This window comes from Tetrao urogallus, assembly GCF_951394365.1.
Source record: "Tetrao urogallus genome assembly, chromosome: 2".
NCBI lineage: Eukaryota > Metazoa > Chordata > Aves > Galliformes > Phasianidae > Tetrao > Tetrao urogallus.
In genome coordinates this window covers 7,501,894-7,645,429 of record NC_136814.1, presented here as the reverse complement: position 1 = coordinate 7,645,429, position 143,536 = coordinate 7,501,894, and the positions used below count along the sequence as shown (strand labels likewise).

Sequence of the window (143,536 nt, the reverse complement as noted above, 5' to 3'; positions counted from 1 at the left end):
CACAGTTCTTATTCCGAACAAGAGAAGATTATGTCATTTTGAATGCGGGGCAAGAAGTAGAATATACCCAAGAGTTTGTTTTTTCTTTTGAGCTTTCCAAGGTAGGAAAGTCACAGAAACGCACAAGTCTGAAAAGACGAACTGCTTTTCCCTACAATTTGCTCTGAAATATCTGAGAATAGGTAAAATAAATCAAAATACTCAAAAACCAAAGGCAGCTGGGGAGTCTCTAGTTTTGGCAGAATGGTGGAAGGATGCTTCACTGCTGAGCACTTCCCCATTGCTGATCTAGCTGTGACCTCTCATTTTGGCTCTTGATATCAGACAACCACCAGCAGGCTCAGAGATTCAGCTCTGATCACAAACTTCACTAACAGGTACATTCCCTCCCATAGGAAGAAAAGCTTTCCAAACCCCTCAAGCCAGCAAGGTCGGCAGAGGACCAGCATTTTCCTTTAAGAAGGTTTAACAGTTTAAAGATTCTTTTAAAAAGGCTTCACCTTTTACCTGTACATCACAGGACACCTACCGTGCTTTATAGCTTAGTTCTGGTTTTGCATCACAAGCCAAATATTACCTTTTTTAACTTCACTCATCTTGTTTGTTTGTTCTTAAAGGGTACTTGGCTACCTTCAACACATCCTTTTTTTTGGTGTGTGATACTCAAGGGGCCACGATTCTGACCTCAACTTCTTTGGCAAGGGCCAGATGTTTCAGCACAAGGTAAGGGAAAACCACCCATCAGTACTTAATAACATCCCTGGCATTCAGTCTAGGAGGTATATCTAGGAGGTATATCCAATATATATGATGCATTAGGGATGAGAAAGGACTAAAACAGAGAAAACAGCCAAATGAACACAAGGAGAACTACAAGAAAAAGAGCAAGCTCTGTAAAGGCAAAAAAATCTGCTTTGGTACAGAGTAGGACACGTGTCTGAAGGTGATGATGCCTGGGTATTATTCCTGGCTCTCTCCCTGACTCCTGGATAACTGCAACAACTCATGTCACATATCCAACAGGCTCTCCCTTCATGTTTTTCTTTTGGACTAAGGGTCAGTAGGGCCAACCACTTTCTCGCCCAGAGCACACCGGTGTCCCACACCTCAACACGCACCTTAATGCTGCATGACAGTGGTGCAACCACCCTCCACACCAAAACATGAAGTGCAGGCCATGAAAAACAGGAGCTGCATGCCAGTCTCCCACATTTCACATTGCCACTGGAAGCTTTTTAAGGAAGGAACCACCGCTGTTTATTACTAACCTGCACAGAGCAACATTATTCAGTTAGTAGCGTGATTCTATAAGCCAACAGCAGATCTGATACTGAAGACTAGAAAGAATAACTGGGAGAAAATGGCTACAAAGAAGCAGAGTGAATCAGAAACACTTGAAAAGGAATTCAGCGGGAGAAAGAAGGAAAGCAGCTGAGGAAAAGATACTTCCAAGAATGAAACAACAACAACAAAAAGATAACCAGAGGTAAAAAAAAAAATGACACCCCTGTGAATATCTGGTTTTTGTTGACTTAAATTTAATGTGCACACTTTTTTAATGAGAACGTTGAATTTGGATAACCCAACAACCTGTTTTTCCCCTTGCAGCAAATATACAAATCTAGAAAGCTAATTTTTAAAGTGGAAGAATCCAAGATCTCAACAGCCTTGTTCTCAGAACTGATGCTTTAACCACATTAGTAACAGCTTTCATAAAGACAGCACAGTAACTGCAATTCCTTCTCTGTCTTGAAGCCACTTTACTACTGCAGCTTTATGGTTAAAAAAAAGCAGCACCTTTGGTGTTTCTTGGAACCCCTGTTTCACACAGTAGGAACTAAGAAAGTTCTGTTGAGGTTTAGATGAGATCTCTTCCCTGTTTTATTCATGTCTGTGTTCCTCAGCTGTCCTTCACTGGGCACCCACAGAAATGCCAAAGATAGGAAATGCTGTAGAGCACAACTCAGGCAAATACTTCTCCTGCTTATTACGGTCACTAGAAAGCAGAATGCCATTTCTGAACCACAGCTGAGCACCAGGAGCACCATGCCGGCCCTCACCAGCTCCATTTCATTGGAGATTAGCAGGAACAACGAAGCACGGCGAGATATGCCATAAACATGGTTTTGCCAGTTTGTCTGTAAAAAGGTTTGGATGAGCAAAGAGATAAGGGGAAGCCTGTCTATTTTATCTGTATGGCCGGACTCACCAGTTTGCATTTGCTGGAACCACACCCTCATCAGAATTCCCTCTGAAATGTCAATATGAGGCATAGTACTAATTTCTCAAACCGCTGACCTTTACTGTTGCCTGAATCATACATCTGTCATTTTGAACGGTATCTGTTCATACAAGAACATGCTTTGTACACCTCACCGTGCCTGAGCTCCACACATACACCTCTCACGTGTCACAAGAAGGATTCTCATTGCGTGAACCTCCTGAGGTCCATGAAGCCCACGGTTACCATTGCTCATGCTATCCATCACTAAGGCAGCCAGGTTCCCCAGGCTCCCTCAGAGCCCTCAGTGATCAAAAAGCCCACCATAAAGCCCTCGAATTAGTGCTGTTCCTCCCAATTTAGAGGTTTTATACAGTTCATCAGAACTACATGCATCATACATGTTACGTAGTGCTCAACATGAGAGCGTCAATTTGTCATTTCTCTCTCTCTCTCAGTGCTCAGTGTGATGAATGATCCCGTTGCTTGCCTCTCTAGTATAAAAACAGGAGAAGCTTTGAGACAAAGAAATAAAAGCCAATGCGCATTACAGATCTTACAGTGATTAATATCAGTCCTTCTGACTCACATCTCTGACAACAGCTAAGGTCGCTATTTCTCTTTTATTTCTGCTGTGGGTTACAGTGCTTTTCACCAGAACCCTCCTAACCCTCGAGTTAATTTAATTTAAAGCAGAAACAGGAATGTAAGGAACGTGTAGCATTTGAGCTACAACAAACACTATCACACTAGCACGTCATAATAAGTGACCTTCACTCGCTTCTGCCAGCAGACACACTTGAAGGTTCCTGCAGGCTTGGATGTTAGTGTGATTTCTAGAAGATTGTCTAATGAAACAAAATTTAAAGGTGCTTAAAATAAATATACATGTGCAACTCATCCCCTGATCCAAAAAAAACCCTGCCTTTCCAAGTCAACTACTGTTTGGCAGGCCTACATGAGAAGCAGACAAACAAACAGCATCTTTCCCTTTCAGCATGGAATCTGCAATAAGAAAGAGAAACCAGCATTTTATTGATTTCCATAATACCATCTCTACAGCTTAAACTCACTCAGCTGCTAATGCTAATTCACTGATGCTAGGGAGCCTTCCCATATAATTATACACCCTTGACTTTGCTGAGCTGCAGGGCTCTGCTTCTAACTTTCCAGAGGACCACTGCACCAAAAGGAGAAACAGAAAAAAAACCCTTTCATTACCCAAAGCAAACTGCAAACCCCATTTTGCTACTTAAATAGGAAATCAGAGAGATTTAATTTTTAAGACAGGGAATAATCTGCCAGCCTGCACCTTTCCAGATTTGACATCGTGATGACAAGTTCTTATTTAAACTCCTCTCTCCACTCCTTATTCTTACCTTTTTTTTTTTTTTTTTTTTTTTTTTTTTTTTTTTTTTTTTTTTTTTTACTTCCTGAGAGTAGACAACGATATAACAAATAAATATTGCAACAATTATGACTTCTAGGAAGAGATTTTGCTCAGTAGGGTTTCAGTGGGGTGATTCCGAATCAGACAAGGACTCTTGTGAGTGTCACTATAATTAACATACAAAAAGGTATTTTAAAGTATTACCTTTGCTACAGGGAATATTTTATAAGTAAATAATAGCCTTTTTTAAAAGAGGTTTTTCTTTAAAACAACTCAAGCACTCTTTAAATCCAAATAAATTAAGATACCCACATCTAAAATCCAAAATGTCCTACGCAATTAATGAAGTAAGCTCTGTCGCTTTTATATATTTCTTGAACCAACTCAGCAGTCCATAGCCAAGCAGACAGCTCCAGTACACTTCAGTGAGAGTTTTGCTCAATTAGGAGCTGCAGAATTTGGCCCAATTAACCCAGTACTAGTGGGAGTGAATGCAGTGGAGGTCTGCAGGGTGAACACCCTCCCCACATGGCTGCACTGAGTCCCCTTTCTTGCCACCCCTGTTCAGCCTGCCTTGATATTACAGATCAAAGTATATTCACCACCTCTATCAGGAATTAACGTGCTTTAGTTAAAGGAGCTTAATTCTGCAGTGGTTTTGTGTGTATTAATTTGGAACCAATTGATCTATTTCCTCTGAGAAGGATGAAAATGTGTGGATTTTTGTTGAACAGACAAACAAGTTGACAGTATCAATACAGAGTTGGAGAGCCTCTAAAAACAATCTAGTTTGCATAATTAACGTTAATTACAATAACATCTCAATCAGTGACACAATAACTCAGCAACGAACACAGTCATACAGGGAACTGAGAACATGAAATAAACACAAAAGAACTGTGCCTCACTCTGAGAGTATCAACTGTTCTTTCAAGAGATTCATAAACAAGAATGTAAAGGAAGAAGACAGTTCTGCTTTGTTAGACATTTTCTCTTTACAGACTGTGTGGAGCTTTCTTCTGAGATTGTACTGAGACAGTGGATGCAAGCTGTGGACTCTCCAGATAATATTATCTCCCTGTAACTTCACATCCAAGCCACTACAAACCGCTTTGAAGGAAAACAACCGAGGTCCTGATCCTGCTGGCGATGATATCAACAAGTTTGGGGGCCTTTTGGAGAGGAGAAAAAAGCAAGAATAAAATCACACAACTTAAAGACCTCGTGTAGGTATGGATTCCCTCAGGCACAGAGGAATTTCAGGACAAGATAACAACTTTTGCAACAACTTTTTTTTTTTTTTTTTTTTTGCGCTTTCCATAGCAATGGGTGAAAGCTGAACACAGAAAACTTACTTGCTTGTTTCATCGGTAGCCCAAAGGTCTTCAATGGTTTTTTTGGTACAGTCACTTAACAGAGCAGCGTTACATGAAATCCTCAGAAATCTTTTTCACAACCCAAAAGAAAGAGTTATACAATAAAGTCTTCTTTTTTTTTCTTTTTTAAGGAGAAGGAAAGGAGATAAAAAGAAACAACCCACAACAACCACCCAGCTGCCACTCCAGTCACCGGGTCGGTGCGCAGCACACAAGTGGTCACACCAGTGTGACAGGGAGGACTCATGCAGTGACGTACCACACAGCCTGAGCATAGCTGGCACAACTGGGGCTGAGGAGAGGAGGAATAGCAGTGAGGAGCCCTGATGGAAGGGCTCACTGAAAACGTGGGTTTCCTAATTACTTCTCACATTAACGCGAACCCGCTCCATGAAAGCTAATGGTGCTAAAGCAGTGCCAGAGGAGGAGCAGGCCTGCTCCGTGCAGCTGTAAGGACCCAGATCTGTCAGGAGGTGTAGGAGTTACAGGCAGGGTGCTGCCTGGCACCTGAACTTGGGCCGGCTTCCCGTGCAGTGCTCCTATCGCCTCTGAGGGGATTTCTGTTTGCTCCCCTCTCCGCGGACACAAGCAAGCCAAGACCTGCTTAAAACTTCATTTTCTCTCCAAATGACCAACCTGTCACTCCAGAAGCTGCTGACTGAAGCTTCCCCTTACACAAGCGCTCGCCTTACAAAAGCAAAGAAACTTCGCTCGCAGGACCCTGGGAGCGACGCCGGTCCTCCTCTAACCCAAGTTCATCGGATATTCCCGCACTTTCCAGCTCCCCGAGGTGCGGGGAGCGCCGAGCTGCGGCACACAGGGATACGGCGCGGAGCGTCCCGCGTCTCCCTTCGATTCCAGCGACCACAACGCGTTCACCTTTCTAAAAATACACCCGGAACGATCGATAGCGGCGACGGTGATTTTTTTATCGCTCAGGCTTCGCGCCCGGCGGAAAGTCAGCCCGAGAGCAGCCCCGAGGTGCGGCAAGCAGAGCGCCCGAGCCGCACGCCGCCCCCCGCCCCGCACTCACCCGCTCCGGGGGCTCCGCCGCGAGGGCCGCTGAGGAGCGCTGTGGGGCGGCGCGGCGCGGCGGGGCGAGATGCGCCCGCTCGGCACGGAGGGCTTTTCCAGCGGGGAGGCGAGAGGGGCTCGGGGTAACGTTAGCGCTTAGACAGCAGCGCGTGGCAGCCGAGGAGGCTTCGCTCTATCCCATGCCGCTGCGGGGGCCCGAGCGGCGGAGCCGAGGGGGGAAGTTGCGGCCGCAGCCAGAGGGGAGGATGTGACACGGTGACAGGCGCGGCCCGCCGGCCGCGTACCGCGGGAGGGGAACGGGGCGGCTCGGGGAGCGACGGAGGCGGCGCCGCCCGTCCGCACACGGCATTTAACGGCGCTGACGGGCCGCGCGCCGTGACTCACACACGGGAGTTAGTCACGGGGCGGGCCCGAGGGGGCCGCCCCGTCCCGCCCTCGCCCCGCCCCGCCGGCCAATGGGACGCCACAACTCGGCGGATCGACGCGGGGAACGTCCAATGGGAGCGCGGCTCGGCCCCCGCGCCGGAGCGGCCCCTTCGGCCCAATGAGTCTTCTGAGGACACTGCCGCGAAGTGCCGGGGAGGGTTGGAGGGAGCCTCGCGGGGGTGGGCGCTGCGGCTCGGCCTGTCTGCTCGACCAATCGGCGCCGAGAGCTGCTTTTACGGACGGCCGGGCGCTGTCCAATCGGGTGGGTGCGGAGGAGCCGGTCACGCAGGGCGGAGGAGGGTGCATGACTAGAGGCGGCGGGCGGGAGTCACCTCGCTGGCAGGGCGGGGGCGCTGAGCTGCGCTGCGGTGCCGCTCGGGCCGAGGTCGCCTCCTGCGGGGGGGCGCGGAGTAGGAGAAGGAGGAGGAGGAGGAGGAAGAGGCCGGGGCAGCCCTGTTGGCAGCCGGCTGTGAGCTGCGGGGTGCCGGCAGGTGTCACGGCTCCGGGGCCGGTGTTCCGCGTTCCTCCCCCGGCTCCGTGCGGAGCTGGCGGTCGTAGCGGTGCCGCGCTCGCAAGCGGTTAATATCGGAGGAATTTGATTTGGAAGCGGCGCCCGCTCGGAGTTTCCAGCAAATCCTGGAGCCCTCCCAAGCATTTAATCTCGGTGAAGGAAACGAGATATCCAAATCTGTTTCCCCACCTTCCTCTTGCCATGAGAGCTCCTCAGCCGAGGTCTGGGTTTTGCGGCAGAAAGCATCAGGTGGCTGATGATGATGATGATGATGAAAGAGGTGGGAATTTGAGGGCGGACGGTCTTTTGGCAGCTGTGTATTCTTGGCAATTAACGTTCTAACAGAACTGAGGCAGAAACTGAGCTGGTAGATTTGGGCACGGAGGCTTCTATAGGCTGTAGGTCCATAAGCAATCATCTTGCTCTGCTGCTTTGCAAGTGTGCTTCCAGAGAAAGCACCCGAGGTAATATCTCTTATTTTGACAGTGCTGCAGCTTTCCCGGTGTGCTGCCATCTTTCCTGAGGGCCAGCACTGAACAGGGGGCGGTTATGTGAAGATCTCAGCTTTTTTCCTTTCAAAATCACAGCCAAAACTTCGAATGCGGAGTTTTCCAGGGTCACACCTTGCTGCCGAAGGGATTTCTGTTGGAGCTGCTTTGGCTGTTTGAGTTGCGTAGAGCCCGTTGCTTAAAAGCAGACTTGCTCCAGCTCACTGAGCCAACAGAGTTACAATAAGTTAGCTGGTATAGCCGTGTTGTGTCCTCTCAGACCATTTGGTAGGCAGATAGCTTCATGCAAAGACCACAGTGCCCAGCACTCCACAGCTGTTTACGAAATTAGTTTATTTACTCACCACTGACCTCAGGGAATACCTTTAAAAACCTCCAAATACTCGCTTATATATGAATAAAAGCAGTGAATTTCCTTCAGCTGTGTTTGCTTTTTGAAAACATTCCAGCCTGTTAGATTAGTGGCTAGAAATGTTTATGGAAAGAATTTTAAGCCCATTTTAGAGGGTATTCGTGGAAGGCAAAATTTTATCTCGTGAGCACAGTCATCTCACCGGGTGTTAATTTATGTTCATTGACTCAGGGGATGTAAAGCAGTGTGTTGTGAGTGATTTGTTCAGGTTGTGTATCTCCTGTTTCTCGTCTCTTTGGCTGCCATGCTGCTTCCTATTCCTCTTCTGTGCCAGGGATGGAAAATTTCTCATTTTATTTGTTCACTTTGCACCTTCTGCGTTTCCATCTGAACAGAGAGCTCCTTTCTTGAGCAACAGTGGAAGTAAACTGCTATCACAAAGCAGACCTGGGGCCCTGGAATATAAAACCACTCCCTGCAATATTTAAATTCCTTTGAAAGCCATCCTCTGCCATATGTCTATAAACACTGTCCAGCTGCAGCAAGATTGTAGATTCTCTGAGACCATCTGAATTCAGTGAAGAAATAACAATGCTTGTACTGAGATGGTGTCAACTGCCAGTTTGAGCGTTTTGCTGCACATGTCAAGTACTCTTTTTTTTTCCTCTGTAGATTGTTAGAAGCGGGAATAGAGGTATAGTGGTGTAATATACTTGCTTCTCTTAAATGAGGCTTTATTGCAGGGCATACAGTGTAATTGTGTCATTTGAGAGGCAGGGATTTAAGGTTAACATCATTACTGCTGTCACAGAAAGAGGCTAATGTGAGCATTCAAGAGTTTTAACATCACATCCAAATCTCTTCATTTACCAAATGACCGAGAGAGAAGCACTAGAGCTCTCCTGGCATGAAAGCAGACCCTCCTGCAGACTGTCCTTTGCCTCGATGGAAAAACATCTGCAAGTTTTTATCCCTAGCTGCTGCCATTCGTACGCGTGTTTGTAAGCTGCACCTCCTCCTGACACCCCACACAGTGCTACCACTTTCCCAAGAAATGTGAAAACTCGGCTGTCTTCATTAGTAGGAGTACTTCTCCAACACCTCATTGCCTGTTTTACGAGCGTTCCTGGTCTGTGTAGCCAGCTGTCACCCAACCACAGCCACATCTTCTTTTCCTGCTTAGGAGAGAAGCAGCAGAACTGGGATGCCAGCATAGATGGGATAAATAGCAACAAAGAACACAGCGCAGCTCTTCTGTTGGATACCACATATTAAATACTCCTAGCAATGATGCTTTGGTGTGGTCCATGAGGACAAAATGGAGTTTCAGGGAATAACAAATGAGAAGATTTCGTGCACAGAAGTTTAAGAAAGCTGCAAGCTGCACGTGGACAAGCATGCTAAATTCAAGAGTGACTCATATGCTGTGTGATGTTTGTTGGGCTCGAGCTGCAGGTCCCTCAAAAGCAGGGTTTTATTGCACAGAAATGAGCAGGCTTTTATTGTGAGCTGCGACCACCAATTCCTTACATGTTAGTGCTGGCAGAAAGTGGGTTAGAAATGAAAGGAACAATTTTAGACATATGGTGATCTGGCAAAGCGCTCTGAAATTTTAATTATGCTGTGGAAAGGTCAGGGCTGGATCTGTGCTGGTGGAGGGATAATTTGCTTTTGTAGTTTACGAACGTGCCTTTCCAAAATGAAAGGACTGAGAGCTGAAAAATGAAGCGAACTTCTCCTGTGCAGGCAGTTGATTCTGATCTGCTTTTAGAACAGCTTTGCAGAGGCAGGGCCATCTCTAGGATGAGAAGAGTAAGAAGTCTCCTTCCCTAACCCTGTTTTCAGAGGGGTAAGCTTGTAAAGGGAGGGTAACACTCCCTTATTCAAAGGCCAAATATTAAGCACCATCCCTAAATTCAAATGCAGCTCTTGAAATATCCTCATCCTTTTCCAATATGCTGTTTGTTCACTGAGTGCAGTGGTGCTTGGTGCTGCATGTACCCTGGCAGTGGGACATAACCCCAGAGCCTACAAGGATGAGGCAGGCCCAGAAACAGAGAGATGAAGTGGTTTACTTAAAGATAAGGCTCATCTCTCCCACCCCCCAGCGAGAACCAGCTCCCTGATTGCTTTATCCCTGCGCACTTCCAGTGACCTTGATTTTTCACATCGCTGGAGGGATTCCAAATGGCTTTGCTTTGCCGTGGGCAGGACTCCTCCTTTTTGCCTGGCTACACACCTATGTGTACCCGCTGCAGCACTGATGGAAAAGGAGTCAGAAAATTATCAAAGGAACATGGGGTTGGTGCATGTGGATCAGCACTGATGGCCATGGGCCTGGAGGGATGTGTGCACAAAACAGGTGATGGATCAGGTGGAATGCAGAGCTATGAGCTGGCCCTGTTATAAGGAACTGTTGTAAGGAGATCAGAAATTGTAAAGGATGGGCAAAATAGGGGATTGGGTTTTGAAGGAGATAGGGATGGGCTTAGTGGGAGCTGGGGAAATTGGGCCCTGCTCAACAGTGAGGTCCTCCTCTCCATGCCCTTGGCAGGAACTGGGAAGTGAAACTGTGCAAAGTCTGGGGCCAGGGGGGAGGAAAGAAGCAAAAAGAGAAAGAAATCCAAGCAGAGAAGAAGAAATAAAAAAGAAAAAAAAAATAGAGAAAAGAACACCAGGCCAAAAAGGCAGTGTGCTGAAATTAATTTGTTGGGATGGAATCTGCCGGCAGATCTCAGTAGCGGAGGGGCAGAAATCCCGCTGTGCTCAGGAGTGCCACGCTTGGGCACACCGCTGCTTTCCTGCCCTTCCCCTGCTCTTCTGCTCTCCCCCCCCCCTCCCTCCCAGCTAAAGCCAGGCAGGGAGAGGGAGGGAGGGAGGGAGGAACGGCGAGTCCGAGAGCTCTCTGCGGTCGGCAGGGCCTATAAATAGCTGCTGAAGTCTTGTAATGCCGACGGGGTGCGTCACAGCTGCCCTCCCCACTCCAACCCCACTGCCGGCCCCGCAGCACCCGCAGCCCCAGGGATGGAAATGTGGGGGTTCGCCCCGACTTTAGGAACCATCCAACCCCAGGAGGCTCGTTGCTTTGCCCGGATGTTTCTCCGTGTATTACCACACTGATATATTTCTGAGCACGGTGACCCTGTTTTATTTCTCTGATCTTGCCCCCAGTGCCTCGTTCTGTTAGGAGCTGCTTCCACCGATCCATCAGACACGAGCAGGAGAACCTGCTGCCGAGTTCATCCTCTCTGCACCTGCTCGTTCAAAACTTGACCTGTCGAAGGAAGAGATGCCAGGCTGCCGTGTGGGATGTGCTCCTTTTCTAGGAATATGGTAAATAAATGAGTTTATTTTACTTTCTGCTGCGCCAGAGTGCTCACAAGGGAAGAACTGCTACCACAAGCAGTAAGAAGCATCTTTCTCTCTTCATCTTTGTAGCACCAAGTGCACAGACACACACATAAAGGGAGGGACAAATACATGTCTTTTTCTCCCCTAAAGCAATGTCCATCCTGGAAGCAGGTTGGTACAAGCCAGGGCTACTTTTCCGAGCAGAAACCACGAGGATTACTCACATCTTTAAAAATAAGCCCACGTTGCAAATCCCCCTTTGGATTAAGACCTAAACCCTGCAATTGTCACTTTTCCCTCCAGAGAAAGTGCCAGTGGCTTAACTAAATACATTGTCCCCAGTGCCTCAGGAAGCTTCCAGCTTCTTTCTCTTTCCCCTTTTACTGGAACTCCTCCATGTTTCTGCAGGTTGGTTTTACTTTATGGCTGGTTTGCTTTTTTTCACCACTTCATCATCCTCCCTTCTCATGACTCAATGTGATCTTTAGTCTTGTCCTTGCTGTTTCTTCCCCATCCTTCTCTGTCCATTTGCCACAAGCAAACTGCCTCCCATTCCCTCAAATTTGGGAGAAGCGATCCAACATGACAAAATAATATGTGTTTCTGTTATCAGCGGAAAAAATAAAGCCAGATTCATCCTGGATTTGTGTTCTGCATCCAACAATGTGCGAGAGCTAATAGGAGTTTTTTTCATCACATGTAGGGATTCTCTGCTGTCTCGTGGAACTTGTGCTGATGTTCAATATGTCCAGGTGGTGTTCTTTGTCTTTGAGATGAGTTTGAACTTAAGAGAGGACTTACAGTTTTGTCACTTATGAATAAAAAACTAAGACCAAGACCCAGGGAAAAGCAAGTATTTCATGTGAGTCCATTATTGTTCACCTGGCTTTGCATTTCTCAATTTTCCTTGCTGGAAAAGAAATGAAGATGTTAAACCAAGAGAAAAAAAAATAATAATGAAAACAGTCCCTTTTTAGAAAAGCTGCATAGAAAACCAAAATATGACCATTCAACCAAAACCATGGCCAAAACCTTTGCCTCCACTGGCTGATTTAGATGCCAGGCACAAGATGAGTGGGGCTATATGGGAATTAGATCCATTCCCATTGGGTCGTGGTGTTAATCCCAAGAGATCTCCCCTCTCTGTCATTTATTTGGCCACGATAGAGAGGTGACAGCTGTGCCTGGGCGATTCCCCAAGAACCTGAGCTATCAGCTCCAACTACTAGCTTTACACAAAGCAGGTCTTTGTCTTAAGGACCCTTGTGGTTTTTATAGATCAGTTGGTATTTTGGAAGCTTTAGCCGGTGCTGTTGCTTACACACTTTGATAACTGGGTAAATGTGATGTTCATGCTGACAAACTAAGGTTGGCCCCTGTGCCTCCTTTCTGAAGGTCTCTTCCTTCAGCCCACTGGCAAGGACTCCGCTTTTCTGTTATCCCAGTCCAACCAAACACAACAGCCACAAACAACGTCATTTTACGCAATTGAATCACTTCTCCACCCTGTGATAAAAGCTCTAATAGATCCCAATTTTAATCTAATCTAATAGGTCCTGAGTTTAAGGTATGTGAAATATTTATCTGTATACAATGAGGATATTAAGTGCTCTTAGATTGGAATGGCCTTTACACAACACAAAGGGACATTAAGAGAACCTCTGCTGTTGTTGGGCTGTTGGCCTGTTGTGTGGTCAGGCTTATCTAAAAGAAACTGCTCTCTGTTTCCACAAAGTTGGCCATAAATTGGATAGTTCCTTTTGGTGCCAAGGAAGCCAGACTTGATCTTTCCCAAAAGAGAAGGTGTTGGATGTTGAACACCAACCCAAGGAAAATCACACAACTCCTTACTGATCCAACAGTGTTTTGATCATCCCTGATGCTGCCAGCCCAGAGGGCTGCAAGTTAGCCAGTTCCATTCCCAGACTGTAGAAATCAGGACACAATGCTCTCATTTATAACCTCGCGTAAGATCCTACTGTCTGCATTTACAACATGCCAGGAGTAATCCATTTTGCCTCTCAGAGCTGCTTTTTGCCCTCTGCCCCCCACCTAACCCACTGCACAGATCAGTGCCTCAAAGAAGTCTTAATTTGAGCCGTTTCCTTGTGTGCCCCTTAGCACAACACATGCAAGATTAAGCTTTTTGAGAATTTTCAGGTCCAAAAGAAATGTATTTCACAATGAGGAGAATGAGTGCCATTAACAATATCAAAGCGTTATGATACCCTCTTTGTAGTCACATTCCAAAGTACACTTTTATTCAAATTCTCTCTTTTCAGGAGCTTCTGCTTCTGAAATTTCTCTCTGTTGTTAAGTAGCCCAAAGGGAGACTTTGTGTGTGTGTGTGTGTGTGTGTGTGTGTGTGCAAGGCGAGTTTGGCATAATTCGTTCAGGATATTGCAGTAATGGGGTTATTCTAAGCATGAAACAAGACAATTTTCATGCCTTATGGAAGCCATTCTCCCGTTCACCTAATTTGGGATTGTTTCCATTTTGGTGAGCTCCTCCTCGCCAGGGTTCTTTGGGAATGATGGCATTCAGCTCAGTGCTATGAGTTAGTAGGACCTCACCAACCACAATTCTGGGGAGGAAAACAGAGATGTGTGCCCACCATACCTTCATATCACAGCTAAGCAGGTGGCTGAGGTCTTCAAGAGCCAAAATATTTGTTTGAAACATGAATTATTGATAAAACTGCTACTTGGTGGGAAACTTGTGTTTCCCTGACACACAAATGCAAGAAAGGAGCATTTCCCATTACTGAAGCATACAGCATAAAATAGCAGAAACGTCCACCGAAATTTTAACGATGACCAGAAGAAAGGTTTTTGTCTCCCTGCCCTTTTTCTTGAACCGAACAGTGCCTAACTGTTTGGCTTGTGGTTAAGGATTATTTATGTAGGGCTCTTGTGTAGGTAAAGCGCCATGTCCTTGGCCCTCTGCCCGTGTAACGCAGCGCAGGATCTCTAGTTACAAATTGCAGCTGCATAGCATAACAGGAAACGTGGGGCTTTAAGTTATTCCACTGGAAAGATTAATTATTTGGAAAATAGTTATGCAGCAGCTTTGTGTATTTTTGGAGCAAAGGTGACCGGCACCATCTTAAATTCAAAGAAGCTAAGAATTAAATAGGGACACTTTAGAAAGTGGGAATGGGATGGGACAATTTTTTAATTGTACATTAATACTGTTGGAAGTGTCTCCTCTCCTGGAAGGTGTGGGAGCGTGGTGCTCAGCCCGTCAAGTGATGATGGGAGAAGAGTGGGAAGCCTTTGGGAGCTGCTGGGTTCAGAGGGATCTTCCAGTCCAAAATCCCATCCACCTGCTCGAGAGGAAGGCAGATCCCAGGAGAGCAAGGCCTGTGTGTACGATCAGGAATGTGCCCAGTGTTATGTCCATCTGTGTTGCTGCCTTGTTGGCAGAGGCAGGAGTGGATTCAGGTGCAATGCAAAGGCAAAGGGAAAGGCTGAGCCTTCTGACCAGCTCCGTAACCAGAGCGAAACATCTCACTGGTTGGGATTCCTCTTAGCATCCAATGTGCTTAAATACCGAAGCCCTCCGGAGGGATGTGGTTTGGATGAAGAAGAGGTGGTTATTTTTAGGCAGCACAATGCACCTCTTAGTAAAGTTTTTCCAGTCTGACACGTAACCCGCGGCCATTTTGTGAGAGCAGCTCCTACGCACCTAGCTTTGTGCTCTGAAGGCTTCTGCCACAGGGATGAGGTGATGGTCACTCTGTTTTTGAGCCAGAGCTGCCAGAAAGAAAGTCCCAGTGGAGAAATTCTCATGAAAGGGTTTGTTCTCCTAAACATACCTAAGCTTTTGTGTGCTTCTACCAATGTCTTCTGTATAGTTAAAACCTGCTCGGAACAGGCAGTTCTGGTGGAGGGGGGTGAGGGAAAGGGTCTGTTGCAGAGGCAGTGAGCATGGCACAGGTTGCCCAGTGGGCACAATTCCAGTGCTGGAGCTCACAGAGCATTGGAACAGTGCTCTCAGCCATAGGGTTTGGGTTTGGGTGGTGTTGTGTGGAGCCCGGCTTTGGGGTCGGTGATCCTTATGGGTCCCTTCCGACTTAGGATATTCCATGATTCTGTGACCCTATGTTCTACGAACAAGTGGAGACGATGGCATCTATATTCCTCTTTCCCTCTGCAGGTCAAAGCAGTAGGCAGGGAAACTCAAGGGGGACCCACCCAGCCATGGCCAGCTTCCTTCCTTCCATCAAGGCTCAAGGGGTGCCCGTTGTCAGAGATGTCTGGTTTTCCTCGCCCACCACTGTTAAAAGATGCCTGTGGAGTGGTATGCTGTGAACCTCCACTGAAGGATTAACAGGAGAAGAAATTCTAGGCTCTGTGTGATAGCAGTGGCTGGAGAACCTCTTCCTTCTTCCCTTCAGGACTTGGCTTTCCCAAGGGTTTGTAGGTGGGTTGTTAAGGCCTAACTTTTTACCCCTGCTCTGTGTCATATCTTTTTAATGTTGTGAGAATGATAGGAAGTATTAATAGCAAGAGGGAAACTACAAGAGGACTTAATTCCACCCCTAGTGGAACCTGGTTCCAAAGACTGTGAAGAAAACATCAGAGAGAATTCAGAGAAACGGAAGGGCAGGAAATTTGAGCAGTGGGCATCACAGTCCAGCAGATCCACAGACACTCGAGGTGTCAGTTTCTCATAACTGATGGAATTAAGTGCGGGGCAGTCCGTTATTTTATTTCTCACATTCCAGTTCCTGGCAAAGAACGATATCAGATTAAGAGAAGAGGGATAAAGAAAGTTTCTGAAAGAACCGAGAATGCTTCCTACCTGAGTAACAAACCGAACAGAGAGCAGCCTCTTAACATTCCAAGTTTTTATTTCTGCCTCATTTGCTGCTACCTCAGAATAACCAAAACTCCATGTTTGTTTAATATAAAACAACTCTTTTTACAAAACACTTCAAGCCGCAGTAGTTTAGTCCTACCAGAATAATTCATCACTCCACTGTAGCAAATGTTAATATATGAAAAAATGCAACTGTGTATTTAAAAAAAAAAAAAAAGTTGTTTAATTTAAAGCTCCTGTATTTCACTGGGTTCAGGCAGAATTCAGTAACACTACAGTGACACTAAGCTGTCCAAGATGGAGCTGTGACCATTCAAGGTTTCATTTAAACTCAGCAGAGAGACCCAGTAGAGGACAGTCCTACCCAGCTGCAACTCCTGCTGGGAGTTTTCCCCCTTGTGCTGGGTCACTGACTGCAGGGAGGACTAAGCCCCTGATTTTGACTGTTCAGAGAACTGCTTTAATTGGGCTGAGGCAAACACAAAGCAGAGTGTTGGAGAAAAGGCCTTCAAATCTTGGTGTAGCACAGAACATAGAATTTTTATAAGGAAAAAAAGACTGCTGGAAGTATCAGAAGAGCGGATAGGTCTGAGGCCAGCAAAAGGTTCAGCTGAGAAATGAGGACAGCATCTGTAAGGTGAGAAGCTGTGGAGGAACCAGGTGTTCTGGGTAAAGCAACAAATCCTCCACATTTAAAAGCCACTTGAAGACAGACGGTGCCTGCAGGGGCAAGGTCTTACTGCCAGCTCACAAGCAGCCTCATTGTACAAGCAGCAGCCACCCCAGAGCGGTCCTTCAGCACGATGGGCTTGCCATTCTGCCAAAGAGCCAGATGTTCCTGGCCACGGGGGAATTACCTCCTGCACCTTGGCATCTGGTTCCTGTAGCTGCCAGTGAAAGAATGGGATGGGCACGTTGTGCAGAGGGGCAGGTGGCACATCACAGAGGCTTTTTCCAATGATTACGAAGGAAAAGTATTGCGACAATTTTGGCTGAAGCGTCACGGAGAAACGCTGTGATCAAGCTCTGTGAGTGCAGCTCTGGGAATCACTGAAATTAGCATTTATCACTTGATATTTCAGAGTGCTGGGGCAGAGGATTTCAAGAATGAAGAATTATTTGGCAATAAAGCTGTCTTCTCAGCAAGCAGACCAGAAAGCGAGCAGCCAGGCAGGCAGGATGCGAGGCACCGTATGCTCTCCCACACCTACTTGTACCCCAAAGGGTGGACACCAAGCCCCTGCTGACCTTCCTGCAAGGTTGGATATTTTGGAGGTGAATGTAAGCACACGCAAAGGGCTTGGAAAACACGACAGAATGCCAGCAATTCTGTATGCTCCATTGAAGGAATGGAAAAGGGGGGCGTTTTCCTGGTGGGAAAAGCAGTATGTTGGGTGAGCATAGAAGCAATGGCTCCAGAAGCAAATCCTTTGCTCACAGGAGAGATTGATCTATCGTGAATCTTCACGGTGCAGAAGATCTGGCAACCCTGAAGACAGTGGCCTCCAGCCTTTCTTTAGTCTCACACTGACCTTTGTCAATCTCTCTGAGACTAAATAGAAGTAATGAGAAGGTCTTCAGTCTGGAAAATTCGGGAACACTTCATAAACCCTGGCTGCTGTGACACCCATCTGCTCAGAGCATACATTAGCGGGTTGTTTCTTCTAAATTAAAAGCTGCGATAAACTCAGCTGCTCTCAGATCTGTCACCATCTTTCCCCTTCGGAGTTAATTTGCTGAGATGAAAGGGGCTGTTCTCACCTCTCAGATAACCGCTGGCCTAAGGCAGCGTGCTGTGTCCCATCTCAGTCTTTTCCTTGGAAATTCCGATTTTCCCCCAGCTGCCAGCAGAGCAGGAATGAACCGAGCAGCCCTATGGAAAGGAGTGCCACCCAGCCACCAACACCAGCCATTAAGTGCAATTAGCTACATGGGGTTAGGTGAGTCATGAAGAAGCACAGCCCTGCCATGAGGGCAGGCATCCAGAGGTGAACACAAAGCTGAGTGGAGAAATGCAAAGTCAGCTTTTGCTTTTTTAATTACCTACCGTCCATCCATCCATCTATCCATCCATCTATCTATATCTATCAGCCTGTCTGTCTGTCTTCTTAGAAACCTTATTCTACAGAGCTGAGCCTTAATGTTTTTGTGTTTTTGACAGAAAATCCATTGGGGCAGATGAGGGACAGCTGCAGTGATGCTGAAAGCTCGTGGCAGGGAGGTGGCTGCCCAAAGGGCTGCTGAAGGTGGACCCTGCAAAGTGGGAACTGCTGGCATCATGGCTTATAAATACAGAGGATGTTCAGCATGTTGGGATTACCTACTGCAGAACCTGCCCCAAAATGGGTTTTGAATGAGGCTGAGAAGGAAAGATAAAACAATGCCCAAGATAACAGTGCTGGGGAGAACAAAGGGCCAGATGTTTATTGGGGAGTAGCTGCTGGCCGGCTCCAGCCAGGCGGAGAACAGTTTACTCTTCTCAAGGCTAAATCAGAGATCAAAAGGAGGATCTCAAACTGACAGGACCCCAGGGCCGAGCAAAGGCCTGGGGAGGAGGAGGCTGAGAGGATCTGGAGACTTTTCTCCGGAGAAGTTTGATAGGAGCTGCTCTCCTCAGTGTTGTGAAAGCCCAGCAGGTCTCTTACTTGCAGGAGGTCATTATGTGCAGGAGACAGCAGCTTGGAGACATGACCCTGTAAACAAACCCCATGTTCGTGTCCTTGCGATGAGCACATGCCCTGAGAAATAGCAGAGATATATGTGTTTGGTGGATTTGTCCTTAAGAAAAGTCCCAGCTGGTTATTGGGTGGAAAAGGATGGGTTGTAATATGAAATGGAAGTAACATCTCTCTTTTTTTTTCTCCCTTGGTGAGCTCTGTTGGGACATGCTCTGAGAACGGCTGCTCAGAGTAGCATGGGCTTTGGCTGAACACACAGAGACCAGCAACAGGCTGACCTGAATAAACTGGCAGCAGGCAAGACCTCCAATAGGTGCTCACATCTCCCCCGTGTACAGGAGCTCCTGAAAGGAAAACAGCAAAGAATTGTCAGGAAAGAAAAATAAGGAACAAAAAGCCTTGCTGAATATCTTCTTGGGTTAAGGAACTCTGAGATGTGTCAGGCAAGGTTTCTCAGAAGGGACTTAGAGCTTGGAGTTTCCACAAAAGGGGGGGAGTTTCCCCTATATGAATTTGTTCCCCGTTAGGATCCTTAGGCATGGTGAAAGAAGGTGGCTTTTGGCCCACTGATGTGTTTGCTCAGTGCAACTGCAGTGACAAAGTATGCAGAAAAGGACAAAAATCGACAGGCAACGAGGAGTACTGAGTTTGTGCCAAAGTCTCCTGAAGCCATCAGGGCATGGCTTTGAATTCAGCCCCATGGGAACTGAGCTGGATATACCTCACATCCCTCCCAGTTTAAGGCACGGGCTCCTCAGGACAGCAGGGTTTTTGCATTCCAAGCAGATGACTTGGTGAGAGGCCTTGAGGTGGGAATGGCAGCTCTTTATTTGTCTGAGCGTCCAAGAAATGAAGCAAGGCTGAGGGGAGTGTTAATATATTTTATTGGACAAAATGCTAGAGCTGGAAACGGCTTGTCAGCTGCTGGGCACACGAAGGCTTCCAGGATAAAAGCAAAAAAGCCTTAACAGCTTTTAAAAAGGACCCAGAAATACCTCACTCATGCCAACAAATCCTTAAATAAACCATCAGAAGTGGCCAGACACAAACTAGAAATATCCCTGTAGAACAAAGAAGTTTGGTACGTGTGGATCAGCTTTGGGCAAAGTATAGCTGCTTGGCTTGAAAGGCAACATTTTTCCCTACAAAAATTTTCCTAGAGAGTATCCTCAATCATCTTCTGTCCATTTTCTATCAGCATTGGAAAACATAAGGAAAAGCTTGATTGAAAATTAGCTTTGACCCGGGTGGATTCCTGCTCCAAGCAGTTTTTCTTCATTTCGGATTTCTATAACTTTCTTAAAACAGCACTACAAGAAATCCCAGTGGATGGCAAGGTGTTCTGCTGGCTGGGAAGACATGAGCAGCCCAGGCAGCAGAAATATGGGTATTATGAATGAATCCAAACTGCAGAATTCCAGCTCTGGAACCTCACTTATCCCATCTCTCCATTCAGAGTCCAGAACTAGGCAGATCAAAATTCAGATTTCTACAAGTTTTAATTTGAAATGCAAAACAAAAGTCAGGACAAAATAGGATACTTCTCATTCTCCATATTCTTCTGTTTTTCTTCCTTTCCTCCTTCTCTTCTTTAATGATATGAGCCATAGGGAAGATGAGAAGATGTGAGGTGGACCTGCGCAGCTGAAGAGTTATTTTATCACATAGTAGACAAGGTCTTCCTGCCTGTTTTCTCTGTCTAGGAGGTATTTTATAATTTTTTTAGATATTTCTTCCTACTTGAGAGTCTGGATGTTGCTTTTACATCACTTATTCATATTTGGAATTTGCTTTGCATCGTGCTGGGCTGAGCCGTGGAGTGTCTTGTTGTGTGCCCTCTCAGAGCACTTGAGGTTGGATATTAGGGAACATTTCTTCTTGACAGAGCAGTGATGCAGTGGCACAGCTGCCCAGGGAGGTGGTGGAGTCACCGTCCCTGGAGGTGTTCAAGAACTGTGGGGATGTGGCACCAAGGGACGTGGTTTAGTGGGAAACGTTGGTGGAAAGTGAGTGGTTGGACTGGATGATATCATTTAGTGGACTTGGTGATTCTGTGATTCTATGATTCCATCCAAAGGACAAGGAGAAAGTTCCCAGCAAAGTCCACAAGGCCACCACTTCTTCTTTTTGGTTGGATTAGATGATCTCAGGCTGTGTTCCAACCCGAATGATTCTATGACTCTATTGCTATGCAAAAGCCATTTCAAGTGGGGCTGACATCAAAGCCGCGCCGTCAGCACTGAGCACAATGAGCTCCGAGGAAGGGCTGCCACAATCCATACATCAGGGCAGGCACAGAGGCTGCAGAGCAGCGTTTCCCTCTCTCCTTGGTCTCCTTATTTGTGGGGAGGTCCTTGTCAGAGGCACAAAACCCAGTCCCTTGGAATATCAGACATTTGTCTCGGTCATGGTGGCTGCTAGCAGATAATAGCCATCAGTGTAAAATTACAAATCATTCTGCATAATGCTGCACTGATTACCGTGAAAGCAGTGGCAGTATTTGAATTTTACTCCTCTTTTTTTTTTCCTTTCCTCCCTGCCTGCCTTTGTTGCTGAGCTGAAGAGCGCGGTGCGGCAGCTCTTTGTAAGGAGCATCACCAACATTTCTCTGTGCTACAGGCCACGGGAGTCAGGGTCTCTGCTGTGGGGAACCAACTGTGTTAGGGGAGTAATTAAAGCAGATGTAGGAACCACGTGTGACGAGGGGGATAATTACGGAGCAAGGAGTGGAGCGAGGGCTGACCTCAGCAGTGGGAAAGCTGGGTAGGACAGCTGGGGTCAGCTCCCGGCTCTCTTGGTGGCTCCTGGTCCTGTGGGGCATCTTTGCACACATTTGGAAAGTGCTGGTCCCTCCTTACCTGCCTGCAGCTGAACCCACTCTCAGCTCGCGATCCCAAGAATTCACTGGAAATCAGGCTGTCCATCTTAGAATTGGCGAATCGTTAAGGTTGGAAAAGCCCTCTAAGATCACCGAGTCCAACCATCAACCCATCCCCACCACGTCCCTCTGTGCCACATCTCCACGTTCCTTCAGCACCTCCAGGGATGGGGACTCCACCACCTCCTTGGGCAGTTCCATCTTTGAACCCACAGCTAATGCTGCTTCCCCTCCTCCTGGCACCACAAGCTCACCATAGGGCTGCTTCAGGGAGCAGAGCAGAGCTCAACACCCCCAGCTCTGCCTAGGTCGGGACATGCTCAGTGCCATTTTCTGGTGATTCACATACCAAAAAAAGATCCTGGATGTTTGAGAGGAGAGATGCACGAAGCCCTCAGTCACTGTGAGTCACTTCTCTGCCAAGTGCTAATTTTGCATCAGAAGCATGTTTTACTTGTACTTTGAGAAGAGGCTTTTTTTTCCCTAGCTCTGTCATTTGAGGACACAGCTCCTCTGAGCTGAGCACCCCAAACCAAGCAGACCTTGGGGGTGACGGAGCCTCTTATGTGGGAGTTGGGACCTGATCTTCCTGGGGTATGCATCAGTGCAGACCTCCTCTTTTAGGATTGCAACTTAATACAGTTTGTCATCAGTAGGAAGGTCTCAGCAGGATGTTCATAAGGCATCAGGAAGGTGGAGGCTCGTGCAGGGTGCTGCTGGTAGGAGGATTGCTTGCGGGGGTGGTGAGTGGAAGCACGTCACTTGTTCCTCCTTTGGTCTATATGCTGCCCTCTATCACTCTGCTTGAAAATACCTTCTTCCCCAGTGGCAGCAATGAGGAAGTCTGGTAGATTTTATGGAGTTTTCAGGCTTTCCCCCTTTGTTGATCTGTACATTCAGTCACGTTCTTCCCCTTTTCTTTATCAAAATAAACCGTGTGTTGATCAGCTATGTTTAATACCTGACAATGATCTGGAACGAAAGGAAATATTTGCCAGCCCCAGGAGAGGTGGAAAGAGAGAAGAGATCCAGACAACATCCCTTGTCCAGGAGACGGGGGGACGTCATCGGGCATGGGGAAACCTGGTGTGTGTCTTGTGTGAGAGATGCCCAAGCAGCATCCTCAGGTTCAGCTTCGAAGGCAGGCTGCTGCGTGCAGTGGGTCTCATCATTTATTTACATCTGCGACTGTCTCTGCTTGGTGCTCGCCTATCTGTGCTTTGGAGCTCGCTGCTAAGAGGCAGGAAAGCCCCGTTCGATCATTAAGCCTCTCCCCTGAAGCGCAGGCCACGTGCTCTCCATCTGATAGGAGCTGATAGTGCCGTTTATCTCTGTCAGGAGCACTGCGAACACTTAGTGGCTGTCTCTTGATCTCATTGTTTCCCTAAAATACCGTGTCCTTGTGCTCCCTGTTGTTTCAGCACAAGTGGAAATACAGAGGGGAAATTGTGCCTCCCCAACCCGGCTGCCTTCTGCAAGGAGATGAGTGAGGGGGGAGCGGTGGAGGTGGTTTGTGTTGGCATTGGTTTACCTCGGCTTTTGACTCCATAACGTTCTCCTAGGCAAGCTGGCAAAACACACTTGGATAAATGAGTGGTGAGATGGGCTGAAAGCCATCTGAATGGCTGGGTCCAGAAGCCTGCGCTCAGTGGCACAAAGCCCACCTGGGGGCAAGTGGTGCGCAGGTGGAGTGCATCTACTGTGAATTTGCAGGCAACGCAGAAGGGGGAGGAGTGGTTGGTGCTCCAAATGGTTGTGCTGCCATCCAGAGGGAGCTGAGGAGGCCGAAGATCTGGGCTCTCGTGAGGCTCAGCATGGGGAAATACAATGTCCCACCCAGGTGAGAAACAGCTGCAGGCACCCGGACCTGCTGAGGGCGGACCTGCAGAGAAGGATCCAGAGGTCCTGGTGGACACTATGGTGAATAAGAGCCAGCAGTTGCACAGAAGCCCAGCAACCTCATGTCCTACGTCTGGAGAAGTGCTGCCAGCAGGTGGAGGCAGGGGATTCTTCCCCTGAGCACTGAGAGTGCTGTGTCCAGATCCGGGCAAGAGAAACCTGAACACACTGGAGAGTCCTGAAAAGGGCCATCAAGATGCTGAATGGCCTGAAGCACGTCTCCTGTGGGGAGAGGCTGCTAGCTGGGGCTGTGCAGCCTGGAGGAGGCCCATCTGTGTGTATGTACTCCCAAGCCAAGGCTGCGAAGAAGCCAGAGCCAGGCTCTGTTCAGTGGTGCACAGTGAGAGGATAAGAACACAAGCTGGAGCACAGCATGCTCCCCCTGATCACCGTGCTTTGCATGTGATGGAGCACTGGCACAGGGACCCCAAGACTGTGGGGTCTCATCTTTGGAGATCTTCAGTAGCTGGCTGGACACGGCCCTGGGCATCCTGCTCCGGGTGGTCCATATGGAGCAGGGCTGGGCCTGATGGGCCCAAAGGTACCTTCCCACCTCTACCATCCTCTGACTCTCCAATACCGTTTCAGAATTCTTTTTCAGCTGGGGAAGATTTCTGTGCCTCACACTGCCTGTGTTTCATCCAGGTGCTGTTTTTAGCCCGCTTTTTCCATGCATAGAGCTGGCACCATCAGCCAAGATTTTCAGCTCAGTAAAACAGAATCCTATACCCTGAGCTTCAAAGATGTCCAGCAGCATGCACTGCCTTTCAGCAGGTATTTCACTGCTCCTCCCCAAAGGAACAATACCGTATCAGAATGTTCAGTGGCTATAACCAACAGTGGGATTTTTTTAATGCAGTAAATCAGGGCTGTTATAGCAGCTGATATTAGCAGGATCTTCCTCTCTTAGATCTTGCCTGTAACTTATATGCTATTAGGGGAAACCGTTTGCACCCTGACATCTCCTGAACTTGCCAAACATCCACGAGCCTATTGCTAATCTGCTCTTTCTAATGAGAGCATCAATTCCTAGAGGTGATAGTTGTCAGTAAATCAATCAGACATACAACCTGCTCTCCTGTTGTGTTGCTCGAGAGCTTGAGCAGCTCGTTAACAAGATCTGAAAGCACTGAGACCCCTCAGCTCAGATGTTCCCCACCACTCAGCCACTCAGGTAAGTGTAGGCACTTGGGTGGAGGCAGTGTGCACTGGGTGAGCTGCAGAGCAGAGGTCACGCATCATTTTCTTTGGTTTGCCCAGCCATGTATTTCCCACTAGGAAAGCACTAATTCCTAGCCGTCCCTATGGGCTTGTCCTCTTTCCTTTTTACTGGGATTGACACTTGTTTGTTTGTTCATCTATTTATTTATTTATTATTGCTTGAAAACAACAAAGTTGTCATTCACAGTCTCCCTAATGTTCTTTTGGCCAATCAGAACCCCATTCCTGGAAATCTGGAGGCTGACTGTGTATTTTAAGGGTGAAGAGATGCCCTCGTGGCCCACAGCTTTGCCCCCAGGATACCCCCAGCTGTTAAGCTGCAGCTGGTATGGCTTTTCTCTCCAGCATCCTGTGCTTGCAAAGGGGACAAATCTTTGGGTTGATGGAGTCTTAGCCATGTTCCCAGAAGACTGTCGTCCTTTCTCCCTGTGTGTGTGTTGACATGGCAGGATGGAGGGCTGCAGCTTGCCTGCTGCAAACAGGAAGATAATTCCTCTGGCCCGCTGGCTTGTAGGCTGTAATTAGTTTATGTCTGCAAAGCACGGTGACAGCGAGGTGGTCTGTGTGTGTCTGCTTGTAGAGACAAAGGCAGAGGTAAGGAGGCTGGTGATGCCAGAGGAAGAAGAGGAGGAAAGTAAAAGGGATTCGAAGAGGAAGGCCAGAGGTGCTCAAGGCTGGAGGCACCAGAAGTAAAGCTGACAGCGGGGAAGAAGAGGCTGTGCTTCAAAAGAGCAAAAAGGGGAGCACTACCGGGAGGCGAAAAGAGCAGCAGTGACAGGGAGACGGATTGAATGGGCAAGCACAGAGTGAAGGTGAAGGCACAAAAGGGCAAGGACGGATGCAAGCAGCTTTGCAATTAGCAGCTGTGATTTATGGTTGCTCCTTTGTCGTATCATCCTTCCCTGGCAGATGTCCTGCAAGCAGCATCAGATGGGCATTTGGGGAGGGGAAGGAGGGGGTGGAAAGGACCTCGAGTGGTCTCCAAACCCCATCCAGGGACTTCTCATTACACGTGTACTGCTAGAAAAATGAAAGATGGCTCCTGTTGTCACTTGCATTTCCCCTCCTGCTTCTGGTACAGGAACAAACCTCCTTGCAGCTTTGCTGTCAGAGAAAGGAGTTCAGGTGGAGGCCAAAGGACAAGAATCACCACTTGGTTTGTTTTTTATTAGCCCAGGAAAACCAGCATTACCAGTTCCCTGTTCTCCTTTGGGTGTCAACACACTTCCTAGGGTGACATCCCTGTGACACCCCAGCATGTCTATGACAGCTCTATGTGCTGTCCTTGTGCCTTGTTCTTATCAATGGAAGCATGAAGAAAAGCCCCTGGGGTTCTTATTAATGAGAGTGTTGGTAATAACAATGCTTAGAGCCATATATGAGGGCTTCTTCTTTATATCTCAGCCACTTTTTGTTCTTCCCCTGGGGCCACAGTAGCTTCCCACCTGCTGAGGTTGGTGAGCTCAGGAGGAGCTTTTGCATGCAAAATTTGGGTTTGCCACAAAAGGGGGCACATTCATGGTAGTAAAGCGTTAAATCTCCTTTGGTGTTGCATGTGAGAGCTGCAAGCTCCCTCTGGTCGAGGAAAAGAGCTCTACACCAGGCATCTCTGCTTATCCTCTATGCAGATCTGCTGGCAGTGATGGAGAACAACCAAGCCAGGCAAGACGCATTGGTTCCCATTTCCACCAGTGACTTTTAAGTGAGTCTGTGTGCCCAGAAAGGGCTGTGTGCCCAAAAAGGGCTCCCAAAGGGAGCTCAGTCTGCTCTCCTGTAGTCAGAAAGGGCTTTTCCTCCCCGTGTTCTCCTGCTTCCCCCTGGAACCAGCAGCCTGCAGCAGGAACCAGCATGTTTCATGGTTTTCAAGGTCCATGTTCACCTTGTTCATTCAATGGGAATGCAGAAAATGGAGCTGGGGTGGAGAGAGTCGTGATGGATATCTGCATCAATAGCCACTGCTGCACTGCATAAAGGAGAAACAAAATGTTTGGATATATGGTCATGCTTCTGAAAACACACTGAAGAGAACATGCATAAATTGTTTAAAGGAAAACATGCAATAAATAATATTTTTCCTGCCAAAACTCAATGGAAAAAAAAAAAAGACTTAAAGCAGAAAGAAAAAGTAAGGCGTCAACTGGAAGGAGAGGGGGAAAATCCCCACAGGCTCTCCCAGGAGCAACAAGAAGCAGCAGTGATTGTGCTTGTGCAGCACAGGCCCTTTTGGCCCTCCAAAGCCTCAGAAACAAATATCCTACAGATTCCAAGAGACCTAAAATACCTCTGAGGGTGTTTCCATGATCAGAAGAGGGATTTTCTCGATGTTGGGTTGCTGCAGGTTCAGCGGTCCGCAGAGGACTTCCAGGATTTTTATTTGCTAATCCTACGCGGTGTAATCCGGGCTCCTTGAATGAATCTCACGGAGTTTTGTTCGTAGACAGAACATGAACTGGGTTAAGCAGGGATTAGAGGAGATGCGCCACATGCCCGCTTCGCCCCACGCGAGCGCGGCTGTTTACCTCGGAGCCGAAAAGAAAATGGTTTGGGTCATAAAAATGAAAGGGTTTCACAAATTGTGCAGAAGTGATCCTAAACAGGAACCTCGAAGGGTTGGGAAGACTTTCTCAAAATGGCAGCGCCGTGATGCTGGAAGGTCTGCAAGAAAATCTACTGGGGAGAGAGCTGGCATCTGCGGGGTTTGATGGCCGTGCATGAGGTTGTGGACAAGCATTGCTGAGCAAAGGGTAACCGTGAGCAGATGGCTTTCAACCCAAAGCGTGGTGAGGGTTTGGTGCTGGTTTAAGCACTGCAGTGGCAGGCGTTGGGTGTTGGTGGCCCCGCAAATTGTCCTTGCCAGCCCCACGCTGCCAGAGCCAGGCTTGCTGCCGCTTTTCTGGATTTTCTATTTTAAGCTGCTTCCGTCAGAGGTGCGGAGTAGGAAGTTGCCATGCCGACAGGGAAATTTCAGGCCCTAAAATAGTCAAAACTCGTTCCTGTGCTGTGTGAGTGTGTGTGTGCTTCTGCTGGAGTGGCAAGGAGTGTCCCAGCGCTGGTGGGACGCATCTGCTGACTTCCTTTCTTGGAAGCACCTACAGGTCTGCTTCCCTGCAGACATCTGGGCAAGGAGATGGAGAAAAAGCAACAGAAAGCAGCAGCAATGGGGGGATTCTAATAATCACGCTGAAGCATTAAGAAGACTCTTGTTAATCTTGGTTTTGTTATTATTGTCTTGCGCTGTGCTTGGGAGGCAATGCTGGTCCATGGTGATGGAAAGGTTTGCAGTTATGTGTTGGGATACCCAAGGAAATGGTGTAGTCCGGAGCATGGCTTGAGATTTTGGGTCAATCTTTCCATCAAATAGTTCCCTCCAGACCAGCATGCACAGGCAACTGATAACAAAAGCACATATTAAATCCAAACAGCAAATTAAGTGCCTTCATTGTGAAGGCATACACCCGGGCTTGTATGTTCCTGCATCTCCATATCTCCATCCCTCTGCTACAGTCAGTCTTCTCCCTCGCCCTGTCTGTGTCTTCAGAGCACCGAGGGGCTGGCACACAAGTGATCCGCCTTCAGGGCCATTTGCCTGAAGATTTCCCACTGTGAGCACACTGGGTTTCTGTTCCCCCATCCAGAACTGAGCTATGTGGGAGCAGAAAGATGCACACCTCCAGCAGGACAACACAACCACCTCGCCCATTGGAAAGCACAGAGCCGTGCGTGGATCTCTCACTGGGTGCATCTCGCTGCCTTTAAGGTATCTTAGCTGTCTTAGACATCTGATTGCAGAATAATAAAGGCATCTTAGCTGTCTCAGGCAGCTGGTATACGGGCGGTACTCCTTCGCTCGGTATCGGCAGCAAAGCAGCTGCTGTCTGTCCCTCCGGCAGCGGGTGGCACTGTATCCCCAGAATAGCGTCGCTTCAGCTCTGTTCCACTCCGGTTCCCAGCTCGAAAGCAGGGTTAATGGGAGGGGATTGGTGCAGCGAGCTCCGGGCTGCCCAGAGGATGCTTTTCTAGGAAAATCAGGAGTGGCAAAGTTACTCTGAAAGCTGAGCCTTTTTTGTTGGTTTGTTTGTTTCAAGGAAACGTGGATTGTAGAAAGCTGTGATGGCTCATAGGTTGTTGTCCTGTCTGGTAAAACACTGGGAGTTGTTGCCACTCTTCACTTTCAGGTTGGTGCTAGTTTGCGACACCTTCTCTCCCAGAATAATGGAGATGCTGGCAGGGCAGTCCTGGGGTACTTGCTAACAGGAGATGGGGAACTGGATTGGCATCTGCTGCCATCACTTCCCCCCGTATTTCTGCTACAAGAGTGATGCTTGGGTCTGCCTTTCATCTGCTTTCTCACAGGTGGGCTCTCCCTAATTAGCTCCCATTGCAAAACTTCTACTGATGTGAACTGATGGTGAGTGAATAAGAGCACATGATCTCCCAGCATCTCAAAGCATCATTGTGTTTCAGAGCAGTCTGTGCATTAGAGCAGAAATACATCATACTGGGGCCGTCCCAAAGCAGTTTCCCAGTTCTGGTGAATCCTTTCCAGGTGGTGTGTTACTCTGAGAGGTGTCTGTGTCTTCTGAATCTGCTCCATGTGCACTTGCAAGAGGCTGAGGGTAGGGGCTGCTCAGACTTGGCAAGTGACCCTACTTAGACTTGCACCAGTGCTCAGTTAGATGGAAAATTGTCTCTGCTTTAAGGAATGGGACCAGCTTTTAAAAGTGGCACATTCTATGGAGCAAACCATGAGTACACGGAGGTGAGGAGGTGATTTGCAACTCACATTTGCTTCTTCAAATTGGGCAAGGTTCCATCAGTTAATGCCAGTCTTGATTTTGTCCTAAATGAAACAGATGGGGTGATCCTAGGAGCAAAATGCTGCATGCTCACACATTATTTGGGCAGTCTAAATAACATGGTACCCTGCTGCTGAAGGCAGGGTGATGGAGGGGCTGTAAAACAACATGTTCTCCCCCTAGAGGGCTTTTATCTGAAGGTCCTCTGCTCTGATGCCTTGACCAGCTCAGGTTCCCTGAGGCACACGAAGACCCAAGTGGGCAGGTGAGGACAGAGCCAGATGTGCTGTGTGCCTCATAATGTGCTGCAGTAAGGCAGGTGTGGTTATGGGGACAGGCTGTGCTCAGCCTGGCATGCTGGCTGTGGGGACACAGCCATCAGTGAGGATATAAGTCATGCCTGAGAAATAAAAAGTAAAAAAAAAGCCAGGCTGTGAGCTGGAAATGCTCAGTGTCACTCCATGGGCTCAGGACAAGTGTGGGCAACCAAGGCTTGTGGTGGTCAGCAGTGGTGATGTGGGACCTGGCTTCTCTCTGCAGGGACAATGTCCCCAGGAACACACAGACTTGTTTACCTTAGAGCGATGCAGGAGCCTGTTCTTTGCTCTGCTATATGATGTTTGGAAGAAGTTTATGGGGGAATGACCAAAGGATGTGGGCATGCGTCGGTTTACTCTTCTTTTAAAGACAGTGACTCGATGGATGTTATGCCAGCTCTTTATATTCTCCAGCCTGCACAAATCAGTCCAGCTTCAGAGACCGGTGAGTTTACATCTGCTCATGCTAGCTGGGGGCTGGCTCAGCCTGCTTGCTGCCACAGTGCCAGATGTTTCAGCATAGCTCCGTCAAGGTCCATCTGACTGGGACCAGATGGGACAACAAAGGGGCTCTGATCTCAGAAGAGGTTTCTGGGTGTGAGCAAACACCAGTTTCCCCAAGACACGCTGCCTCTGTGCCCTTAGCAACATCAGTCTCCACTTTGCCTTCTGTGGAGGCTCTGGGGCAGGGGACTGTGCCACAGAGCCAGACCTTCACCTCTTCTATACAGCCCTGGCCTGAAGGATTCACCATCAATGCCCTTGGTGGAACGTTCTCTCCCAGGGTCATTTAATGCAAAGCGCTTTGCCTGGGCTGCGTGGGACATGTTGTTTCTTGGTGGGATGCCTTGGTGCCTTTTCTCAAATTAGGCTGCTTCTGACTCACCAGCCTGGGTCTTGCTTTCAGGGAGGGAGAGTGAGGAAGATAGAAAGAAGGTGGGTAAGGAAAGTAGTCAGGTGCAGGTTTCACCCTAAGCTCTGTAAATTGCTCTAGTTAAAATTGGAGACATTAGTGCCCTTTTGCCAAGCAACTCTCACATGCTCTTCACTTAACGCTTCCTTGGGAGCAGAAAATGAGAGGATTTCGTTTTGTTACTGGGACTAAAGCACAGAACTAGGAAGGTGAAGTTTCTTGCTCCAGGGGAATGGTTGTGGGTCTTGGCTATCTTTCTGTTTTAGAGCTGGAGCTGCATTCCCTATGTGTGTGTACTCACATTAACCAACACATCCCGTTGTGTCTCTTGTTCAGCCTCTCGTGAAATGCTGCTACCAGATTCTGTGTATTTTCAGCCCAATTGCCCTGAATGCAGTTATCCGATATTGCTAAAACTGTTTAAATGTGATTAGCCAATGTAATTACCCAACAATAGAGCTGGTCCAAAAATTAAATGTAGCAGAAAGAAAAAGAAGAGGCAAAAAAAGAAAACAGGCATTTGCAACAGATTTTTTTTTTTAATTAGTTTTCTTATTCAATTATGGAGAAAACAAACTACCTCTGAAGCTAGAAAAGATCTATTTCTATACGCAAACAGACAAACAAAAAGACCCACCCCCAAAACAAAACACTTTTGCTTTATCATCAGAATTAATTCCTTCAAAACATCCCATGGTCACTGCCTTGGTTTTCACTGAGAGGACATCTCAGCCCCATGCTCTGAGCTGGGTTCTCCACCATTTTCTCCATTAAGTGAGCAGAATAATCAACCTCAGAGGCATCAAAGCAACAAGGCTCTCCTAGCTCAGTAAAGGAGGTAATAAGCCAGCTGAACAAGTCAAGGCTTACTGCTGCACATTCACTATTCATTATTCATTTGACTAATTAAGCAAGAAACTTGGGTCGTAAATTAATACGATTAAAACAAATGAAGTGTAGAGTCCACCCTTAACCGTGCAGACCATAGGTCAGCCCATCCAGACTTGTTTGCTTAGCCCACTGTGGACAAAGTCCTAGCAGATTTTGTGTGACATTGTCGACTCTTCATGTTTTATGGTTCATTGCCTGCTCCCGATGGCGGGGCTCTGTGCTGCACTTTGGATTGAGCAAAAGCAGGAGGTGTTTTTCTGTGGAGGAATTTCCTGCCCTGCAAGACTCCTCATCCCCATTGGCTTTGTGTCTGTAGCTGATGCTGTCTCCTGCGATTTGCCCTGAGCCTTGCAATTTGCTCAGCTCTGGGCAAGAGGCAGCTGGTTGCTGTGCAGAGGGCCTGCAGCATGCATGGCCCTGTGGCAGAGAACTAATAAGCCAAATGGCTTAATTCTGAGGAGGGAAAGCAAGGAGAACAAAGTGACCTGCATTCCCATCCCCAACATACACATCCCCCATCCAGTCTGCTTGCACCATGAGGTTGATGCAGGCAGACCTCAATACCCTCATTAGCTGGGCCCGGCTCCCACCTTCTGTCCAGCCTCATTTAGAGCCCAGTTTCCTGCTCAGGTGAGTCAGGAGTTGGGTAGATGCAGGGAAAGGCAACCTTCCAAACACCAGCATTTCTGTGTGCCCTGAGGGTGTGGGTGAGCCCGTGTGTCTGCTGGCTTGAAGTAGATATTGTTTCTGGAATTTGGGATTCCTGTCGGATTAAGCATCACGCAGTGCTCACAAGGCTCCACTTAGCTGGCAAGTCTGAGCTCTGCCTGAAAATCTGATTTCTTGTTCAGTACTTCTAAAGTGGCATTTGCCTCTCCTTTCTTCTTCAATTCTTTTCATCCTGGCCGGTTGTAACATGCACATCCCTTTTATGTTCTTCGGATCTACTGCTCTGTTTTTACTTGAACTAAATACTTCTCTGTGCTCTTTTTTCTCCTTTTCCCAGTATTGGTCCTTTCCCCAAATTGCTGGCACAGGCAGTTTGTTTTCTGTGGTTTTGCTTCAGTGTAGTTTGGATATTGAAGGTGCCTTTTGCTTTCCAGAGAGATTCCTGATCCAGCACATTAAGTTTCCATGTCTTTCACCTCCTCCACTTTGAGAAGATCTCATTTTATCCTTCCAAAAAGCTATAGGAATCTTCTACATCTCTACTTGTAGGCTATTTCTAAGGACTCCAGGTGCATTAAGTGGTGCTGTGTGTGGATGTATGTGTCTTTCTCTACCAGTTGCTCGCTTCTTATCTTGAAACCATTGGCCAAATCCAAGGAAGATGAACAGTGGATCGGAGAACTCTGAGATTTCAGGTTCTGTGAATACGCAGATAAGTGAGGCAGCAGACAAGATGCTCTCTGGTCTCTAACTAAGGAGCAGGAAAGGCACATTTCTAGGTTGCTGGGGGAAAAGCTCGAAAATGTGCCCTAAGAGCTGTCTGCGAATCCAAATGAAGAAAATGCTCTTAGTTTTCCTTTAAATCCCAAGCTTTCTAACCATAAAGCCTCTTGTTTTGGGATGGACGAGACTCATGCCTTTGAAACCCTTGGATGTGAAAGTGGTGCTGGTGTGTCCTGGCAGCCAGCAGTCAGCCAGCCATCACCACACACGAGGGGACCGCCCCACTTCTCTGTGTATCCCATTGCCTCCCAACCCATGCTACGGCCCCAGGGGGAGGACAGCATGGCGCAGAGCAGATCAGAGCTGTGTGTGCTGGCTAACCTTGGGCAAGTTGTTTTACCTCCCTGCGACTCCACTTCTCACCCTGTGGAGATTCCTGAAGGCAGGACTTTTCTCCGCTGTGTTTATAGGGCGCCTACCACGAGGGTTCCCACGAGATTGCGCCTTGGTTTTGTAACAGTTATGGGCACAGCAATCTCATTCAAGGGCCAAGTCACTCCCTGTGACATGCAAAAGCTCAAGGAGAGCTTCTTCAGGGTGTGCTGAGCTTTCCTTCCCAACCAAATCTGGCTTTGCCAGGAGTGTTTTACCAACAGTTCCCACACAAGAAGGAGCCTTTGCTGTAACCCAGCTTCTCCCTCCCTGCAGACAGCTATTTACAGGATTTCAATGGGAAGGCCTGAAACAACTCCATGTCCAGAATCACTGCCGCCAAAGGAAGGAGACGGGGGTCTTTGCAAAGGGCTTAATAATTCCTGTTGCTCTGGCTGGCAGTTTTCGGCATGGGTCCCACATTCTTCAGTAGCCCTTTCCTTAGCAATGAATGGGCTTTTAGTGCTCTCTCATAAAGGCTGCTTTTCCTGGGGCACTTGGAAAACACTAGCTGCAGCCCCTACTGCTTCTCGGTGTTCACCAGCAAGATGTTGAGGCTCTGCCTGGACGTCCTCGGGTGCTAACTGAGCTGTGCTTTCACCTCTGAAAAGAGTAGCACATGAGCAAGGGTGGCTTTGCTTTGGTTTGCCTTTCTTAAAGATCCATTGCAAGCTTGGGTTACAAGGCTGAGTGAGGATCTCCACCCCCCGAGAAGCACAACCCTACAATGTGCCGTGAGTGGATCTGATGCTGCTGCAGCGGTGCAGGGTTTGATCAGCACGGGTTTGCTGCTGTTTTCCCCTCTGGATTTGCTAATGATGCTGCTTAACTAGGTAGACCTACTTGCTTTAGTGTGGGTTAGTGAAAGCCTTTTGTCATCCCAGCAGCTATCCCAGATACCTATGTGAGCAGGTAGCCTTGCAGCTTTGAAAATTGAACGATGGATGTTATAAGTTCAGATTCTCAGAAGCTTTCAGATCAGTGAGGATTGCAACTCAAGCTATGTGCCCATGCGTGTCTGGCTAAGAATTATTTCTGAGGCAGTGGACTTCAGGATCAAAACCTCATTTCCCGTGCTGGGAGGATAGGGAGAGAGTGGCAATGGAACACGTGGTTATGACTTCTCAAGCTTTTGAGGTTATTTTGGCACTAACCTGTGGTCATTTTACACAGGTTGTTGTGTTTCCTCTTTCTCCTGAATTTGGCGTTTTGATTTTGCTGCACAGGAAATCAGCACGTTTGTCACCCTATTCATGTGTCGCTTCTCCACATTTCCCCTTATTTCTATGTACCTTTTCAGGATAAAAGAGAAAATGTACATTGTCCATGTCTGCAGTATTAGCACAACCACTCTGTGACTCATGTTCAAGTAATCCAAAGACTCACACGCTCTCCTGTGATTATGAAGGGAGAAAGATTCAGGTATAGCTTCTGTCTTTCTAAACCCCAGGAAACCCACCCGGAAGATAAACATCTGTAGGAAACCAGTTGCTTTGTTAGTTCTGCTCCTCTTCTGGCGAACACAGGGCTGAATTTCCCTGCTCACAGGAAGCTGAGGGGTGCACAAGATCTTCAGCTGAACCATAGGACCCTCACAGGGAGACAGAAGTAGTTTTTCAACCTATTCACAGAATCATTGAATCATTAATGTTGGGAAAAGTTACTAAGATCATCTCATCCAATCATCAGTCCATTCCCCCATGCCCAACTGACTGTGCCCCTCAGTGCCACATCTCCACTGCTCTTGAACACCCCCAGGGACAGTGATTCCACCCCTTCCCTAGGCAGCTATGCCAGTACCTCACCGCTCTGAGAAGGAATGTTTCCTAAATTCATCCTGAACCTCCCCTGTGGCTACAGTCCTCTGCTGATATGTGGACACCAGGGCCCCCAGCTCAGGGACAGGCATGTGGGAGATGGGGATGTCACACCTGCAGGGCACAGCAAGCAGTTAAAGACAGAGCACATACAGGTCAGGTGCCATCTTCTGCAGCAGGTGAGATGCAGTCCCAGTAGCTGCCCATCTCCCATCCTTTGGTCCAACAGAGGTTTATACAGCCCTGAGAGCTTGCTATAATGGCTGATGAATTCTCTTCCATAATCTCTGCTTATTCTATCAACCGGGTGTACACCTGATTTTTCAGAGAGGAGAAGAAGGCTCTACACCAAGCAGTGACATAAGCACCGTTTCAGATGCCCACAATAAAGAGATGTAATTGTTATTAGAAACGTCACATCTGACAATCTCAGGCAGAGCACTGCTGGGCTCAGGCAGTGGCTTGAAAAATGGAAGTGCTTGCCCTCTCCTCAGCACTTTTCCTCCTGCTAGAGCATCGCAGCAACACAAACACCCAGCAAGAAATTGCTCTTTGCTCTGGCTGGTTACTTTCCTGCTTAATCCATGCATAGCCATCAGGGGCCTTGTAACAGCTGGCTGTGCTGAAGCCAGCAGCCACAGGTTTGGCAGCAGCCTGCTCACGCAAAGCAGTTACTGCAGAAGTGCAGCTGGGAGTGGGGAAACAACGTTGTGGTTAATGGGCTGCCCTCATTAGCTCCTGCCCTGGTAACCCAATGGGAGAGAGGAGCTTCCACCGATCATAAATCTATGCTGAGCTCTTGTGTACTACTCTCACAGAGTATAGGAGAACAGGGAAAGTGCACAGGGCGACAAAAGCGTACAGAGAGCTCTGCATGGCTCTTCAGTTTGGAACCTAACAAATAAACACTGGTGAATGAATTCACAGGAGAAAAATGCATGGAAGGCTTTTAAACCCAAAGGGTTCCACATCCGTCATGGAAAACACGCAAGCTGCAGGTTGCTGGATGCTTGGAAATTGTTCTCAGAAGATACAATATTGTCTTGCCTTCCTTTTGCATTCTTCTTTTCCAGTTTGACTGTCCTTAGGATATTTTGCATAGCCCCGGGAATCTCTAAAGCTGCATTACTTCTTAGAGACCTGCCTGAACCTTGCTCTTGCTCACACATCCTCTTAATGTGGTAGCAAGCTGGGTGCAATCGGAGATGTTCTGCACCGGGCAAAGGGCAGCTGCACAGTGCCCAGTCCCCAGTGGCAGCAGCACTGCTCCTGCTCACCATCATCCCAGTACACTGCCACCTCTAATCAGGGATACAGGATTCACTGTCATGCCAGAGTCATGGAGAAGATGTGTAAGAATAGATACTCCCTATGCTGCTTTTGAGTCACTGAATCACATTTAGAAATTACTCATGCCTTTTTCTTCCTGTAATGTAGCTTTTTGTTTTCATATTCCTTACAGCTAATGTAAATCAAGGCATGCTCTGCTCGTGCATTAATGCTGCACGCTGCACGAAGTCTCAGCTGTCCAACCTAGCAGCCTCCTGCCTGCAATTGCAGGAGAGCAGCAGCACTTCTGCTTTTCAGCACTCACATGTTCTTCACTCTGCTGTTTCCCCTTGCTGAATGCGTACTGCTTTTCTTTTCCCTTTCTTCTCCAGTAGCAAATCTTCCCCCTGGTAGGAAGCTGGCCAGCTTGTTTTCAGATCGGCCCCACTTGTTTTAAAAATCCTGACCCTGCTTTTCCCCCTCAGCTGGAGGCAATGTCTCCTGCTATGACAGGATATCACAAGGCCAAGGCCTGTGCATCTGTGCTTGTTCTTCTCTTTTTCTTCCTGCTCTTCTCCTTCTTTACCTTCAAAGAACAGCCTAATGGAGACCCTACGGCTGTTATGATGAGCTGGGGCCCTTCTTTTTCGGTTCATACAGATTTGTTTTTCTTCATGTTCATACACTGTGTGACATTATTTGGCCCTCACACCATTCTGATATTGAAAAAGTGAGCAGCACACCCAGTTTTAAGTTTGCTCCTGGTTCAATATTGCTTTATTTTCAGACCATTCAAGGGAGCCATGTAATAAACTATGTCATGTGTGTGTGAGGGTATTATTCTATATTTTTCATCTTCTTGTTGGTAAAGCTGCATGTGCCTTTGGAAAATAAAGTTAAATATTTACCCTAGCTCAACCACCCCCATCTGCAGAGTTTATGTTTTGTTGGAGTTTGGGCAAGTAAGCGGCGTGTGCAGAATTCCCTGCCTGCCTCTGCTATTGTAAAATAGACTCACAAAAGCCTGTTTTTTTTTTCACACCGAATATTTTCTATCAGGCCTGAGATCTTACCCAGCCTCGGGGAAGATGGTGAATCCACATGTGATGCTGCATTAGGCTTATGTCTGGGACTGGGTTGTCTCAGTTGGTGGGCAGCAATCTATATGCAGAGGGATCTAAGGAGCAGTCTTAGGACTTGGCACATCCCAGAGGCAGACTATAAATTGCTCAGCAGCCCTGGCCCAACAAAGTCTCCTTGCCAAGCTAAAGTCTGCATACCAAGGTAGTGCTCAGGGCCTTCCTGCCTCGGCCAGCTGTGACAGCTCCACTGAGGACTCGTGGACAACATACCCACTGCCACATGCTTTTCATGCATGCTTCTCAGAAAAAGGCTGCTCTGTTACAAGGCCCCTTGGGACACTGCGAGCTGCCCAGAACATCTCAGCTGGGATGTTTTGGGGCACCTACACTCAAGCTTCAATCAAAAAACAAAAATACACTAGCAACCCCTTCCTGCCCTCTTCCCTTTCATCTCCCTCCCTACTCCGCCTACCATGACTTCGAGGCATTGGTCTTCAAACAGCTTCAAATCAAAGCAGACACAGTGACTGGACTGATGATAGAGTTCTAATCCCACGGAGACATGTTTCTGTTAGAAGGACAGAGGCTAAACAGCAGCCACATCTGTGCAGCTGAAGATTTCTCCCACCCAGGGAAGCTCTGAGGGTTGCCAACAATCTTGCTGGCCGTACATAGAGGGAGATACCTGCCTGCAGGGGGCAAGAAGGAAGCGGAGGTGGCACGATTAGTGTTCATTGCATGCAGCTGGCACACGGCTTTGTAGGAAACATGGCCCAAGGGTGGCCATGGGGTGCCAAGAAGGCATGCAGCAACCATGAGACTCAAGATGCTACAAACAACTCTTCATTTGCTTCCTCCTCTAGCAAAGAAAATTCTTCCAGGCTTTCTCTCAGCCTTCCTCAGGTACAGAGAAGTTTCTCTTCCGTAAAACTTTCTCCTCGGTTTCTTACGGGCTTCTCCACCCTCTAAAACCAGTGCCACAGGAGAATTCTTGTGATAACGATTTTTAATATATTGATGTTACTCTATGAGATGGAAGAAGTGTCCACCAGGCCTTTTATCATCATCACAGAACACGAAGCCCTAAGGGTCTAGCAATCACTTCTTCACTTTGTGCACTTTGCTCTCTCAAAAGGATCTGTTACCTGTGGTGCAGTATGTGCATGCTTTGTAGTAGCACATAATAACACCTAACATACGCAAGACAGATTAGACGCTGTATAGTAAATCCATGGAAATGCAGAGCAGAATCTGGCTTTAAGACCTTCATTTCTGGCTGAGATGAGCAGCACTGTGAAGTTCACAGTCAAATGTGACTTTTTGCAGACATCACAGCCCTTGCTCTTCAGAGGTCTTTTACAGGGGCCACCACGAAGCTCAGTTAACCCCAGATGTGGATGTCCCCAGAATCAAAGTACACCTGCGTTTTAGAGGACAGGACAGGAAAAAGGTAGGATGTCATTCGAGTGCCACCTTCCATCTGCTCTGAGGACAAAAAGCTTGAGTGTGTAAGGAGGGATGAACGTACAGAGGGAGAAAAAAATTTCTACAGTACTGACGTGAATTGTGAGGGGTTCGTGAGACAGAAAATATCAGAAATCTAGGTATCCTAAGCTAACCTTCTAGGTCTTGTCTGTACTCAGTGGAGTGCAGTAGATACCTCCCCGGGAACTGTATCTCATCCGCTTCTTTCAGAAGGGAGTGTTAACATTGGAAAAAGTAAGATTTGCCTGGTGTAGGAATTGAACTTCTAGGTTACATAAATCCCATCCTACGCATCCATTCCACTGATGTGCAGCAAGACTGTGGAGAACATTAATACTGGGAGTGGATGAGAAGGAGGAAAAAGGAACTGAAAATCTTTTGTCATGGAGTTTCTGTACCAACTTCCCTAAACAATGGGGAATTTATTTATTTATTTACTTATTTGTTTATTTATGCAGAGGGAAAAGGTTCAAAATAAGTCCTGTACCCTGCTTGCTTGGAATTCAAAAGTGGAGGAGAAGGAGTTGATTCTACTACAGCTGCTGGGTTTTTGTTTGTTCCTTCCACTGAGGCTGGAATTTGAAATAATCATCATCAAAAAATAATATCAGGCAGAAATTGACTAAAACACAGCAGGACTTCTTCATTTCTGGGCCAGTGTTGAAAACTAGGTTGGCTTTCCTCCCTCAAAGCAAAGGAAATGGGATTTTGTTTAGAATTAACTGCTTGTTTGCCTATTTGTTTTTGCCGACTTTTAACCCCTTTGACGTTTGCAGGAGGAAGGGCTCTGGCCTGGTTCAGGTGAAAGCTCTCTATGACAAAAAATATTCTCCTAGTCCCAGTAGGGGAAGTCAGAAATCGTAACTTAGAAGCACCAGGGAGGGTGGACACTGGAAACATGCAAACTCATTGACTGGAAAGCTACCGATGTCTACAAGTGCTGAAATGAAAACATGACACAACAGATCAGTCAGCACTTATTACTGAATAAATCAGCAGGCTTCAGTGTTAATCGCTGCAGCCATCCATGAACTCTCACAGAGCGTAGAAACACTGTTAGTTCTGCCTAGAACTTTTTTTGGTTTGTTTTTTTTTGGGGGGGGAGAGGGATGATGTTCACTCCTATGGTGGGAGCATCACATGCTATATTGTTTTCTGCCTGAAAGTCGACTTTCTGCCCAAAGTCTTGTCACCTGAAGAAATGTGAAGAGAAGAAGCATAATTGTTCAGATAGCTGTTAGAATAAGAAAATGAAGAGAAAAAAGGGAGAAGATATTGCGAATCTGAACTCTCATAATGTCATGAGCAGGAAGATTAACACATGCATCCCTAGGGTGAGCTGTTCTTCCCAAAAGGTTGGCTGTGACCAACCAGCCATAGCATAGGTTATAAAACATGCAGTAGGATCTAAGATTTTGAGGTGAGTATATGGTCATACATGTTGTCTGATGGCTCTCCCAGTACTGCTCTGAGCAGAGCCAACACCATAAGATCACAAAAGCCACCTCTAGGAGAGCAGGATCCTGCTATTGATTCACAACTTGGAAAAGGCCCTGTTTTAACTCTTGCACTTGTTTCATACAATGTGCTGCAACAGGTGGGTTTTCCCATTTCATATCTACTTCTTGCTTCCACTTCCCTGAATTTATCCTCCAGCTTTTCAGTTTGCACATGGGAACACTAATAAAAATGAGTACTATTAGAATAATCCACAAATATTAGTAATTAAAGTAAGTAATGAGTGATGATAATGAGTATTATGAAAGCCAATAGAATATTCTTTTTGCCTCAGCTGAAGGCAAAGAGGAGAACCATGTTGCTTTTTTTCATCGGGCATTACAACACAGCAGGGAGCAGGCACATGAGGACACTTTTCAATGGTCTTTTGGGTACAGTAAGTCACAGTGGGCTTTCAATGCAGTGAGGAAAATAAAAAAACGCTTTGGTGGGCACAGCTGCTTTGTGTGGTGCTACTGCAGTGACAGATCCCAACTACCGGATAAGGATCTTCAGGTCTATCCAGGAGGCTGAAAAGCAGAAAAGATGCTCATTAAATAGGGATTATGGCTCTGTCAGCCTGTTTAATTAGTCTGGTCTACTTGAAAAGCAGATGAACGGCCGGTTATTTTCACAGCATGTTTTCTGCTAGGCTGTGGTGAGGAAATTAACCGAAATGAGGTCTACGCTACAGGTAGACACAGAGGGACCAGTGTGAGTCCTGGGACACTGAGGGGACATGTGAGAGCTGTGGGGACATGTAGGGCCATGAGAGAGCTGGGTATGCTGAGACATGTGGGAGACATGGAGACACCGAGGGGGACATTGAGGGGGACACTGAGGGGGACACCAAGGGGACATGTGAGAGCTGTGGGGACATAAACAGGACATGTGAGAGCTGTGGGGACATAAACAGGGCATTTGAGAGCTAGGTACACTGAGAGGCACACCGAGGGGATGCTGAAGGGACACATAAGAGCCTCAAAGACACCAAGGGGGACACTGAGGGGGACATTGAGGAGATACGTGAGAGCTGTGGGGACACAGAGGGGCATGTGAGAGCGATGGAGAAACTGAGGGGACAAGGAGGGTGACACTGAGGGGACATGTGCGAGCTAGGTACTCTGAGGGGCAAAGCAAGGGAGCTGCTAAGGGGACATAGGAGAGCTGTACAGACACCAAGGGTGCGCTGAGGAAACTTGAGAGCCGTGCGAGCTCTGAGGGGCTTTTAAGGGAGCCTCGGGACGCGGAGGCGACATGCGCACATCGCTGGGGAGCGCAAAGGGGAGGCGCGGAACCGGGCGCGCCGAGGACAGCCGCCGCGGAAAAGCTGCGCTACCGCCCGCTGGGCCCCGGCGCGCTCTTCCCGCCCCCCGCCCCGCCGCCCCGCCCCCTGCCCGAGCGCCGCCCTCCGAGGCCGGTCTGGCCGCGCGCGGGCAGGTGGGGCCCGGCAGTAGGGGGCGGGCGGCTAGCGGGACGCACGCGGGAAGCGAGCCGGGCGGCATGGAGACGGCGGACGGCATGGAGAAAGGGGACGGCGGGGAGAAGGCGGGCAACGGCCACGCGGAGGGCGCGGCGGCGAGCGGCGGAGGGCGGCTGCGGGGCTGCCGGGGCTTCCTGCGGCGCAACGCGCTGGTGCTGCTCACCGTGTCGGGGGTGGTGGCCGGCGTGGTGCTGGGGGCCGCGGTGCGCGGCGCGGCGCTGGGCCCGGCGCAGGTGGCCTACCTGGCCTTCCCCGGGGAGCTGCTGCTGCGCATGCTGCGCATGGTCATCCTGCCGCTGGTGGTCTGCAGCCTGGTGTCCGGGGCCGCCAGCCTGGACGCGCGATCGCTCGGCCGTCTGGGCGGCATCGCCATCGCTTACTTCCTCGGCACCACGCTGCTGGCCTCCGGCCTCGCCGTCGCGCTCGGTTTCATCATCCGACCCGGAGCCGGCGCCTCCGCCCTCAACGCGCCCGGTCTGGGGCTGCAGGGCAACGTGCCGGCCACCAGCAAGAAGACGGTGGACTCCTTCCTCGACCTCGTCAGGTAGGGCCGCCCCGCCGCCTCCCGCCCTGGGAGGATGATGACAGAGCCGGCGGTGTTGCACGCTGCCGCGGGGGATCCCCCCTCCTTCCTGCTCCTCCCTCGCCGCTTGCCGGCCGCAGCGCTGTGTTAAGAGATGTGAACGGGAGTGTAAGGCTGCGTCTGCCCTGTGTGCCTGCAGATGCAGGGTTGCGCTCAGCAGGGCGCCGAGCTAAGTCAGGGGTTTTTACTTTGAAGCTTTGCTCTTTCGATTGAGACTGGTGCATCTGGGTAAACTGGCAGTAAAAAAGGCTGTATTCAGAAATCCGAGTTTATGCCCTTCTCACCCCATAGAGAAATAAGATCCACGGACCCACCAGTCGCCCGTTGGCAAGGCTGTATTTCATATCCATAACCTACCTCTCTTGCAGTTGAGCCTGACAATTCTTGACAGACCACACTAAAGACTGTGAGTAGGTGGCCTGGCTGCAAAGGTGACATGGAGCAGATAAGCAGTGTAGGCAGGTGAAGAAAAATGGCAAAAGGAGGAGTTAGAATGATGGTGACAGCTGGGAAGAAGGTGACTGTTGTGGTGGCTTTCCCCAGTGCGTCCTAATGCAGCTGATGTAGCTGGTGGCTTGTTTGCATGTTGCCATCCTGCACAGAGTAGGGTGAGAAATGGGACAGACCCTCTGAGTGTTGTGAACTTGCTTCTTGCTCTGGTCTGTAAATGCAGATGGAGAGTTGAGAAGTGTCCTGCTGGTGGTAGGGTTGAGCTCCGAAGGAACGCTCAGAGTAACGAGACTTGGGTAAAGTGTTCAGGTTGTTGAGTGATTTCCTTTGGAAAGCACAGGGCTGGGGGCCCTTCCTCAGTATATGCACGGTAGTGACCTTTGAATTCAGCCTTCTCTTGGAGCTTTATGGACAGAGAGCCATCACTGTGCCATCAGCTCTAAAAGCTCCTGTCTTAACAAAGGCAAACAAATCCCTGATGAACCTAGGGACGGAATGAGCTGTGTGTCTTCTGGAAATAATACCTACCTCTCCCATTAAATTCCTTCTTTCTTTTCTTTTTTTCTTTTCTTTTTAACCTAATTATTCTTGAAAAATGTGGGTATTTTGATTTGAGTGCTGATCTTGGTTCTTGCAGCCTTGACTTCAGTTAACAGGGCCTCAGCTCTACAGGGCAGAAACGTTGCCTTCAGCGTGTGTCAATCTTGCAGCATCTCGCTCTTTGCTTTTCTGTTTTACTTTTGTTCCTCAATTTTTCTATCGGATACAAGGAAACTGTTTTCAGTTGTGTCAGAGGCTCCCTGTGTCCGTTGAGCCTTCAGTGTTTAGTTCCTTTCAGAAAAAAGATGGAAAGAAGGTACAAGTGGGCAATCTGAGTCCCACAGCCGCACTGAAAACACACTAAACTGGACTAAGTCACAGCTGTGAGTCAGATAGTTACCTTGGCTTCTGCGGAGGTGACACAGGTTGTCCTTTCCCAGGATGCCAATCCTTTCTGCTTTTGGGAAGTTTATTAATGAATGACCAAAGCCATTGCTTTCCACTGTCACAACAATGTCTGGAGGACGTTTGGATACATAGCTGCTGCTGAGGTGTTGGGGAGGGCACAACAGCAGTCACCAGCTAACATATTGTGCTTTATCAGAGTGCTATGGAACGAGCAAGAGCAAATATTTTTGCAAGAATCTGTATTGATTTGTCCACGCTTCTGATGGGCACTTGTCAAGACTGCGTGTTTAAATAGGGTCAGAGTTTTGCTTTGGCTTTGATCTTTGTTTGCTGATTCAATGAAATCAAACAGTTTTGCAGGAACTTCTGATTCTGTTGAAATTTCTAACAGCAGATGAGCCTGGCATTTCATCTTAGTGAGATCAGTGTTTTGATGAAACTTTATACAAAAGACTTCAGTAGAAAGTCTCGCTCATCAAAAAGGAACGTTTCAACAGACTATTTTACAATATTTTTAGTGGAAGGAAAGGCTTCAGACGGTGCCGTTCTTTGCCTTATTTTGGGATGAAAATGTGTTTTGAAACCATGGGATTGGCTTTGGGTTGGGAATTCTGTTTTTGTTTTTAATCTCACAGTAACGTGGTGAGTGGGATGGGCGTAGCATCGTTTGCTTTTTATAGGAAAGGTACGCAGAGGTCCAAGATGTGTGCCTCCTGCAGTAGTGTCAGGGTTTCTTGGGATGACAGATGAGTCTGCAGCATTTACGTTTTATTGCTCCTTTTATTGCTCCTTCCTGCCCTTTCTGTCTCCCTGCCAGAGGTTACGAGCTGGGCTGCCAAAAGGAGTACCCACAGCACTGTGAGCAAGCCCATGGATTACCTCCTAGCGCCGTCAGAGCCGGAGGGAGGCACACAGGAGCTTGAGCACAAGGAAAAGCAGTGGCTGCATTCTGCTGGCTGGGCTACAGAGCTGAGGGCCAGGATGGACCACAGGGAAGGTGGGCTCTTGTTCAGACACCAGTCACCCCAGTAGCACTTGCTGCTTCAAATCCTGGTTTTCCAGTGACTCACCCAAAGCAGCATCCATGAAGGCGGTCTCAGAGTATGCTCTGAAGTCCTGCTCTGGAAACAGCAAAACTGTACTGTTAGGAAAGGAGGGGGAGATGTCAGCATCGTAGTGATAACTAGAATTAAGAAGTGGCTGGGAGCAGCTGCAGTTACGCAGAGACACACTAACCACAGTACTGAGGCTGGATGGCTGAAACTCGGGGGTGCTCGCAGAAAAAGGAGAAATAGTGAATGTTACTGCCTGCCTTTGCTTCTGTCACTTTCTGAGCCTGGATCCTCACTCAAAGTGTAGGGATTGCTGACTCAGTTCTGCATGTAGTAAGCATTTGGCTTTTTTGTTTGCGTGCCTACGCTGTGTATTTTTCTAATATTATTTGTAGAAAGTTGATCTCTACTCCTTTCTTTTGTTCTTTGGTAGTTGCCTTTACTACTGACTTGACCCAGTCATGCATTATCTCCCAGACAAAATAGTTACAGACTGGACCCTTAGGGCAGGAAAGTATTAAATAACTGCTATAAGTGAGTAACATTCTCAAGTTCCTTTGAGTTAAAGCAGTGGCGCACGCCCAAAAATAATGTACAAGCATAGTACGTCCACAGTGATATGAGAAAAACAGATGAGAAAAAGAAGATTGTGTAGTAGTGAATGAAAATCCTGAGAAAGAGGGAAAAAGAAAGCCTCTTAGTAGAGCAGTCCAAGCTGTGATGTGTTCTGGCAGGTTTTCAGATGGCAGTAAAGTTGCTGTCTGTGGACTCTTACCATTGAAAAGACTTCATTGAAAAACAGGAGATAAAGCAGCACAGAATATTTTCCTAATGTTCACCTCATTTAGTCCAGACTTCCTCAGAAAAATGTTTTCCAACAGAAGACTTTTGGCCTTAAAAGTGGAACCTTTGTGTAAGAAGCAATAGAAGAGGAATGCATGTTATTTTAGGGTTTTGTTCTGCTCGCCTGGATTTCCCTTCATGGTTTTGCTGCCAGAGCGAAGCTGTTTGCAGAGCTCTAGCAAAAGAAACATTTAGAAACAGTGATTAACAATAATCCCTTATACATGCAACAAAGGAGTTCCTTTGCCAGCTTTATTCCACAAGGTAAGGGAGAGAGGAATTTGATTATAGCATCAAAATTGATAAGGATGGAAGCTACAGCCTCCAAAGTGAAGCTGCACTTGCACGTTTGGGAGATATTGTGCTTTGTTACAGAAGGGTAACCCCATTTCCCCTGTGTAAGAGCTCTGGCATGGCAAAATATATCCATCTTTAGCATTTATATATGCTGTTCTTTGCTGTAGTCAAACAGAAAATATGCAAATCCTGAAACTTCTGCAGCTGGTACCATTGCAGTATGTGGTTCCTATTTTAAGTGGATTTGAGGTGGTGCTTTCCTGTCCTGGGCAGTGTGCAGGTACATGGAGATCTCATCGCACAGCCCAGCTGCTGCTCCAGACCCAGGACACAGCTGTTATGTATGACAGCTGTCTGGTGGGCTGTCTCTCTATTTGGTTGTAGCTCAGAGGACGGTGCACAGTCTCCCTCTATCATGTACTTCAGCTTCAGGCTACAAAAACTGTTCTTGTCTGATGCATAGAGCAGTGGGGCAGCCGAGGTGCACACTGCCATGATGTCAAACCTTGCTACATTGCATCATTCTGCTGCACTCTTTGCATCACAGCCCTGGGCTGCCTGATCCCAAGCTCCATGCAGGGCTCCTTATCACACAGACTCAGGTTTCTGTGTAGGCGTGCTCTTGCAATAGCACAAGTCTGCTTTGGAGAGCTGACCATGTTCTTTAGCATGGGGCACGGCGGTGGCAGGGCTGCGAGAAACAAGCAGCAGTAGTCAGTAATCCTGTGATAGAACCATGCTGATTTCTTTAAACTCCACATCCAAGGCGAGAAAGCTGAAGGTTTGATCTGTGCAAGAACACTGACTGGCAGACACCCTTTATTTAGTTGTTAGTTTGTTTAGTTATTTAGTGCATTTAGTTTGCACACCCAGTTACACACCCTTTCTACTTGCTGGTTCACCTGGCCAGGAGGATGTTTGCACTTCCCTGTGCGACTCCTCAGCTCACCTGGGGTTGCTGACTGTAGGGACAGAGGTCTGGTTTTCTGCGGGGCTGTGAGCTTTGCTTGGCTGCACATGCTGGGTGAAGCCTGTGAGCACAGATGAGCCCAGGCAGGTCAGCAGCCAGCTTTTGGCTTTCCCCGAAGCCCGCGGCATCCTGGCCCCTGTTTTTAGGTACTGGGGTGGTGTTCTTGAACAAACCTGTCTTGGGCAATGAAGCTGAAAACCTGTGGTCTGACTCACCTGTAATTAAGGCTTAATTTAATTTGCACGCAAACTGATCTTAGTGAGTGATGAGCATAGTCTGTGCAGGACTTGTGCCTCTGTGATAAGTTGTTTATTTGTTAATTGCTTTTTATGACCTGGAGCACCTTCTTTGTTAAACTTCAGGGTTTGAAACAAAGAGGAGAGAACTTGTTTCTTTACATGTCATTGTAAATCGGTAGTCAGGCGTGCTTAGAAGCTGGGCTGGACAGAACACACGATGCAAGGGATCCTCCTGGGCTGCTGAACCAAAATCCAAATGTACAACTTAGTCAAATGTCAGAAATGCTTATTTCAGTTCTCAGAAACAAGTGCAGTGAGCAGTGCTCCAGAGATGAAGCAGAGTGACAGCGATACGCTCATGTTTGTGTAGCATTGTGTGCTGCTCAGCATTGGAAGCAAGAACCTGCCCCTTGCCTTCATGTAGCAGGGTTGCTGGCATCGCTCAGTATGTGCCATAAGTATATGCTTGTTGTTCAGTCAGTGTTTAATTACTGGGGCCCTTGCCTGACATACTGTGTAAATTATGGGCTTTTTGGTTCCTCAGCCACTGGAGAACCATATTGTTTAGGCTTTGGGTTGCTTCTTGCGGTTTGGTTTTGTCAGGATGGAAATGCTGATTTTAAAAAAGCAATTTGATTTCTGCTCGTTTTTCCGTCTCGTATTTTTTTTTTTTTTGGTCATCTTTGCTCCTTCAAAACCCAGACTGTTCTCAAAGAGAAGTAACCACCCTGATCTTGAAAAGCTGAGAGGAAGCATTCTGATTTATTTCTTTCTTTTTTCCCAACAACATATTTTCCTTTCCCTTTTTCTTTCTTGGGGGGATTAGCAGGACAGAGATTGAAGGGAACTCGAGCTTTCTTGAAGGCTGTTTTTATGCAGTGCATGGAACAAAGGATGAGAAGAAGCTTCCCCCAATTCTTTTTGCCACAGGTGATAGGCTGTAGGTAAGCTCTTCTGTTTTCTTATCAGGAGAATTCACGTGCATCCTTATTGCAGTGGGCTGGCAGTGTTCTCAGTTCCTAGCCCCAGAATTCCTGTCCTTGCCACCTGGGGTCTCGTTTTCTGCCCAGAGGTGAGCTGCTTCCCTTCTCATTTTGCTTTCTGACACAGCAAAACAAGATGCTGTTTGGCCAGGGGAGCACATGCTCTTTACCCACTGAAGGGGGAGAAAGGAAGCGGAGCAGTAAAAAGAACTGGTGAACTATAAAATACAAGAAGCCAGCAACTTTTTCCTTACATACCCCAGTTAATAATTTTTTTTTCTGTCCACGTTGCACCCAGTGTAAACGTTTGGCAGGTTGCACACTGCCCTCTCTGACCTGATGCTCCATTTGTGTTTGTATGAAGGCACTGCTGAGTTCAGATGTTCCAGCTTTCCATCCAAGCTGCAACTGCTTCCATCCATGCCATTTAACTGCTTCAGTGCTTGCTGACAGCTCTGGCCCCCAGCATTGTTCTGCTTTGGCTTGGTGTTCAGGGAAGCCAATCTTGTTGTGTTGAGGGCTTAAGCTCTTAGTTGAGTTGTGCTGATTGGATTGTCCTTCGTGGTCATGCTGTGGGCAGATGATAATCATGCGAGTAACATTAAAAATCTGCCTGACCCTGAAGGCTATTAGCTGTTGCTGCAGCTGGTATGGCTAAGCCAGGTTGGGTAGCCACTGGTTGGTGTGTTTATACAGCATGGTGTCTGATTGCCTCTGGTTTCCAACCTAAATGGGGGTGTGGAGGCAAGTAGGGACTTCTTGTATGAGCAAGAGGAGATGTTGAGATCTCACACTGCTGCAGAAGTGGCAAGACATCTGCTCCATGCTGCCAGACTGTCTCCTGCAGTCCATACCTCACTAATGCCAGCGCACTTCTTTTTGCAGAAGGAGTTTTCTGAGAGTAAAACGCCTCGAATTCCTTTTAGAAACTGCAAAAATATTTCATTTTCTTGTTTGTGTTTTACAGAAACCTGTTTCCTGCAAATCTTGTTGCTGCTGCTTTCCGAACGGTAAGAAGTGTGGGTGAATTTTGGATGCAGGCAGACCAAGTGACTTTTGCTATTAAAAAAGCAAACAAAACAAACACTTAAAGATGGTGTAGAAAATATCAAAAGTCATACTACTTCTGGTGGGTGGGACTGTTAGAAGCACCTGACGTAGTAACACAGGAATTCCACAGCAAGTGGCATGATTTGGAACAGTACTCCTCAAAAAAAAGAACATATTCATGGCCACTGTTTTGTTGCTCCACCAGAAATGTTCTGTAGGCTGCTCCACTTAGAGCACTGCTTGGGACAATGATGGCAACTCTCTGCTTTGTGCCCAGTCGCTTACGCTGTGCCATGACTAGCTGGCAGAGCCATACATGGCTGTGTTTTTAATGTCTCTCTTGCCATTTCTAGTAGTGAAATAGTGCAAACACCACTTGCCTTCCACAGGCCGTGCAACAGCATGAGGCATGAGCAAGAACAGAGTAAAGGAAAGAGGAATCCCTTGTCTACTGCCCAAACCTGGGAGATCAGTGATCACAGGGCACTTCTCTGTCCCCACGTGGTCAAGGAGTATCACTCTCTTTTCTTATGCAAGGCAGGCTCATTTTTTCCACAGTATGATTTCCAGCAGAAGTTCTGATAGTAACCTCCTTTTTGTGAAATGCTAAGGGATGCAGTCATATTAATAATCTGAGGTGTTGTTTTTTTTTCTTTTTCTTGCAGTATGCAACAGATTATAAGATAGTGCTCAGGAACACTACCTCTGGAAATGTCACGTTGGAAAAGGTAAGGTCACTTCTTAGTGGCATTTAGCTGTAACACTTTACTACACAGTCTTAGAAAATACTTCAGTTGTCTGGAACTGAGGCACACACACAAGTCAGGTGAGTTACCTACAGTCAAACAGGAAAGCAGTGATGGATAAGAGAGTTGGGCTCAGCTGAGCTGGTGCTCAATACCTGATTTTTTAGGCCATGCGTTCTCAGCCTCAGCCTCACTTGATCTCAGTATTGATTAGTCCCTCTGCCTAGGATTTTCTAATTTTCTATAGCCTTGAAATTAAGTAGCAATTAAGCTGACTGAATGTGTCCTTTAGACCTCACCCTCCCTTAACAATTTGCAGAAAATGATCTTTTTTTTTTCATCTTTAAAGGAAAGGTAAGTTGAGAGTTTTCTCTTGGTGCAGAAACTTTGTGTGTGTGATTTTTAATTAGTAACAAGTGGTCTGGAAGGATACAAGTTTTAGACAGAACATCAGAAGTAGGCTGCTATTGCAGTGTGGTGAAAATTAATCCTAATGGACAGGATTGTGTTCTGTGTGCAGCTCGTAGGACTTGCAGCGGTGCTCTGTGGTCTGTTAGTGGAATCTCTCCTACAGAACGGGCCATGAAACGTCTTTGTTACTGACCAGAACCAATATATTATAGATCCAGTAATAATAACATTCACCTTACAGACAGAATGCTACAAAACTGACCCAGCATACCTGCAATGTTTCACCTCACTCCAAACAGGCTTATGTGGGGTTTTGGGGAGACAGAACTGTGATGGGAAATGGCTTTTAAGGCTATTTTGTATCTCTCAGATTCAGTCTGACTGTCTGAGACACCAGATATACTGCTTAATTTTTATTATGATTTATAAATCTCTAGGGCGTGTCTTCTCAGTGTTTGTGTTTGCCATGAGGGGTTCAGATGGGGCTTGCCCTCTGGTTCCACCAGTCTATGAAAAAGGCAATTTGGGCACATCCAGAGGGACTGTGGAGCCAATCCCTTGGTGCAGGAGGCGCTGGCCTCGTTACCTTCTCTCCACACAGTGTGTGAGCAGGCAGTGCAGAGCACTGTGTTTCCCAGCTCTGCTCTCAGCTCATGGGCTGAACTTCTCCCAGTTCTACGGCCAGGGTGGTAGGTGGCTTTGATGGCACAACAAGAGCTGCGCAGGGGAAAATCAGTCCTTGCTTAGAAGCCTGCTATCGCATGGTGAGCGGTCTCACTGGGGGAAAAAGGCAGCTGCATCTGCCCAGGCTCTGCCCATGCCTGTAAGATCACATTGGCCCAGATCTGCACGCACTCCCTCTGCCATGGATGTGTGGGAATGAGTGCAGAGCAGCCATGTGACCCCAGAAGCACACTTTCTCTTCTCGTGCTATTAAACCCTCAGGCAGTACATGCCCATGCAGCCTTGTGCTGCTAAAACCAATTTTGACATGAAAGGCTGTAACAACATGCACTTAGGCAAAGTGTGGTTGCTTACATCATGGAGTTATTGTTGATTTAAGCAGGAGTAAAGGAAAGGTGAATAAGACTCCCATTCTTCTTCATGCCAACTGAAGATTAGGCAGAACTTGTGGTCTTGCCAACCGAGCACAGATCGGGGCCAGCCATATCCATTGGGCACAGGCTCATCTGTTGAGCACTTGTTAAATGCTTTGGGAAGATGTGATTTTTCCTCAAGAAATAAGAATGTATTTTTTGGCAATTTAAAATGTGTGAGAATTTTTTTTTTCGGTTTTCGTTTCATATTTTTATTTACCTGACTAGTTTGATGCAATACCACAAACAATATTGTGACTTTGCCACAGGTGCTTGCTTTTGCCCATGCTTATGATGTAAATGTTATTTCCCCTATTACTTTTCCAAAACTTTTTTCAGTTTGTGGTGTGGAACCGGATCTGAACTTTAATTCTAGAAGATGCCTTCCTGTCTCCAGGGAAGAGTGGACTGAAGAAAAAAAAGAAGCATCATCTGAGTTCTGTTAGCTTCAGTACTGCTCTGACTGTATTATTTATGGATAGATGAGAAGTTTGGAAGGGAAGAGTATGGTTTTGGGATAATGGGTAGTTTAACTAGCCATAAAATCTGTGATACAGAGAAACAAGATGGTATTCCTATCTAATATTTTCTTTCATCAGTGGAGTATTGGATCAAATAGAAGAAGTATTTACTCTTTTCCATACCAATGATGAATAACAAAGCTTTTTATTGATTTTTTTTTTTTTTTTTTTTTTTTTTTTTTTTTTTTTTTCCCCTACTAATAGGCACTGCCTTCTGTTGCTGATGATATGAGTAGAGGGGCACGTAGATTCTGCTAAGCCACATTCTTTTTTGTTGTTTCACATGCTCCCTCATGTTTACCTAGCTTTTATGGCTACATCCTCTCTCCAGGAGGCCATGAGAGACACCGAGTTCCTCCTGTGGCAGTAGTAAAAATACACAAACAGCTGGTTGCTCTTCTTCCTCACATCACATGGCTGCATTATCTTTTCAGCCACCTACTCCTGAGTTAGCTCAATGTCAGCAGTTGTTTCCTGAATATGCATTTTTTTTTTAAAGAGCTAAAAAACAATAGGATCTTCAGAGGGATTCAAGGACCAGAAGAGGTCTGTGAATCTTTCTACCAGGACACATAATTTCGAGCAAACAATGATGTGCTCTATAGTTTGCCCAGCAACAAAGCTCTCATTAAAGCTGTTTTTGTTTGATGTCCACGATGCTGCTTGGTTTGGCAGCTCCTTTGGGGTGATGGACTCTTCTGTTAGAGTACAAAAAGGCTGTTCAGCATCTGCCAGTTTTTGAAGCTGGGATTGAGAGGATCTTCCGCTCAGGATTTACTGCTGGATTTCTTCCATGTTCTGGTGCAGGGAGGTGAAATTCCCTGAAGATGGTAGATTGCTCCTGAAAATTCCAGGGAACAACTTCTACCTAAATTTGCAGAGATGGTAGGTGATGGGGAATGCTGTGTGTTTGAAAGAAATTGGCTCAAGAAGAAGAAAATGAGAGCACGACCTGAAGGTAGCTTGGACACAATGACAGTGAATAAAGTGAACCAGCTAAGAAGTTTTTGGTGGCTGTGCACAGAGTCCTTTCTCTTGTCACCAAGAACATCTTGGTCCCCAGATGGCAAGAAAAAATTGGCTTCAAGGGCTCGTAAGTGTGAGTGCCTGGAGAAGAGCAGCAGCAAAGATGGCAGTGCTGGGTGGGTGTCAGACATCTCTGAGGACAAGAGAGGACTAAACTGCGTCCTTGTTTTAGAGAGTGATGAGGTGAGGGAGTTTGAGATAGATTGCCCAGTTTATGCACAGTAGGCCACTGTGAATGGTAAGATGAAAGGTGAGAAACCACGTGTCCTGGCTGTATCTAACTGGAGGTTCTACTGTTCCTCGCCCTCCTCTAGCTTCCCAAGGCAAAATCTGGCAAGCCTTTGGCTCTAAAGAAAGCGGAGTGACTGATGCTTGTGGGAACTGAATGAGCCAGAAGACCTCTGAACTTCTCTAATGAGGGAAATGGTGTTCCAAACTGGACGTAAGGAGCTCTAGCTCAGTCCTGCTCCGTGTCCCTACATGCCCTACACAGCTGGTGGGAAGCTGCCTGATCCTCTTGCAGATTGAGTTGCTGTTTAGCCTTGTTCCTGGGACCAGAGCTTTGAGAAGTCCAAATGGTAGTGGGTTGCTAGGCTCCAGGCTCATGCTGCTGCATTTAATGAGCAGAGAAGAGCAGTACTCCAGCAGAAGGAGTTTAAAGGGCAGAGATGCTTTGCAAAACATTGGTATAAGTAATGTCATGAAATTCTCCGCTCTGGTAACATCCAGGTCAGGATGCCTGGCACTTTCAGCAGCTTGAAACATTGTGTTTGTGTTCCATAGCAGGGTTGGATACTGATAATTATTTATTTTTTTTTAAAACTTCTCAATGAGAACCAAAACAAAACAGTTGGACCCATTATGGTGACACTGTATTCCTGGCAGGGGTTTTCATATTAGCCTTATATCAAGTGAACCTGATATAGAACAATTAAGGTTAAAAAAGACCACTAAGATCATCATATCTGACCCATCATGCCCACTCAGCAGCAATTTAACCTTCACGCTGGTATGTTTTTGTGTGTAATTTATGTTTTATTCCCTCCTGTGCAGTTCCTTGTTTCCACCTGTCACTTAGAGACAGTCGAGTTCATCAGTATATTTCCAGTGAAAGAGTGATCTCAGGCACATTACTTTTATTGTGATCTATAGCAGATGAGGATCTTGAGTTATTTGCTCAGTATTCATTTTAAACTTTTAGCTGAGAATGTGCTCTTCTTTCCTAGTGTTGAATTAGTGTCTGTTCTAACCAAAGCACCGAAGCTTGTCCATAAGCCTGATCTGCTTTAGGAGCCCATCCAAATAAAACAAAAAATTGACAGGTGGAGTTTGTACCCCCAAGTTGGGGAATGAGAGTGTTTATCAAAGCAATTATATTTTTATGAAGCCAAGAGAGTGCTCACTCAGTTCACAAGATGCTGTTTTGCCAAACGAGTCCCTGTCCTTCTTGAGAAACAAGCTGTGAGGAGCAGCAGAGCAGAATTGAGTAAGCTAAATTTTGTGCATAGGTGGATTTCCTCTTTTTTTATTCCTTTGCTTGTACTGTACAGCTGAGTGATTTTAGAGAAGGAGAGCAGTATCTCTTCTGTGTGTCTCCATGGCTGATAGGGATGGATGAATGAGCAGCTTTCCACAGTTTCCTACCTTTCTCTGCCTTTTTTTCTCCTTCTCAGTTCTTTATGTTGACTGTTTTCTCATGGTTTTCACCTTGGTATGAATATTGCACTAAAGCAATGGAGCCAGCAGTTTTTGAGGAGATTCCTCTCAGATGTGTCAGGAAAATCATAGGGTATTTGGAACCAGACCACTGAAAGCAGCTCTCAGGTACAATTTGATGCTCTATGCAGTAGAATATCATAGTGCCTACAACAGTTGACACCTGGAATAAGCAGAGCTAGGAAGTCAGCACAGCCAGCATCTGCCATCTGCACCCACAGTATCTCACAGACCCAACATCAAAGGGAAAGTGAAGGAAGTTTCAATCTTTTAACCATTGTTCCACATTTACCCTCTGTGTGTGATTGGTATCCGTGTTGTTTCACATCTGCAGTGGAGCTTGTCCTGAGCAAACTGTGAGGTTTCCATTCAGCTTGCTGAGAGCACATGCATTGTATTAGAGTGTAAGGGGAGGTTGTGGCAGGCCCTTTCCCTCTTCAGTGAATCCATGCCAGCTGGAACCAAGGAAGTTTGTACTAGGGCTAAATCCAGATCTTGTTTGGTTCCCTTCAACTGTGTAATGCATTTCCATTCTGCAGTGCAGAACTGTCTTGGGTAAAATGCTGTCCTTCCCAAAATAGGTTCTGCCTGTTGATTTTGGGTCAGCTAATAGAAACAAAACAAAGTGGCTCTTTCGATGGGGTTTGTGCCAGTCTCACACCTACCAAGCCTTCTTATTTTGCCTCTACAGATCCCTGTTGGTACTGAGATTGAAGGGATGAATATCCTGGGGCTGGTGCTCTTTGCTCTGGTTTTAGGAGTGGCACTGAAAAAGCTTGGCCGGGAAGGAGAAGATCTCATTCGCTTCTTTAATTCGTTCAACGAGGCAACTATGGTCTTGGTTACCTGGATTATGTGGTAAGCGTGGGACTGCATGTACATGTGCAATAGAATATTATGCTTAATTCAGGAATCTCACAGTTTATCCATCTCTCCAGCTTTTTAGTATCAGATCCCTCGCTAGCACAAAAGCAAAGGTTATGCTGTTACTCTGCAGGGTATTTTCTAATTGTTTCTGACCTGTGATTAGATAATCATGCCTAGTTAGGGTATCAGACAGCTGCTAAAAATCCTGTCCTGAAGTCCATTTTCATTAATTAGAGTAAAGAAGACATTTTGTTTCAAAACAACATAAGCCTGTGGCTAGCTGCCATTGTGTGCCTAATGGTGTGGGGTTTCAGTGAATAAATGAGGTGTGAGCAAGGGAGGAATGTAGCCATGTGAAAGCTAGGGATATGTGTGATTGGAGTGCATCTGCAGATGTGGTGCCAAACTGTACTTGCAGGTTCATGCCTTAATTTTTCTGTTGGTCAGATGGTTTCTTGTACTGACCTGAAATGTACCCAGTGAGATTGGACGATAGCCCCACGCACTGTTAAATGGTTTGAGAAAAACTCTGCCAAATGCAACAGTACAGAAAGTGTACACAAAGTGTCCACTTGGATGGCAGAGTGACTGTTCAGTCGCAATGGATGAACAGTTGATGAATAAATGAATTATAAAGTATTTATCACTCTCTTCTTAAAGCTATCTTAGAAAAGCTATGAAGTTATCTTAGCAAAAGTGCATTTTCTCCATCCTTCAATTTTGATTCCAGTAATTTTCCTCCAAGAAAGAAGCAGAAATGTTTTGAGGGGAAAAAAAAAAACCAAACTGGATTTTGCACAGGCAGATCTGTGTTATTTGCTATCCTAAAAGTCTGAAAAATGTGAAGTCTAAAAGTAGCTTATGTCTCTTACTCTTAAATGTAATTCCTTGGACACCGAATGCTGATAAGAGGCAGTTCTTGTATTCAGCTGATTACAGTGCTAATGCTTCAAGCCAATCAGTTGGTATGTAATCCTTTACTTTGTGGATTATTGGGGCCACAGCTGCCTCTCAACACCACCATAGCCCTTACTACTTCCTTAAGTTCCTGTGCCTTCCTGATATTGATCCAAAATATGTCAAGCTGCATGTACTTCCCAAAGGATACTTTGGAATTGGTAAAATCGTACCACCAAGAGGGGAGGCTGTCTGTGCTCTTCTGTAGTCCCATTCAACAGCCTTTGTGTCCTTAGCAGCACTTTGGTCTTAACTTCCATCTCTTCTTCTCCAGCCTCCCTCTGCAAAGGGAAGGATCTAGCCACAGGTTAAGTTCAGTGTTCATGTTTGCAGAGCTTGTACAGGACAGGGGCTCAGACAGACCTGGCAGATCTGGCAGAGGCTGAGAGGTGAAGTTTGACAAGTCCTTCCAGAGATTCAGCCAGTGGAGGCCAGAGCAAGGATGCTCACACTGAACTGGGACACAGTGAGGTACAGAACAGAGGAGTTACAGACCTGCTGAGGTAGAGGCAGGCTAGGAGTAAGTGGTTGATCTTGGCAGCCTGAAGGTTTGCATGTTTCCAAGCCTTTAAGTGCTTAATTAAATCTTTCGTTTGTTCTGATTCCACAGATCAGTCTTGCTGAACATAGGAGTTGTGTTATAGGGGTGAGTGGGATAAAAGCATTCATTCCTGAGGTGTGCAAGCAAATCTATTGCAGCTGTGCCTCTAGGACAGGGTGTTGGAGATCTAGCTGACGTTTTAGTGTTTCTTAGTCTTAGATGCAGGAATAGGTAGAGGTGCTCGGACATAAACTTTCCAAGTATGGCTTTGAAGGAAATGAGGTTGGAGTGATTTCCATGGTTTGCTTAGTAGCTGTTGTGCTGCATATGAAAGGGCAATTCCAAGCCAGAGGTGTGGCTGTGACAAATGCAGCCCTTCCCCCTGGAGCAGTTCCAACCGTTTCTGACAAAGGAAATGTCAAACAAATGCTGACGTCCTGAGACATTTCTAGATAGGAGAGGTGGAAAAATGCATACGTGGCCGTTGACTTGAGGGAGGCACTGGAAGTCTGGTCATTGGACTTAAATTACTTGCTTTCTTTGTCAAGCGCATCAGCAGCCTTTAGCTGAGCTTTGCAGTATGGCTCTCTAGTGTAGGGATAGCCTTTTTTTTCCTGCACAGACTGTGTTGGCACCCATTCTGCCCACCATTTTAATGACCTAACGGCCATTAAAATGCCCACCATTTTAATGACCTGACTTCATACTTCTGCTGGTGGTCACAGACTGCATAATATGCAACTCTTCCACTCCTTTCTTTGCTCCTGTCACGTGCTTCTTTTTCGTTCCTAACATCTGCCTTCTCTTCAATAGCAACCTCGATTTTGGGGATTTGCCTGCCTTCTTCCCCAGTGCACTAAAAGGCCACCTGAGTATCATGTTCCAGTAGTTTCAGCCAGCGCTTCTACTTCTTGCCTGGATTCCTTTCTTCATTGCTCTAGATATCTGTTTGAGCATCTGGGAGATTTTTCTTTTTTTCAATTTGACTGTTTGCCTTCCACCAAGCAAACATGTAAAGGAGGCCTTCCAAACTTGTATAATCTGAATGTGTGGTAAGTAAGGTGCTGACCCTCAGTAGGAGTGGCATGTTCTTTAGAAGAGCATTATCTCTAGAAGAGAGAACATGTTTTTCAACTTTTTCTTCTTTACACTTCATGACAGCCCGTATTTGTTTATGCAGGTATGTACCTATTGGTATTATGTTCCTTGTCGGGAGCAAGATTGTGGAAATGGAAGATATTGTGCTTCTGGTGACCAGTCTGGGAAAATACATCTTTGCCTCTATTCTGGGCCACGTCATCCACGGAGGGATCATTCTGCCACTCATTTATTTTGCATCCACACGTCAAAATCCGTATCGTTTTCTCTTAGGACTTATCACACCATTTGCCACTGCTTTTGCCACTTGCTCCAGGTGGGTGTTTCTTTGGGGAATATATGTGTCTGGGAATATACATTGTAATTGTCACTATAAACTGCTTATATCTTAATGACAGAATGTGTTTAGTTTTAGGTGAAAATATTTCTAAAATTGCAAAACGAGGCGACTGAGCATAGAGTCTCACTGCTCTCAGCAGCCCGCTAGGCAGGAAATGCTTATCATTAGGTGTTGAAAACAATTCCTCAAGGTACTGATAATGTGTAGCATGATGCTAAGTTGGAAATCTGGGGAGGAAGAGGTGAAAGCATTTGTCTTAAGATCTTGCCAGCTTTCAGTTTTAAGTAAAGCAAGGGGTCGGCAGTGAGGGAGTTTGTCCTGAGAAGTTTAGTTATCCAAGTTCAGCAGAATCTGGAACAACTTGAGCCTGATTTTGTATGAGCACAGCAGGTTTATTAGCTAGCGTAAAGTGACTTAGCATTTTTTTATTTCAAAGCTCTGGCCTTATCAGCTTTTATTTGCTGTAAAGAAAGATTGCCAAATTATCAAACATGTCATTTAACCTTTTCCCAAGAGGCTAAATCTGGACCAAAGATCACGAATGTATAAATGAATATATAAAAACATTCTGAGTCATTTCCAAAAGAAGCAGACACACAACTATCACAGGAGCTGAGTTATATGTGAAGTAGGAGAGGGTTTGTGAAGGAAGCCATACAATTATATAATGCAAGAAATAAATCCAGCAGTGATTGTTTCACTTGCCTGTCCATTTGAGAAGGTGGTAGTACAACATCAAGAAATTACTGTTGCAACAGCTGTATTTATATTTACATGTATTGCTGTGTTTTTTTGTGTTTTGAGACCTTATCATTCCACATCTGTGTTATGCTACGTACTATTAGGTCATGAGTTTTTTGCATCTTGGAGGTTAGAGTCCTTACCAGCTATTTCTGTTTAGAAGGAGATTGTTGAATACTGCTATTCAAGACCAACAGGGAGGGACATAGCTATCATGAGTGAGGGGCTGCAAAGTGACATTGCCATCTTGACATGCTGTTGTGCAGCATGTGAGAAGCACGACAGTCATGAGGCAGCAGACCTGCTACTCAGCACCCCTGGTGCTTTGTGTTTGACTTCTTCCTTGCTCTGTTTTCCTAGCTCAGCCACTCTCCCGTCGATGATGAAGTGTATTGAGGAAAACAATGGAGTCGACAACAGGATCAGCAGGTTTATCCTTCCTATTGGTGCAACTGTGAACATGGATGGAGCTGCTATTTTTCAGTGCATGGCAGCCGTGTTTATTGCTCAGCTGAACAACGTCGACCTCAACGCTGGGCAAATCTTTACCATTCTGTAAGTTGCTTGTTATTGTAACCACATCCTTCTGGCCCCCAGATGCATTAAAGCCTGTGGTCTCCCTGTTAATAGCTAGCATTTATAGTTTGCATTCCATGTCTCTGACTTAAAGCTTGCAAACTGCTGTGAGGCATAATGATAGGGTGATTAAAGGATGGAGTCTTTCAAGCTTTATAAGATTGACCAGAATCTCTGTTTAATAAAAGGTGGAACCTGGGAGGAGTAACGAAATTATGAAACAGACTTTGAACTGTTTAATGCTGCTCCTCACATTGAATTCCTCTCCTTACTTAAGGATCTCCTCCCACTCCACTTGCCATTAAGCTGGGTAATTGTGGCATGCTGCACTACCAAGAATGCTACCCTCCGGATGTCCTAGAAAATCCTCCTGCCAGCTCCCCAGTTCCTTTTGTTTCAGTTTCATACTCGAGACTCTGCTCCTGCATACCTCTCTGCCCTTACTACCACTTCATCACTGGTTTCCCAGGTCAGACCCATGACCATCCCCCTTCTGATCATTATGCTTTTCCCCACTGTACTGTACGCTGCCTTAGTCCTGCTTCTTTCTCTAGGACTCTCCTCTCTATGCCTGGAACATCCTTGCAGGTCCAGTGAATGTGCCATTCTCTTTCATTCCCTGCCCAAAATCCAATAAGTGAGGATCTTAGAAGGAGTTTTAGCCCTTCACTGTGCCAAGAAGTCAGGGACTCTATCCACCATATACCTTCTTACATTTCCTACCTTCCCCACCCAGGTTTTATTTCCTTCTTTACTGCATTTCTCAGTATATTGTTTGTCTATTTAAGGCAGGGCTGGAATATTATTTTCTTTGCAGATGGCCAAATTAGCTTTTCATGTACTCATAGCGAGTCAAGTGTTGACACAAGCCCTAGAATTATCCAGTGATAGCTCGAGGGAAAAACAGTTGCAGACATCTTCACCCAAAAAGCTGTGTGATTCATGTCTGTTGCACGTGCACTGCTTAAGGATCTGTTTGAATGCAGGTGAGACACAAAGAAGGGACAGTGCTATTAGTATGCCTCTATGGACAGCATACTTGGACTTTTGAGGCTAGATCTTAAAGCACATCAGTCCTGCTTAGCACACAGGTTTTCTGCTTTGGGCAGAGCTTCAGCACAGTCCTAGCTTGGCAGTGGGGTTGTGCTTCTTCCTGTTGTGAAGCTAGTCTGGCATGCTTTATCCTCTGTGCATGGCACAGTTTACCTTTATACATTTGGGGAGTGAAGAAAACATGTATTCAGCATCTTTGAACCAATGTATGACTTGGAAATGGATGTGATATTAACATAGTGAGAAATGATTTGGGTTTTTTGTTTTGTTTTTTTTCCTGTTCTGAAATGTTATTAAAGACAGAGCTGTTACCTTGGTAGCTGCCGTGGAGCTGCTGAGCAACTGTACTCTATATCCATTACTGTGCCTCAGCTGGCAGGAAAGGATTTGCCTGGGAAGCAAATGATCTGTGTGTCCCTTGCTGTGGAGTTTGTTTACAGTTCCTAAAGTAGGGAAATGTGTGACGTAAATGTGGAAGAGGAGTGCTGCAGGGCTCCTACTAACCAGAAACAAATTGATTTGCAGCGTCACAGCAACTGCATCCAGTGTGGGTGCAGCTGGGGTTCCAGCTGGAGGAGTCCTCACCATCGCTATTATCTTGGAGGCCATTGGACTTCCCACCAACGATCTCTCCTTGATATTAGCAGTGGACTGGATTGTGTAAGTACTTCAGACTACATGCATGTGCTGTTACATGATATGTTCAGCTGGAAACACGGTTCAGGATAGTCCAAGTGTAGTATAAAATAAAACCCTACTAGGTGTGGCTCTCTGTAGGATGGGAAGCTCATGACAGGTGATGGAGAATGATGAATATGGTGGTTCCTACTCAATTGAGCAGTTGGTGTGCTAAAAACCCTGTTCAGTATTTTTTACTGAGACATTCGGTCATTACTGACTTCAATTTCAAGTTTCAATTCCCTCCAGAGGATTAAGTTTGTTCAAAATATTGCTGGAAATTAGTTGGATATGAAGAAGGAAAGGAGAAAAGGAAAACAGCCTGAATAGTGATGGAAAACAGATGTGTGAAGCAACCTTCATCAGAAGCAGTTGCCAACTGTTGTTTGAACTATAACAACAAGAGACCAGTCACAGCACCAGCACAAGTGTCAGAGCAGGGCAGGTACACAGAGGGCTTGCAGCATTCATCACAGCTGTGCTTGGTGTCCTGGCTGGAAGATGTTTCTGGGAATCGCGAGATCGGTACACAGTCTTACCACCTTTCCTTTCCATCTTCTGGGAAAGGCCTAGGAAGTTAGACCTTTGCTTGGTTCCTTCTCCCTTTCCCAAGAACCATTTTCCTCCTTGAAACATGAGAGATTATCTCCTTGCCTGGCTCTGTTTGGAAGAGCCTATTTCATCACTCATTTTAGCTATGTCCTCATTAAAGCCTAAATTTACCTTCTGTACCACCTAAATCAGATTAAGCAAGGCCTAGATAATTTGCTTTAAGAGCTGGGGACCTAGCCATTAGTACATGATGAGAGTAAATGCAACATGCAGATGATTTCTTATTGCTTATATGAGCTCTGAGGAAAAGGGGCTCCCAGTTCTTCTCAAACAAGCCTATCTGTCTGTAGTCTCCAGAAATACTAGGAAATTGAAAGTTTGTAGAATACTGGAAAAAAAATCAAAGTGGAAAGGCTCCTCTGAGCACTCAACATGCCTGCGCTTTAAATACTGGTGAATTATGCTCAGTGTGAAAATTTAAAAGCACACACTGCTTTTAGACCATCTGGTTGGGTAGTGGGCTGCAAGTGCTGGTCAGTAACAGTCAGACAATCTGAATCCCCCTTGAGATTTTTTTTTTCACTTAGCAGTTTTTGGGGACACTTCCTGATTTAGACATACATAATCTTTGCCTCTCTCTGTAAGGATGGACTACTCTCACAGAGGACGTGGAAATTAGGATGTGTGAGGGCAGTCTTGAGTTTCCAAGGCTGGGTTAGAGGGCAGCTCTGTTACCTCCTTCCCTTCCCACACCAACACACATCTATGATGCTCATTGCATAATTCTTTCTTGCTGTCACCACTTGGGTATCAGCCACCTCAGGAGAGACAGGCAAAGCAGTGGCCGTCCATTCGTGTTCCATCTTCCTAAGGGATTACAGTGATAGTTGTGCTTTCCATAAGCTGTATGTATTCAGAACTGTGTGGTTGCATGAGTGAAGTTTGCAGCTTGTTTCTGTCTGGATTGCCCTTAGCCTGTGTCATGCTGGCTGCCTTCTTTTAAAAGTATGTAGTATCCCTCTGTGGTCAACAGTGTTGTTCTAGTTCAGGTATTCAGTCCTGTGGTAACAAAAATGGGGAAGAGAGACAGAAGAGTCCTTTATCTTGTTTTAAAGCCAGACATTTAATTACCAAAGAGGATCACAGTTACAAATTAAGCACATGCTGCAGAATGACTAGCAGAAATCTCAAGAGGCACGTGAAGAAATTGTTCTTTGAGTTATAACCCTCCTCTATTCAACTCTGAAGCACACTAGTATTGCACTGTAGAACTAAAGATAGGAACAGATGCTCGTAGTGAGAAACCCAGGTCATTCTCTGCTTTTGGAAGGACACCTTAAATAGTTAAGATACTAGATTTTCTATAGTTAAAAAAAAAAAAAAAAAAAAAGTTGAGTGCTATGAATTGTCTTCTGGATAAGCCTAAAGGAAGTTCCAGCTCTGAACTTGCATTTGAGGCGTGCTGGCCTGGAGAGGGGGAAGAAAGCGAGCTGGGAAAAGAAGGATGTCTGAGAAAAAGTAATAACATTACAGCAACCTGCTGAGAAACCGGATCCAGCTGATTGCAAGAGTTGGGAGGCTTGAACCAGTTCCAGTGCACAATCTTAGTTCTGAAATGGGAATAATATTTTTGTAGAAAATGCCTGTGGGTAACAACATCTTCCTTCTCTAGGTCCAGCAGTACTGGTGGATCTGCAGGGAAGAATTTGGCCCCACTTACTGTGTTGTAACACTCTTAAACTAAAAGGCCACTTTGTTTGTTTTTAACCTTAACCAGGGACCGAACTACCACAGTTGTGAATGTGGAAGGGGATGCCCTAGGAGCAGGTATCCTCAATTACCTGAATGAAAAAGAAAAGAGAGGAAAAGAGCAGGAGCTAAAAGAAGTCAACGTGGAAGCAGTTGCTAACAGCAAGTCTGAAGAGGAAACGTCGCCTTTGGTAACCCACAAAAAACAAGTCTCCAACACAACCAGTACATCAGACCCTGAATCCAAGGAATCAGTACTGTGAACTAGAAGCTGTTGGTCAAACACGTCTTAGAGGTGGACCAGGGACTTGTTAATGCACCTAGACGTTTGCAGTGCTAGCAAGGGCTGGGCAGCTCTTGAAAATTTTCAGTTCCAGTCTGTTTTGAAATTTGCTGGCTTGGGGAAGGGAGGGAGGTGGGCTGGGAAGAAACGGGGTGGTGAGAAAGAACACACACTTTGTAATAGTATTTTGATAATTCATCTGTATACCTGTATATATGTGTTGCACGTACACAAGTATACATGTATACATGTAGGTGAAAGCAATGCCAATTGAAATGTCTGGTTTTACAAGAGATCTCTTAGTGAAGGCTTACGTGGGTTGGATATGGGGAAGCAGCCAACCCAATGAGTGCTTATGGTAGGGAGAAATTAGTAAGCTTATTGTGCTGCTGTTTGAATGGAGATACAGTTCAGAAACTCCACAGTGGGTGAGAATGTTTCTTAAGTTTAGTTTCTGTCCTGGAAACTCTTACTGACAATTACACAATATGGAGCAACATTTTTCTCCCACTCCCCTTCCTCTCCTGTTCTCTGATCACTTAAAAACATCAAATATAACCTAGGAAGTAGGGTGTTGCTTTTTTTTTTTTAGTGTCATACGTGAACGAGGAGGTCCAAATCTTATTCCATTCCCCTGCTACATTGCAGTTTTCTTACCTTTTGGTGAGTAATTCCCAAACTCTGGGACCAGACAAAGGAGATATTTGTGCAGATCAAGGGCTGGCTATCTCCTCCCCTCTTAGCAAGCTGTTGAGAAGAAAAAAAATCCAGAGGAAACACGAATTTTGTTAAAGTGATCCCTCTGGGGCTAAAAAAAAATGTGGAGTCTGTTCCAGTATAAATATGTCTAAAAGAAGCTTGTCTGTGACAACATCAAGAAGTCAGTTCCCTTCGTGAAAACACACATGCACGTTTGCTAGCACGCCATGTCCTGCTTATGTTTGTATAATGGGTCAGTCCAAACAAATTAAGTCATATCCCTTTTCCAGCAAAACTGTACAGGAGAAAAAAATGTGAACACACGTGGGAACTGACAATAGGCAAGTCTGATTGTTGGCTTGAAAGGGGAAAAAAGGAGGTGAATTTCTAACCTGATGTAGTTCAGTGATCTCTGAGTATTGGGACGGCTGTATACTCATTCCTGCTAGGAATTTGGTTCTACTATAAATCCTTTTGGCAGCAGTTTACATTTAATTCTACATGGTGCTGGGCCAGGGTGATGCTTAATGGCAGGTGGTAGCCTTTGCTTGGGGCTGACCCAGGTGCTTCTGGATTCTGACTCCACCTTTTTCCTCTACCACATGCTTCCTGAATTTGCACCCCCCCAGACTTGATCGAAGTCCAGCAAACATTGCAAAACTCCTGTTGATTTCTCTTGGCATTTTGGTCAGGAGGTAGTTACAAAGTGATGGCTGTGCATACATGCCAAGATTTGCCCTGGCCTCGTGGCACTTTCCCTTGGCTACTTTAACAAGGTGAGTGCGTGTGGTCAGTCCTCCACACTGTAAACTCAGCAACATATATTTACAGTTTGCTTTGGTATACAATAATGATCAGTCTCCCCTTGTTTTTTTCCCCTGTTGCTTCAGAGGAAGCTATCTTGAAAAGGTATCCGGGTGCTGATGTTTATGATCACGGCATTAGGAAGAGGCAGCTCCAATTTTATAGCAGCAGCAGCCTTCATTTCCAAAGCATCTTTCCTGGTAAAGGGACTTGATGAATTTGGCTAAAAGATGCTCAGAACGAGATGTGGCCACCTCTGAGGGAGAACACAGTGAGTGTGTCATTACTGGCTGTTTAATTGTGTGCAGCAGCCCTGTGCAATTGGTCAGCCCGCTGCAAAACTGCAGGTGGAGTTTCTTTTTAACCAGTTTATTTATAATCATGTCCACAAAATTTGATCAGTCCTTGTCTTGTTTTAAAAATGAAAGGAGACAGTTGTTGTTCTCTAGGGCTGTCCTCTGCTCAGTATTTAGTATTTCATTTTAAGCACATCAAAACCTGCGGAAACTTTGCATTTCCTCCCATTAGAGTCATCCCAACTCCTTTCAACTCAGGAAACCAGAAGCAGCCTTTGTAGCTGGCAGTGAGAGTCCTCAAATGAAAGGTATTTTGATAAATGTGGGAGGTTTTAAAAAAAAAAAAAAAAAAAAAAATCAGGGTTCTCATCAACCCTCTCTTTTATAAGAAATATTTAAAGTTTCATGGAAAACTTTGCACCAGAACGCCAGAAACCGTGGTTTTAAAACAGTATGTGGATATTTTGAGGGGAACTGAAAAACACAACTGTTCCCTGCAGGCTGGGTTCTGTAGTTGGATTTTTATCTCCCATCAGACGTTTAGCTCTTTTGATGCTCTCCCTCACCGTGATACATGCAGTTCAGTTGAGGTCATGAGAGCAGGCAGCACCCAAGTGAACTGTCACGGCAGGATTTGAGAAGTGAATGTTTCTCAGTTCTGATTTTTCGCTCCAAAGCTGATGTTGCCAACAGATAGAAGTACTCATAAGGAGTTTGTCCAAAGGCTGGGCTTCTTCACAGGCACCACCTAGCCACTGCTCTGCTGATATTCCTTCCCTGTGGTGCTGCCACTTGATTGTACCTTGTCCCTCTAGCAGGATGCTGTGGGGTGTTCTTTCTGACAGTAGATTCCAGAAAATGATTGAATTAAAGCCAATTATCTCTGATTTGTCTTCATATTTTTCACTAGCAATGCAGAATGTGAACATCTTTGCTGAAGAATGCCTCTCCCGGTCCCCGTTAGATGATTGCCATGCTTTGCATCAGTGTGAGTGTGTAGTCCCATGTAAGGCTTGTTAGAGCACTTGGGCTTAAGGTCAAGCACTCCCATAGCTGGAATTTAACAAAGGAATTTTAACACTCCTCCTGGAAACAGGTGCCATAGGGTCTATACGAGCCATTAAGTATTCAGGGCCAGTCTTCTTAACCTGCCACAAATCTGTAAGGTTACAAAAGCTCTGCTTTAGACTTAAAAAGCTGCCAATTCTCTTGTTGTTTGCACAAAGTGAGAGGATCCCACAGTTTTCTATGGAAACACAAATGTCGGGTAGTGACTGCTTTTCAGAATACCTTGCTGGTCTTGTTTGTATTGTCTGTGTCAGAAATTACATTTCTTGTTTTTCTATGATGTTACCATTGCATTTGATGGCCATGCCATGTCTTCTAGGGCTCTCTGCTTGACTTCAGATTATTTTTTGATAAGGTACAAATGTAAAAGATCTATTATTGTACTCTCCTGGACTGTATTAAAAAAAAAAAAGTGATACCTACCAACAGCTGCTCTTGTAAGAGTGTGAATCCTGATTGAAAGCCCAGTGAGACAGAAGACTTGCCATTTGCTTCCAGTGGTCAAGGTCTTCAGGTAAGGTCACTGGGAGAGAAATAGAAGGGCTGTTGAAGGTTGTGCATATTTCTGTGCTATTTGGATGCAGTCCTCAACCTGCAGTGTTGCCCTGGGGTCTTCCTATTTCAGGTCTCCATGCAGCCTCATACCAAGAGGCTACAAGCTGACCAAGAAGGTGCTGCTCAGCAGCAGCACAGGTGCAGCTATTAACACCTGCTCTGTGCTTACCCAGGAATTCCATGAATCTGATGCCAGTATGGTACTGAACTCCAACATCTGTTGACTAGGCATATGTTTGAGTTCTCCCAACTTGACTGTAAAATGGAAACTTTTAGTCAGTTGCTTTTGATTTCAGGAGGAAATAAATTCAATCTAGATAATGCTGGTTTTCTTTTTTGGCTTTAGTCTTTCTTTTGGAAAATACAAATCCTTTAATCCCTTCTGGTGTTTTCTTTAAGGTATCCACATCCCCTGGAGATTGTGGGCTGCCATTGCCTTTCCTGCTGCAATTCACAGTCGTTTCACTTTTAGACTTCTGTTGGGCATATGACTTGGGTCCAGGTGTTATTTTTCCTTCTTAATAGCTGTTTCTCATAAGAGGAGCTCCAGTCACATCCTCTCAATGCAAGGGGACTACTAGAGGCATCTCCTGTATAAAGTTTGTTACCACCATGGAGGCCTTTGTGGTGTGCTGGTGAAACTGAACTGGGAAAGAAAATTCTAGTGTTATTAGTCAGAAAGGGTGGATATGCATACACAGCAAGCTGTGGTCAGAAAAGCCTCTTCGTTTTAGGAAAGTAGGCTACAAACAGCTTGTGTCCTATCCTCTAATACTGTGATTGCATTTTGGGAGAAAATTACAGGAACATGGAAAAGTTTGTAAGCTCTGGGCATGCCCAATCCCATTTCGTCTCAGACCTTAATTTTTTACCTTCTTTATTTCAGTGATGTGTCTTTGACTGTTTGGGACCATCTCTAATTTCTTCTTTGGGACTGAATTTCCTCTCCGTGATTTATCAGTCACTGACTCATCTCCTTGCTTTGTCTGCAGTTCCCTAGCTATTTTTATGTGTTGATGGATCAGTGGACATAGTTTTGAGTTGGACCAGCTTCAGCTGGTCCTTAGGAATGCATTTTGCCCTTACCTCACCAAGGATTAGTAAGACCTAGTAACTTAGAGAGTTGCTTTGAGTGTGCTGAGCGGCATCTGTCATCCTGAGAAAGGTGCTTGCTTTGTGCTGTGAGACATGGCTGTCGAGGCCTGTCTGGCTCTAGTGAGCAATGAGGGGTGCCAGCACATGGCTACTGTTAGAATATGTTCAGTAGACCGGTATTCCCAGGAGCAGAGCTTTAGCTGGTTCCCTGCTGGCACACTGGTAGTTGCACTGCAAGATTCAGTAATTGCAAAGGGCTTTAAACCTCTATTGGGATGTCTCTTGCAAACTACAAACCAGGGTCAAACACAGGGCTTTTCCTGTAGCAATATGACAATCAGAGCTGTGTCCTTTTGGCATAATAGAAGCAGGGAGCCAGCGAGGGTACAGGAGCAGCTGGTAAAACAACTTCTGCTTTGTCTGCTGGGCAGCCGTGTTACTACCAAAGAGGCCATGCTCTGAGCTGGACACAGTGGGAGATTGTCAGGGTAGTTTTGTGTGTTTGCTCTGTTTCTGTACTCTTCCCTGGGCATTTACTCTGGCTGGAGCAAGAGATGGGCATGACCCAGTGGTGACCATTTTTAGATTAATTCTGTTGTGTGTGAAAACAGATGTTTGGGCAGTTTGATGAAGAGAGACTTTCTGCTTTTAGTCAAGTGAGAGGCCCTGGTATCTTTGTGACTGCCCATTCTGCATGTGTTGCAGGTTGCTTCCTTGAGGGTTTGCCTAATGTACAAAACCACTGCTTCTTTCTGCAAAGGTCTGTAGCTCTATTCAACACTCCAGACTGAATTTTCAGTCCTGTCTTCTGCGAGCGCTGCACATTTCTTCAATTCCTCAAAAGCACTCTTCTGTTGGAAATCATTTTTTCTTTGACCCTCCCACAGGTCATGAGCAACATGTTTCAGATAGGAAGTCAAAGGATCAACACTCAAACTCTCACCAAAGAGAAATGTCACGTTTTTGTGGATTTAAACTGTGCAGCTTAAAGTACCTGCAGACCTGCCTGTAATGACTGCTACTGTGAGTGATGAACAACTCAGAATTAGGCAGGTTGCACAAATCCTCTGCTTGCAGTTCATTTCCTATAGATGACCTTTACAGGTACCATTCTCTCAGAAAATAATGTGGAGAGTAGTGAATCACGGTGTTTGTGAAGCACTCTTAAGGTACAGTGCACTAAATCTTGGATAATAATGAACTTATCAAAAAGTCTGAAAGGAATCAAGTAATTATAGTATGTATCATTAAGTCAGAGTTGCATTGTGCTGGCATGGATGACTGGATGATCAGAGACCCAGTGTATGCACTTGCAGGAAGAAGAGTGGGAGCTGGTGTCTGTGAGTTGCTCTGCTGTCTGCCTCCTTCCATCCTTCTGGCATGCCATGAAAGTCCAGGCTTAGGTAAAATAATACATCATAGTGGATTCAACACCTAAATGGGGAGCCTTGTTAGCTTAGTTTCTGCTTAGTTTCAGTGGAAGAGCTTTTCAACTAACAAAACAAGTTATCTTGGTGGCAGTATGGGGAAAAGGTGGGGGAAAAAGGAGAATGGCAGGCAGATCAGACAGGATAAGGTAATTACATGGATAAAGCAGCTAAGGCTTTGAAGGAAGCATCTTTCCCTTGGTGTTTTGATATGGATATCATCAAAAAGACTGCACGCATTTGTCCTGCATGGAGTGGGGACAGTGCAAATCCCCACCTGCTAACTGGCCAGGTGTTACAGGGAGAGGCAGAGATCAGTGCTGTTGTTGAAGTGTACTGTCACTGAGCAACAAGTAAGCATCAGCATGGGGCTCTGATAAGCTGCTCTTGGCTGCTGGCCATGATCACAGAGAAATAAACAGTACAGCTCTGGATCAGGATTTGACCCACATTCCTCCTTGCAGTGTAGCTCAGTGTATGCTTCTCGGATAGCCATTATTCTATGAGGACAAATAAGACCTTATTATCTAGATGCGCACATCAGTGAGAGCCATGTTCACTTGCTGCTTCAGGGGACAGGGAAAAGGATAAGGCAAATGATCTTAAACTTTTCCAAACGTTGGGCAATACACTGTGACAGTTGGCTCTAAATATTTTAAGTCAGATGAAGAGTGATTAAGGGCCTTATTTGGATTTCATAGTGCCCTGTTATTGCATCTGAGCACTGTCTTGGGAAGTTGATGTTAACAGAGTGTTTATTCTCTTCTTGGGGTCTTACATTTTTGACTAGCAGGCACTATTTCACAGTTCAGCAGTGAGTGTAGGCAGAAAAAGGAAAATGCTTCTTTGAGTCATCAGGCAGTCTAGGAGCAGACTTCAAATGCTGAAACCAAGGCCATTGTTAGCTAACAGTCATCTCCCCTGTAAAGGTCCACATTCAGAGGTTTATAAATACATCTGGGTATTGATATCATATTATTAATAGCATGTTAGTGCAGGATTGTGACTCATCTTTTTTGGCAGGATGGAAGAAGAGAACTCTTCTGTAGGAGAGTTATCTTCTCTCTAGGATGGCTTTTTTAGTAGAAAAAGAACACTACTTTTCCATTCAAAGAGCCTCAGCAGCAACAGGTACATCATCCTCAACAGCTATGAAATCTGACTTGGATTTAAGCACTGATCTCAAAGGCAACAGGAGGTGATAGCTCTGAACGTTTCAGCAGCCAGCTGCTCTTTCTTGAAGTCCTGCCCAAGAGACATTTATAATTGTCTTCCCAAAGGCAAGGCAAACAAGCATACTGACAGGAACTACTGTGAGGAAATGAATTTTGAGCCAGCCCTGTTGTAATGCAGACCTAATGGTGTGGTTTTAGGACGTGGAGAGTACAGAGAAGTTCAGTATGAGATGTTCCTTGAGGTAGCTCTCACTTGGTCTTTCTGTTAACAACACTCTGGTCAGTACAACTAGATTTCTGTTACACATTGCAGAAAGGGGTCTTTTCTGAAGGAAACTGTTGCCACATGCCTGAATCCCCTGTGCTCCCCCAGAAATAATTGTACTTAACCATGAAAGTACCCCAAGTATTAACTGCTACGCACTGTAGCTTTTTAAGATCCTGAAGGAATGCCACAAACTGGATGAGTCAGGTCCTTTGTTGATGTGCATTAACGTGATTTCATGAAGCTTTCAGTGGCCTGTGGACTTCTGGTGGAATGGCACTCTCTGGCAGGATAGGGGTTTGAATTGGTTCTCTTTGAAAAATAATGTTCTTGAAAATGCCCAGTAAGTTGGAACTTGTTGGATATAGCTAGAGGCATTTTATGTGCTCACAGTGTTCTCATGAATTAGTGCCTCCCATAAGATAAATGTGTTTTCTAGATGGCCATGTTGATGTAGAAGCAAGGCTTCCTGATGTTTGGATCGGTTTTCTTTCTCCATATCCCTCTTGCATGTTCTGCTGTGGTCCTTGGAATTTGCTGAGACTGCAGCAGGACTGGGCTTCTAGAGTACATGTGCTAAACTTAAACATGTGCTGGCCTCCTCTGAGGACACAGACCATCTCACATCCTTTTATGGGGGGGACGAAGACGATTTTAACTTTGGAGGAAGAGCTGGAACTGAAAACAAGCCTACTTCAAGGCAGTACCGTAATGGCATTTTATCTAATCAGTCCAATAGCCGTGACCAAGCTGCCGAGCTAGCCTTGACTGCCTCCCTGGTCTTACCCCATGGTAGATGCACTGTTGGCATTACTTCCCCAAGGACGAATGTGGAAGTAATGTGTTCCCCATCCCTGAATGTTCCTGTCTTTTAAGAACGTAGTCTTATCAGACCTTCTCTGTTGCTATCCTGGCTGCACTGCTGTAAGGTCGCGCACAAAGCTCGCGCTGCACAGGATGGAGGCTGTATGTAGCACTAGGATAGCTGAGTGTACCTCTGCTGACTGCAGGTGGGTCTTTCCTGAATTGCTGCTGCTTTATGGCAGATTGAGACCGACTCACTCACTCATAGTGAGGGTGACAATTCTGATGAGCCCTCTGGATTCAGGGCCAGCAGGTCCACCCCTAAGACACAAGGCGTCTGTTGCTGCAGAGATACATGATCTGCCTTACTACCCTTAAAGGTGCCTTGTTTGGCTTTTCAATATAACTATGCACCAAAGGCAAGAGACTCTGTTATCCCTGCAGACAGGAGGGAGAACAAGGATGACCTGGCGTGAAACAGACAGGGAAAGTGAGTTTCTTTTCTTTATCCTCTAAGTTTTCTGTCGGCAGTCCTGCCTCTGATGCTCTTATGTGTATGTGCTTTTATTTCTACCGGAGCATAAATCACTCTAAGTAGGAGGGAGGATTCTTGTATTTTTATATGCTGAGCCATTTGATTGATTAATTTAATAAAGCGACACACAGATGAACTCTGAAATTCACTGCCATCTGCTGCTCCAGTTCAATCCAGTATTACTGATACAAAGGTACCTGCCTTCAGAGAAAACCTAGTGCTGAAAGCACTGAGAGTAACCACTCCATTGAATGAATATGCCATGTGGGTGTGTTGATGCTTGTGAACTTCTGTAACTGTTCTTATTTTAAAGCAATGGGTCTGATCTGTGTGACTCTGTATCAGCTTTTTTAATATCTGCCAAGACCAGATGTACGTGCATATATGCAAAAAGGCCCGTATTGCTGTGGCTGGGGCTGTGTGACCCTGGGGTAGATTAATATTACAGATGTTTACTGTGTAGTACACTGCTCTTTGGTGCAGAAATTCTCCCCGTCTGCCTGAGAAGAAGGCAGTCCTGTGGCTCAGGCTGAGATGGCTTGTTGCATTAGGAGGGTGGCACAACAGGGCGCTCTCTCTCTTTTTCCCTTCTGTTATGGAAATGTTTATTTGTTCTCTCTTTGTGTAGCTTCTCAAGCTGAAATAAAAATCACCCCAAATAGAATTCATGTTTTGGCCTTTGTTTGGTGAACTCCTAGACTTGTAGCTGCCCTGGGTGCGACACTGGGCTCTGTACTGATACTGTCACCCATGTAAGCTCTCTGTGACTCCTTTGCAGAACATATTTTTTGGAGATATGCATTATTGTGCAGCAAAAGGGCTGACAGCCTGATCTGTCAACTAACAGACTTTCTTCTTTGGAGAGAGGTTGAGAAGTGGGAGAAGTCATGTAGCAATCCTTTGGGATACATTGGTGAGTTTAAGGTAAGTTTGCATTTGACACACATGGTCGGTCTGATCGGTGTTGTAGCTTCAGAGGGCCTGGGTTTGGTACTGAAGTAGTTTTTTAGTACATTTCCATTAAAAGCTCACAGGGTACATCTTACAACGAGGTGTGCCATGCAATATATCACAAATCCTGATAAAAAAATCTACTATATAAGTGTATTTTGGTTTGTTTCAGGCACCAAATTCTGGTCCTAGAACTAAGAAATGAGAGTTAAGAATTAAGAAATGAGAGTGCAAATTTACAGGAACCGCAAGCCCCAAAAGAAAGACGTATAAATTCGTGACTTAAAATCATAATGATACTGTGTGAATGTTAGGAATCTATGAATGTAATGCTTTCCAAAAAAGCCTATCTGATCCTAAGGTCATATCTCTGTTTTTTCTGCTTCCCTGCTGACACTGCGAGCGATACCTGGAGGAACATGGGACCAGTGAGCTAGCAGAGAAGTGCTCTTGCACCTTGGTCACTGTCTGTGCCAGTGTCAGCTTTGGACACAGAGATGGCTGCTGCCTGAAACGAGCAGGTTTCCTGAGGTAAGTGCTGTCGGAACTATAGTGCCTGACCATTTGAAAGACACTAAGCTTTACCAGACCTGTGGAAAGGTGTGGATTGATTGCCTTATCTCTAATGAGAACTGAGTCAAGCACTAGCCCGAGTCTCTGTGTTGACTCAATCTAGACATCATTAGGGCTTGCTAGGTATTGTTATTGACATCAAACAAAACAGATAAAGTGTTGCACGGTTCTGTCTGCCGATCTGGGCACATCCATGCTTGTACATTTCAGGTAGATGCAGGTAGGAAAGTGCTTTGTGTGTTGGTTAACAGGCTGAAAGACAAGACAGTGTTGTTCTGCTATCACATGGATGGCTTGGGTTGTGCGGTATCACTGTTTGAAGAGTCAGGTCATCTTACATAAGTGTGAAACGAGGTAATTGAGAATCAAATCTCTGCTGTCTTCCCATTATGAGCGTTCAGATGGACGTACGCTGTATCTCTTGGGAGTTTCGTGAGCTGTGATCTGCATGAAAAGAGCTCGGCAAGTTTGCTGCTTTGCCGCTCTTGCGAGTTCTCACACCTGGGATGTCAGAGTAGAGCTACCTCACTAAGGAGGATACCTGTAGTTTTGGGCTGGGCAGACTGCCAGGCAACTGGAATTTATTCCCACATGCTGGAAGTTACTGTCATGATATTAAAGCTAAACAAATTTGTGACCAGATGAGTTGCAAGCTGGTTCTGAAGCCTAGCACCTATGCAGAGCCACTCCAGAAGAGCTCCCCAGGATTGCGATCAGCAATGGCTGTCATCGCTGTGTCACAAAACACGTACGCAGTCGGGCAGATCGGATTCTCTTGTTGCGGTACGCTGCCGTTACAATTACATGGAGGTGCTTAAGCCTACTGGAGTTGGAGGAAGGCCTACAGACATTCGTAACTCGACTCCTGCAAGCTGAGCAGGTTCCAACCAGCAGTGGAGTCGAGGTTACGCTCTGCTCCCCTGGTGCCGCAGCCTGAATTCTCTCGGGTAACGCGGCGCACTGCTTGGGAGGAGGATGCCGAGCGGGAGCAGCCGCCGCTGTGGCTGCGCTGCTCTGCTGGCAGTCAGGCCGGCTGTTGGCGGTGCGCTGGGTACATCGTGCGGCCACGGAGGAGAAGTGCAATTTCTATCTGACCTCTTCCTCGGGCTGAACCCCGGCTGGGCAAGTGAGCGGTGAAGCGCTGAAATTACTCAGCTGCCAGCGCTGGGGTTCGTTGTTCTGGCCTTCGGTGTTGGCACCAAAATAGGAATCGCTGTTTTCCCTCGGTTCTGACCCGTTCCGTCCGCCAGCTGCAAGTTACATTTTCAGGAGCTTCTCCAAAGTCGGGAAGGGGAAGCGGCAGCTACCGTTTGTAAGAAAGGTCTAGTAACAGTGCAGTAGAGGCTCCCACGACCTAGCCTAGCCTAGTGTGTGTGAGCGAAGTGCTGTACCTTTTGGTAAGCTTCCCACCGCTTTACGGAGCTGAAGCGCCAGAGCGGCGGGCGGCGCTAGCGGGCACCGCCACCTCCCACGGCCGGGGGAGGGCCGCGCCGCTCCCGCTGCGACGTAGCGATCCCGCTCAAGTCGCCCTTCCATTGGCTGCGACGTACGGAGAGGAGCGCGGCGGCGGGGCAGGGCTGCGGAGGGGCCGCCGGGGCCGCTGCTCGGTACGTGAGGGCCGGGCCGGGACGGGCGGGGAGCCGGGGGGTTTGCGGGCGATCCGGGGGCGGCCGGGCGGTGTGCTCGGGATGGGGAGAACGACGAGAGAATGGCCGGGCAAACGGAGCGGATTTGTCGAGGCGTGCAGTCCGGAGGTGCCTTTCTGCCGGTCCTGTGCCTGCGCGCTTTCTTTGGGCAAAGCCCCGCGGTGCCACGCAGCGCTTGGAAACTGGGAGAAGTACGGCAAGAGTGTCTGAGGGGCTCCGGGGGGCTGGGAAGGCGGTCATTGAAGCCTGCGAGGGGGCAGGGCGGATGCTCGATGACGGCATGGGGAAGGCACGGCGAGCACGTGGGCCGAAATGGGCTCCGGAATGTGACCGCTGTACCGTCGGATTTGTCGCCGGGTGGGCTTTGTGCACGTGAGGTCAGCTGGGTTTGGAAGAAGGAGGCCGACCAGCAGCGTCACCCCTCCTCCTCATCCCTCCCTGGCACGCACAGCAGGAAAACGCATCCATGTGGGAGGGTGGTCTGGGCCTTTAATGGATCCTGTAAGGCTGACTGGGGATCCTGTAAGGCTGGCAGGTGCGGCCGTCTGGCAGGGCTGGCCAGCAGCAGCGTGCTGCTCCTTGGGGTTCGGCCCCTGCCATCCAAAAGGCAAAAAGCAGAGGTTGAGCGGGTCCAGGAGGAGCCGTCCTGGTGAAACGGGCCTTTGTCTGCCTGTCGCTGCCGTGCTGAATTTAGCTGCCCTGCAGCCACAGCAGCGATCATGTTCCCAGCCTGAAGGAGGACGGCAGCACAAAGCCTCCCTGGCCACCCTCTGTGCTCCCAGCACCCTGCTTGTGCCCTGAGGTGGGTTTCCCTGGAGGGAGGAGCATTGTTGCCTGAAGTTGTGATCTTCCTGAATCTGCTTGGACCCAGCTAAACTAATTAGTGAGCAGTGAAAGCCAGCCACTATTTCAGTGTCAACTCTGAAGTCCTGGGAAATCATAGAATCCTTCGAGTTGGAAGGGACCTCTGAAGGCCATCTAGCCCAGCTCCCCAGCAATGAGCAGGGACGTCCACACCTGGATCAGGTTGCCCAAAATTGCGTAGCTAAGCACCAAGATTTAGGGTTTGTGGCTCCCTCTCTCTCCCTCTTATTTTTCTATATACTGCCCACTTCTGTGTGGCTTCCATCTCAGGTTTTTTTGCATTTGTCCCTTAAAAACCTCAGCTTTCCTCCCAGCACGCTTCAGGGCTCAGCCAAGCTACTACGTGCTCTGTGTTCTGATGAAAGATGTCTCAGTTGGGCCCACTGATGACACACAACCTCGTTTTGACTGTTAATTCAGGAGAGGACCAGGCCTTGGTGCAGAACACAGGTTTGCTCTCGGGCTGTAAGAGCTTTAGTTGCATTGTGCCTGTGTGCTGTGCCCAGAATCCAGGCGTCACTGCTCAGGCAGGAAGGCCAGTTTGCTCTCCTCTGGGTTGCACTTTGATGCATCAAGGTGTGATGAATCATAGGGTGATTAAGGTTGGAAAAGACCTCTAAGATCACCAAGGCCAACCCCCACCAAGTCCCTCAGTGCCACCTCTCCACAGTTCTTGAACACCTCCAGGAACGGTGACCCCACCTGGGCAGCCTGTGCTGATAGAAGCCAGGATGCCCTTGGCCTTCTTGGCCCCTTGGGCACACTGCTGGCTTTGCTATAAAATGCACCCAACTTTTTCACTTTGCGTGGAGATGAGGGGAGGTGAAGAGCATCTTTTGTTGTGTGTTTCAGAGAGCCCGGGACGCAGTGGCATCACTCAGAAATTCTATGCTGATGGCCCTGGATGTTGCAAAGTCGCTCTCTGAAGCCTCGCTGAGCCAGAAGGCCAAATGTTACAGAAGGTGGGACTGCATGGACAGACAGACGGACTACCCAGAATTGGCCAGCAACGTGCACCAGCTTTTGGGTGCAGAGGAAGCCAAAGCCACCCTGAACGACACGGAGAGCCTGGCAATGAGTGGACGTGGTGGTTTGGCTACCGGTGTTACAGCACTCACATCCAGATTGCCTGGAATGAAAGCAAACCGCCTGGAGAGACGGCCACTGACCTACGGAGCTGACCACAGTGGTGATTCATCTCGTCTTGGCCACTGGTCCTTCCTGGAACAGCAGCAGGTGAAGAGGGTTGTGCTGACCTCTGTATTGCCAATGGGCCCTGGTGAGATGGGGCCTTGTGAGTCTGGGTCCTGTGGGGTGGGAAGGAGTATCTGTCCTGGGGAGCTTTCACCTCAAGGGGAAGGAAGGGCCTGGAGGCAAAGGACCTCGTCTGATGTGACACAAAATCCTGTAGCGCAGAGCACTGCATCTCCTGACACCGCATCAGCTGTTGTGCACTCGAAAACGTGCTGAGATAAACCCAAAACACCGTCGCCCCAAGCAGGAAGGAGAAGCCCTTGGGTTTTAAGTAGTGACACTGTTGTATTAAACGTGCAGCAGTGGTAGTGGGTGCTGCTGAGGGGGGCAGCTCCCCTTCTCCGGCGGTGTGCTGGGTGCTGGCACACAAGCTGTTGCCTTGGTTCCTGTGTTGCTGCCGTGGAGCTGGACGCTGCTCAAAATGGAGCTCCTTAAGTAAGTGTCTCTGGCTGCCAAGTGACTCATGCAGCCTTCCAAGTCCTCAAGATGCCTTTCCTTAAAAACAAACCCTGTCCAGGCCTGAGGAGCGGCGTGCAGGCGCGCTGCTGGGACAGAGTTCATGTCAGTGCTGCCTCTTGGGGCGGAGCTGGGGCTGGGCTTTTATCTCCGCGGCCTGGCTGCACAAAGGGGCTTTCTGTCTGGGCACAAAGCACGAGTATTATGTACCATTCCCCATGCATCAGAAGTGTTTCTCCTGGTTCTTTTTACTGGGATTTCCTGGTGGTGCGGGAGGCTTGTAACATGGCTGAGGCTGTAAACTGAGCAAGCACGTGAATTAGCTTCTCCTTTCTTCTCTCCCTGGGTCCCTGCAGAACTCCACAGAGGAAAATGGCACTGCCAGCATCCATCACATCACTTCCAGGCACTGGAGCCAGGCACCTTGGTCCCCGTCCTCCAGCCCCCCGGAGTCCTTGCCTCAGCAAACCCTGCCCAGCCCCAAGAGCCCCAGGCAGAGCCGCTCCAGATCAAGCTTCTCCACTCTCTCTTTAGAGGAAAACAGCATCTCTGAGCAGCAGGAAGGGAGGCGGTCCCAGAGCTCACCAGCCAGCCTGGACACACCTACTGCAGCCACCTGGGAGCTGTGCCACCAGCCGGGTGTGACGGGAGGTAGGACAACAGGAGGTAAGACAACAGGAGGTAGGACATTGCAGGCACGCAAGGCCCTCAGCCCCCTGCTGCGTGACTGTGCCGCCATGGATCGTGTCAGGAAGATGTCCTCCTATCAGGCTGATTACTGGGCATGCGCCATACCTGATTCATTACCCCCATCCCCGGATCGTCAGTCTCCCCACTGGAACCCCAATAAAGAGTATGAAGACTTGCTGGACTATACATACCCGCTGAAGCCAAAGTACAAGCTTGGGAACGTGCCGGAGCCTCTATTCCATGACTCAGGAGTAGATCTGGACAGCTTCTCTCTGTCTCCTGAGGGCACGTTCAGATCCACCAGCATCTATGGCCTACGTTGGCAGGATCAGGGAAGGAGAGAGAATCGGCATCAGGGGGCTGCGGCTTCCACAAGGAGATACTCCACACCAGTGGCTGGAAAAGCAGGCAGTGCGGGAGCTTTCTCTCACTACGAACCTTCTCCCATTGCGAAAGCATCCTTGGCAAGGAGCGCTTCCTCTGCTGGCACAGCAGGTCCTGCTGGAGGTTTTGCTAAGGGTTTAATGTTATCCAGGTTAGCCAGACTGAGTTCATTTGATTGCCCTGATGTGGATGGGGGAAGCTGGTGTACCAGGAATCCCTTTTCCAGTCACAAAGGAAAGGTGAAAAGCGCTGAGAGGTTTCTGCCTACAACACAAGTACTCCCCTTGACAAGGGAGTGGGACGGTGATGAAGAATTCCTTTCCCTGCCTCCCCGGCTCCGGGAGCTGGAAACATTGTCTCAGATTTTGTCTGATCTTTCCTTAACTATAAGGACACCCAGGCAAAGCCACTGGGACCTTCCACCTCGCAGCAATGGCCCGGAGACCCTCTCGTCCGAATGGGCTCCTTTTGGAGAAGTGGGCAGCAGGGACCTAAGGGAGAGAACTGAAGGCCCTGCTGGGCTATGTCACCCCTACGGCTGGGACAGTGCTCAGCCAAGCAGCAGAATCAACAGAGACCCTCTGCACAGACCGCATCTCCCTGCCAGCAGCAGGGCTGTCCTGAAGGGGACACACCTGAACAGGCTGCACGCTGCAGGCTGTCCCACAGAGGGGGACCAGTGGAGTGAGTCCCTCGCCCAGTGCGTTAAGGTAGGCTGAGACCAGGGACTGAAGCTTCTTGTGGGAAGGTTTTGCATGCAATGTAGGATTATAGAATCGTTACGGTTGGAAACACCGCTAAGATCGTCATACCAAACCTGACCTCCATGGTGCAACTTGAGGTCATTCCCTTTCGTCCTATTGCTGTTACCTGGGAGAAGAGGCTGACCCCCACCTCAACCCAGCTTCCCTTCAGGCCAAAGCGAGCTCTAAGGTCTCCCCTGAGCCTCCTCCAGACTAAACAGTCCTCATTCTCTCAGCTATTGCCATTCATCACTGCTCTTTGGGGCTGTACTTTGCTCCTGTGCTCCCAGTGCCTCTTGTCTGGTGCTTGGTCCCTGGCAGCTGGTAGGAATTTGTGCAGGGTGGCTCACCAGGGCAGATAATTTCCTCAGATGGAGCAAGAACCTCTGGTAGTGGGGAGTTCTGCGTCCTCACAACATTTCTGCTCACTGGGTTATTCCTATTGGTGGTTTGAGTTCACCTAATAAAAGCAGTCACAACTTTTGGGGAGGGCTGGGAAGTCGGGGCAGCTGTGCTACAGACCAGGGTAAAGGGCCTTACCTGGAGCTGTAACATGGCCTTGCCTGGGATGTATGAGGGCTGTACCTGGGCTGTACAGGGCTGCTTGGGGAGCTCTCTGTACCAGGAGCAGCAGCACGACTCCCAGACGGAGCCCAGCAGGGCTGGAGTCTTCAGAGGGAGCAGAGGCCCCCAGGCTTTACACAGCATCCTACAAAAATAATCCCTCACTGAGACGCTTTAAAAATAAATGAAGGTACTCAATTGAGAGAGAAAATCCCCTGGGGAGGAGCAGCTGCAGATGAACTCCATGGGACTGGGTTGCTGTGAGGAGGAGGGCAGGGAGCTGGCGGAGCAGCAGCTGTGATTTGTTCCGCAGGTGTTTTGCCACCAGCTGGAGGAGCTCATCTGTTGGCTGTATGATGTGGCGGACACGGCGGATGGTTGGGTGCCCCCTATGCCTGATGCTGCCAGCGTGAGGGCGGCGCTGCACCGTTACGTGGTGGGTATGGCCTGGAGCACACGGCCACGCTGGGGTGGGTGCTGCCCAACACGCTGCTGAGCAGCGCTCCCCTTTTCTCCCCAGGAGTTCAGGAAGGACGTGGCCGACCACCGGAGCCTGACAGAGAGCGTGCTGCAGCGTGGAGCTGCTCTGCTTGAGTGCATGGCCTCCAATTCGCCGGGTGAGCAGGAGCTGCTGGGTGGGGGTGGAGGGGATGGGCACTTCTGTGTGGCTGCATGTGGGTACAGCCGGCCCCCCAGATCCCTGGCAGTTGGTGGGCAGTTTGCTGTTGCTGTGAGAACGGAGGCAGATGTAAGGAAAGGACTGATGCAGAGGTGTATCTGTGGCTGGAGGTGCTGTGGCTGCCCCGTGCCTTAACCTTGCTCCATGCCGTGCCATCCGTCACAGTGCTTGCTGCCTGTGTGGCTGATGGATACGTGCACATCCTGTGGCCAAAAAGTCTTTGTCTGCAGCCACCAAAGCTGTCTTAATGGTCTACTTTTGCATTCTGCATAAAGGACTCCTCTGAGAGCCCCTATTTTTGTACTTTCAGTCTTACTCTGCAGCTTCCTATGTCACATCCTGCTGCCCTTGTAACACTGCATCACAATTTGGAAGGGGCAGACATGGACTGGTTCATCGTTCAGTGAGATCTGACAGTCGGTTTCCTTCAGAAGTCTGTCTGGGGCAGGTGGAGCTCTATTCTTTGTTCTTACAGTCATGTTAATAACTCCATTCATGCCTTCTGTTTTCCAGCCTTAAAGGACACACTGGGTTTGATTGAGAAGCAGTCAGAGGAACTGGAGAACCACGCAGAGCGCCTGTACCAGTCGGTCCTGGCTGCTGTGGGTCCCGTGCAGGGGGAGAGCAGCAGCAGCGCGCAGCAGGCAGCAGCTCAGGCACCAGAGGCCCAGTGGTCGAGCAGGGTAAGGGGAGAGGGAACACTGGCACAGAGCGGTGATTGAGGGCTGTCACTGAGGAAATCCGGTCCCATTTCCCTCAGCCAGTTGAGCTGTCACTGGGAATCCTTCTAAAACCGTGTCCTTATGAAATGACTGTGGGTGCCAGCGTGGAGCCTGACTCTGTGCTCTGCCAGGAGGGCTGGTGCAGCTCCTGCACCTGAGAGGCACAACTTGGGAACTCCTTCCTCCCCCAGAGCTCTGTTACCTCGCATGTTGCATTTCTGAATGTTTATTTGAGTGGTGAAGGGGAAATAAATATTTCCAGAGCTTTAGAAGAAGGTAACGCTGCATTGCAAAGCTTTGTATTTCTAATTCTTAAAGACACACACTGCAGGCTCTCCAGAGTGTACGTGGAGGTGATGGAGGCACGGTGTGGGTTGGTTTTGTTTGTTTGGATTGCAGCCACTGCCCGAGATTAAAGCTTTCTGTTTCATTGCAGGTGCTGCCTCCATCAGAGCTGAGCTTCGTCAGCCAGGCTCAGGAGGGCTGAGCAGTGACTGCACGGACAGCTCTGCAGGGACGCCACTGCTGTGTTGGCCCATTCGGTTTGGTTTTTACTGTAGCCACAGAAGGGCAAGCTGTGCAGCAGTTGTTTGGCTCCTGGTCTTGCTGTTATTGCTAAGCTGGGAGCTCTACGAGTGAGGAATGTACAGCTCTCCACCTCCTTCTTTGTTTTATTGGAATGTAGCTTACTCCTTTATTGCAGTGCTCTGTCCCACGGGGCAGGAGCACATTTTTTTAACTCAGTAATCCATAGTGTGCAGTGCAACTCACACCTAAGTAAAGCTGTGTGATTCTAATAGCAGCGTTCTGTGTTTGTGCCCTTCAGAAATAGGTGCTGGAAGCCAAGTAGCAGCAGCTACTTCTGGTTCTTGGGAGCAAACTCTTGTTTATAATTATCCATCAGTGCCCATTGAACTGTTTTGTTACACATAAATGCAAAGAGCCAATACTCTGAGTGACTCCTGACAACAGCAAGCAGGTTTGTGCACGAGCTGCTTGTACCATGCTGGTCCCCCTGGCTGAACAGGACTGTGCCACCCCCCTCTTACAGCTCCCCTTTATCAGAAAGGGGCTCTAGAGCCTTTCTGCAACAAAAAAGGGTGTGCTTGGAGCAACGTCATTAGGTAAGTAGTCAAAAAAAGAAAGTTACAGGCTGTTGGTACTTGTAATTAACCTTTACACTAAATAACAAGTCATGTTCTCTTGCAGAATACATCATTTCCTCCCATTCTTACAAAGAGAACAGATAAAGCACATGCAGTGCACAAGTGGAAGGCAAAAAGTACAGTTACACCAAAGCAGCCAGGAGTTCTAAATAACACATTGGTCTTTTTTGTTTAATGCTTTTCCAAGTTCCGCCTCCTCCTCTCAGCACTCGGTGTGGCTCCTGCAGCAGGAATCAGCATTACCCCAGTGCTGATGGAAGGAAAGGCTGCTGCCTGGTGGCCACCACTGGCAGGTTCTGAGCACAAAGCAGTGTGCTGGAGCTCGCAAGTGAGAGCCCAGTTCAGCAGGGATTGCCTTTAAACCTGCTCTACTCTGCCCCTGCTCCCAGCACTGAACAGCGCCAGCAAATTAAGTCGTGACTTAGGAAAAAAAACCAAAACAACAAAAAACACCAAACAACTGGTGTAGGCCAAGTTGGTTTTGCAATGCTTTTATTACTGTATATATTAACATTGTTTTGGATATTATGTAGCAGGCATCTCAACATTTAAGTTCATTTGTGCAGTTCTCTGGAGGGAAGATGTTTTGCCCTCAGTACACCTTCTGGGTCGCTTCCTGATCTGAGCAGCACTCACTGCTCCCATGGCTCCTGCCCTCAAGGAGGAGCCAGTCACATTATAATGAATTATACCAACAAGCACATCTCTAATAGAAAGCACATCACTTTATTGTGAAGGTCTCAAGTGGAAGAGTTCAACTTAACCATGACAATACTTTATGTATTACAATTGCCTGTTGATTGATGCAACTATGTTGAAGAAAGCTGTTAGCCAAAGTCCCCCCCCAAAACAAAAAGATCAGAGGATATTTGCACCAATTTTAGTTTATACCTCACAACATACCTAGGCTATATTCTTACTACCACAAGGTGTATTTACTACTAGGGGAATGTTACATGGTCTTTCAAACATGAGACTATTTACAGAATAGGCTGAACGTTTGAGTTTAGATAAAGCTGAACAATTTTACATGTATAGGAAGTGTTATAGGCTAGCTTTCCTGTGGCTTTTAGCTAGACATCAGGCACTAATGACTTGATTAGCTCTGTACAACAAATCACACGCTGCCCAAACCTCACTGCTGCTGGTTAGTTCCACGCTGGGTGCAATAGAGCCTACCGGAGCAACAGCCTGGTGTGGGGCTGCCCTGTCCCCACCGCATCCTTCTGGTGCCTCTACACGTAACAGAAGAGAAACTAAGCTGTTGCACGAAGAAGAGTATTAATTAAAAGAGGATGGAATTAACAGTATATAGAAAAGACGTAATATACTGGTAGAAAGTCATACCACCTCAAGGTCACGCTGAAGTCACTCACGTTAGGGCAATACCGCTCCTCTCCCCTCACACCAAGCAGACAGATGCCCTACGTGGAGTCCTTGAGAAATAAATTAAGATCTGAGACTAAGCTGGGGAACTGCAGTACATTCAGAGTGCACGACGCCTCCGCCAGCACCGGGGTGTTCCTGGGCCTGGTGTGTGCCTCCAGCACTGCCAGAGCTCAGGCTTTTGGGGCACAGCACAATGCTTGTCGCAGGGAAGGAAGGTCTCTGCTCTACTACAAGGTCTGAGCCATGGCTGCACAAAGATATGTTTTGTGCACAATGCAAGCCTCATTTCCCCTTTAGCCAATACAAATTAAGACAATATTTATCACCATACAGTTTGATATTACTTCCAATAAGTACAATATTTATTAAACATTTCTTCAGTTTTGTTACATATTGTGCAACAAATTACAATATTCTGCAGCCACAAATTATATGCAGAGAGTATGAAGAAACTATTAATCAGAGATAGTGTGATCTTTCCATTTATAATTCTACAAGAAGGAACTAGCAAATCAGATCTTACATATATCTTACTAAATTTTATGCATGGAAACCGACAGACACTGTTGTGCTGTTTGATACAAAATGGCTGAACTTCATCTTCAGAAGACTAAACCTGACATCTAAACATGCCAATAGAAACATCAAAACAAAAATACATCCTAACCAACCACAGGAAACAGTCTGGTATCAGGAAAAGCAACAAGGATTACACGTTTATAAACCAGCACACAAAGGTTTAAAACAGTTCTGAAAATGAAGTTAGCTGTCTTGAGTCAAGGGAATAAAAAAAGTCAGTATTGACCATTTACAATCTCTGACCTTTGTGGAGACGGTAAGAATCTGTTGTAGTGCAGCTACATACAGTACAATTCAGGCAATTTTTTTTTTTTTTTTCACTTGGGTTCAGATTGCAAATTCATTGTTGTGAGACAAAAGGGGGGAGGCAAGTTTTAGCAGCAACCTCCACTAGACTGCTTGACTGGAGTGCTCTGAATTTTAACATTGGACTTCTCTGCACCACCAGCTGTCGCTCCAGGACCCATTCGTTTTTTAATCTCAGCAGCCATGGTCATGAAAGACTGTTCTACATTTGTGGCGTTCTTTGCACTGGTTTCCAAAAATGGAATTCCAAGAGAATCTGCAAATTCCTGCAAATTGAGAAACAGCAAACAGTGAGCTCACGTACAGATTCACACCTCACCTTGCTTCCCAGTGCAGCTCCATACGAGCTGCAAGTTCCCAGAGCACGAGCCCACTCCCAAGCCCCAGCCTGCTGTGCACCTAAGCTAGCCGCACGCAGGGCAAACTGCCACCTGGGCACCGAGGTGCTCCTCTGCCCTACTCAGCTGCATCTGCGACCCAGAGCAGCGCTCGGCCATGCAAGGATATCACCAACATACCTTTGCTGTTGTATAGTCTACTACTTTCTTTGTGGTCAGATCACACTTGTTCCCCACCAACAACTTGTTGACGTTTTCACTGGCATAACGGTCTATCTCCTGCAGCCACTGTTTTACATTATTGAAAGACTCCTAGGAGACAAGAGAACTGTAAGCAAGACCCCTCACCGTGACAGAGGTCAGCACTACTCGGTAATGACTGGAAAAAGATGAAGAATAGCATACTTATCAGCGTGCTTCACAACCACAATAATGCTGCTGTATTTATCCACAACACAGCACTCCCCTGATTATCTCAGGATAAGGAAGTCAACACAGGATCTAGAAACTCTAGAATTCATTGCTCCAAGCCCTGTACAATCACTCTTCCTCCCTTGCTGCATTTCCCCCTCCACCCCTTTGTATTTCCCTCCCGAGTGGCCAACATACACCATCAGGGACTCCTCCTCCTCTTCCTGTAGCAGGGAGAAAAGGCACACAGCTGAAAGCAGAGCCACCCCAGGTATTAAGAGCACCAGCTATGAGGTGCAAGCCACCTTGTCGTAGAGATGATGGAGTCTTTGACTCCAGAAATACAGAACTGCCACTCAGGTTAGTACCGAGCCCAACTGCTCCTTTTCTAGCAGCTCAGGAAACTCAACGCCTCCAAAGAGCCCTTCAGGCAGCACAACAGCACCAGTAATCTTCAGAGATGCACAGAAAACACTGGCTCAGTTGTATACTGCACACACACTGACATTTCTTTCAAATTCCAGTCTTCATTGCAGACCAAAGTTCAAGTACATTCAGAATATCAGTAACTCAGACTTTCTGCTGCCAAAGGCAGGCTGAGAAATATTCACACAGAACAGTCAGTTACCTGCCCAGCAGATCTTAGCTTAAGCCTAGGATACCACAGCTTTACAGCCACGTATCCCAAAGCTCCTTTTATTTCTGTGTTAAGCCCCAAAGCAGACACATATGATAAACATTAACAGTCAGAAGAACATGCCACTTGTATGCTTAAGAAATGCCAAGCTGTTGAAATCCTGTGCAGTGCAAAAAGCATCAGATTGCATTTATTTACATACCAGCCTAGCGCAGTCCATGTGTGAAAACACCAGGCACAGACTCACCCCTTACCTGATCTGTAACATCATACACAACTATGATGCCATGAGCTCCTCTATAGTAACTGGAAGTGATAGTTCGAAACCTCTCCTGCCCCGCTGTGTCCCACTGCAAGACAAACAGGACCAGTTACTGCAGTGTAGTGTTACACAGCCTTGTGGAAATGCAGCTTGGCTGATCGGCCATCCAGCTGCAGGCATAGCCAAGTCACAACTACAGAGACAGAAACAAACAGGACTCAAGATAATCAATGCTTTAACTGTGAAGCACTTCAGTAAGTGCTTTTCCAGAACTGCCTGTTCATTTGACTTTTGGACAAGTCCACTGAAGTTATCTCAATGAAAAATAACATTTCACATCCTTTGGACCTCAATGGAAACTACAGTGCAGTGGTGAGGAGAACAAACACATGAGCCAGAGCTTTAAAGCCTGTTAAGATCAGACAGGTGTGGGCATCTTTTAACATCACCAAACCCTCCGGCTTCGTTGGTACAGGAGCTGCAAAGGTAACCTCTGTTAAGGAAGGCTATGCGGTTCCTGACTTCCTCCCCTGCCAGGGCAGGAGCAGCACTCACCCAAACACCGCTGTTCCCTGGGCCACATCATGAGCAGGGCTAAGCACGTATTAAAAATAGCCAGACTCAGAGACAGATGTCAGTACTGACAGCATTCCTGGCTCTGGAGGTCTGCAGGCTCTGCCACAGAGGTTTCCGGCTGTGCACCGGACTGCTGCTCCACAACACAGCCTGAAATCCCTGAGTCACTGCCTGCCCATCCTGAGTGCCTCTGCTGGAGCTGGAAGCAATGGCTGGCAGGGATTGTGTGACCTTGCACAGATATTCATTACACAAGTCAACGTTTCGGAGTGCCTCAAGATTAGAGGAAAAAGCTGCCAAGCCTCTTCCCCTGCTTCTTCTAAGGGAAAGGCCAAACAACCAGAGAGCAGTCAATGCTAAGTTGGGCAAACCAACTAACAAGCATTTGTGTTACTTCCTCCTTTCAGATGCACGAAAGCACACTTCCAGCACTAAACAGTACAGACAGCTGTTAACAGCTGCTGCAGAAATTGGGCATCCAGGGCAGTAGTGTGATGCCCTTGCACAAATCCATGCCAACTACTGCAGAATGAGCCCAGTTTTGATGAGAACACACGAGCACAGGATCCTACCCCCCTCAGCTCACTGCCCACCGTGCCTTGTAACACTTCAGCTTTCTCTGCTTCCCAGAGGAAGAAAAAAAGCAAACACAACAACAGGTCATTTCCCCCTTTGGGCCAGCAGGCTTCATCAGCATCCTTCTTTAGAAACAGGCAATGAGAAGTCTTGTAACAATTGCCTATCCTCCTGGTACAGGGAAGAAACCATTTTATCATTAAAATATAATCAAATATAAGTACTGGTAATCATGAAGGCAACCACGCTTTAACAGATTGATGTAGCTAGGAGTTCAGAAATACTACTTACTATCTGAAGCTTGATTGTTTTCCCATCTAGTTCTATAGTTCTGATTTTGAAGTCCACACCAATTGTGCTGATGTAACTTTCTGTGTACGTGTCATCCTAGGAAAGAGTGAACAGAAGTCAAGCCAGCTGCCCTTCTGCAGTCACCTACTTAATTATGCAACAGACAAACATCATGCACACAAAGCTACTTAGTCCTCCAGCAAAAAGCAGTCTGACCATCCATCACAAAGTCCAACGGTTACCCGCACCACTTCAATCAATATTTACACTTCAGAAACGTAGCAAAAGTTGAAAGCATGGCATAAAACAAGATTTATGTGCCACAACTAGTCAGTAAAATTCATTTTGAAAACCACTACAACATTAAGTCCTCCTGAACCATAGCTTAAAAGACAGCCTTTGCTCGAGTTGGCAAACTGAGGAGCTATTTTGAATAACCATGATGGTCATTAAAATGCCTCAAATTTTTACCTTCCTTGGAGGTTCCTTTACCTGTGACACAGCAGCTATCTCCAAGAAGGTAAAGGCTTTGCCTCAGTCACACTCCACATCTGAATTTCAGATCCTTTGGTTGCTAAGGCAGTTTAGAATTACAGCTTGGGCTCCTGTGTTGAAGTCCCCTGCTGCACAGTCTGAGTAAACACAGGAAGCCAATGGCAGCACTGGTTTAAGAGCACACACAGCTGCTCTGAGCCCCCAGCTGCCCTTAGGGAGCACAGGAACCTTGGGCTCACTGCTATGTTCCAGAGATCGTGAGCCTACTGGCATAAAGGAGCTTACAGCCCTGAAGTACCAGCAGGATGGAACTTTGGGTAAAATATGCCACAAAGGGCTTCACATAACCAGCAGCTGGCACAAAAGCATGGGATTTTTTTGGGTTGTGAATGGAAAACACCTCAGATAATACATCTGCCTGAAGAAGCAGAAAGTAGAAATAAAGCATTAAACCTTTTAGAATGTGACATTTATGTCCTTAACTTTTCAGTGCTCAGGCAGGTGTGTTCAAAAGCCTGTTGCTGCTTAACCTACAGCAGGAGCACGTGTAAGAGAATGCTGTAATAATTCCTTGTGTCAAGCAAAATAAAAGCTTAGTAGAAAGTCACATTTTCACAGGAAGAAGCTACTTAGTTACAGAAATATCAGGTGACACAAACTTGAGCTGGTTATCAAAAAGAAAAGTTGGACAATTCACACGAAGACAAGATGTATTCAGAAGCATCTGCATGAAAAACAGGCTAGACTGATCTGGGAGTATGGCTCCAGCCCTGGTGTCACTTCCAATCCACTGCCTCCAGCTCCAAGAGCAGAGCAGGTTACAGCAGGTGCTCACTCTGCTTTTCACATTACCCTGTCCTCCTAAAGCAGCACTGCACATCCTGATAGTTTCCACATGCGTGATGCTGCTGGTGCACAGCAGACCACCACTTCATGTAGGTAGCATGCAGCACAGCAGGCTCCTCCCAGAGCAGATGTCTGGGCAGGAACTGCCACCATTATCTGCAATAGTATCAAAACCTAGCATTAGGATATTCTCCCTCAAGCGAAAGAGTGACAATCAAACTTAACTGCACATCCTCAACATCTGTCCTTATAGCTTGAGGATACATCAGCTAGAAACAAGTGCAGAAGACAGGAGAACTTTGGAATACTTTGATTATGGCTAGGTATTAGACAGACATCAGTCCTTTCAAGCAGTTCTTACAGCAGATAAATTCTTCTTAAGAATCCAGCAGGTTTTGCTTTGCTTTCCCATAAAGTTTAAGCACAGTCACTTACTGCAAACCTAAGTAGAAGGCAAGATTTCCCAACACCGGAGTCTCCAATCAGAAGTAGCTTGAATAAATAGTCACTGCAAGAAGAAAAAACAGCACTTGATGAAAAAAGCCATTGACACAGCCAAGTTCATTAAAGCAATATATTACATCTGACTGAGTAAAATTAATTCACTGCTAGAGAACAGGCACCTACAGCTCCAAACTCCTTTACCCAGTTTAGAAGCTTTCACAAGTCACTCAATTTGCTTTGTAAGGGAAGTGTGAGGTGCATGTTCTGAACGCAGCACTTTTGGATAAAAGCATTTCTTCCTAGGAAGTTCCACTGAGGACACTGGCCTATCAGCAAGGCAAGACAGCCCCGCTTCAGCCCTTTGTGGTCTAGCTAAAGCTGAAACCACACTTCCCAGTTAAGTGCAAGCCTTGCTCTTTGGTTGAGCAACTGCAGCAACAGATGGCAGAAGTAATAGTTCTGGTGGCCAGCAAGCTTTCTTCACATCATTTTTAAGTCAAAGGCCCAACATCACTTATAACTCCATGAACAGCTGGCTAAAAGCAAACCAAACCAACGGAATACACAGTGTTAATAGCTTGTACACCTAAATTAAGTTTAACAGCCTGCTAGCAGAAAATGAACACTTGCCTTCTGCTGCAGACTTCACAGCAGAACGGCCATGTACTCTATTGGTCTTCCAGAAAAGAAGGAGAATGAAAGCCATTGCTAAATGGGAATGTATTCATGCTCAGGTGTGACATCCACACATCCGTGCTCAGGAAGGTGGTGGTATGAGGACTACCACTCACAGCAAGCAGGTAACCTGTGTTAGACTAACTCACCCTAGGGTTGTAGCACTTCAGCCCCATGCTGCCCAGAATGACGTCCTATTCTCATTTAGCCACAAGTTTACAACAGCTACATGTCTGTGCCACGTAACCAAATGAAGATAAGACTCATCCAAGTGCCTGAAGCCACTTGTCCCTGCCTATTACTCCCCACCACTGCAGCAACTCTAGCTGGAAGCAGCCTGCATGCATCCTCAGCTGGTAGCAAACAAACAGCTGGTGAGCTGTTCTGCTCACATGCCTGGGTGACCTGCCTTCTCACTGGTCCCAAGCTGAAGGAACTTGGTCAGCTGAGACTTCCACTCACCCTCATAGTGCTTCTGGTTTGTCTCTAGCCTTGAGAGAAGAAAATGTAACAACTAATCTTTCAGAAATGCATGCTTCCTACACATCATAAAGCAAAAAGCACTCAAGGTATTTCAAAAATCAAAGTAATTTAAAGGATATTTAGCAATTTATGGCGACCAGAACTCACTACCGTCAAGTCATGTAGTGACATGAAGCAAGACTGTTTTAGTAAAATGACAGTTACTAACCCAAATAGTTCAGGAGAGAGAAGTTTGATTGCACACACACAGCCCACTTATCTCAACAGCTTCAAGACAGATGAAGAACTACTGCTTACCAGGGCCACTATTACTGCCAGCAGCTCACACTGGTGATCGCTGCCAGGACAGCAGTGACAGGCCACTCACAAAGCTGGCCTACCTGTGAGCTGACCCAGCAGCACCCCGTGCCCCCATGCCCTTTGGGACAGCAGTTCCACAGTTCCATGTTTTGTGGGCCAACCTGCAAAAGCTGCCACAGCAATGAGGTGGGAGCTGAGGACGCCCTGCTGAGCTCCATCACAAGATGAGCTCTAAGCCTGACAGCGAGCCAGCAGGACTGCACGGGCAGCCTTGCAGCTTGGTCAGTGCTCCTCCAGCCACCTCCCACACCCAGGAACTGAGGCAGGAGTTACCCCCCAAGCACCTGCAGTCAAGCACTGAAGTCTCTTTACCCCCACCAAGGATTTACTGCCCTGGGAGCAGCAGAGAAGAGTGACATAGGCTGGAGGGTGAGGTGAAGGCACGCAGCTCTCAGACCTGGCCTGTAGTTCAACCTATCCCTCCTTCTCCATGATCACAAACTGAAGCTACAGCTTCCTCAGCTTTCAAGTTTCACAGTACATGTTGGTTGTTAACTTGCTGGCAAAGCTTAAGTTCCCTGCAAGACTAAATTATTACTTCTGGAAAGCATTAATACAATTGAAAGTATGGGAGCCTGCAGCACATTTGTAATCTCCTTAAAAACAGTATCACATGAATATTACCACTGTTCTCACTAAAACATTGCTGCTAATGTTGGGAGAAAAGCATTAATTCCTTCTTAGTGCAGATAAGGCCCCAGTGAGGAGCCTGTCATCAGGAAGATGCAGGTGTCCTCAGCCCCCAGGCATCATGTGGCCTTCCCTGCCCTCCTCCTGGTGCTCAGGGCAGCCACCAGCCACCTCGCTATTAAGTCTTCCATTTTACATGCAAGCATTTACTGTCCAAAAGCTCTCACAGCAGAAAGGCTCTCACAGCTTACCCAGCACTACTGCTAAATTAAAGCAACAGGAATCCAAAAGCCTTAAATACTGCTTTGGACACCTTTACCACTAAGGCCTTCCCGACTTCACTCTATTTCAGAAGCAATCCGGTGCTCACAGCAGCTCCAGCACCGTTCTGGCCCTGGCACAAGGCAATGGCCTTTACCAAGTGGCTCCCACCCCAAAAACAGGTGCTGTGTCACAAACCTACTTTCACCAGATCAGCATGACTGAAGCTTAGACCTGTGTGAACTCAAGGATAACTGAAAGTAGAACCTTGCTGCTTAGGTTCTCAAAAACGAAGGTCACTGCATGCATAACACCCAACTGCACACTGCATTTCTGGGTACTTTTAAAACATGAGGTGCCTATATACAGACCTCAGGAACCAGATGAACAGTGCTACAGGGGGCGTGATGTTACACTTCTAACAGTTTAAAACCAACAGAAACGAAAAACTACAAAGCTTTACTGAAGTCTATTTCCAGACTGAACTCAGCTGATGGAATAAACACCTTCCACTGCTCTCATGTGTCCAAGTCACACAGGTTAATTTTGGTGTTGGCTCTGAAGTGCAACGACCATTTCTGAAGCTACTGAGTTTTGTTTTCCAGGGCTGAGAAGTTTGGTCACTGGCTCTTAGGGCACAGAAAGCCTTAGCGAAGCAGGCTGAGCACAAGCAGTACAGCTTCTCCACACCACTTCGAGATGGCATGAATTCAGACTGATCATTCAGCCATCTCTCGTTATGTATGTAAGCAGGCATACTTAGCTGCTAAACAGGCATACTTAGGTGCTAAACCCATACCAGACAACACACTGGAGGAGGATGCACAGCAAGGCAGGCAGGTACAGCAAGTACAAGGGAGGCTCTTCCATCCTCCCTGTCAGGAAGAGGACACACTAGATTCCTGCCAAAGAGAAGGGCTGCATAATACTAAGTTCAACTGCCTCTTGCAAAAGAGGAGATCTCCAAAGAGAACTGTCACATCTGAGTGGAGAGTAGCACTACCACAGATTCTCCATGCCACGAGCAGGAAGTTCAGGACAGACGAGGCCAAAGTCGCACAGAATGAGGGATCTGCTTGCCTATGATACTGTTGTTCAGCCAGCTGAAAGTGTCCTTTCTTTTCCTAGTATCAGGAAGGTTTTATCCCGAAACAGACAAGACAAGGTAGACATCCATCCCGTACAGGGAACTGCTGGAATCAGCTTCAATCACTGCTGTCAGCTGCAGGGTTACTGCAAACAGACACAGCAGCCTCCAATTTTCCGTCTTTGTTCCACCATCCAAGATTTGCTGAAGAGGAGCATGACTGCCACTGATTACCCTCTGCTTGTGGAAGCAAACAGGATTAGAAGACAATGCTACTCTGCAACACATACTGTGGTTTACAAAGGTTAGAACACGTGACTCCAGATGTCTCCAGCAACCCAAAGCTGTCACTCTATCATCGTCCACCAAGTTCCACCATACAAGATGAAAATCCCACGCAGGTATTTGGTAACACCTCTGAATACTATAAGCAAATGTATTCCACAAACATTTCCTTATTCTCCTTCCGGCTCCCTAGCATGAAATCCAGACCTGACATAGCACTCAGCAGGATGAGCTCCCAACACTGCTGACCTGCTCACCCTGCGGCGTTCACACCAGCCAGCCTGCTGCACACAGCCTGCACAACAAGTAGGAAGCACCAAACCCAGCAAGACCTTGACACTGAAGTCAAGATGGACACTTTGCTTACTTAAACACCACAGCGGGGGAGGAACACAAAGGAACACAACCCAGCACTGCCCAGACAGATGTTTTGAGAACATGGCTTCAGAGACACCACAGCGACATCTCAGCCAGCCCTCCTTCACTCAGAGGGAGCAGCACACTCACTAACCCACTAAGCTGTCTTGGAGCACCAAAATTCCAAGGAAGCTCCCAGAAGCATACAATCCCTGCAAGCTCTGACACCATGCTTCTAATTTCATGACATTTTAAATAAACCAAATTAAGACTGCAAGTCTTTTTCACTAAAAACATTATCTGACCCACTGATGCCTGATGGAGTCTGGCATGCCAGGGAAGGAGGGTGTGGGGCTGTGGTAAGGAAATGAACATACATTACAGGCAAGGCACTGCTAGAAAGACAAACAGACACCTGCACCTGTTGCAGATGAACTATAAAGAAGAATGTTCTAGCCCTATCAGTCTTGCTTCTGGTTTAATATTGATCAAAGTATACCACATATATACCACATATCTGTCATCTCACTGTATTCTTCCCATCTCTTATCCTCATCCGGCAGAGACGGCCCTGTCAGGAAGTGACACTTTAATATCACAAGTTAATCTTAAACTACAGCCTTTCCTCCTCGACCCGCTTTCAAGAGCTCAACAGCTCTCACCACCAGGAACAAATGTGCTCTGCAGAGAACAAACCTCCCACAAAATGTTCGTTCAACTTCAGAGCAGCATTCAGTACCTCTGTGTAGGAAACCTTCCTCTGTATCAGCTGAGAGCCTTTGCTAAGGCCAGAAAGCTATGGGAAGAACATCCTCCTCCCCCAGCTCCTCACAGCCCAGCCTAGCACTCCACAGGGAGCCTCTGGATCCAAAGTCTGCTGGTGCATAGGATGAACTCAGGTGGGGCCTTGGGAGCTTTCATGGCCATAAAGGCACCCAGCACTTGTTGGTTGCTCATCCACTGGCTGCATCCTGCTGCTGTTTTCATGTTTCCTGAACCTACACTAGCAAGCTCGTTATGTAACCTTGCCAAGATGTAATCTGAGTTGCTGGCCGTACCTCTTGGTTTTCACAAACTATCTCAAACTAGATGATGACTACTTTGCCTTCTGTTTCTGTTCGCTCTTCAGGTGATTTAATGGGCACAGAGTGCTCGCAGTCAGGCTGCCATGTTCCGGGAGCACAAACCACAGCCACACAAGCCAGCACTGTGAGAAAAAGTAAGCTCTGAGACTGAAATTGGTTGAGTGTCATCTGGAGCGGCAATGCCATCCAACGCACGCAGCTCAACACCAGAGCCACTCCGGCTACATCAGAGGGCACAGCAGCTTTGTCATCCCAAGCTGGAGCACTGGCAAAGCCAATGTCAAGGAAAGAGCCCTAAAAATACTCTCCAGCACTACAGCAGGTTTCAAAATATTTTTTTAAGCTCTTCCCAAATCTCTCCTCCTGTTCCTCACGTGAAGAACCACGAGTAGAGCGACTGTCCCTGCGGCCCCACGGGGATGGTGGGGGGGGGGGGCACAGAAATTGCTCTCACCACCGCCAGGCTGCGGCAGCCCCGGCCCCGGGTCTAGCCTCGCTCCCAGCGGAGAAGCGAGGAAGGGGGGTCGCACGGACAGACCGCGAGCTCCGGCAACCCCCCGGAAAGCCGCGCCGCCTTCGGGCTGACGACGACCGTTTCATTACCGAGCCCCGGCGTTGCAAAACCCGCAGAAGCTCGAGGTGTTTTGCAAGAGCCATGTGACACACACATGACTCGCGGCTAAGCGAAGGGCGGACCTCCGCCTGCCGAGCCGCCGGCCCGGATCGGCTTTCACAAAGCGCCGTTCCCCCGCAGCCCTCCGAGGCCCGGCCGCGATCGCACTGCAGCCCCGCCGTTCCGTCCCCACGCACCGCCCGCCGCGGCGTTCCGCCGCCGCCCTTCGGCCCCGTGGCCGCGCCCCGTCACCCGGCGCCGCGGGGAGGCCGCCTGCAGGAAGGCCCCGCTCCCCACGGCCGTCCCGCTGCGGCCCGCTCGCCCCCGCCCATCCTCTCCGCCGCCGTCCCCCGCCCCGCACTCACTATTCGGGGTTCATGCTGGACATGTCCGTGGGGCCCGCGGCCCGAGGGACGGCGAGCGCGCTGTGAGGGGTGGCGGTCGCGGCCTGGCACCTCCCGCCGCCGAGGCGGGCGCTCCGCGGATGCAGGCGTCCAACGGCTCCCGCCTTCTCTCGGCGCTCGGCTCGGCCTGCCCGTCCGCCGGCGCCCTGCCCGCTCCGCGGCCTCCGCGCTCGCTCCTCAGCCCAAAATGGCCGCCGGAGCCCAACCAGGAAACGGGGCGGCGTCTTGCCGAGCGGCGCTTACATGGCCGGGGGGCGGCCACGGGGCACGCCGGGAAAGCGAGTCCACGCCCCGCCCGCCGCCCCGCGCGGACGGCGGCAGCGCAGGGGGTCGGAAGACTCGCTTTCCCGGCGGCCCCCGCGGCGGCGGCGGCGCATGCGCGCGGGCAGGCCTTTCTTCCCTCGGCCCCGTCGGCGCGGCGCGGCGGGCGGCGCTGCGCATTGGCCACCGAGGAGCCGGCCGGGGTGACGTCGGCGGGCAGACGTGGCAGCCCGGGCGAGCCGGCTAGGCGGGGCCTGGCGGGGCGGGGCCGCGGCCTGCCGAGGCCTGGCTGCCGTTGTGGCGGTGCGGTCGCGGTGCCCATTGGGCCGGTTGGCGATGGAGCGCTATCGCGGTGCTGGCACACGTGTTCCCGCCGAGGCTCTGCCCTTCCTGACCGAGCAGGTCGCTGAGACGCCGTGCTGGGATGGCGGGCGCTCGGTGCTGCTCAGCCCTGCGCATCCCACATAATCGCCTGGGGAATGTCAGTCCCCGGCAACACGTTATCTGGCGTCCCTTGGTTACAAAGGGCACCGTGTAATGCGTTGACCAAAGTTTATTATCCAGGTGGCTCAAAGGAACCACCCGCAAACAGCCTGCGTGCTGCTGCCTGCGTGCAGTGCCAGAGCTCCCGTGGCAGCAGAGTTCAGTGCCCACGGGAGCTGATCGTCTTGTTTCCCCACAGTAAGAGTGTGATGAGTTGCTCGTGCTCCATGCGGCTCCGCGTTCGTAGCGTGGTTACGTTAATTTCCAGAAAGGAAGTCAACAAAGTGTGCCAACTGAAATGGGAAATGTCGAGCGTTGGTTTTAAAAGCTCTGGGTTTCCTTTGCTTGCTTGTGTTGGTTGTCAGACAGTGACCTCCGTGTGGATCGGTCACGTTGCTGTGCATTCTGCTTTTGTGGTGGCCATCATGGAAGGCTCTGCTTCCCTTTCCCTGTATGGTGTATGTGTGAAATAATACTCCCCATCTCCCCTTTTTTAATGCACACCACCAGAAATGCAGTGAAACCTTTGAAACTCTCTCTTTTCACCCACATTTCTCTTACATATCATATTTGAGATGCTCAGTGTGAGGTGACTGGAAGCACAGGAATATCCCAGACAGAACATTGACAGAACATTGTTCTCTGCTGCCACAAGTTGATGTTTGTTTTATTAACATCTTAACACTTCTACCTTTTTTGTGTGTGAATGTTGAAACAAACAGCTCCAACCACCCCAATGCCTTGTTCTGTTTTTCTCAGGAGTAATGCCGACAGGCCACAGAAAAGAGAGCTCTGCCATACTTGGTGCAGTAGAGAATCGGCAAACTCAGAGCATACACAGGAACAAACCAATTCTGGCTCTAGCAAACTATGAAAGCTGCAGATTAGATTTGCTTCTGAAGTAGGGCACAGGTTGATAAGAATGTGGGATGCTGCTTCATCGCAGAGAAATAATAGCTTCCATGTCTGAGAAAAGCATATTTAATCGGTACAACCGAAGCAGTGGCACAGCAGGCAAGGTAACCTGTCACTGCAGGCTGCCTATCTGCTCTGGGAGGGCAGAACTACATGGTGTCTGTTGGGAGGTGCAGGCTGAGGTCATCTGTTGCTGTCACAGTTCCGTACCTGTTGGACTGGATGAACAGGCTGGGACCACTGCCTGCTTTCCAGCTGGGATGGGAGCAATGATTTATTGTCTGTGTCACAGCATATCCTGTTCCTCCTCCTTCATTAAGTGGGTATCATGGCGTATCCTGAACGCCACGAACCACTGGATAGTCCAAGAGGCCCTCCCAGTCTCTTACTGAAAGGAGGATAACACAAGCAGCAGTATCATATGCTGGCTGGAGAAATATTATTCATATACCTTCAGGGCTGAATTCTGCCTGTGCCAATGGGGCTGATTTTATCCTGTTAGTGAAATCAGCTGCAGAATTTCCTTTGGCTCCAGCTGTACTGTGCTACCAGAGCAGCCTAGGAAAAGGCATGTGTGTAGGTTGCCTTGAACTGTAATGGCCTTCCCTGGTTCTGTGTGCCTTGTTTTCACTAACTTGACTCAGTAACTCCTGTTTTTGAGGTTGAACTCTGCTGGTTCTGACTGTTGTCCCAACTTAGGTGACAGGCTGGGACCTGCCTTCCCCGTTTTCCACCTCTCCCCTCCCTAGGCCACAAAAGGTGCCCATGGCAGCTGCTGCCAGAGGATGCTTTGGGAAATGGGGGTGGAAAGGGGACAGGACACAGCTTAGAGAGTGGGAAGGAGAGAAAGAACAATCTGTGATGGCTGCAGGCAGATGTAAGGGGGGAGAGGAAGGAGGCAAAGCAGCACAAATGATGGTGGAAGAATGCAACAGCTGCATAATCCACTTCTGAGCGCAGATGTTGCACTTCAGTATGGAGCCCATGTGCCTGCTCTGTTGCAGTGCTGACAGTGGGACTGCGAGGGTATCACCCCTACAGACTGCAGAGAGCACTGAGCTGCATGAGGTTCACTCCTCCTTCCTCTTCTGCCCTCATTTCATACAAAAATGTTCTATTTTTTAGCTATATCATCATGCCACACACTCACAGGGCAAGGGCTGGTTTCAGGTCTGCTGTCTACCAGTTTTTAAACAGTTTTTACCTTTGTCTTGAACCAAAGGTAGGGAGAATCAGGCCTCTGACTCAGATACTGCCTTCTCACAAAGCTGCCATGTTAGCACAGTGGTGTTCAGATATCATTTGGCCTCTGCCAGTGTCCTTTTCCCTAGACCTTGTGTAAAATGAAAATAAAAAATAGAACTGTTTCTCCACCTGTCCTCCTCTGCTCTTCCTTCTCCCTCCCCTGCTCAGTGTCTGGTACATGCTGTGGGAAGGTCACAGGCTAACAAATGCACAACCAGACCGAGAAGGTCAGGTACCAGGAACACACAACAGCAAGCTGAGATTCTACAAATGGCAGTTTTGATACTGGGAGTCCTGGGGAACAAACAAACACTGATTTGGGCTTATCAATAGCAGCCCGTCTCTCCTATACCGCTCACAATCCTCCCATGTATTTGATCTCTTCGCAGTGCTGTTCAGATGCCGATGTTTTTCTAACAGTACAACCAGTCCATTTCAGGTGTGCTGGCAGCACATCGAAAGTGGTATCGGCACATTCTTCTCCTCCTTGTGAATTCTTAATTTAGGAAATAAAGGTCAAAGGAGAAGCGTGTAGCTGATGGGCCCATGGGTAGCACTGAGAGGGAAGGAGCCAAGCTCTCCAATGTACTATTTTGTCTGTATATTCATTGATTGTACAATCAAGTGTCAGGAGCATTTAGTGGGATGTGAGGGATATTCTCCCAGGAGAGCAGACATCTATCTCTGTTGGGGAACTTCTGGAAAGAGTTCTAGCATCTTATTCTGGCTCCTTTCTTCAGAATCCAAGCCTCATTTTGTTTCAGTACTGTGGTGAGCACATGGGAGTTTTGGATGTAATTGCCACGCAGATTTGAAATAGAAGATTATATTAAATGGAATACCTGTTAACTTTTATACTTTTCTTTACATTGTTCTTGAGTTTGCATTGTTGGCATAGTTCAGATCTCGATTTCCCAACCTTCTGCAAAACTGACAAGACCACATTTTGTATTGCATGAGCTGCCTCAGAGGAAGCCGTTGGAGCTTTGGCTGCACAGACCTACTGGAAGCAGCTGAACACAGCCAGCTCGGGGCAGGAATTGAATACACCTACTGAAATTGTAGGGAAAATAAGGTTGGAAGAGTCACCAAGAGACAACTGAGTTGTATCCTCTGCCTAAATTGTATCTATTTCAATCCAAATAACTGTTTTCTTAAAAGCTTCCAGAAGTGGCAATTCCAGTGCTCCCTTACAGCGCCCACAAGAAATCTAAAAAAGCTCAGTGGTAAAACGATTCCAGTGATAAATTAAGCAGCTCAGGCTTTCAGTTAAGATTGCTGGTGAACCCAGTACATTTTAATTAATAAGTTACATCCTGGCCATCTTTTCAGTCATAATCTTCAGTGCCACAAAAGATAAAGAGCTCAAACCGATGTGCTTGGTGTCTGTGGCTCTGCGCCATCCAAGGATGGGTTCTGTATCTTGTTTTTTGTCATGGCAGCTCAGCCTGAGGACCGCAGCTGTGTGACAGGAGGTTGGACCCTGAGCCACCTGATGCCTCAGCCCTGGTTCCCTTCCTGGAAATAAACCCTTTCTTGCTAATGCAGACTTCAGCTGATTGCCACATAAACATTGGGGCAGAGTACTGCTAGAAAGCTCGCTTGAAAAAGGCCCAAGAACAACAGGAAGTAAAACCACACTGGTTTGCTTAGTGGGGATCATAATACTCTTCACAGATAATGCCAAAGGCCATCTCCTGCCTCTGACTCAAGCATTTTGCAACCCAGTGGAGATAACAGGGTAGCGCACGATGGAATTTGGTCGCTGTGCTCTTTGCCTAGGTATCTATTTGTGTTTAGAGTTTAATTCATCACACCAGTTATCATCTAAATGCTCTGGCATGTATTCATCCAACATGGCTGGCACCTCCCTGCTTGGCACAGATGTTATTTAACACTGACATGGATTTAATACCAAAGGTTGTTTTATTGAGTTTTGATGCCAGGGCACTGGAGGAGAGCTTCACCTGGTTAGACTGACAGGCTGCAGTTTTCTTATACATCTGTATGACATCTAGAAGTGGGCAAAAGGATACATTTCTAGCAAACAATGGCAAATCAAATCAGTGTCTGTACTTTCCTTTCATCTTCCACTGCCTCATCCTTTTTCTTCAATATCAGCTTTTTGGGCCATCATTCTCCCAACTCACCCATCACTAACTTCACTTAACTTGGTATGGGGCATCTGTTAGCAAGTTTGTGAAGCTGCTTGCATGTCTGTGTACTGCTTAGTTGTGTGTCGGGAGAGAGCATCTCAGACTTCTGTGATGCTCTGTGGATCTGCAGTTGCATAGTTGACTGTCTCATGGAATTATCAGTTTTCACATGGGCTAAAGATGCAGGGAGGAAGGAGGAACCACCTCCCACACTACGCCTATCTTCATGAGGAAAGACAAACAACTTGAGCCCAGCTCCACAGGCACTTTCCTCTCTCGAAACAGGATTATTTTGGACTCCTGCCATGCCAATGATTGTATACGCAGTTGGAGAAACAAGTTACAGCTCAAAGGTGTCACACTAACGAGACCCTCCCCACCCCCAAATACAGCGCATGCTGTGCTTGGGCCCCCACAGTCTTCCGAACACAAATCTTCCTTACAACTCTGTGTTTTTCTTGTTTCTACTTCTTATAAATATCCTGCTATATTTCATGCCTGAAAGAGGCAATAGGAAGGAGATCAACTGGAAGGCACAGGATCAGTCAGCAAGGACATTTAGTCTACCCAGAGCTCTGAAGCACACCTCTCCTTGATGCTGAATCATTCTGTAAGCTGGTGCATTTCACCTCAAGAGTTTTATGATGGAATTTAGAGAGATCTGAAAGTATGCTTACATAACAGGTTTGTCCTATCAGTATTGTTGATAATTGCATACCTTCCTTGGCTGGCAGACTAAACTGTGAGTAGTTATACACTGAATTGAACTAACAAATAACAGAAAACCAGATGGGATTCATCTGTTATCACTGTTATTCAGCATTAATCCTTACATGTAACAGAAACGCAGTGAGAAAGCTTGGGCTCTGGTGTCTGTTAAGAACCAAATGCCTTCATCCTAACACAGCACATCTGTAAGGCTAGTCAATTAGATCTGTAATTGACAGCCTTTACTCCAATTCCTTCAGATGGCAGATGAGGATAAAGTATCATCCCTATTATTTCAGAGCCAATCTCGTAATTCCTGTTATCTGTATCATACGAGGATACACACCACCACAGTCCTGTGAGGAGGGTGGTATAGACCAGTTTAATAAAATCTTTGATGAAGCAGAGAACAGTTTTTGAACTGCAAAATACTCTGAATTTTGGTAACAGATTTTGAAAAAAGAAATAAAATAAATTCAGCTTAAAACTTCAATCAGTGAATTCAAGTGGTAAAGCTCACTATCATGGAACAGCCAAGACAAGAAACAAGCACTAGACAGATTCTTTAGTCCACAGAGGGTGGGTTGTAAATTTTGTCTTTAGAAACTTAGATAATTAGACTAGTTTCCAGGTATACCAAAAAGATTCTTGCTGATCTCAAAAGACTGCTTACCACTGTGGGTGAGGAATGGCCAGTGAAGCTTACAGGTCACCAGTGGATTTTCTTGTAAGATATAATCTTCTATGGCTGGAAGGGTTGTTGCACAAATTCATCCATGCTGTCCTTCTCCTGAGATCTGACAACACGGAAATGGCACTGATGAGGCAGCTCCAGTTTCTCCCTAAATGCAAACCAGAGTAGACAGAAAGATATATAATTTCAGGAGCTGTAAATTAGCCACTAAGGATTAAAGAGAAAAAAAAAAAAAGAAAATATTTACATTCCACTGGTAACAATGGTGAAAAATAATTAGAAAGAATGTTGTCCAAAATCAGGAACTAAAATTATTTATAGCTATTTAAAGATGAAGTAATAAACAATTAAACACAATCAGTTCCTGCACACACTGCCTATGTTCATTAACTAATGAGATTCTTTCTGTACTGTGGAGAAAACAGGTCACATTTTGAACGCATGAGCTTATTCAGATTCAGCTGCTATCTAGCACGGTACTGTTCCATTTAATATTCATTCCACGGCTAGTGTTCAGTGTCCAAATACAAAACTTGCTCATGGTTCAGAAGATGTGGTAAAATCATCACTAAATAAGGAGCATCACAAAGTTGAGTGGGTTGGAAAGTCACTGGGGTTTATTATCTGAGATAGCATTTGAACCGAAAATCAGAACAGCCACACTTGCTTTGCTATTGGCTATCCAGCTGAGATCCACAAGGAAGAGATACAGCACATGGGGAATAGGGCAACAGCTTCCACTGAGCTGATTTTTAGTTGCTGTTAGTTCTAAGAGTAGAGTTTGGAAGGAGCAGTGGACTACTGCTCTCTCCATCAACACGTAATTAACATTATTGGAGACCCCAGCATCCTTCATTAATGGAAAGAGTGCTGCCAGCTCTTTTCTAGTGCAAGCCCCTGCACTAATGTGGCACTTGCCAGATGTAGTGACCCCTGACTCCGTGTGGGGAGGCACACACTTCTGCACATCTACGAGGCCATGGTTCTCCCCCAAGTCCTGTCTCAAGGTGTCATTCAGAATTGTGCAAAGTGATGTAAAATAATAACATTTCATGGCTACGTCTGTTAAGCTTCGTATCATAAACATAAAAGACTGCTGAGAAGGATGCAGCCTATCTAAAACTAAGAAAGCAAGGGAGAACTGCAGTGGCAGTATGTCATATTGCAACACATGCTGCAGTCAGAGGAGAAAATAAAGCACAGACCTTTGTTACTGCTTTCTGTTCATGGAAACAACAAGACCTTTTAAAAAAATGAAAGTAATGCATCTTCATTTTCTTTGGTGGGCAGTCATGTCCATGGCAAAAAGAGGTACATCAAGTGAGCTGTGGTTACAGCATTTAGTCCAGCTGTAGTTCTTTTAGTCTCATTAAATGCACAAAACTGAGGCAGAAGTGACTCCTCAATAACATTGCTTCTAAGCAATTGACAGCAGAGAACCAAGATATTGGCCTATGACAGCAAGAGAGAAAAGAGCGATCCAAGAAAGTTCCAGCTGTAATGTTATGTTTATTGCAGTTATGCCAAGTTCAAACACATTTCTTTTCCTACTCACTGCACTGTATCCCAAAGGGGCAGTATGGCATGCACCCATGAGACACAAACCCTGCAAGAAACACAGTGGGATATACATATTTAGCCTAATGGGAAATAGCTTTTAGATGTTTAAGTCAAGGTTAATGCTAATTTGCACCTCTTGCTTAATATCTGAGATTGATAAAAGTGAATAACAGGATAAAAATACTGCCCTGTGGCCTCCTCTGTATCTAGCATGTATGAATGTCACCCAGTACTTTGGACTCTTTCCCACAGCTGAGCCAAAAGCTGTGTGGAAGGCAGAGCTGAACTGCAAGGAGTGATCCTCTGTTTTTGTAACACAGTTCCTACTTGTCTCCCTGTCCATTTCAGCTGAGCTCCACGCATACACAGCTGTTTGGCAGCACTATTATTAGTGAGCCATTTACGTTTCTCGTTTGTTTATTATACATGCAGAATTCTGTGAGATAAAAAGAAAACAAAAAGCTGCTATTGATATGAAAATGGAGACTGGAGACTGAACCAACAGCACGACCAAGGAAGTTTCATGTTCAGTGGAAGAGACAATGACGATCTGTTTCTTTCAACACAATCACAACCAGCTCAGACAAAGATGCTCACTCTCATTACAGCAGAGCATGTATGGACACTGTCATGCTAACAGAAATGTTAGCTCAGCAGGAATTTGCTGAAGAGCAAAGCAAGGAAAAGCTGTTTATGAAAACTAAGAACTGTAATAGCTCGGTTTCACTTTTGCTTCATGCTTTCAACACAGCAACTGTGAAGCTGCAATCTGAAAAGGCTCTGCATGCTTTCTTCTCTACAGAAGTCTCAGTAGACCAGCTTGCAAAATAGGTCTTCCAGGAATATATTCTGACTAAGAAAGGAAAGCTTTATATATGTGTGTGTATATATATATATATGTATATATATATATGAGCTATTCATTGAGCCAGATCTGCAAAAATATGCTGCCTGAGAGGAATCCACTTCTTCTAACTATCTATTTGTATACCAGAGATTGAAAATGTGTGGCTGTTCAGCTCCAAAACAAATCTTATAGGAAGAGCGACCAAATGAAAAGGAAACACCTGAGGTTGGATTTCTGAATGTGTGTAAATTAGATTTTTGAAGGGGTGTAAGGACAGTCAGGACCTTTTGGAGGGATCTGCAATCTGCTTCCCTTGTAATCTGAAAGGTTTGAGGTCTGAGGTCTGAAATTGTTGATCTGAAAGATCTGTGTTCCTTCTGTGGGCCAGCAAAGCAGAAAGCTACTTTCACTCCTTTCAGAAAGCATTGGGAGTGTGTGCAGACACAGCACGACAGTTATCTGGCAAGCTGCAGTGACATTCCACCTCTCCAACACTACACTACTCCAACTGAGTACACCTTGTCTCACGTGCTGGACATTTGGGATGAGTGACCTCCTGCGTGCACAGATTTGCTCCTGTATCAGTGCATCAGTGACTGAGGGTTAGGAGGACGGAAAAAAGGAGCTTTCATTGTTTGATGTAATGAATGCTGAAAAAAACCAGGACTTAGAATCATATCATGGAATCACAAAATGGCCTGGGTTGAGAAGGACCACAATGATCATCCATTTTCAACCCCCTGCTGTGTGCAGGGTCACCAACCAGCAGACCAGGCTGCCCAGAGCCACATCCAGCCTGGCCTTGAATGCCTGCAGGAATGGGGCATCCACAGCCTCCTTGGGCAGCCTGTTCCAGTGCATCTCCACCCTCTGTGGGAAAAACTTCCTGCTAATATCTAACCTAAACCTCCCCTTCTTGGTTTAAAACCATTCTCCCTTGTCCTATCGTTACCCACCCTCATAAACAGCCATTCCTCCTCCTATTTATACACTTAGCTTTCTAAAAAATGCTGTTTTACTACAAGACAGCAATGGATTGCTAACTACTGATGGTAAAAAGAGATCATTGACATATTATATGGACAATTTATGCTGCTTGCATGAAATAATTAAAAATTGCATCCATCTACTGATTTTTATACAGAATATTATCACATTCTGGCAGAACACAGTACATCTGCTGAGAAACTAGCTCACAACGTGCGACACCTCCTATCTCTGCCAATATTAGCTTTATGGATCTAGTAATAATATTATGCTAATAGCTGCTGATTGTTATTTGTGTACCAGACTGTTCCAATACCATGGTGATGAGTGTGCTGTGAGTGTCTGGAACAGATGGACAGAACATGAGAGATGTTTGCCTTGATTTTAAGATAAATAGGATTACCTGTTTCATTAACAAGGCTACATGAAATCATGGGCAAAAACACGTGGTCCTATCACCATCTCCAGTTGCTGACAGGAAGAAAAAGACTGCACATTTGTTTTAAGGCACATTTATGCCACAAACAATGTACCCTAACTTTCAGAAAGAGCAACTCTTTGAACCACACGTAAAGCCAATGCAGCTGTTTCATGCTGTTAAGAGTAGAAACTAAATTCACCACCTCCTGCTCCTCCCTGCCAGCTGCACAGCTCCTTTCCAGCTCTTTGCAGAGGTGATCCTTGAGGCTGGAGATGGGGGGATTGCCTGTGTGCTGCTCAGCACAGTGATTCCTTACCTGTTGATTTTAAGGATCCCTCATAAGGAAGAACTGCAACAGCTTCCATCCTCTTTGGAGAAAACAATTAGAAGAGTAATGAACACTCCTACACCTCATCTTTTCGATATTACAGAGATACAAGGAGAAAGGTCCTGCTATGTTGTTTCTTTAGCCAGACCATGGAAGTCAAGGTAGCAACTTTATTCTGCACTCTCTTCTTCTCATAGAAATGAGAAAGAAAGGCCATGAGACAGAAGGGAAACAATTTCACTGTAGGTTGTGCAGCTCTGTTTAGAATTAAGACCACAATATTGGAAGAAAAAAGATCTCAGGGTACTATAGTATTATACAATACAAGATATGATTCCATATACAGATTGTACTTGATTGAAAAAGCAGTTATGTAGGAAACAAAGCTCTGACACGGAGCGCTGGGGATATAACCATAACAATTCCTTTCCTATCTCAGTGAAAAGCCAAAAGAAGAAACTGGAATCTACTGCTTTCATAGAAGAGCTGCCAATTTCCCACTGGTATCAGAGGCCAGTCATGTTTGGGAAGGAAATGACCTACTGCTGCACGGCAAAAGTAGCAGGTGCAGATGGCATGTGAGCAACTTTCCCAATCACTGATCTGCCAAGGTCACAAAACAGAAAGCACAAAGGTACACCGGTACAAATGGTTTTAAGGACACTCATTCAGCTCCTGCCAGGTCATCTACAGATTCTGAAAGCACTTCATTCTATTTGGCATGCAAAAAGGTATGAAATAAGGCCACCGACACAGATGAGGTGTCAGATCACCACAGTGATATATTTCCTCTTCCCACCACACACAAACCAAATTCTGCAAATTACATATGTCAACAAGCACTAGCAATATGCTGAAGCACCACAGTCATTCAAATGAATGGCAGTGCCTCGTCTTTAAATTTAATTGTCTGTTCGTGCTGCCAGGAATGCTGTTTGGAACTGTCTGCCTGTCCTGCAGCACTGCCTGGCCTGCAGGCAGCTTCACAATGTCAGGTTGCAGCAAAGAGCTGTGAAAGGAGATGCTCAGAGCCCCTGCCAATGCTACCGAAGCAAGCACTCGCTGCCTTGGTCTGCCAGTGCAACGTGTGTCTGAGGATGAAACAAATAACAATTATGCAAAGTGCCAAAGGCCCTACTAGGGGATGGGAACTGGTGTCAGAACATGTCAGGTAAGGTCAGAACTACTGAAGGTGCTGCCGTGGTTTACCATAGGCAGTGAGGAGTGAATCCTCAGAACTAAACCGAGAACACTTTCTGCTGTGCTTTCATTTTCCATTCCTTTTTTTTACTGGCAAGAAACACCCATCTACATCTGTCCGAGGCATCATGTCACACTGCTACCAGCAAAAAGAGATTCAGGGTTGGTCCTCATTCACATCTAAAATACACAGCTTGAGAAAATAACAGGAAATAGCAGAGCAAAGACAGTTTCCAAGAACCATAGAGCCAAATCAGCACTTTGTTCTTAGTGGGTAGATGAAAAAAATGCCTTCTCTGCCTCTCTGTGAAGCAGGGTGAAATATAGAACGATGAATTCTATTTCCATAGAGCTTTGCATTTGCAAATACTGACTGTATTTCCATCTGATTCCAGTAGCAAAAACAGGTTAGGTATGCTAGTTAGAGTAGTATTCATTTAGAAGCTAAGCAAGACACATACGAGATGGTGTGCCTTCCTCCTTCTGAGAATGAGTTCCTCTATCCTGAAATCAGCATCTAAAATAAATGGAACAAATCATTGTCTGAAGTTCCTGCTTCTCCTTATTGACTACTGACCATTTGCTGAGACAAGATGGCTGAAATATAGGGGGTGATTCATTTGATTTTGTCCATTACTTATGAGTTCCCTTCAAAATGAAAAGCAAAGCAGTGTACAATACCACCATGAGACTCCATCTTTATTGTCTCAGTAATTCAGTCTATTCATTTTGTACAGAAAAAAAGCAGATGTCCCCTGCGTTGGCACTAAATTTTTAGCCTGGCTTCTAGACATTACACTACATGCTTTTTGCTAACTCTACTAACATCCTCATATTTTGCAGAGGTATTGCTCAATGACTGTCACATACTGGTCTGGAATGATGAGGTTGTATTTCAGGACATGAGAGCAAAGAGTAAAAATCCCTAAAGGTGTGGCTTGGCCAGCTTTAAGGAGAGAAAATATGGGGAGCAGGAAAGAAATGCAAATGGAATGAGAAATTGTTCTGTGTGTATGCTGTAACTTTCAGATTTTCTTAGATATTCATCAGTGAGATCTGTGAAATAGTCTTGAGCAGCACTTGTTATGTTAAACTGACAATATTCCTTTTTGAAAGGTACACCATTTTTCCTTACTAACTTCATTCCCACCCTGATCTGACTGCATTATGAATATAGTGTAATTAATCAATTAAATGTTTTATCATTCTGTTTCCTTCATAACAATGGACTCACCAATGTCTACACTGCAGAACAGACTTACCTAAAATAACTGCTGCATCTACATATGGACATATGTACACTATATACATATAGTTGGTCACACTGAAAGGCTGCTGAGCTCAGCATCCCACCTCCAACAGTGTGAATATTTCATTATATATGAATGACCCAAAGAGATGCAGCAAAGTACTATGAAAATAGAGTTGTTAAGTATCACTTTGCCACAACAAGTGCCATGTGGTGATGTTCAAGGCACTGCTAAGCTGGCAGTCCCGTGCTTGGCTTGCTGTAGTGGTGTAAAGCTTACTTTTGGCTTGATCTACAGGGAGACACAAGGAATTGCAAAAGTGTTACTAGAAAAGGTGTTTTGAGATGCTGGGACTTACACTGAGCATGGTAAGAAGAACTGTGACTGATATGGATGTGGGCTGTGCTCTGGGGCACCAGGATCACAGTGTGGCTCTTTTGTGAATAGATCTTGTTTTCCATGATCCAGACAACGCTTCTAATATACTTAGCATCAAGGGAAGAATGTTAAGGGTAGAATAAACACGTTGTGATACAACTTCTAAGTCCTCTTCCAGTCTCCAGCTTCCATAATCATTTGTCTTTCCTTCATCCATGAGCATACTTATGTCTGCTGCCAAGGTTACACACAAAAAAAGACTTCTTCCATTCGCAGAATCAAGAGGACCATTTTGTTCACTCACTGTGCTAAGAACAAATACCCCCAAATTCACACACTATAGAAAGTGTTACTATAGACAGAAAAGGGGCATTTAATCCTCATGATATTTAAAGGAGGCCTCAAATTATATTCTCTTTTCTTCCCAAGCTTGTTTTTATGTAGAAAAACTCCTGGTCCTTGCTGAGAGAATACTGCAATTATAATTACAAGAGTGTAACCTGACAGGTTCTTATTTTGAATAAGAAATAATATTTTATATTTATTAAATTAAAAAAATATGAACCCTCATGAAGGAGTTGCTAGTTGGGAATAAGGACTTTTCTTTTAACGATTCAGTCATTCTATATTTTGCAGCTCTGTGGTGCAGCATCTACCCACTGGTATCAGTTGAACGTTTCTGTATGAAAAAGGCAGAAGAACAGGCTGATACTCCCTCCTCTCACTTCAGAAATAAACTGTGAGGCCTTTTTCATACGCTGTAAAGGAAGGAGAATACCTTTCAGCTAAATGTAAGGATTTGCCTTTGAGAACTTGTAACTAAATTGGAGTTCTCTGGAAGACAGCTCTTCTTTACTATACATACCCCACAAACTCACAGAATTGCAAGGGTTGGAACTGACCTCAAGAGATCATTGAGTGCAACCCCCTGCTAAGGCAGGTCCCGTACAATAGGTCACAAAGGTTGGCGTCCGGATAGGTCTTGAGTATCTCCATAGAAAGAGACTCCACAACCTCTCTGGTCAACCTGTTCCCTTACCACAAAGTTTGTACAGAACTCCCTATGTTCTAGTTGTAGGCCATTACTCCTGGTTCTATCGCTACACACCACCAAGAAGAGCCTGGCTATGTTCTTTTTAATGCACCCCAGGATACCACTGGCCTTCTTGTCCACAAGGGCACACTGTGGGCTCGTGGCCAACTCACTTATGATACCCAAGGTTCAGTTCTAATCTGCTAACAAACATTACATCCACTGCAGGAAAATGGCCTAACAAGTCCAAAAGAGCCCCACCTCTGCTACCTTTGTTATCCCTGGAGCAAGTTCTGATGTTGGCTAAGCCAATGCAAACACAGACCAAACAGGCAGGATACTGCTAGTTTACAACCCTGCAAACACTCTCAGACAAGAGTCAGCTGAACACACCAGTCGTGCCATCTGTGTTGTGAAGGAGTCACTCTGGGGCTTTCACGACGTCCTGAATTCCTTAAAGAGGGGAATCCCAGTCTATCTACTCAGTATTGTTCAGTATTATCAACTGCAACTGTTGAAAGAAGGGCTTGCACCCTGCAGGCTGACTGGTTATCAGAATCAGAAAAGTAATGATTGAATAATGAACTGAACACGGAAATCTATTTCACAGAATGATGTAAGAAATTATATACAAGAGATGAATAGACATTAACTTCATCAGATTAAATCCATGCTTGGAACTAGTTGAATTTCTCAAAGGTAGAGGGGGAAAAACATACAGCTGTTTGTTTTAAACAGCTCTTCCAATAGTTTCCCCTTTCTATTTCCATCGGGGCCTTTCTTTTCTTCCTTGGACAAAAGAGCAGACTAGCTCGACCACACATTTCAGCTACAGGTTCTCAAATAAAAGGAAGGTAATTTTTCAAGTCAGCCACAGCACCAGCAAAACAATGGAGTTCTGACCTACTGGCATGAAGATTTGATAAAAATGTTGATAAGAACTACAGAAAGTCTCTCCAGTTTACAAAATGTGCCTATTAAGATGGATTTAGATACATGCTTGGGTAGATTCTTTCATAGACTTGTGTTGGATTTAGTTTTTCCATACATACCAGTGCAACTTCCTCTTAGTAAAGAAAATGTATATTAGTTTGGAATGACAAACAGGTTAAACAAAGCAAATCATACCAGTAATGCCAGCATAACAAAGAGTCAATTAAAAAAAAAAAATTTGTACATACATTTAGACTAAATCTGGGATTTTAACTATACATTTTCTCACCCAGTAAATAACTGAGTTGCAAAATAAAAAAAATAGATCAAAATTAACAAATGAACCTACCACAAGTGTACAGTGTTGTAAAATTGTATGCCAGCTCTGTATGGAATAACTTCAAAGGTCACAAAGTGAAAGCAGGTTTTAATCATGCTTCCATTCATCCTTTCTATTCCAAACCCTCTCTTCTTCCCATCTCCCCCTCATCTGAAATGATGCCACCAGTGCTGGAAATTACCATATTTGGGGAACGTGCCTTCTCTGGTTTGATTTCTTAAGGCAAAAGGCCTGTGCCATTGTATTTTGTGTATGAGGGCATATTCTGCTGTTTTAACTTCCCCTTTAAATAACTCTTGAATCCAGTGTGTACTTTTCAAATAAATTTGTAACCAAAATAAAGAATTCAAGATACAAATTTGTTGCAGGTTTATCAGACGTGGGCAGCCAACTGGGATGAAGAGATCCAAACAGCACCTTCAGCCATGGGAAAGGATGTACCAAATCCCTGTTCACTAGATGATGTCCTAGGACAGACACACAGACCATCCAGGCCAAGGGAAAATTTGGATCAGATCTTGCACCAGATTAGATGTGAAAGAGCCTAGAATGGGACACAAACCCATCAGAAACCAGGCTTTGCTGATTCCATTGCTCACGGATGCACTGGCTCATTTCCCTTAGACTTTCCTATCACACAGAGAGCCAGGGTTCCCTAAATGTCTGCTCATACTATTCACAGCTCAAGATTATCCCTGACACCCCAGTTATCCCTTCTTAGAACCTCTAGAGGATATGTGGTAAAGACTTTTTTCCACACTTGGAATAGATTCCTTAGTGCCCCCAACCACGAAGTCCTACTTTAAACACACCATTTCGATCTACCTGCAATTTTTCTCAGTATAAGAAAACAACTGCTTAAGTAGCTTTATTTAAAATGTGATTCTGCTCATTGATGTTGGCTTGTATATGAGTCAGCCCTTTTCTTTCTGTTCATAGAGCTTGGATAGTCAAGCCCTCCAAATAGAATTACCCACTCTTTTGTACAGGCAGTAGCCACGACCACGATGCTGTATGACTGCATTGGCAACAGGGCTTCACGTCACATACAGATGATTTCTTTTACATCTGGTCATACCAGTCAATAGGATTAACACTCCAGATGTGCTGAGAGAAGAGTTTGTGCTAATTCAAGTGATGCAGAACCAGATGCCATATGTCAGAGCAGGATTTTAAACTGCTTAATAAAATCTACCTAATTGTGCTTAATATGACTTAAGGAGAACTCACAGGACCCCTCTGTGACAGGTCAGTATGTGACAGCTAGAAGGACCCACAGAGCTGTGGAAGGAAAGTCTTCTTCCTCTGCACATCTGGACCTGAAACAAAACTTCTGTTGACATTCTGCACAAGCCAATGCTGCAGCTACTGTTATGTTAAGAAAACCAAGAAACAGAAATGAAGCTGTAGGATTCCAAACACTTTAAAAAAGGAAAGCATGTTTCTCCTTGGGACTTGATAAGGCTCAAATTTATTGCACTTTTTCATTGAGCAAAACATCTTTTGGCACATTCCCCTGTTCCAGTGATACGGCTGTGAAGGAGTGAAAACTAAACAGTTTAGTCCAAACACTTACACAGGACAGCTGATAGGCTCAGCCCTTCAGCTGAAAGTCCTGATAGCACTGCTCAGCTGCATGAAACAAGGTTGTGCACATCCTTGCACAGTTTCAGTGGCCTTACTTAAAAAACAAACACAAACACACAAAGGCAGATGCTCATCTTGACTACAAATAAATCATTTTGATATTGAAAAATTGCATTCTGAAGGGAAAAAAAAGAGCCATTCTCTCTTTCCCAGCCATCTCCTTTCATAAAATTGCTCAAATGGCAGAAAACTGGAGTCTTCTCTTTTTCATACTGAAGTGAATTGGCCAATGGGATTCCATGTTCTAATGCTGGGTGTTGGGCCAGACAGAATCTATGCACATAAGCCTTTTTTTCTTTAGAGAATCTGGCTCAACACATCATCTCTCTTTTGCATTAGAAAGACCACTGTTAACCTCACCAAGGTATCTCCTGCAGATGTAGGCTGAAGAAACAAAGCAAACAAATGATGTTAGCTGAGGAATGAATTACTCTGGTAGTCAGGAGGAAGGAAAGTCTCCGAGGAAATTTAATCACCACACCCTCCCAGTTACTGAGGCTGTGTGGAAGTCACAGCTGGGTGACGGCTTATGCAAACTTAGGAAAATGTTTGTTTAACGAAAAGATAAACCATTCACGACAGTGTCTTCTGTGTCTGACAGGATTGGACTACTACAGAAAACCCAGTCTTGCATTCATATCTGCCCAGGTAGACCACTGTCCCTATGGGGAACAGATTTGTGCACACACAGTTTAACCGAAGGATTCCATCTGAAGGATGTCAGATGGGACATTTGCTACATGTGAACATCTAAAGAAAGAGTTTTCATGTGCATCAGAAGGAAAAAAGGAAAAGAAAAAAGTAAACTGACAAATGGTCCAAAATATGTTTGTTTTTTTTTTAAATGTGGGACTCCAGGAAAACACAATCAAGGGATACACAGATTTTACAATAAAATGAACAAGGAAAATTTCTACCATACCCACCCAGTGGGCAAAAAGCACTGCTGCAGAACTCTCTTGGCTTACACTCTGACTGTTGCAGTGAACGGCACTCTTTGGGACTGTTCAAAGATTCCAAGTGGGATGTTGCATGTGATTCACTGAATCTTTTTTTGTCCTTTTCCAACTAAGCATTTTCACAGGGAAAAAACAATGATGTCATCAAGTTCCCCTCTCTGCTGAGAGAGGATAATTGCAAGGTTTTGTTGATTAGAACATTTCAGTCAGTGACATTTTTAATCAAAGCAGGTTCATTTGCCATTACTTCATTGTAGCTCACAAGGGAGGCAAAATTCCCTTATAGATCTCCTTGTGGGCTACAGCCAGGCTGTGGAGGACCATCAACTTTTCAAGATGGAGCTTGAGAATTAAACAATCAAAACAATACAGTATTTTGGGGGGTCTTATTCTCGTCTGCAACATAATTTTCCACAGAAGAAGAAACAAAGCCAGATGAAAATGCGACGAATTAAATACAGAGTGCTACATTCTTCCCCTCTGAAGATATTGAACAAAATATTAAAAATTCTGAGAAAACCCATACAACTCCAACACTGCAACTATATAGCAGCTTAGCTACAGTTTTAATTACTGGGCACGAGGGACAAAGTTAGGTTTCCATCTTCAAGCTGCAGTGCTTAAAGCAAGGACCCAGACCTCAAGCTATTCGTACCCTGCTCCTATTAGTGTTCAGGTCTGAGCATAACTGAGCAGAGATAGCAGCTCATTGCTACTCGAGGCTGCCACCTCCTGCCTGCAATCCCTGCTCTCTCCTGGCTAAGTGACCTGGTCAGGGTGCTGCTTCTAATGTTCTTTTGCTTGCAAAGCTAACTCCACACAGAAAGGATGTTTCTTCGAGAATAATTAGTCACCAATATTTACATGAATTACAGGAAGCAGAGCAACTGTGCAATGTGTAGGATTCATCTTAGGAACAGTCCTATTTCCATGGATATCCAAAGCTGTCAGACCAATGAACAAATCCAAAAAGGAGATGGTTTCCTCCTCCAGAAGCACCATGCTGTGTTTCAATAGATGCACCTCTCCATTTTAGGATACTCACTGAACCATTGCCAGATAAAAATACATTGCTGACATCTGAAATGTCTTATTGCACTTAGAAACTGTTGATTAAAGGAGGAAAGATCAAAGAGAGAAAGGTTGCATTTACCCCCCAGTGATTAATACTGGCATTACCTTCAAGAGGCAACAAAACTGCCAAAACTGAGAAATTAGAGGACAGCCTTATGCTTTGCACACTTCAGATGTCTGAAAGTTCTTTGCTTCTAATCAATTAGGCTGCAGCCTCACATTCTTCATTCACATCTGAGGCTTTCTTTCCGTAAGCCTGGCTATTGGGGTCACTGTCACTGGGCATTTCCACATCATTATCCAGCCTGAGACCTTGAGATTTTTCTCATAAGGAAGCACAAAGAAACATGAGTTGGGTGGCATACTTTCACTCAAGTTCTTATCCCTAAACAGAAGCACAGTGGGCAATCCTGTATCCCACTGACTAGGAAACCAAGACACAGGTGCTTCCATCTCCTAACCTCCTGTATGCTGCTTCCAAGCAACACAGGAGTTGGGAGTTCATCTCCTCAGTGTCTGTGCACATGGCCTATTTACTGAGCACCTGCCTGTCTGCCCTCACATCCTGCTTCCATGGGACTTTCCACTCTGAAATTGCTGCTCACACCTCATCTTGCCTCAGCCACTCATTCAAGTAAAAGTATTCTATATAAACTGAAATAAGAAATACAGAAAGGGTTCTGCATTTGCTGTGGGTAAGTTTTGAAAACTGCATTTCTTTCTTATAGAGTCGGTATCCAACCTCACAGTAATCAAAAATCAGCACTGTGGTTAATGCACAGGGCTGGGCATCAGATCATTTACGTTCTGGCCTCGGCTCTGTCTTAGACTTCCACTATGCCATAATCACTTAAATTCCACTCTCAGAGGTGACATTTAATTTGGGATAAGCCAGCTTTGTCTGCTAGACTGTAATATCTGGAACTCAGTTTTCAGAAGGTGGTTTCACTGATTTCAGCTGGTATGAAAAGAACTCAAAATCTTTGCAGATCAGATTCCCAAAAGTGAATGGTTGTTATCCAGGTGCTCTGCAAAGCATCCATAAAATATTACTGATGGCATAATGGAGAACTCCAATTTATGAATACTTTGCACATGCTACGCATCCTGAAACAACTACAAGTGTTTTAGGGCAGTGGGGGTAGAGTGTAGAGCACACAGGGGCTTACTGCAAGTAAGGTGTTCAGTGCTCAGGATACCTTGCCTGCACATTTCAGTGCATGACTTGAGGCTGTCAGAAATGAAAGTGCTTCAAATAAGGAGCCATAGCTGAAAAGACAGATTTTCCTCTACCACAGAGGCCTCTGTGGCCTCTAAATTCCAGTGAAGTCAATGGAAATATATGTCCTACAGGGACCTGGGCTGTTGTGACCAAGTAGCATCATATCCTGTGATCAAAATCCATTACTATTTACAATGTCTGAATTCTATCATATAACTTTGTCTGTATTTTGGATGGTAGATGCCAAACACACTTGGAATTCTACAAGGAATTGAAACTAAAATTTCAATTTTAGAGGGGAGATTTAGGTTAGACGTTAGGAAGAAATTCTTCTCTGAAGGGATGGCGAGGCCCTGGCACTGCTGCCCAGAGCTGTGGGTGCCCCATCTTTGGAGGTGTCAAGGCCAGGTTGGATGGGCCCTGGGCAGCCTGAGCTGGTGGGGGCAGCCCTGCCCACGGCAGAGAAGTTGGAGCTAGATGACTTTTAAGGTTCCCTCTGACTTAAGCCATTCTGCAATCCTATGATTCTAAAACTAAATCCAGCAAAATGTGATTTTTATGTGTTCTCATATTTGTCTGGAAATGAATCAACAAAAATAGATGTTTATACTGTTACCCTGCGATTTTCTCTGTCTGGTGAAGAAATGTTGTGGAAAAATCCCCAACAGTACAATCCTGTGCTTAACATACTTTAATAATACATCTGAACATCTCACTCAGCAATCCCAGTGCAGCCTACACCGGATAGCATAATCGAGGTGAGGAAGTTTGGCAACTGCGTTACTGCTTCCAGCTTGCATGACTCAGACTGGGTGGTGCTAACAGGGAGGAGAATCCCGTCCTTTTTCTCAGCAGAAATTCAGGCCTGCTGAGCACTCTTACCTGACACAGTTTGACACATGAGCTGTCTTCTCTGAGCATGAAAATTCCCTGCACGGGCTCCCACTACCACACTGCTTCTGGCAAATGACTGAGTTTGGGTTTGATAACCAAAGATATTGAAGATATTATAGATTTAGCAAAGGTTGGAATCCCTGAATGCTGGTGATACAGCCATGTATCACCATGCTGGGGGGGGTGTGTTGGATGTGTTGGCTTATCTGCCCCTAAAACATTAACTATTTGGGTGCATACTCTAAGTTCCTGTTTCCCCTGTTTCATGTATATTTAACAAATTATACTTGGTGTTTAGTCTATTCTAAGGTGTGCTTTCTTCGAATCTCTATTTTCTTTTGATTTTGACAAATGATGTAATTTAGAGACAAAGGTAAAATGCCTCAGCAGGAAAGAAAACAGATTAACTAAGAGAAAAGAATTAATACTAGCACTTCTGTAGGGTGTCCTTCACTCGATCTGACAAACAAAACTAGAAGCAGCCTCAACAACGTAGGGTCTGGCCCCAGTTTTGCCAGCCTGCACAGAGCTGGCACAGGCAACTCCTACTCACCCACCCTGCAAAGGCTGAGAAAGAAGCGAAAGTGGGACTGGAATTGCATCATTTCCTGTGCTTTTATACTCTCCAGGCTGCCACTTTGTTTTGTTAAGGACTTTTCTCAGGCTGATCAGACAAAGAAGAGATGTCTTCTGTTCCTCCTGGATCCTCCTTTGCCTGCCATACCAAGCAGAGCTCTGTGTGCATCAGTAGCTCATTTTCCCTTTCTGTTCCGAGTGCTTCCTGCTTCTGTTCATAGTTTCTCTATGCCTGCACAATAGGATGAAGGCAGGTCTCCTGACTGGCAAGTTCCTAAAAATCTGTTCAACTCAGTACAAGACAGATGCAGTAAAAGCTTCAGGACTCCACTTAGTCATCATACTTTGCTTATCTTCTATCACAAAGCCTCGCCCTCTCGCTAAAGCCACAGCAAGTCACTGCTCCATCTCCTCCTAGGAAACAGTGGGTAGTTCTCTCTGTGGCTTCACAAGCAACAGATAGTGGGCTCTAGCTTTCTGGCAGAGAAATTTTCCATTTACACAATGTTATGTGAAGGTTACTTTGCAATTTACAGCAAGAAAACAAAGCTGTGAAGTTTATGCACAAATCTACTCTGACAATAGAAAAAAAATACATGTTATTTTCTTCTTGTTGTTTATTTCTTTACAACCTAGAAAGCAAGTTGCACTAACTAGAATATACATCATTAGAGCTATGTACAAAAGAAATACCAAACCCTGTGTATTTTGGATATAGTTAAATTAAATCTCTCCTGCGTATTTTATGCTATTAGAATGGCTCAAGCACGACACAAATACTGACACTGCAGAGTTTCTGGCAATGTTGTGCTGTTCCTTGATGCCATTCATGCAGACAGCAGATCTTCTCCTCCAGTTGTGTACCAATGGATGCTCTCAACTACCCTGCTTGCAGCAAAAGACACTGACAAGTACAGAACATGACAAAACGGCTCTCCCTACCAATAACAAGGCTGCTCTGGTGCTCTGCAACTTCCTCCTTTACAGCCACTGCATTTTCTATTTTCTTTTGAACACAAAGTAACATCTCAGTCCAACTAAATTAGTAAAGAAAGTTTTAAAATAGACTTTTGTGCAAGCCACGTTACATTTCCTCTCCTGCACTGCATGTGACCTTTAATAAAACACCAAAAACTTTTAAGTCTATTCAAAAACACAGCAACAGTTGGTAGCAAGAACAGCCATGCCTACACTGTGCAGTACGCTGCGCAGCACAAGTTCCTCCTTAACAGGCCTATTTCTGGTGCAGAACTTGTGCCCCTTTAATGTGTCACCTTATATGCTATGCTAGATGCAGCAAATTAACCATTTGTTTTGCAGGGATTGGCAGACTTCAGTATTACTGGGTGACTTTAATTATACTGTGATTTCTGAGTGCAGCTATCAGATTAATCCCTTGGGCTTCCTTAACTTAAATCCCTAGTAGAAAAAGGCTTATGTAATAAAAGCTGCGGGGATGTATATTAACGTAATACAATTAAACTAATAAACATATTTTTTGAGTTCTACTGAATGTTTAATCTCAGAAAAATTAGCAAACGTGTCATTTGTTTGTTTGTTTGTTTGTTTTTCTCCTTCAGGTCTCCTACATAACGGCTAGTTTATCTCAGAGCAGAGAACGCCTCGCTACGTAAGGAAACATAGTGGAAGCATTCTGTCTGACTGATCAACAGAGGATTAGAACTCAAACTGAAACACTTCTCATTCACAGAGCTCAAGTGCTTTATTCATGAGCATAAGCATCATATGGCATGGTACATATCCAGCTCATTAAACTCAGATTTGGGAAGGTTAAGCCATGTGTCCAGAATTACATAGCAAGTCTAACAGTAGAATAGGAGGCAGAGGCTACTTCCTCAGTCTGAGCCCTTTACAATGGATTCAACAAGATGAGTGACTTCAGATAAACAGATCAACTAATTTTTCTGGGTGAAGAACTGCCTTTTAAGGCAACTGTTATACGTATCTGTTACATGTATCAAGCCACAACATAAACCCTTCGCTTGTAGGAATATGAAAATGTCACACATTGAAAAATTGAAAATATTAATGCAAAACTTACCTGTATCACAGTGCAATTCATATCCAGGTACAGCTGCTGATGCTCCAGAATGACCAGGAAGTCTCAGAATCACAGAATGGCCTGGGTTGAAAAGGACCACAGTGACCACCTAGTTTCAACCCCCTGCTATGTGCAGGGTGACCAACCACCAGACCAGGCTGCCCAGAGCCACATCCAGCCTGGCCTTGAATGCCTCCAGGGATGGGGCATCCATGACCTCCTTGGGCAGCCTGTTCACAATGGGGAAGGAATAGACAGAACAACTTGTCTGCATAACCAAAGATAATAAAAACAGAAATTTTTCAATGGCTCTTTCAAACTTTTCCATGGTATTTGCAATGTTTTTTTACAATTTTGAAATACAGATGCTATCTAAAGTCTTATCAGGTCATTAAAATAAAAGCGAAACATTTCAGCTTCCTGACAGCATTAGGCTTTTTTCTTAAAGAGTAGTCATTCATTTAGTGATGTCAAATTCTGATTATTATTGTTATTGTTGTTTAGAGAAAACGACCTTTTCTCACTCTGTTGGCCTCGTCACTGAAACAACAAGCAGGGGAATGAAAAAAAAAGACTGAATTTTGCAAACGTTTTGCATAGCCAAAGTACTACAGAAGGTCCGCAAAATGCTCCTGCGAACACGATACACTTTGAAACATTAACAAAGAATGCAAAATACAAAGCAATTTAACAAAATACGGCTTTCAGCCCATATTATTAGCAGTTAGAACATGATTTACTAAAAACCCTTCCCAGCTTCTGCTTTCTTCCCTGCTCCATCTCTTCTCTCCATTCTCCTGTACACCATTTTCTGCACGCTGACAGAACAAGCGAGGTGTTACAGAGGTACAGAGGCCGCTAGCATACAAATTCTGAGTGATGCTTATTTGTCAGAAGGAAGCATATTCCCATTTCTTAAGCATCTGCAAAATCTGTTTTCGTAGCTCTTTCCTCTCTGGGAGGCATCAGTTCAAAAGGTAATCTGGGTAAGAAATTGCTTTCTCTTGAAAGTATGTGTTATACCTATAAAAATGAGGATATCTACGTATACATGTGGAATTTATGTGGAAAATTGATTTTTTTTTTAAACCAATTTACCTCTCTCTGCAACGCTGACTGCTCCTACACTGTGCTGCTTAACTCAGGCACGTTCGGAAGCTGGATGCCTCGCCACCTTTTCGTTCTCGACAGCCGAATTTGAAACGCTTTCAGAAGTTAACCCCTGCGGCACGCCGCCTGCCATTTCCCATGTGGGGGATGGTGGGACCATGGCAACCGCGGTGGGCGGGGTTTATAGGCGCCCTCCCGCTCCGATTGGCTGGCGGCGGGGCGCTGACGGCTTCCGGAGTGCGCGCGCGGCAGGGCGGGCGGCAGGGCGGGCGCGCGGCCCGGCGGCGGCGTCGTGCGGTGACGGTGCGGCGGTCGGGCAGACGGACGGGCGGAGGGAGGTGGAAGGATGGACACGCTGGGCAGGAAGGTGGTGGTGTGCGACAACGGCACCGGGGTGAGTCCCGCGAGGCGGCGGCGGCGGGAGGGAGAAGGGCGATTCCCCCGGGCCGGCTTCCTGCCGGCACGCCCGGTCTGCCCGCCGCGCCCTACGCGGCCCAGCGGCGGGGCCTGCGCCGCGGTGAGGCGGCGGGGAATGAATGGGCCGCGGGCGGAGCGGGGGCGGCGCCGCCATCGCCGGGCGCTCCCAGCTCGGGGCTCGCTGCCGCCTCGCCGCTCGTGAGCGCACACGGCGGGAGTTGGTCGTCCGCTCGTAGCGTGGAGGCAGGAAGTGGCAGAGATCGCATCGCGGACCGTCGGGAGGGGTGGCGGTGTGTCCCGTGTGCCCCCCCCCAAAAATAATGATAGATATATGTGTGTATTCATTTATTTTTTTAAGCGTTTAGAAGATAGAAAAAAGGAAATGTTTAAAGCCAAGGATGGCATAGCTGAGACAAAGGATGGCGTTGTTAGGGATTCGGCCTCCTGAAATGCAGAGCGTGCTGTCAGCACTGCAAGTGATGAGAGCGGGGATCTGACAGCACTGTTCTGACAGTCCTGGTGCCTTCTCCTGGAGGAAAGAAGGCTGCGGGGTGACCTCGTTGCAGCCTTTCAGTACCTAAAGGGAGCCTACAGACAGGAGGGGAATCAACTCTTTGAAAGGGTAGATAACAGCAGGACAAGGGGAAATGGTTTGAAGTTGTGGGAGGGGAGATTTAGGTTGGATGTCAGGGGGAAATTCATTACAGAGAGAGTGGTGAGGTGCTGGAACAGCTGCCCAGAGAGGCTGTGGATGCCCCATCCCTGGAGGTGTTCAAGGCCAGGTTGGATGGGGCCCTGGGCAGCCGGGGCTGGTATTAAATGGGGAGGTTGGTGGCTCTGCATGTGGCAGGGGGGTTGGAGATTCATGATCCTTGCGGTCCTTTCCAATCCTGGCCATTCTGTGATTCTCCTGTTTTCCCCTTTTTAAGGAAAATGAATAGGGCTGAGGGTCAGCTGGCACTTCCCACAGTACTGTTTAGAAAAAGAGAGCATTTCTCCATTTCCTCCCTTTTTTTTTTTTTCTTTTTTTTTCCCCTTTTAGTGCTTAATGCTCTACTCGTCAGGCTTGGCCCACGAGGCACATATCTCAGGAACCCTCTCCATCCTTCAGTGCTGCCCTTCTGGTGGCAGCGCAGCACTGAGCTGTACGGCGCTTGGCTGGAGTTGGTGACACCAGCACTGCACTGCTGGGTATAAATAACAGGGTGAGGTGCCTTTATGCTGCTGTTAGGGGCCTGGAGGAGGGGCCAGCATCACTTCAGCTTCTGTTGGTTTAGGTTGCATTTACCTCCGAGCAGAACAGTGCATATCTGCAGGATCAGCTCTGTGCAAGAACAGGTATCAGGACACGGCTGTTAAATCAGTCAGCTTGAAATATTTAGGTTAATTTAGGATAATTAAACTGGAAGAAAATTTTGTTCTTGACATCAGAAAATGCTTGAAACCTCAGCTCAGAATTGAATATGTCAAATTAGCCCTACTTTGTCAAAAAGGTATTTTTCACAGTAAGTATTTTCACGTGTGACCAAGAGAACCTGCTTTATGTCAAAAGGATTTCTGACATTTATGGCCTCACATGTCATAATTAATGTGTGAAATTAAGTCTCTAGTCAGGTGCCAGAAATACTGTGTAAAAATGGAGACTAGAAAACTCAGATGCAGCTTTAACTTTAAACTTGAATTTACTGCTCTTGTTGTGCTGAAATACAACCTTAATGTGGCTTACTGCTTTGAGGAAGAGGTGACTAGGAGGAAGTTCTTGCAACATGTAGTGCAGAATAGAGGCAGGCAATGGCATCTTGACAGCGAGAGTGATAGAGGTGGATGTTCTGTTACAGGACAAGCAGAAAGTAACTGAGTGGCCTGTAGTATTTCTCTAATAGCATTTAGGGTTTTTGTTTGAGAACTGCATCAACTGAAGGAATCAAACACAGCCCCCGATAAGAGTATGAGTGTGTTCATTTTAAAGCCTGTCACGTGATGTCTGTGAGCTTCCTCATTCTTTGGTTTGAAAGAACACTTATACGTTCAAGTTCTTGCTGCTTGATGACTCAGTAGGAAGTGAAAGAGTCCGTGCAAACCACAGTGCAATGGAGAAGAAACTATATATGGTAAAATGGTCATGCGGACAGGCAAAGCAAGTAGCTGCTCTTAAAGCATTTTGAATGTATAGCAGACACTTGCAAAAATGACCGATGGTGAACTTTGGCTTCCTTGCCAAGATGTGTATAAATACATCGAGTGTTGATTTTAATGTTTGAGCCGTGGTGTACACAGTGCTGTACTGAAATCATTGGCTAATTGTTCCAAAGGCTGCACAGAGAAGGGATGGCAGAGCAGTAAGCACACTGTACTTCAGTTTTAATACAGGGCTTCACATGAGGGTGGAAAGAACACCACGACTATTTAATATTTGGCTCCAGATGATTATATTCCAAACTAGTTTATAGCCTTCAGTCAAATGTTTTGAAAGATCTTTTGTAAGAATTGGATGAGCATCATACGTTTCTTCTTCAAAAAATCCAAGACAGTTCAGGATTTGTTACGTGGATGCGTGTTTGTTGCTAAGGTGCATTTATCTGTTATCAGCTATCTCTTGGTAGTTTGATCAAGTGTCCTTCTTCAGCCTTAGTACCTGACATGACATCGTCTCCACCCTACCCACCAGCTAGTGCTCACTGTGGTGAGGGGGAGGATGCTACCCTGAGAACACTCAGCGTCTCCCACCAGGGAATGCTGGCTACAGAGCTGCTTTCAGTACTCACTAGTGATTAGGGAGGGAAGATTTAGGTTGGATGTCAAGGGGAAGTTCTTTATAGAGAGAGTGGTGAGGTGCTGGAACAGCTGCCCAGAGAGGCTGTGGATGCCCCGTCCCTGGAGGTGTTCAAGGCCAGGTTGGATGGGGCCCTGGGCAGCCGGGGCTGGTATTAAATGTGGAGGTTGGTGGCTCTGCATGTGGCGGGGGGGATGGAGATTCATGATCCTTGAGGTCCCTTCCAACCCTGGCCATTCTGTGATTCTGTAATGATTCATGTGGCCTGGGGAAACAAGATGGATTTGAAGGGGAGAAAGAGTCAGAATGAAAATCTGCCCCTTCTGTTTGTTTAACCACGTAGAGCTGACCAGAGTTTGTAAAAATGTCACTCGTACAGATTCTTGGTTCTGACCTGAAAGAGAGAGCTGGAGTTAGGCTGTGCAAAATAAAATGAGTGAGATTGAGGGAGGAGGCAGTGAATGGCTAAGCTATCAGGTTTGTGAATTGCCAGTATCCTACTGTTGTGCAATGTCCCAGCAAGGTGTGTCAAGGCCTTAGGGCTTAACATAGGGACAGACTGAAAGTTACAATTACAAATGAGAGGGTAAATCTTATAGTATAGAATAGTGTCTTTGTAGCTCAGTGTTTTCTAGTTCAGTTTTCTTGTATGCCAGAATATTGTAGCAGTAAACTTGAGTAGTGCTCTGCAAGCAGTCATTTGTTAAAAGGCAAAGTTTTTTTTAAGAATCTATAAACCTTTATTTACACTCTGCCAGACCTTCAGAATGTCTCGAATGTTTCCTGTGGTGTAAAACATTTGGAAAGCCTTGTGGCATGTCCAGGTAGCGGGATCCAAAAATGTGGCTCTTTGCTTTTCATAGCAGCAGTGCATTCTTGAATACACAGATAAGATCTGTGCAACTCCCTTGTACTCTTTGTCCTAATGTCAGTAAGTAGTTGCCTTTACAGAGAACATAGATTGCAACAGAATGAGTGAAATGAATGTTATATGTAATGTAATTCTGCTGGTATTCAGAACAGCTCTGCTGCTGTAGAGAGCAAATTCTGAGTCAGGGAAAGAACTGAGGGGCACAAAAAGCTAAGAATTCCCTCTCTACTCCTATTAGCCCAAATTTAACTGGAATGTTTCTTGCACCTTTCCATAATTAGCTTGAAGCATTCCTCACAGATGAATAATGTAGAGCAACAGAAAGCAACTTTTCATGTTAGAGTTGCACATCATCACAGACAGGTTTTTTTTGTGCTCAGTTAATGCTTTCTTAGCACATATGCTGTATCTTTGGAGCTAGCACTGTAAAACTTCCCTTTGTATGTATTTGAGGAACAAACACTTTCAGAACGTCCTGTTTGATGTGAGCCACCACTAGCTGGGACTTCACTTGTGTCCTGTACGTTTTGCTGCATACTCATTGCTTTTTTTCCTTAAAATCTGCCCTAAAAATGTTAAACTCTTGAGAAATCTGTTTTGAACAGTACAGAGCATCAAAGAGAATCCCTTTTTCATAGCACTGTAGCACCCGAATTCACAAAGGTTTTGTGTTTTCTGACAAATCATTTGCTTTGCTGATCCTTGCGTTAATTGGAAAGGCAAATTAATTGGGGTACTTATGAGGTGATCCGTTGCAAAATGGTAAGTTTGTTTGCTGGGGAGCTTCTCACAGGGCGGCAGGGAAGTCAGGTTTGAACACTGCACTCTTTTATACCTCTCAGTGCACTTAGTCATTTTCGTACTGCTTCTTCACAATCTGACAGTCTGTTGTGGAAAACATTCTGGAAGGTACTTGAATTCAGTGTTGTATATCCACCTATCTGAAATGTGTAAAAGGAATGTGAAAGCATAAATCTTGTAGGACTCGTGCTCTTAAACCTGGTGTTTTACTCCCAAACAGATGATTATTAGTAAAAGAAAGTAATAAGTGCTCTAATAAAATCATTTCTTCTTTTCAGTTTGTGAAATGTGGCTATGCAGGCTCCAATTTTCCGGAGCACATATTTCCAGCTTTGGTTGGAAGACCTATTATAAGATCAACAGCTAAAGTGGGAAACATTGAAATCAAGGTAATTCTTTTCATTATTCTTCTCTAACAGATAAAGAATATTTAGGGCATCCTTTGACATACGCAGTGTTTGCAAATGCTTGTTTCTGTATTCTTCTTTATGCCATTTCTGTATCTCTTGATAAACTTCCATGCTGGATTTTACCCTGTCACGTACTACAAAGAAATCAAGAGTGTGGTCTAAAGCTCCGCAGAGGCCTTGTGCTACAATTGAGGAGACAGCAGATAGAGCTCAAGTAGTTGTGGGCAAAAGGGGACTTGAAATGCTAGTATGTAAGTGCTGTCAACATTAGAAGGCAGAAATTGAACAGCAGTGGTTGCTATTTATCACCGAGCTGCACTTTAAGATTATGAGACAATGCTGAAGAGCTTCTGAAAATTCGAGGTCTTTTTGTACTCTTTGCTTTCTGATCACAGTTTATTGTCTGTGACATTGCATGAGATGTTTAAGCTCGGTTATGTTTGCATTTCACTGTTTCTGTTGGTGTTGATTTTGTTTTATTGTGGATGGACCGTCAGTTAGAGAGTGAGAGGCTGTATCTGAGCTACTTCTTGGCGTGTTATTCTGGGTGTGGGGTGCTGAGGGGAACCACTGATCCCAGATCTTCTTCAGAAGTCTTATAGGGGCTATCATTTCTCACTTTCTTTTGTAGTTACAGAGCAATGCTTCAGTTGTTAGTAATTGCTTCTGCATTTGAGGCCCTAGTAAGTCTTGGCCCTGCTGTGGTCACAGCCTCGTCTTGCTTCTAGCCACGCATTCTCACCTTGTGCTGGCCCTAATGTGCTGCAGTAGTGTGCTGAGCCACTTCAGAGAGCAGATCCAGCTGAAAAAGTGGAATTTCTTTGTCAGGTAAATTTTGTCTGCCTCTTAACAGAATTGTGAAAGCTACTTTGAGGGCAAGGCAGAAGCAGGAACTTGAGAGTGAAGCAGAAGTGCATGCAGAACTGTAGAAACCCCCATTTCAGCCAGTGAAGGGCAAGTAGAACCTCACATGTACAGGCTTTCAATGTTGCTTTCCCTGTTGCTTCTAAGTAGTAGCGCAGTAAAAGGGGAAAATACGCACATCTCTGCAGCCTTGTTCCTTATTTTCAGACTCCTAGGAGTGACAAGAAGAACTTCATTTATCTGACTAACCCTGCCCATGAGAGGGAATTGGGACTAGATGGTCTTGACAGTCCCTTCCAACCCAAGCCATTCTGTGATCCTATGATTCTATGACTTCTGCTGCTGCCTGTAGAAGTCAGTACTGTCAGCAGGAGGCAGTACTAGGAAGTCAACAGGATGAAAGATATCACACCTTCCCAAGCTGCTTTTTTTTTTTTTTTTTAATACTGCAATGCTCCTTACCTTGTGTCAGCCGTGACAATCTGCTTGAAAAGATGAAAGCCTTTCCCCTTCCCAATAGCTAGGAGGGTGTTGGTTGATTTACTATTATTTTTAAGTAAAGAGAAAGCATCTTTCTCTGGCAGGACTTGGGCAGGGGCGTTTCTTTGAGTGTCTGCTTTAACTCAGTGTAAAAATTTCTTCAAGCAGGTCCTGGTAAAGTAGTAAAGTTTTATGAAAGTTATAAAGTGGTTAACAAGTCATAAAAGGCAAGAAAAAATTCTCTGGCATTAAATCATATTGATGAAGTCGTGTTTTCTTTCCAACTGATCTGATATAGCCTGTCCTGCCAGTTCTGGTGTCATGATTATCTAATAACTTAGTTTAATATCCTTCCAGATGTCAGCGTTGAACTAAAAGGATGGGAAGTACAAGCAAGTAATTGTTATGAGAGAGATGCAAAAGACCCCCAAAATTATAATTTTGTTTTTATTGCCCTTCTTATGCCAAAGTGTGGATTATGTGCATCTATTTTAGAGAGTGTAAATTGTGTCCTGGTTTCTTCCTAGCTGTTTTAGAGCATCTGCCTGTAATATCTTCCTACTTTAAGGAAACGTTGTAGCAAGAAATCTATGCCACAGATGCTTTGAATATCCCCGTGGGATAATACAGTGGGTTGACTTGTTAGGTGCGTGTGCCATTTTCCTTTGTGAGATGCTTGCAGATTTCTTAACTGGAATGTATTTCAGCCGTTGAGTTTTATGCCAAAATCGAATTCTATCCATTCACTACAGGTTCTTATGTTGTAAGCTTAAAACTGGGTAAGGGAAGTGGCCAGAAGATTATCAGTGTAATTTTTGAAAAATATGCAGACAGGCTGTCATTCCTGTGCAGTTCTGAAACTTGAAGTCGATCAGAACAGTGGTTATCATCCATCTACTGAGTTACCAGTGTGAAGTTGCTTTGTCCACGTTTTCTTTCTGGACTCTCATTTCACAGTAAGGTGAATTAATTCCCATTTTTCTGCTTACTGCCATAAAAGCATTTAAATACAGTGAAACAGATAGCCACGAGAAAGCAAGAAGAGTGTGGTCACCCTCCTTATGCATCTGCTGCTGGCTCTGGAATGATTGTGGAACTCCAGCCTCAGTAGTTGGGGGTGCATCATTTTCTTGTACCTGCAGTCCCCAGTTGAGGACATAAACACAAAATTCAGGTATCACTGGTATTATTTTGCTTCAAGTTGTAGCCTCAGAAGTTGGAAACCAGATGTGTGGATGCCACTTTGCAGTCTTTACCGATTCGCTGGTCTCTGAAGCAAGTCTAGGAGTGAATAACCTGAGGAAGGCCGGATCACTGTGCATCTTTGACCAATTAAGACAGGATTTTAGGGCATTTGAGACTCAGGGAGCCATTAGTCCATGTGTTGCGCTCAGTTTCTGCCAAAGGCAGTGTGGTGCTGTACTTCCTCTGCATTTGAAGTGAGGAAGGAGGCTGAGCTTTGACCAGTCTCCTTGTGCTAAGGCAGCTGCCACAAATTGTGAACACTTTCCCTCTGACACAATTCACACAATAGGTAGATTTGCCTCCATAGTGCTGATAGTTACCTTTATGGCTTTTGCTAATTTACATGTAGATTTACTTGAAGGAGGAAGAATCTCACTGGTAATGAAAACGACCTTAGTATAATTTCAGACAGCATTTGTATGTTGCACTTCAGGATGCTTCCCAGCTCCTTAATTCTTCTATTTTCCTACATCCATACCTTGCTATTGTGAAGAACTTTGGTTCCATGATATCTGAACAATTAAGCCTCCTCATAGATGAGTACTTTTATGTTATTGTTTTGAATTCCTGTGTATTTAAGGCAGAATACTTAGAACAATCTAAACGTAGAGTAGCCAGAGCTAGCTGTAGTCAAACCCTTTCTGCAGAGTCTCATCTAGTTCAGATGAGCACGTTGCTCAGGGGAAAATTCCAGTGTTACAGAGTAGTTATGCACAGAATCCTACTAGAAAGGGACAGATTTTGTTTGCAACATGAGGTGCACAAACACGACGTGCCAAAGACTTGTTGCAGTAGCTTTAAATGGAGACTTTTAAGCTAAAATCCCAAGGATGTTAGCTTGGCCCTAACGATACTAACCTGAGTATTTTCCAGCTGTGCGTGCATCTTTTTTTGGCTTATTTCTACTGTGTTCTTAAAATAATTGGAGAATTTCATTTAGGCTTTTTCTGACTTTCTTGCTTCTACCTTTTCTTCACCTTTCTTGACCGGTTGAAGTAGAATAACAAAAAAATGGTAAGTGGGTGCCTCATGCTGCTTGTTCAGTGTTTATGCTTGGTGGGACCTGGAGCTCTTCTGCTGTTTTTTGCTACTCATTGTTCTGTCTTGCCTTACATTTTGCCTTGGAATACATACTCACTTTGGATGTTTTTCATTGCTTTGGTTTACTAGCAACTAACTGATGAGAAAATTTATGTATTGTGTTTAACTATGAGATAACCTGTGGTTTTGCAAGGTGCAAGAATAACACTTCAAGACCAACGTGAGCTCAGTATCTCCAACAGTGGAAATTACTTTACATAAACTTACAGACCAAGGGCTTGAAAAAAGTTTCAATTTCCAATCAGACAAATATTACTGAGTCCCAGAGTGATGGAAACATTGAATGTCACGGCAGTGACGCTGTATGCACTGCCCTCCTTCACCCAGTGTGCATGCTGTTTGTTTGTGTGCCCTGGAGAACAATGAATGGTTCTGCCCTTCAGCTTTGTTTTGTTAACAGGACGCAGAAGTTTGGTGTGACTTGATTGTGTGTTTGAATACAGGCTTTTCCTGGGCCATGTCCTGTCCAGGAGTACAAAGCCTCCAAGAGCAGCACACAATGAAACGCTGCTGATTCCTCTCACTGCTGGTGTTTCTGATGGCATAATGTGGTGTGGGGTGGGGAAGCATCCATCGTATGCTTCTCTGAAGTACCTTTGATTTTGAAAGGTAGAGCTTTGACTTCTGTCTTCTGTACGGTCAGGGTAACGGAGGTGTGATCTACTGCACAAGGGAAAGCAAATGGAGCCCTTGGTCAGGGAGAAGGGGTGGGAGAGGAACAGATTATTTTGAACTGTTCTCAATAAACTTCCTTTTTTTGCTGGCAGCTCTTTAGGTTGCTTCTGAAATGGGCTTTTATGGACTTGATGCTGCATTTCTCTGTGTGTGTCTTATTTTACCTCTTGCATTGAGTAGTAAATTGAATAAAACCTTCACTGTGAAAGTTTTCTGCACCGTGGTAACTGCTGGCATGTTTTTGTGTGGAGCAGACAATCTTCTGCAGTGAAATGAAAGCTGTGTAGAGCGAAAGCAGTGCTGTAAGCAGTACTCTAGAAGCATGCTGTTAGAGGCTACGTGTGAGCCGATCAGTTAAAGCTTCTTTAGGAAAACGAGAGAGACAGCAGGGAACAAACACAATGTTGTATTGTGCATACTTCCTCTGGGAAGTACGTGGGAAAGGAGAAGATAGAGTGCTACTAATTTGAATGTGCAATGTTTGCATAACTGCATAACTACCTTTAAGAAACAGATTGCTCATTTAGTGGGAGATGATTGTACAAACTGCATTTGTTGGTTGTGTTTGTGTAAGAATGCGTTGCCGTGGTTTTTGACCTGGGACTTGCAGCATGGAACAAACCAGGGTATGTTTTACATTTAGGTGTCTCTCCTCTTCACATCCTACTGGCATAGGCAACGTGTAAACCACTGTTTCTTTTAATGTATAGAGTGGAACTTCTAATCACTGATTTGCTATTGCTGCTGTTCTGCTTGCTCATAGACCACTCACTATTCCTTTTCTGGCATCATGCAGTGTGCAAGGAAAATATTCTGCAGTCTACCTACTATCCTTACATGCTGTTTTGCATCTCAGCCTTTTGAAATCTGATGACAAAACTTTGGAGGTGTCAGTGGAGAAACATCTACACGTACAGAAGTCTTGGCAGTATCTAGCATTAGTGGGGCTTGTTGGTGTGTGTGGGGTTAACTGGAAAATGGAATTAAAGTTCATTTTGGAGAAGGTTTGGAATGGATAACAGCCCAATTTAAATACTAGATGGAATATATTCTACTTGTCTCCTAAGTTCATGAAAGCAATCCTGAAATGTGGGCTTTGTTTAATAACACGTAAATGTGGGCTGGCACAGCTTGCTGTCACTGAGGATTTTGTTCTTTAGGAGACTTTGCAACAACTGACATACTTCAATGTTAACGTTTTACAGGATCTCATGGTTGGAGATGAAGCAAGTGAATTGCGTTCAATGCTGGAAGTTAATTATCCAATGGAGAATGGCATCGTTCGGAACTGGGATGATATGAAGCACCTCTGGGATTACACATTTGGACCAGAGAAACTTAATATTGACACAAAAAATTGTAAAATACTGCTTACAGAGCCTCCTATGAACCCAACTAAAAACAGAGAGAAGATTGTGGAGGTATGTCTCTCTAATAGGAACTAGGATGTGCTGTTGTTGAAGCATGGATAAAAAACCTGCATTTTCTCGGAATACACAGAAGCTGCTGAGGCGAGGCAGTTCTACCTTCTGAGCAAAATGTGTCATCAGCCATGGTTATAAAGGCTGCTGTGGTCAAATTCAAACAGTCCATCTATCCAAAAGTTATAAGCAGACTGGGTGTCTCAAGCCACATCACCTACAAAACAGTCAGCAATGCATGCTTTTCGTCCGGTATCTGAGATATGTTGATTACCAGGTATTGGATGAATGTTAAGTAATTTAAATGACTTGAACTTCTGTAAGCCCGTAATGTTTCTGAAGAGACTGAGGCTTGAACAAGATGATGCTTACCAGATGGAGCAGTGTTGTTGGAAGTAGCTGAGACAAAGGTGTGATGACAACCAATTCATTGATCTTTGATTAACACTAGGGATTGTCAATGAAAGCCTTTTTAGAAAGAAAGCTGGGTTCTTGGATCCCATGCTGCCCTGGACAACCTAAGCTACCTCTGAATTTGGTTGGTTAGAGGAATAAGAACTTACTTTTATCATGACCTAACTTTCCTTTAAAACCATTAGTTGTCACAGCTATAGTAATGCTTTCTGCAATGTGACCATGGGTGTTTTTACAGCAATCTTTTCTTTTGGTGTCTTGCTAAATAAACCCAATGTGGAAAAGGATTAATCAAACTGTGCAATTTTTTGTGTTTTTAAATTGAAAATTTTCTAGCACTTATAGACATTAGTGGTCCATTATCTAAGTGTTGTGTAAGTCAACATTAGCAGTGTTATCTGTTGTGTAGCAGTCAGCTGTGGTGTGATGGATGTAGTGACCTGTTCTGGGTTGCCTCCATGGAGTAGGAACGGCTGAATTTCCTGTTGAGGCTGCTTTGCTTTTCAGCTGCCTACAATGGTGTACTTGTTTCTGTTTTCCTGCTAAGTGCAACAGGCTGGGTTTTAGTTATTCTGGTACTGAGTAATTTTATCCCATAAATTGAGAAGCCTCCTATAGCTTCAGAAGTCTGAGGAAACGTTTGTATTGCCCCATGTGCTTTTTAAAGCCACTCCAGAGACTGTAGATACTTAACCACGATTCAGAGGATTAAGGAGAACCAGAATCCATTTTCATAAACTCAAACTTGAGCTGAACAGGAGTTCCCTGTTCCTATTAATATTCTTAATGGATCATAGCATTAGGAGGACTAGGAATATTTAATTTTTAACTGCAACCTATTTACACTTGTCTGTCCTCCACTTTTGAAGCATACTCTTCCTTTTCAGGGGGCTAGACCAGAATGAAGCAGGGAATCAAATTAACGTTTTCCTAAAGCCTGTAGTAGATGTCTCTATGTTTTGTGATGCATTGCAGTAATAGTATTTCAAAGAAGAAGCTTAGTCACTTGGACCATATCAAGGTGGTAGATAATTACTTGTGCTGTACTTCATTCTACTTCCATTGGTTCTCCTTCCTCGCTGCATTTCTCCATCAAACACAGCTACACAGAAATAGCAGTTCATATGATGTGTGCATTGTAACATAGATACTTCTAAAGTGCTGTTTCTTTTGTACCATGCACAAGGCACAGATTGCTATTCAATTTAAGGTAACGTTTGCTGCTTGTCTCCAGTTGTTGCTCCGTTCTCATTCTGAAATACCCCTAGGAGCAGCTTGAATTTCGTTGCATGTCATGTAGTGTTAGAGATACACTAACACAGTCAATTCTCCTAGTTTCAGTCTAGTTTTCTTTGTCTCTTTATCCCAATTCTTTGTTCTTCCTCCCTAGACCCGCTTAGAACATCACCAGCTAATCCAAAAGCAGCTGTCACTAGAAGGAAATTCTGCTCTGTGTTTACATCTTAGGTTTTTTAATATGTTCATCCTGTGACGAGGTGTTTTTGTAGTCAAAGAGAGCAGACCTAGATGGCTTGAAAGAAAGAACATTGAAAGAAAGAACAGCAAACCCCAGATCTCTGTATATGAGCTTCAGCAGATTTTTGCAGGTCAGAGGAGGGGTTGTAAGCAAGCCATTTTCATGGCAAGGTGCTTTGCAGTCACTCCCTCTACATTCCTCTAACTTCTGTCATGCTCTATGCTCACTGCAGATGTTCCTAGAAAGGGAGCATCTGTGTTCCCAGGGATTTTGCTATGTGCTCAATATAGCTATGAAATAATTAACTTGACTTTGCAAGGATCAGGATTTTGATATGGAACAGCCATTTTAAAACTGTGCTCTTCTAACAGAGGAGGGTCTTTAAATAGTTCAGAATTTTGAAATTGTCAGGCATCAGCATTTTTTTTTCCTTTAAGATATTTAAGATCTTTAAGATATCTTTTACTTGAACTGTGGGAGTGCTTAGGATTTAATCAGTTTCTAATCCTGGAAGTGGCAGAAGTGCTTGGGAGGCTGTAGAAGAGCAAAAACAGAACTTTGTGCTGGAATGATCAGAGTTCATCACTTTTTCATGGTAAAGCATTTGGAGGAGGAAGCTGCTGTGCATTACTTGTTTACTTTGCCTTCTTTGTGTTTATAGAGAGGACAAGATCCGATAAACTGGACATCCTTTAATTTTAAACCATTTCTTCACTGCAACTAGTGCTTAGGGGAATCTAGTTTATGAGACGGGCAATTCCTTTCATGTTTTAATAAGAGCTGCTCTGCAAACCTGCATTGTTTTTTTTTTTTAAAAAAAAGGGTGGTGATGCACTGGAACAGGCTGCCCAAGGAGGCTGTGGATGCCCCATACCTGGAGCATTCAAGGCCAGGCTGGATGTGGCTCTGGGCAGCCTGGTGTGCTGGTTGGCGACCTGCAACGTAACAGCAGGGGGTTGAAACTAGGTGATCATTGCAGTCTTTTCCAACCCAGGCCATTCTATGATTCTGTACTCTGTTCTGTATGTAGTAACTGAGTCATTCTAGATGTACTCCTTCCATTGTAGCGAGGTTTGCACTGAAGCTAATTCTAGAAGTTTGTCACCTCTTGCACTTCAAAGAAAGGAAGAAGGCCCAGAGGACAGTCTGTGACACTGCGCTGTTTCTAGACCAATATGAGTAGGTTTGTTTGCTCTGTCTTTGACAAGCTCTGGTTGTGTAAAGATGGTGACCCTGATATGAAGAAGAAAAAACCTGAACCTCGTTAGAAGTAGAACATCCAGCTATTACAAATGTTTAGTTCCCAAGTCACATTTAAATAATGAAGTAGCTGGCTGGCCTGCAAGTACGTGCCTCCCACTCAATACACACTTTAGAAAATGGCTTGGTAAAATGGCAGGAATTGGCACATAGGTTTCTTGAAAGCATTCACTTTTTGTTGCTGAGTGGATGTGAAATGTTTGAAGTCCTTGAGATGATTCGTCTCACATGAATGGACAGGTAAGGTATAAAACTGACAGTGCTAATCACTGCCATAAAGCAAGTGGGTTTTTAATGTTTGCATACAGTATTTGTGATGAAATTTCTTGGAAAGTGTTTTTGATCAGTGAAAATACAGAATTACATAAGGACTGTTTTCAAACATTTATGACACTTCCTTCAAGGATGGGCCTTACTTGCACACTAATTTTTGCCTTCATCTTGCAGGTTATGTTTGAGACATACCAGTTTTCTGGAGTGTACGTAGCCATTCAGGCTGTCCTTACTTTGTATGCTCAAGGTAGGCAAAGATAACTTAAAATATGTTTAATTTATGTGTTGCCAAGGCAGAGCTCTAATATAGTATTAATGAGGCTTGGGTACTGCTGTAAGCAAGCTCAATTCTGTTTTAAAGGTTTGCTTTTCGTTTTTGGGAATTATGGATAGTTATCTTTGTGTGCACGTTTAGCAGACCTACTTGTAAAATCCAGTTTATCAAAACTCATTGTTTCAAGGTGCAGTTCATTTTAGCCTTCAGCATCTTTCCAAGCCTGAATGACATGCTCTTGGTTTTCTGAAAGATTTATCACCACAAATGAATGTCAAGCAGCTGATTAGGTGACTTTGCACTGTTCTCAGTTCAGGAACATGTTGGTTCTTCTGCTATATATAAACAAGAATAAATAACTGCCAGCATAAGAAGAAAATTACAGATGCACTGAATTCAGTAGAAATTCTGCCATTGGCTGCCGTTCATCAATGATCTAGGATATTCAAGATGTGGGTTCTAATAACATGACTTCTTACATCTGTTTACTGGTGGCTTGGTGTACTTAACCATTGTGTGGCAGGAAATCAAAATGTCCTTCCTTGTTGACATGTCATCATGGCGTCTGTGCCCAAGAGCAGAAGCTCAAGGGAGGGACTGCTATGCAAGTCACTAAAAGCAACTGAACCCAAACCACTCTTGCAGGCCTGGTTTTTAGTTTTATTTGCTGATCACTCTTTCTTTTTTTTCCTTTATCATTGTTTTTTGTTTGGTTCATTACAAGTCTATCTGTCTGAAAAATACAGTCTTCCATTTACAATTACAGCAGAATTTATTTTACCTCATAGTGCTCAGTTACTCTGAACAACAAAACATAAAACAACTTGGAGCAGTCTGCTGTTGAAGAACAGATATTTTCTGCCCTATGAAAGCATTAATTGGTACTTGGGAAGAAAGCATCATGAACAAATCCTAACAGTAATTCTAACAAGAGAAACTTGTGGCATGAATACCTCTACATTTCTTTATATTTAATGTTGCACATACATAGCTGGATCTGCTCAGGAATTTATAACCCAACAAACATTTAATGACCTTAGCTATTCTCTTTAATTTAAGATGCAATTTAAGATGTGAAAACAGTGGAAAAAATGGCAAATGGTAGAATTGAAGCACCTAGGCAAGAGGAAGGATAATCCATTTTTAACATGTGTATATACAGGCATTTTCACTGTGAAAATCTTATGTTTAAAATCTAGGTGAGTGGAAATAACTGAATTTTAGGTTTTGCTTCCTTTTCCCAAAAGGGTGATGACCATTACAGTGTTCTTATAGGATGCCAACGAGGTTATGATTACAATGATAAAACTGTTCTGCTCTATTTATGGAGGTGCTACTAACAGTTGTACTTCCTCCCCTGTTTCATTCTTCTAGGTCTGCTGACTGGTGTTGTTGTGGACTCTGGAGATGGTGTCACTCATATTTGCCCAGTTTATGAAGGTTTCTCTCTCCCTCATCTCACCAGACGGTTAGATATTGCTGGGAGGGATATCACCAGGTACCTCATTAAGGTGAGCTGGAAAGAGTCTTTAAGGCTGAGGCTGATGGCAATGGCACACGGGTTCAAGTTAAAATCCCTTGGTAGAAAGAAACTTTACTGTTTGTGTGTTCTTTACATAAAGAGAACCAGTATTCTTTGTATTGCTTCAGCCTCTCTGTGTTAAGTTTCCTCATCTATAGCACTGATATTATTCAGACTTCACTCACTTTCCTAGTAATAGTCTAAGAAGGGAAGGGCCTTCCTTCTGTGTTTGGGAAGGGAAATCTCACATTTGGCTTTCTTGAGATGTAAAATAAAAACAAGACTGTATTCTAACATCCTTTTTAGTGTAGAAAATAATGTAATGATTCTTATCTGATTATTAAATAAGACTGTTTTATTATTTGCTTTTAAAAAGTATGTAAACCTTAGGATTTTTTAATCCAGAATATTGCTTAACTGCAATATTCCTAAATGCGAGGATTATTTTAGTATCTTTCACTTCTGTAACAATTGCACTGGAAGTTCTTGGGAAGATTTCCTACTTACAGTGATATTGTATCTGGTTGTTCTTTTTCCTTGTTCTGATAATAATGGATACAGTTACAGATTTGACTTAATACTGAATTTGCAGTTAGAAAAGCCAGGGAAACTTGACAAGTTTTTGACTGTGCACACTGGAGGCAAGGAGATCTGTGCTGTTTCTCACCTTTATAGCTAATCTAATCTGTTCACTATAGCTCCTCTTACTGCGAGGCTATGCTTTCAACCACTCTGCTGATTTCGAGACTGTTCGCATGATCAAGGAGAAGCTGTGCTATGTGGGATACAACATTGAACAGGAGCAGAAATTGGCATTAGAGACTACAGTACTAGTTGAGTCGTACACGGTGAGTGTTTTGAGACACGTTTTCTTGACCTAAATGTATTAGGTCTAAAATCAGGTAGCATTTAGCTTTGATTCCTTGTAAGTTTGTCTTGGCAGTAGCTCACTTCCCAGACATAGAAGTCTGTAGAATCACATTACTTGGTTCTGGGAAAGCTAGAAAAGCTGATTTTGGGGATATCTTTAAAGCTTTGTATTGACTTTTGTAACAGTAGATGCTTGAAATTTGAATATTACAGCACAAAAACTTGTAGAGAAAGTGGACTTACGCTAGCACGTCAGATTGTTTCAGCTTCGTCCCTCTAGCTGTGATACATCTGAGACTGGAAACTGGTAAGAAAGGGGGTAAACTTACTCTTAGGAGACTTGCTGTCGTAGCACATGAAAGGAAAGGAGTTTCAGAATAGCATTTTTCTTGCCTCAAGTTCATCTTTAAAATCAAAATTAAGAGCTGTATTGCAAGGCAGCATTTGGTACTTCAGTATCAGTGTATCTGGTCCTTGATCTCTGTAAGTAAATCACATGGCAATTGAAGAATCTTCTTTCAGTAGCACTGACTTCTTGCAGTGGTGACAATAAGCAACAATTTCCTGCTTTAAAACACCTAGTAACAACGTAAGTCATTTCCTCCTGTTTTCTGTATCTAAGTGGCTAAAAGCAGCCTGCTGAATGGCTTTCTCTTCACTAGCTCCCAGATGGCAGGATTATCAAAGTCGGTGGAGAACGGTTTGAGGCACCAGAGGCACTTTTCCAGCCTCACTTAATCAATGTGGAGGGGGTTGGTGTGGCTGAACTGCTGTTCAACACCATCCAGGCTGCTGACATTGATACCAGGTAAGAGCACACTTACTCCTGCACTCTGACAGTGAATTGTGACACAGGGATTGCTTTCCAAGAAAATAACATCTTTTTGCTTTAGTCACCACCAGCTGTGTGAAGATACATGTTGGAACTGGGGGTCAGTCTTAGTTGACTTTTTGAAGCTTAATGCATTATCTGAAAACATTACTATTTTGTATGAATAAGCAAGGATTAAATCTTGGAATTGTGGGGTTTCTTTTGTGTTCCTTCTTTTTTAATTGCTGCTTTCTGGGACATCTGGAGAAGTGTGAGCAAGTGTGCCAAACTTGGGCAAAGGTTGTTTTTGTGTTTGTGTGATGTCAGTTTTGTAGATCTGTATTTACTTCTCTGTATGTACAGGTACCTACTTGTCCTATCAGAAACTCTGTAGCACACTAAAAAGATTGTTCTCTTGGTTAGGTCTGAATTCTATAAGCACATTGTGTTGTCTGGAGGGTCCACTATGTACCCTGGGCTGCCTTCACGACTGGAGCGAGAACTTAAACAGCTCTACCTGGAACGAGTTCTGAAAGGAGACGTGGAAAAACTCTCGGTAAGTTCTGAGTCACTGCTGTATTTGTGTGGGGCGCAGGTTTATCCTGAATCCCCACTAGAGGGAACCACGTAGTCAGAAATGACAAGCTGTGGATCACCCTCCACACAGCTTGACAAGCTTGGTGCATCCCGGTTCTTCACAGTCTTGTGCCGGCTTTTGCATATATATGCAGTAAAGCTGCCTTCTGGTCATGCTAATAGAAAGTCGTTCCTGAAGTCTTGGGTTAGTTTGAGCATAAAATGTGCAGTTAAATGCTAACGTACAACTCTCATGTAGAATGAGGGGTGCTAGTGAGTTTTTGTGCTATAGAAGGTCATCACTGAGCAAAAATTCTTTCTGTCTTTGAAAGCTTGGGCTCATGCTATGCATTGTAGATGAAATGCTCAAAAGTTTAAGGCTAGAGTTCACACGTCTTCAAGTGGAATCATTTTCCTTGCTCACCTGCAGACAAAAGCCAAACAGATGATGGAGGTAGCATTGCCTTCTATCTAGTAACAATGTCATGTGCTTTTCAAAAAGGAGATATTTATGGAAGAAATTTCTCAGAGTAAAGTTTCTAACGTTGAACTGAATTGAACTTCCTCAGCTTTGAATACAGTATTCTCTGAAGATCTCTTACAGCCATTTAGAATGACTCAGTTGCACAGAATAGAATCACAAAATCACATGTAGCTTTGACTGTGCTCATTTTGCTCTTGCAGTTGGAGCTTGGGCATCAAATAATTAAGAATATTCATTAGATAAGCTGGCTTAAGTTGTATAAATTTAGAATCTGTTCCATCTGCCCTCCTCAAATTTGGTATAATTCTAAAACATTTTGTGATCTGGTAAACTCCTGGTAATTTTAGCCATCAAAGCTTAGCAAGTATTTAACTCTTCTTCCGTGTTCATAAAATGCAAAAATACGATCTTTAATTTTCTGTTCTGACTTCTGGGCTTTTTGTGGATACGTGGAAGGTATAATTTTGGGGACGTGTCAATAGCCCTCTCTAATTTCCAGTGCAAAGTAGTTATTTGACTTTGGTTGTGCGAGCTGGAAGCTCACACAAAGTGCCCCGTGCTAGCATTGCATTTTGGTTGCGTTTCTCACACTAAGCAGCTTTTGTTCTTTCATTGTTCTAGTAGAAAGCACAGTTCTGTTTGAGTAGGCTTTGTTTTGAGAATCCTAACAGCAGTTTTGTTGGGTTTTTTTTTTCCTTAGAAATTTAAGATCCGAATTGAAGACCCACCTCGCCGAAAGCACATGGTGTTTTTGGGCGGCGCAGTTCTAGCAGACATCATGAAAGACAAAGACAACTTCTGGATGACCCGACAAGAATACCAAGAAAAGGGAGTGCGTGTGCTGGAGAAGCTTGGTGTGACTGTTCGATAAATCCCAAAGCTTGTTCCCATCACGTCTAAAGCTTTTTTTCTTTCATTGCCAATCTCTGAACTCACTCAGCTACATGCTATGGAAAGGCCTGTCTGTGGCCTTTGACCCAAAGGTCAGGTTTTGTTCTGGTTTCTTGGGGTAGCTTTTGTTAAATGTTTCTTAATGTGGCTAAATTTGACTATTAAATTTGACCACTTCCCCGCAAACAAAACAGAGCAAGAGCAGCCTGTCTACTTCATTGTTCCTTCCCAGTAGGCAATTGGGTAATTCTGGTAGGCTTTTTCTTCTGGGTTTATTGCTGTAGTACTGCTAGCTTTTGTCTCTAGTTCACAAGGGGTTGTGTGCCTTTTTTAGCATAAGAAAACCTTTAAATGGGAGCTTTTGCTATTGGATCATTGTGGTGGTTATCTTTGCATCTTTTTGCCTCTCTCTGCATTAAGACTTCTTTTTCTTTTCTGCAATAAGGAATTTTGATTAAGCATAGTTAGAAACTAGTTTAACTAGCTGGAATGGCTTTACACACTGTGTCGATGTAATGTGGTTCTGTATGCCCTGCTGCCTCAAACTGGTTTCTGAGGCCGTTTATCGGAATCCTTAGAGGAGGTGGGGCTTCCATGCTGTATTTCTCTAAGTGGGCATGTACACAGTTGCCACAAACCAGGGAACACCGGATATTCTGGCAAAAGTAAATTTGTGGCCTTAGATGTCTTTTTTTTTTTTTATTTTGGAGGGAGGAGACAGGTTTGAGCTGTGTTGCTTTTCTGTTAAGGGACAGCTGGAGGTCAGTCTGACCAAAAATGCCTCTTTTTGTAGCTACGTTTTGGTACCGTGTTATCTCAGCATAGGGAGCAAGAATGTTACGTTAGCTGTTCTGTAACTGTTGAGAAACTTACTTAGATGTGCTGAGAGAGGAGCCTCTGAACTTCTAAAGAGATTTAATACTTTCAGAAATGCTTGTGAAAACTGTAATTAAAGATATTAAAACTCCCCAAACTAAGTTTAAAATGTTTTAAGTGCTTGTATGTACATCAGAAGCACTTGTATTAAACTTTACAAGTATATTAACCTAGTGCCAAGTAGTTATTGCAAATGAATATTTCAATGCCCAGTGTTCATCGCAGCAAGCAGATGTTTATAAACAACCAC

At 45.7% G+C, this 143,536-nt stretch overlaps 4 protein-coding genes across 5 annotated transcripts; 3 read left to right on the top strand and 1 right to left on the bottom strand.

Moving 5' to 3' along the window:
• Positions 1-42,065: 42,065 nt before the first annotated feature.
• Positions 42,066-64,392, top strand: SLC1A4 (solute carrier family 1 member 4; the record flags this gene model as incomplete). Its single annotated transcript, XM_079532874.1, has 8 exons — positions 42,066-42,589; positions 49,378-49,420; positions 50,126-50,188; positions 55,669-55,835; positions 58,523-58,756; positions 59,882-60,076; positions 61,676-61,810; positions 64,158-64,392. 8 exons carry the CDS (start codon positions 42,066-42,068, stop codon positions 64,390-64,392), a joined length of 1,596 nt encoding a protein of 531 aa, XP_079389000.1.
• A 13,665-nt stretch (positions 64,393-78,057) lies between these two features.
• Positions 78,058-83,148, top strand: CEP68 (centrosomal protein 68; the record flags this gene model as incomplete). Its single annotated transcript, XM_079549970.1, has 6 exons — positions 78,058-78,405; positions 79,236-80,663; positions 81,574-81,696; positions 81,781-81,877; positions 82,453-82,622; positions 83,098-83,148. The coding sequence occupies 6 exons, from the start codon at positions 78,058-78,060 to the stop codon at positions 83,146-83,148; spliced, it is 2,217 nt and encodes a 738-aa protein (XP_079406096.1).
• Positions 83,149-86,169: 3,021 nt separating this feature from the next.
• RAB1A (RAB1A, member RAS oncogene family) lies at positions 86,170-97,594 on the bottom strand (the record flags this gene model as incomplete). The annotated part of the gene is given in 10 exon segments (XM_079550606.1): positions 86,170-86,367; positions 86,620-86,751; positions 87,742-87,837; positions 89,193-89,288; positions 90,969-91,041; positions 97,179-97,246; positions 97,249-97,311; positions 97,314-97,391; positions 97,393-97,551; positions 97,553-97,594. Coding segments are annotated over 10 exon segments (1,005 nt in total).
• Positions 97,595-122,846: 25,252 nt separating this feature from the next.
• ACTR2 (actin related protein 2) lies at positions 122,847-142,390 on the top strand (the record flags this gene model as incomplete). 2 transcript variants are annotated; one of them, XM_079550607.1, is made up of 10 exons in its annotated part: positions 122,847-122,894; positions 127,641-127,751; positions 131,361-131,375; positions 133,343-133,558; positions 137,157-137,229; positions 138,631-138,767; positions 139,477-139,626; positions 140,311-140,456; positions 140,883-141,015; positions 142,220-142,390. In XM_079550607.1, the coding sequence occupies 10 exons, from the start codon at positions 122,847-122,849 to the stop codon at positions 142,388-142,390; spliced, it is 1,200 nt and encodes a 399-aa protein (XP_079406733.1). The 2 variants fall into 2 exon arrangements, with proteins under 2 accessions (XP_079406733.1, XP_079406734.1); XM_079550608.1 differs by lacking the exon at positions 131,361-131,375.
• Positions 142,391-143,536: the final 1,146 nt, after the last annotated feature.